Below are 139788 nucleotides of genomic sequence, written 5' to 3'. Positions count from 1 at the left end.
GACTTTTGAATTGACTTCCACAGCTGTGACACCTGTAGGGATCTTGAGGGCAGCCCGGGGGGCATGTGCTGCCTTGGGTAGATGTGGTCCCAGGTCAACCTGCTCTGAGAGTCACATTTTGTTTACTAAGACTTTCTATATTTAAGCACTTCAGACTCATTGGACTCAGATCTCCTCTTAACACCATCCAAAAAGCAGTGGCTTGGGTTTGGAGGGAGCGAGGAGGGTCATCTGCTTCCTCACGTCCTTCTGCTCTTGTGCTGCTGCTTCTTTTTTTTTTTTTTTTTTTCGGTATGCGGGCTTCTCACTGCTGTGGCCTCTCCCGTTGCGGAGCACAGGCTCCGGACGCGCGGGCTCAGCGGCCGTGGCTCACAGGCCCAGCTGCTCCGCGACATGTGGGATCCTCCCGGACCGGGGCACGAACCCGCGTCCCCTGCATCGGCAGGCGGACTCTCAACCACTGCGCCACCAGGGAAGCCCCTTCTTCTTTTTGTAATTGGAGTATAGTTGATTTACAATGTTGTGTTAGTTTCAGGTGTACAGCAAAGTGATTCAATTACACATCTGTACATATATCTATTCTTTTTCAGATTCTTTTCCATTATCGGTTATTACAAGATATAGAATACAGTTCCCTGTGCTCTACAGTAGGTTCTTGTTTCTTGTCCATTCTGTTGAGAATGGAACCAGGGAGAGGAAATTCAAACGTTTCTCTGACTACCCTTGGCAAGCCATCCTCTCTCTGTTTATTTGTAACAGACCCCATCCATTGTTGTGGCTGCTTTTCTGTCCAGCACTGGCCATTCCTTTTTTTTGAGTGTCAACAGCCCGGTGCTGCCTCTCCAGGGGAACTCGATTCTCTGTTCTTCAAAGGGCCCTAAGGGGCCTCCCTGCACAGCCCCCATGGGACCAGCTAAGGCCCAGCCTCTTCCCCCCAGGCCTCACCTAGCTGGGCTCAGCGCTTCTCAAAGCCTCTGGGCTGAAGGGTAGGGTTTGTTTTTCTTTTCTGCCAATGTGTCACGGATCAGTACTTCCATAAAATGCATTAAAAATTACTAGGGGGGTGCTTCCCTGGTGGCACAGTGGTTGAGAGTCCGCCTGCCGGTGCAGGGGACAGGGGTTCGAGCCCTGGTCTGGGAAGATCCCAAATGCTGCGAAGCAACTAAGCCCGTGTGCCACAACTACTGAGCCTGTGCTCTACAGCCCACCAGCCACAACTACTGAGCCCATGTGCCACAACTACTGAAGCCTGCGTGCCTAGAGCCCATGCTCCACGACAAGAGAAGCCACCACAATGAGAAACCCTCGCACCACAACGAAGAGTAGCCTCCGCTCACCACAACTAGAGAAAAGCCCACGTGCAGCAACGAAGACCCAACGCAGCCAAAAATAAACAAGTAAATAAATTTATTAAAAAAATAAAATAAAAATTACTAGGGAAACCACTATTTACAATAGCCAAGGTATGAAAGCAACCTAAGAGTCCATCGATAGATGAATGGATAAAGAAAATGTGGTACATATATATAATGGAATATTACTAAACCATAAAAAAGAATGAAATAATGCCATTTGCAACAACGTGGATGGACTTAGAGATTATCATACTAAGTGAAGTAAGTCAGACAGAGAAAGACAAATATATAATATTACTTCTATGTGGAATCTTAAAAATGATACAAATGAATTTATCTACAAAAGAGAAACAGACTCACAGACTTAGAAAACAAATTTATGGTTACCAAAGGGGAAAAGTGGGGGGGAGGGAGAAATTAGGAGGTTGGGATTAACATATGCACACTTCTATATATAAAATAGATAAGCAACAAGGATCTACTGTATATCACAGAAAACTCTACTCAATATTCTGTAATAACCTAAATGGGAAAAGAATCTGAAAAGAATATATATATATAATTGAATCACTTTGCTGTACACCTGAAACTAATACAACATTGTAAATCAACTATACTCCAATATAAAATAAAAATTTTAAAAAAATGACTAGGGAAGGGTGGCAGAATATGCCACCCCAAAGTATGCCACTTTGGCATAAGGATTAGTTTGAGCTAAATACATTTTTTGAAATAAATTTATTAATTTATTTATTTTTGGCTGCGTTGGGTCTTCCTTGTTGCCCACGGGCTTTCCCTGGTTGCGGCGAGCAGGGGCTACTCTTTGTTGGGGTGCACGGGATTCTCATTCCAGTGGCTTCTCTTGTTGTGGAACACGGGCTCTAGGCACACAGGCTTCAGTAGTTGTGGCTCGTGGGCTTTAGAATGCAGGCTCAGTAGTTGTGGCGCACGGGCTTTGTTGCTCCACGCATGTGGGATCTTCCTGGACCAGGGCTCGAACCCGTGTCCCCTGCATTGGCAGGCGGATTCTTAACCACTGCACCACCAGGAAAGTTCCTAAATGCATTTTAAAAACAGCAGGTGCAAGAAGGGTGCTCTGACTCTCCCCTTTTTCTCTCTAAAAGCAGGAGATAAAACCCCAGATGGAAGATGTCTTCCCTACCTGTGGAGGAAGGTAACATTCTTATCATCAAGACCAGGGAGTTGAACCCAAGAGAATTCTGTGCAAACAGACCTTGTTGAAATAATTCTCATCTTCCTTCAGCCTCTCTTATATTTTTGTTACTTTTCTACAATCACCTCTCTTTGTTCAACCTACTAGAAAAACATTTAAGGTTTGTCACTTTCTTTGGGTCTGCATTTCCTCCTGAGGGCTCTTGTGTCACAAAAAACTTGTATTAAATAAATGTGCATGCTTTTCTTCTGTTAATCTATCTTACGTAAATTTAATCCTCAGGCCCAGCCCAAAACCCTAAGGGGAAAGAGGTAAAAATTGCCTTCGCTACACTAAGAAAATGACATTTTGAAAATAAACTCCCAAAATACAAGTCCTGTTTTCATTATTAGACTCAACAGTCAGAAAATTATGCTGCCAAATCACTATGAAACTGTCTTAAAAATTTCTCTTTACTTCTGCACTTATTTCTTCTTGGACTGGCCACACAGTTCACGGATCAGTTCCTGTCCCTGGAACACAGTGTGTGTAGCCCTGGGCTAACCCATCTTGAAAGAATTTGCTGTGTTTTAAGAAAACGCATTCTTTACTCTACTGTCGTAAGTAATATCCTAACAGTTTATAATTTAAAAAACAGTATTTATTCTTCCCAGTTTTCTCTCCCTCTCCCCGCAGACCAGCTCCGCTTCCTATTTCTTCCTCTCCTCCCTCTATTCTTCTTTTTCTTTCTCCGGAATCCCAATAGCCAACTAGTTGGATGGGTTGACCTTTTCTTCTGAGTTAATTTATCTCTGTGTGTGGCAACTATTCTGGGGGAACAGGCAGTAATGGAGCCAGGAACTCACACTGAATAGAAGCAGTGACTTGGGCCATGGCTGGGGCAGAGGTGGTTGAAACAACCACCAATGCTGTAGGAGAGATAAGAGAAACTAATGCTCCCGGCTTCCATGTGAGGGAGGTTCCAGCCCTGGGCGCTTCCAGCTTTGCTCCCTATGGCTCAGCGTAGAGAGGCACTTCCTTAATCTTTCAAGGAGTCCACATAGCCCATGGGCTCCAGTTCTTGCTCAGCCACTTTACCAACCTGTCTTTCTCCCTGTGATGCAGGCTGCAGACTCATCCATGTGGCCCTCAGTGTCCTAACCACCCCAGTCAGGATTGCATCTGTCCTGCCAATGGTGGTTGACGGACACTGGATTCAGCTCCACACTCATTGCTTCCATGTCCACCGGACAGCCTGTGGCAGACAGAACGACAAAAATGAGTCTCGAAGTTAAGAGTCCTCTAAAGTTCAGCGAGGAAACAGATTTAGGGCTTATATCACATCTATCATTAACTCAGAGGAAGCGGAGCCGCAGATGTCTGGGGGAGGGCGGGGTAGGGGGCAGGGGGTGCTGGGGAAGAGTCACAGCGGGCAGGGCACGTGAACTGTGTTCCCTGGGTTAGAGGAGAGAGGATTGCAGAAATGGGGTATGGGATGTGCAGGAGGATGAGAGAGGGGTGGCTGGAGCTGCGGGTGGGAGGCAGATGCTGGAGAAGAACTTGCCTCAGGCAGCTAGGCTCCACCACCCACTACACTCTCACGAGACTCCTGCAGTCACGTCCCTACCTTCTGCTCCCCCTTCCTCTCTTGTCCCCTAAAAATCCATGCTCGGCAGCCAAAGAGATTCTTTTAAAAGTAGCTCAGACTTGTGACGGCCTTGCTTCACCCCATCCACTGGTTTTCTATTACTGGTCGAATAAAATCCAAACTCCCCACCTATCCTCAATGCCCAGTGTGACCCCCTGTTCTGGCCTGTCTGGCACCACCCTTCCTGGCACACTGTGATGGGCACCAGCTTGACAGCGGTGCAGCTCGACACCACCTGGACCAGAGGGGAAGAGGTTGGAGTGGCAGAGCCTTCCGGCCTCAGGGGACCACAGGAATGTCAATTTCTTTGTGCAGCAGGTGCTCATGGGCTGATTTGCTTGAGGAGATGGGATTTCCATTTTCCACATGCTGAATTTAAGCATTAAATTTAAGCATTAAAGCTGGGCATTATCTGGTGAGGCTAAAGATGTGCGAACCCTATGACCAGCCGTTACGCTCCTGCAGAAACGTTTATGCATGTGTACGGGGAGCTCAGAGGGCAGAGATCAAAGCCACAGCCCACGGCCCGATCCTGCCCCAAGTCTGGGTTCGTACAGCTCGTGAGCTCAGAACTGGTTTACATTTTTAGGATGACTTTTCCTCTTTTTTCCATATTTTAAAATTTATTTCAAAATAAAGAAGACTATGCAACAGAGACCACATGTGGCCACAAAACCTAAACTATTCCTTTACAGAAAAAATTCGCCAACCCCTGATTATAGGACTGCTCACACAGGATTGTTTGTAATAACAGAAAACCAGAATCATCTAAAGTATCCATCGGCAGTAGATCAATAGATTATAGTTTGTTCACGTAATGACTCTTACTCAGTGATGGAAATGAACAGACTGTAGCTCTATGTAACAATCTGGATGATTCTCACAACCACACTGAGCAAATAAAATAGGACACACAAAAAATACAGATGGATTCCATTCACATCAAGATCAAAAACAATCGAAAGCAAACTAATTTAGGAATGCACATATGCATGGTCAACGATGAAGAAAAGTAAGAATTATTTTTTTAAAGTCGAAACTGTGGTTACCTCTAGGGCTGAGGGAGGAGGTGGTGCTCAGGAAGGGCACATGCAGGTTTCTGGGGTGTTGAGTGGTATTTGATTTCCTTCCCTTGGTGGTGGTTTTGTGGGTTTTCCTTGCATAACTAATCTTAATTTGTGGGTCTATGTCTTATACCTCCATCTCTATGTAAGATTGTATTGGTTAGCTGTTGCTACAGTAATGGTGTGTAACAGACCACCCCAATATTCAGTGGCTGAAGACCACGATCCTTTAATCTCACAGCACTGGGGGTCAGCGGGGCCAGTGGCTGTGATGCATCTGCAGTCATGGGGCTGCTCTGCTTCTGGCGTTAGGTCAGCACTTCGGCTGGGGCAGCTTTGCTCCATGTGTGTTCGTTGCAGGCCCAGACTCAGGAGGCAGGGGAAGCTCCGTTCACCGCAACGCCCGAGACTCAGATAAGGCATATAGTGTCACTTCTACCCTGCTGGCCAAAGGAAGTCAAATGACCGAGCCCAAAATCAAGGGGCGGGGGTGAAGCCCACAGTGAAGCAGAGGGGTGAAGAACTGGAGCCAGGAACGCAAGTATATCTCTCCCAATAAAAGCATTAGTTAGGAGAGAAATCGAAGCTACTTTGGGGCAGCCAGTTAGGAGTCACAGATGCTGATCAGGAGCTCAGAAATCTCTCGAACGCAGACCAAGACTTGGCTCGTCCGCATTTAGGTAGCAACCAATGCCCCACAAGTGACTGAGTTGTCTGGGGACATTGTACTGGGTTGAAGCAAGAGCATCACTAATGTGAGTTGGGTTCAAGATAATCCAGTATAGTGGGTTTACACAGGCACCAGCGGAGCGGCAGGAAGAGGGGGATAAGAAGGGAGAGAGTTTGAAACTGAACAAGGCAAATGGCACTGATGGTGTCGAGTGTGGAACAATGTGCTGGGCTTTTGCTCTTGGGAGATCGCATTAGAGAAAGGAACTTGACAGCTCTGTGGGGACCAAATCCCATCTGCAATGGGTTGAGGCGATTGGAGAGGATACAGGGCTGTTCTTTCAAGCAGCGTGGCTACGGAGCAGAGGTTTTCAACCTTCTCCCCACTCTACCCCACACTAGACTAGTACTTCCCACTGTCATCAGTAGCAGCGCTCACCGCAGGGTGACTTTCAACGGTCCTCACCTTCCTCCAGCCCCGTTTTAAGAAACATTGTTATAAAAACAGGACAGAGAGGTGGTGACTAGGAAAGGATGCTGTACCCAGAGAGGATATCATATTACTGATAAATAGAAGAGCTTGGGTTTCTGCCCTGCCCAAAGGTGAATCCAAGGTCAGCATCCTTGCAGAACTTATTGTCTCTAGGGGAAGTGACCTGTGAACACCTTACAGGAGTTCAAGGCAGGGCAACAGGAGGGATGACTACACTCACCTGCTATCTGCAGTGCTGGCATTGAGGAAGGAGCAAGGAGGGGACAGGCTTACAAAGGAGGAAGCATTTAGGGAGTGGGCTGAGCTGGAAAACAGATGGGGAAGGGTGAGTGGGGGTGGGGAAGGGTGAATGGGGGTAGGGCAACACGTGGAGTGTTTAGGAGGGCAGGGTGTGGAAGGAGAAGTCTGCAGATGGGGCTGGAAACGAAGGTTGGGGCTCTGTATGGAGAACATCAAATGCCAGGGGTATTAGGGCTTACACTCTGCAGGCAATGGAGAGCCACCGTGTTTTTTGTTTTTAATATAAATTTATTTATTTATTTATGTATTTATTTATATTTATTTTTGGCTGCATTGGGTCTTCGTTGCTGCATGCGGGCTTCTCATTGCGGTGGCTTCTCTTGTCGCGGAGCACGGGCTCTAGAGCGCAGGCTCAGTAGTTGTGGCTCGCGGGCTCTAGAGCGCAGGCTCAGTAGTTGCGGCGCATGGGCTTAGTTGCTCCACGGCATGTGGGATCTTCCCGGACCAGGGCTAAAACCTGTGTCCCCTGCATTGGTAGGTGGATTCTTAACCACTGTGCCACCAGGGAAGTCCAAGTGAAGTGTTTAGAAGAGTGTGTGGCATACAGAGTGTGCTCAAAAGTATTAGCTATTATGTAGCCCAAAGGTGGAGGCAATCCGTGTGTCTACCATGGGTGAACCAATGAACAAAATGTGGTCTATACATACAGTGGAATATTATTCAGCCTTAAAAAGGATGGAGGGCTTCCCTGGTGGCGCAGTGGTTGAGAGTCCACCTGCCGATGCAGGGGACACGGACTCGTGCCCCAGTCTGGGAAGATCCCACATGCTGTGGAGTGGCTGGGCCCGTGAGCCATGGCCGCTGAGCCTGCGCGTCCGGAGCCTGTGCTCCGCAACGGGAGAGGCCGCAGCAGTGAGAGGCCCGCGTACCGCAAACAAAAAAAAGGATGGAAATTCTGACACATGCAGCAGTGTGGATGAACCTCCATGACATTATGCTAACTGAAACAAGCGGGTCACAAAAGGACAAATACTGTATGAGTCCACTTATGTACGGTACATAGAACAGTCAGATTCATAGAGACAGAAAGTAGAATGGTGGTTGTCAGGGGCTGTGGGGGAGGGGGTATGGGGACTTGTTTAATGGGGACAGAGTTTCAGTTTGGGAAGATGGAAAACCCTCTGAGATGGATGGTGGTGATGGTTTCACAACAATGTGAAGGTACTTAATGTCACGGAACGGTGTACTTAAAAATGGTAAAAATTATAAATTTTATGTTATGTGTATTTTACCACAACTTTTAAAAATATGTAAGAGCTATTGTTATCTCTAGTCTCAGAAACGGACGTGGCGATTCCTGTCTGCCCTGTAACTCTGGCAGACAGGGCTCAAATTTTGCTCCCCTCATATCTTCTCAGTTACAGTAAGTTACCTTTTCCCCTTTAAATCCAGCCCTACCTTTGTCGTAGGCCAAGAGAACTATGGAACAGACAGCCTAGATGGTGGAATCCAGGAAAGCCAGAGGAAAAAGAGTGAAAGCTCTAAGCAGAGGGGCCCCCAGGCTCTGCTGGAACTCTGGCCGCAGCTCCTGGCTGACACTATACTGACCCTGTTTGCTGCTGCACCAGAGAACAAAGTCTACCCAGAAGCCGGATGCCCGCTGGGGAGCTACGGAAGTGGTTTCTCGTGGCATCCCCTCCGACGAGCACCAAAAGAATGGCGGATCTGGGAGAAGCGAGGCTAAGGCTCAGGTGACTGTAAAGTTTGGAGGCTCTTGGGTCCCATTTGTACCCTCAGCAAAGCCGTTTTCCCCTGGGACCCCGGGAAGTGAGGGCCAGCGGGCCTGTGCCTTGGGCGGATGACTCTCGCTTACAACATGGCCCAGGACAAGGACTCTGTCACTGGTCTCCACAAAAGGAATCCTTTTTCATGCTTAATTTAATAAATCTTTTCTTAATATGTCCCGTAAGCAGGACTTAAAAGCAGCTGCACATTCTAAAAAAATACAACAAACTGTGGGGACTTCCCTGGAGGTCCAGTGGTTAAGATGCCATGCTCCCAGTGCAGGGGGCACGGGATTGATCCCTGGTCGGGGAATAAGATCCCACATGCCTCACGGCTCGGTGAGAAAACAAAACAAAACAAAAACCAACGAACTAGTGAATATAAAAAAAGAGAAGAAGTGTCGCAGATATAGAGAACAAACTAGTGGTTACCGGTGGGGGGGAGGTAGGGGAGTAAAAGGTACAAACTATTAGGTATAAAATAAGCTACAAGGATATATTTTACAACACAGGGAATATAGCCAATATTTTAGAATAACTATAAGTAGAGTATAACCTTTAAGAATTGTGAGTCACTGTGTTGTATACCAGTAACTCAGATAATATTGTACAGCAATTATGCTTAAAAAAAAGGAAAAAAAAGTGGGCTTCCCTGGTGGCACAGTGGTTGAGAGTCTGCCTGCCGATGCAGGGGACACGGGTTCGTGCCCCGGTCCGGGAAGATCCCACATGCCGTGGAGCGGCTGGGCCCGTGAGCCATGGCCGCTGAGCCTGCGCGTCCGGAGCCCGTGCTCCGCAACGGGGGAGGCCACAACAGTGAGAGGCCCGCGTACCAACAACAACAACAAAAAAAGCAGCTGCATGTTGGGACCAGTTTGGGGAGCTTAACCAATATGATGCCCACACCCAAACTCCAGAAGTTCTGGTTTAATTGGAGAGGTGCCACCCAGGCATAGGGATTTAAAAAGCTCTCCAGGTGATTATGAGGGGCAACCAAGGTTGAATACCACTGCTCTAAAGTTCAAACAGGAAGACTATGGCCTCAGTGAGTGAGGTAGGAGCTGCAGCAGATGGAGATTAAAAAGGTCCAGGGAAGCCCAGGTACCACTGAGTGATCGTTTCATGGGGAGGACCATGGACGGGCAGTATCCGCTATTTCTGATGAACAGGAGCCATTAATCTGAAGCTGGTTTGGTCTGTGCACACATAGTGATGTGAAGACCCTGCCTTCTGCATTGAAAATACAGCTTTGGACTTGCCTGGTGGTGCAGCAGTTAAGAATCCGCCTGCTAATGCAGGGGACACAGGTTCGAGCCCTGGTCCGGGAAGATCCCACGTGCCGCGGAGCAACTAAGCCCCTGCACCACAACTATTGAGCCTGCACTCTAGAGCCCGCGAGCCACAACTACTGAAGCCTGCACGCCTAGAGCCTGTGCTCCGCAACAAGAGAAGCCACTGCAATGAGAAGCCTGCGCACCACAATGGAGAATAGCCCCCGCTCTCCACAACTAGAGAAAGCCCGCGCACAGCAACAAAGACCCAACGCAGCCAAAAATAAATAAGTAAATAAATAAATAAATTTGTTAAAAAAACAAACAAACATAGCTTTGTGAAATATAAACTAGGTCCCCCAAATGGTCACTTTTCTGCCAGTCATGGTGTCCGGGCTTTTCCCTTTGGCTTGTACCGGAACTGCTGAGAATCGTAGTCAAAACACACCCTGTCACATCTGCGGGTGTCTGCTGACTGCTTACTTCAGCTTTCTTGATGTCATAACAAAGCTGTCGAATGTATTTCTTAATGGGGTGAAGTCTGCTGTCTCTTCTGTTTTGAAATCCATGAGTGGCAAGACTCTGACTCATTTCCCTTAGCCTGTGGAGTTCTACTGCTTCCTGGATCGCAAACCCTGCGGGCACCAGAATTCATAGCAGGGGTGAAAACTACCATTCCTCAAGGCCACGAGTTCAAATTCAGACTCTCCCACTGTTGGCGGGGGAGTTGCATGGACAACTAGCTGACATTTCTGGGCTTTGAGGGTTTGTAGAAAAGGAGATGTGTAAATACAAAACATGGTTAACCCTAATTCAGACTTTTGAGGAGAGGACCAGCAGATTTCTCTCAGTGTGTAAGAGACTTGATTGTTCTCCTGGGCGACCCTGACACCGACTAGCTTTTGTTCAAACATTCAAGACATACGCACTGCCCGAAACTGTTCTAGGCTCCTAGAAAACAGGCAGAGGCAAGTTGGACATTATGGACCCGGCCTCTTTAATTTTTTGGAAGACTTTATTTGTTTAGAACAAAAGGTTTACAACAAAATTGAGAGGAAGGTACAGAGATTTCCCATATATCCCGTTCCCTTCAACATGCATAGCTTCCCCTATGGTCAGCATTACTCACCAGAATAGTACATTTTATTTTTACCGAGGATGAACCTACACTGACACATCAGAATCACCCAAAGTCCACAGTTTACCTTAGGGTTCACTATTGGTGTTGTATATTCTATGGGTTTGGACAAATGTATAATGACATGTACTCACCACTACAGTATCATACAGAGTATTTTCACTGCCCTAAAATTCCTCTGTGCTCTGCCTGTTCATTCCCTCACTCACCCTCCCAACCCCTGGTCTTTTTATTATCTCCATAGTTTTGCCTTTTCCAGAATATCAAAAAGTTGGAACCATACAGCATGGAGGCTTTTCAAATTGGCTTCTTTCATTTAGTAACATGCATTTAAGATGCCTCCGTGTCTTATCACGGCTTGATAGCTCACTCTTTTTTAATCTGAATAATATTCCATTGTCTGGATGGACCACAGTTTATTCATTCACCTACTGAAGGATATCTTGGTTGCTTCCAAGTTCGGGCAATTATGAATAAAGCTGCTCTAAACGTCATGTGCCGGTTTTTATGTGAACATGTTTTCAACCCCTTGGATAAATACCAAGGAGCTCATTGCTGGCTCATAGGGTAAAAGTACGTTAATTTTGTAAGGAACTGGCCAACTATCTTCCAAAATGGCTGCACCGTTCTGCATTCCCATCCGCAACGAATGAGAGTTCCTGTTGCTCCGCATCCTCCCCAGCATTTGGTGTTGCCAGTGTGCGGGATTTTGGCCATTCTGATAGGTATGTAGTGGTATCTCCGTGTTGTTTTAATTTGCGCTTCCCTGATGACATATGATGTGGAGCTTTTTGTATGCTTCCTTGTCATCTGTATATCTTTGGTGAGGTATCTGTTAAGGTCTTTAGCCCATTTTTTTAAATCAGGTTTTTTGTTTTCTTATTGTTGAGTTTTAAGTGTTCTTTGTATATTTTGGATAATAGTCCCTTTATCAGATGTATCTTTTGCAAATATTTTCTCCCCATCTGTGGTTTGTCTTTTGATATTGTCTTTTGCAGAGCAGAAGTTTTCAATTTTATCTGGACTCTGCCTTTTCGTGAAGCTTACCAAGATGTGTGCTTGGGAAATAGCATTTACTGTCTTCAGACTATTTTTTTTCCAGTTTTATTGAGACATAATTAACATATGGCATTGTATAAGTTTAAAGTGTACAGCATAGTGATTTTTTTAAAACTTACCATTTTAATTATTTTACCATTTTTTGTGTGCACAGTTCAGCGCCATTAAGAACATTAACATTGGGGACTTCCCTGGTGGTCCAGTGGGTAAGACTCCGTGCTCCCAGTGCAGGGGGCCTGGGTTCGATCACTGGTCGAGGAACTAGATCGCGCATGCATGCCGCAACTAGGAGTCCACAGGCTGCAACGAAGAAAGACCCCGCATGCTGCGGCAAGGATCCCATGTGCTGCAGCTAAGACAGGGTGCAGCCTAAATAAATAAATTAATAATAAATATTTTTTTAAAAAGAACATTAACATTGTTGTGCAATCATCACCACCATCATCTCCAGAACTTTTTCATCTTCCTAAACTGATACTCTACCCATTAAACACTAACTCCCCATTCTCCACTGCCCCCAGCTCCTGGTAACCAGTATTCTACTTTCTGTCTCTATGAATTTGACTGCTAGAGACCTCACATAAGTAGAATCATACAGTATTTGTCCTTTGTGCCCGGCTTATTTCACTTAGCGTAATGTATTCAGAGTTCATCTGTGTTTTCGCATACAACATAGTGATTTGACTTACATGTAACCTTGAACCATTCTTTTTCACTTAATTAATAACAGCGAACGCTTAGGGAGTGCTTACCGCATGCCAGTTCCCGTGCTAAACCCTCGGTTTGCACTCCCTTTAAAAACAGCTATTTCCTTTTATCACAATTCTTACTCCCCTTTTCCTTTAAGCAACCATCCTAACATGTTTTGTGTATGTCCTTGTTTGTGGTTGTGGAATCTTCAGTTGTTGTTTCTATGCATGCATTTTAATTTATATTTGTCAGATATGCTTATGTAAATTAGGGTGGGTGCACTTTTTCTTCCAGCATATGTTAGTATGATCCATCTGTGTTGCTAGCTGTGCGTCTCCCCTCTTCTCATGGCTATAAATGACTCACAGAGTGCAGCCACTGTGTTTCACCTGTCCACCACCCCACGGAAGGGCTGCGAATTGCGCCCAGCGCCCTGCCCCTGCCAGCAACCCTCTGCTACAACGAGCATCCTCGTGTAGGTGTCCTTAGGCCCCTGTGTGAGACACTTCAGGATATATCTCTCTCTATATATATATTCCCAGGAGTGGATTATTGGTTATGTGGTATACATACGGGTGGTCAGGCTAAGGAAGGCGGATTGCCTGTAGAATGGCTACACCACCTACCTACTACCTGCAGTCACGTAGGGAGCTTATAGCCCCACATCCTAACCCACTTGACCTTACTAAGCTTTTTAATTTTTGCCGAATAGGTGGCAAGTAATATCTCGTTGGTCTAATTTGCATTTACCTTGTAACCAAAGAACATCTCTCCATATATGTGTTTAGTCCTTTTGGTTTCCTCTTCTCAAAATGACCTGTTCCTAGTCTTGGCCCATTTTTCCACTGGGTTCTTCTCTCTTTCTTGTTGATGTGCAGGACTTCCTGTCTATTCCAGATACGAGTCACTTTTGGGCTTGATATTGCAGTATCTTTGCCCAATCTGTTATCTGGTCATTATCTTTGACCGCTGTGCCCTTTGTTTTACAGAAATCCTGTATTTGGAGGGATCACATTTACCTCGAGTCCTATGATTGTGCTTTTCGACTTTTTTTAAAGAAGTCCTTCTTTGCCTCTAGTCCGTAAAGACACTATTTACGGTTCTTCTCTTACCAGCAGAGTTTGTATTTCACAGGTCGGGCTGCAGTTCATCTGCACAGTAGCTCTGTAAATGATGTTTATCAGGGATCCACTTGTGTTTGTTTCTGCTTACCCTACTCACTGGATCTTTATAACAGCTCTCTGAGGTAGAGGAATAAACTGAGGGCAAGGAAGGTTAAAATGCTAGCAAGTGGCAAAATCCAAACCTGATTTTGTTTCTTCAAATGTCAAGTAGCTGGACCGTGTTACAGAGTTCCAGGGCAGGGGAGCAATGAAGCCTGGGACCCAGAACACAATTCACCTAGAATAGGCATTATTCATTACTCGGTGGATGGATGAGGCCCTCAGTTTGGTCTCTTGGACTTAGTTCATTAAGAAATGCCAACAGGGCTTCCCTGGTGGCGCAGTGGTTGAGAGTCCGCCTGCCGATGCAGGGGACGCGGGTTCATGCCCCGGTCCAGGAAGATCCCACATGCCGTGGAGCGGCTGGGCCCGTGAGCCATGGCCGCTGAGCCTGCGCGTCCGGAGCCTGTGCTCCACAACGGGAGAGGCCACAACAGTGAGAGGCCCGCGGACCGCAAAAAAAAAAAAGAAAAGAAATGCCAACAAACCCCCAGGAAGGGGCACACTCAAACCCCCAGCTTCAGTAGGAAGCCCCTTCCCATCTCTCTGACCCCTTCACCACGTAGGCCACACACGCAGCCTACTCCAAAGTAGCTTCTCCTCCCTCAGCTTAGGATCTCCTTCTACTTCCTTTCCTCATATTTTGCGCTTCTGAACTCTAAGAAATCTAAGAAACTCTAAGATGCGGAGAGTATTTTCCAAGTGCCAGGCACTGTCCTATGCACTTAACGTGTAGACACTCATTTACTGTTCATAACAGCCCTATGAGGTGGGTATTATCATTGTACCCATTTTGCAGATCATAAAATCAAGGCCACAGTTCTCACTTTTAGTAAGTAGCAGAGCAGGGATATAAACCCAAGCCACTGAGCATGGAGCCTGCACTCCCAACCACTGCATCATACTGTCTCTTGTAGGGTACATTACCATCCTATCCAGATCAAGTACAACTTCAGAAACTATAAAATACAGGTACCTGAATAAGGCTGTGAGTTTTATTTCAAGCATCTTTGTAACAGACGCTGCCATTTGACATTCCAGCATCCAGAATCACCTGGATGAAGACTTGCAGTCATCGCGGTGGCCTGGTTACCTCACATCCCTGCTGGAGCCAAAGACCTCAAACATCTTGCTCTGCAAGAAAGCCCACCTGATTCATTAGGGCTTGCTGTGCAGCACAACTTTTTATTAAGTGAGCATCCCACTAACTGTAGAGTTGCAGTTCCCAGCCCAGCCACACAGCATGGCGCTTGTCACTGCTTTGGGCAGAATCTCTTAGTCCCCTTTGTGTAACGGAATCAGGGGGGCGGCAGTATGACCACTTCCCAGCCTGTGCTGGCTCTGTCCTGGGCTTTGTTCTCCTCTCCCATGACCCATTGTTCTCAGACCCTTTGCTTTCTGCATTATCATCTTGTTTTTAGCCCATCTTGGTTCTGTTCATCATCATCATGTTTTCTTCCATCCTTCACTCTTGCCTCCAGCTTTTCTCTCTTCTTTCTACCTCTTTCTGTCTCCTGTTCAAAAAGACATCTTATCTACCTGTCCTTTCTCTGCCCTTCTTTTTTCTCTAACCCTTTCATCCTAAACCCACCTTGGAGCTGGTTCTGTGCAGTCACTTCTTCTCTTTCCCTCCCTGCTGAGCCCCCCATCCTCCGGGCAAGCTCGGCCACTCCGAGGGCAGCCCCCCCCGACTGTGCGACAGTGGCTCTAAATCGTCCTTTGGTCAGATTTGAATGTAAGCAACGAGATAGATCTGGCTTCTCCTTGCTGTAGTTCTGATTTATTTCTCTCCTGCAGGGAAGGTGACTGGGCATGCCTCCTTGTTGGTATTGCTTTCATTTCCTGGGAACAGTCTCCTTTACTCAGCTTTTCCAGTTAACCCTGTCACTTCAGCCCCTCCTGTCTGACCTCTAATTCGTTCCCCACCGTCCCCGACTATGTCTTTGAGCACATTTAAGTGTAAGACTGTCCCACCTTATGAGACATGTCCTCCTCATCCTGTTTGTCCAGGGCACCTGCTCTGGCCAGGTGTCCTGGAACACCTGAGGTCCTGCATTGCCCCAACAGACGCACCCGTGAAGGTCCTTCAGGGGCACTGATATGCTATTAGAAGCACACGGGGGCTGCACATGGGCTTATTCTAATGTACACAGATTATCTCCCAACACAAAACCCGACCTCTGCCAACAGCTAACGCCAGCCAGTCCTGACCCCCTCACAAATGTGAACACCTTTGCTGTCAGCGCTTTCGTCCCTTTGCTCATTCTGTCCTTTTTCCCCTCAGCTCTCCCACTTCATCCCCATGGCTGAGACTGCCTCTAGGCCTTTCCCAGCACAAGTCCTGAGGGTCTTCCAGGACCCGACTTGAGTCCCACCTCCCCTGCAGAGCCCTCCCTGCTCTCTGTCGTCTGAGTCCCCATAGTTGTACCAGCAATGTAAGGGCACTCCCATCCGTACTGATACTACCTGGTATCGCTAGGACATTTTTTATTTGTCTCTCTAGTAAGATTCTTGGTGCCTTTGAGGCAAAGGATCACATTTTCGGTGTTTAGAGTCCAGATGGGCAGATGGGGAACGATTCTGGATCCTTAACAAGTATCTGAATGAACAGATGTGGAATCTCGGACCCCTCCCTCCTGCCATAGTCACAGGCCGCCTTGGTCTACGGCCGTCCAGTTATATGTTATAGTTTCCCCCACTAGACTGTAAGCTCCTAAGGTGATTGGAGCAGGGTGTCTCCAAAAGGACCTCATCCCATCCCCCCCAGAACTCAGCACCACTGCAGACTGAGCACCCACCGAAAGTTGTCAAATTGGCATGGAGGTCAGAAGACACAGTTCTCTGCCCATGACCTCTAGGGCTGCAGGAGAAAAAGGAAGTTAAGGGGACAGGGGAGGGATCAGAAGCACTTGGGTGTCCATCTGCTGGAAAATCAATCTTTTCATTTGCAAGACCCAGAAGAGAAGGCCTAGGCAGTTAAACCCCAGACCAGGAGTATATTGTACCTTGGCACCGGGAGCCCGGGAGGAATTGGGTACTTGAGGCCATGAGAGTGTTGATGTTGACCACTCAGGTCAGGGCTCTGGGTTCCATGAGCCTTTGGCCTCCTTGCTTTCCTGCCGAAGTGACATAGAGCTGACTGGACTCTAGGGGAAGCCCAGGACTGGGGATTCAGGACTCAGGAAGGCCAGCTGTGCCACCCTGGGTGGGAAGGGGGCCCTTCCTGGACTTCTTGTTCTTGCGTTGGGAAACCATATCACCACCAATTCACGTTATTGCTGACCAGGCCCACATTCATTTCCTTTTGCTGCTGCAACAAATTGCCACAAACTTCGTGGCTTCGAAGAACACAAGTTCATCACCTCACAGCCCTGGAGGTCAGAGGTCTCAAAGGAGTCTTACAGGGGCTAGAAACGATCCTCCTGGAGACTCTAGGGGAGAATCCGTTCCTTGGCTTTCCCAAGGCTGCCCATGTTCATCAGCTCGTCGTGACCACATCACTCCAACTTCTGCCTCCATTTTCATGTCTCCTCTGACTCTGAGGCTCCTGCCTCCCTCTCATAATGAATGACCTTGTGATGCCAGCAGGCCCACTCGGATATCCCTCCATCCCCAAATCTTTAACTCAATCATATCTGCAAGGCCCCTTTTGCCATGTAAGGTCACATAGTCACAGGTCGGATAAGGCCTGGAACATCTTTGGGGGAACATTATTCACCCCACCACAATGCCCCACAGAAGGACAGTTTTAATTATAAAATATTTCAAGCTTACAGGAAAGCACAGACCATGTTAAAGAGACCCATGTACCCACCACCCAGCTTTGTCCAATCTCGACATTGTATTGTATTTACTTCTTATGTTTTTAAGTAATAAAATGGTAAAACATTGCAGATTCAGTTGAAGCCCCTTGGGTGGCTCTCCCCGACATCTTCCTTGCTTCAAGAGATGACAGCCTGGGGGGATCACCCCCCACAGGGCCCTGTGTGCCCAGCTGCCTGGGTTTTACTCTCCAGGTAAGCCTGAAGTGGGGGTTAAGGTCAACAAGCCCGAGTGGGAATTGTGACCCTGTCGTTGCTTGGCTGGTGTGACCCCTTGGAGGTCACTCAGCCTCTTTGCTCCTGTTTCCTCATCTATAATACCAACAGAGCACTCCCTAGACTTGTTGAGAGAACTCAATGCGATAAGCTTTGGAAAGATTTCCTGGAACCCTAACAGCGTCCACTGAGCCACAATAATCCTCCTATCTGCTGTATCGTAATTGAAGGCATTCACCCAGGTGGGAGAGTCTCCCCGGGTGCGGGGAGGAGAGAGGATTTGCAGCTCCAGGGGCCCACGGGCAGATCCTTTCCTGGCTGACTCTACAGAAGGTTCCAGGAAAGCCGGGAAGCATGGTGGGTGGTCGGGAACTCCCCGGCAGCTCAGCCTCCCAGGGAGCCAGAGGGAAACCCTGAACCACCTCGCCTTTCCAGAGGCCAGGACTCCAGCTTTCCAGCTCACCATCGGCGTTCCCCGCGGTGTAGCCTGGCCCCCGCCGCCCCGGCCCAGCAGCGGGAAGCAAGCCGGAGAGAGCCGGCAGCGGATGAGGGAGCTTAGGAATGTGGATCCTTCCCTCACTCTGCGTGGCTCAAGGCAGGCTCTTCCTCTGATTCATCTTTGCCTCCTGCCCTGCCCCCTCCCCACACTGCACCTGGCTCTCAGGAAGCCACGTGGCTTTGAGCAGCTCTCAGTCCAACAGGGGCTCGGGTTTCCCTTCCCAAAGACCAGGGACCTGGGGACAGCCGGTTCCCTATGAACACAGTGTCCTATTCACGGATGAGGGCTCCGAGCACTCGCCCTCAGGGAGTTGGCTGAGATACAGGGACACAAAGGCAGTCAGTGGCAGAGCTGGGACCAGAGCCCCATCTCGAGGGCTAGGGAAGGCCATTAAGCTCTGCAGTGGGGAGAGCACACATCAGCCGTACCCCAAGTCTTCAGCTCCGGGAGACAAAAAACTCAACATCGGGGACTCCAAAGGGAGAGCCCCTTTATAGGGAAAAATGAGATCTTTTGATCTCTAAAGTGGACATGACTGATGTCACAGTTAGGAATGCATTCAGCTGCAGAAAAATAAAAAACCTGACCAACAATGTTTTAAAGAAAGAGTTGTTTATTTTTCTCATAAAGAAGATGACAGGGCTCTGGGTTCTTAGCTTTCCCCTCATGGTTTCAAGATGTTTGCAGGAGCCCCACACATCACATCACATCCTCACACCATGTTCAGAAGCAGGAAGCAGGTGGTGATATCAGGCAGCTTCTTCCCCCAGCTTCCCCCTTATCAGCAAGCAAAGACTGTTTTCAAGGACCCAACAGCTGACCTCACGTTATTGGCCAAAGAGGGGTTATAAAGTGCTCCCCAGAAAACCCAGACTGTGTATCTGGCTGTCCCAGGCTTTACAGTGAGAGGAGGACAGGAAGAAAGTTTTGGGCGATGACTCTGGGTTAGGCAGCAAAAAGTACCTGCCACAGCTGACTAGCTCGAGGACTCCTGGTTTTGAGTAACTAGACTTAGGTGAAAAATTCTTACGGTTTTCTGGTGGGAGGACCAGAGATTGACCTGCAAAGCTAAGGAAAAATCTTCCAGTTTGGACTAGAGAAGAGAGAATTTAAACCCTGTCCCTGAGTGAGACAGAAAACTTCCTGATGAGACATCACTTTCAGGTGGTGTTTCAGTTGCCAATTTCTGTGTAACAAACCACCCCAAAATTTAGAGGTTTAAAAGGATAACTTTTTATTATCTCTCATGATCTGGGAGTTGACTGGGCTCAGCAGGGCAGTTCTTACTCAGGGTCTCTTGACATCACAGAGTGGGCTGGAGCCATCCGAAGTTGTCTTTACTTAAATGTCTGATTCCTGGGCTGGGATAGCTAAAAGAGCTAGAAGAATCATCTATATCCACAATAAGTAGTTAAGGGATACACAAAACAAAAAGGTGTAAAATATGACATCAAAAACATTAGGGACTTCACTGGTGGCGCAGTGGTTAAGAATCCGCCTGCCAATGCAGGGGACATGGGTTCGATCCCTGGTCCAGGAAGATCCCACACGCTGCGGAGCAACGAAGCCCGTGCGCCACAACTACTGAGCCTGTGCTCTAGAGCCCGTGAGCCACAGCTACTGACCCTGCGTGCCACAAGTACTGAAGCCCACGTGCCTAGAGCCCATGCTCCGCAACAAGAGAAGCCACCACAGTGAGAAGGCTGCTCACCGCAATGAGTAGCCCCCACTCACTGCTGCTAAAGAAAGCCCGCATGCAGCAACAAAGACCCAATGCAGCCAAATATAAATACATTAGTTAATTAATTAATTTAAAAACAACAATAACAACCAAAAAAACCCATTAAGGGGTTTTAATGGGTTTAATGGGAGGTAGTGATAATGCAGGGTTGTTACAACGTGTTCAAACTTAAGAAACTATCAACTTAAAATAATCATGTACATATAGGTTGTTACATATAAACCTCATGGTAACCACAAACCAAAAAAAATCTATAATTATAATAGATATACAAAAAAGAGAAAGGAATCCAAACATAACACTAAAGATAGTTATCAAATCACAAGGGAAGAGAGCAAAAGAAGAAGGGAACAAAAAAGAACTTCAAAAACAACCAGAAGACAATTACCAAATGGCCATAAGGACACACCAATCAATAATTACTGAAAGTGTAAATGGACTAAATCCTCCAATCAGAAGACACAGAGTGGCTGAAGCAACTGAAGTGCCCATCAATAGATGAATGGATAAAGAAGGTATACAATGGAATATTACTCATCCATAAAAATTAATGAAATCTTGGGGGAATTCCCTGGCGGTCCAGTGGTTAGGACTCTGTGCTCTCACTGCTAAGGGCCCAGGTTCCATCCCTGGTTGGGGAACTAAGATCCCACAAGCAGCGTGGCGCGGTGGGAAAAAAAAACAAAACAATGAAATCTTGCCATTCGTGACAACATGGATGGACCTAGAGGGTGTTATGCTAAGTGAAATAAGTCAGACAGAGAAAAATAAAATACCATATGATTTCACTTATGTGTGGAATCCAAAAAAAAAACAAATGAACAAACATAACAAAACAGAAAGAGTCATAGATACAGAGGACAAACAGGTGGTTGCCAGAAGGGAGGGAGGCGAGGAAAGGTAAGAAATAGGTGAGGGAGAAGAGAGCTGTAAACTTCCAGGTGCAAAATAAATGAGTCACAGGTATGAAATGTACGGTGTGGGGAATAAAGTCAATAATTATGTAATATCTTTGTATGGTGACAGATGGTAACTAGACTTATCGTGGTGATCATTTTGAAATGTATAGAAATAGCAAATCACTGTGTTGTGCTCCTGGAACTAACATAGTGTTGTAGGTCAATTATACTTCAGTTAAAAAAAAAAAAAAAAACTAACTAAAAACACTACATTAAAAAAGATTTGCAGCAACATGGGTGGACCTAGAGATTGTCATACTGAGTGAAGTAAGTTAGAGAAAGAAAAATGTCATATGATATCGCTTATATGTGGAATCTAAAAAAAAAGGCTACAAATGAACTTATCTACAAAACAGAAATAGAGTTACAGATGTAGACAATAAACTTATGGTTACCAAGGGGTAAGGAGGGGAGGGATAAATTGAGAGACTGAGATTGACATATACACACTACTTTATATAAAATAGGTAACCAATAAGGACCTACTGTATAGCACAGGGAACTCTACTCAATACTCTGTAATGGCCTACATGGGAAAAGAATCTAAAAAAGAGTGGATACATGTCTATGTATAACAGATTCACTTTGCTGTACACCTGAAAGTAACACAACATTTTAAATCAACTATACTCTAATAAAAATTTTTTAAAAATAAAAAAGCTAATACATCAGTATTTTTAAAATGTTGTTTCCACAAATACTATGAGTTATGTATGATTACCAAGGGGAAAAAACAATAGCAACTACCTGGTAATCATTTGTGCTTTTATGAAGTTAAATACCATCTGTGCACATTCTTAATATTTTCTCCTCAAACACCTTAATAAGCTGTACCATTGGCATACCATATGCCTCTCCTAGATGGTAATAACCGGATGAAAAGGAAAAACCCAAACGGAGCTGACACGTATGCTAACAAGGCGTACTGAAATTGCATTTGTGCCGCTGCGTGGACGATTCACCTTGACTTGGCAGCATTCCAGTTTGTTACGTTAAAACTCCATTGTAACCCAGTTTCTTACAAGATGGGTTTAAGTATGACATTTATCACAACATGTGTGCCAAAACCTAACCACCAGAGACATTGTGAAGTTGAATACATGGTTATAGTATTAAAATTATATTGATTTTGTCCCCTAACACACATTTCATGAATTTCGGGGGTATTTTTATATTAAAAAAGTGATCTATTTTGGAGAAATAAATAAGACAGCTGGAGGATGTCGAGCGTCTCTCTTTCCATGTGTTCTCTCTGCTTGACTAGCTTGGGCTTCCTCACAGCATGGTGGTCCTGGGATTGTCGAGCTTCTTTCAAGGCAGCTGGCCCCACTCTAAACAAGTGTCCAAAGACAGGTTTCGGGACTTCCCTGGTGGTCCAGCGGGTAAGACTCCACAGTCCCAATGCAGGGGGCCCGGGTTCAATACCTGGTCGAGGAACTAGATCCTGCACGCATGCCGCAACTAAGAGTCCGCATGTCACAATGAAGATCCCGCGAGCCGCAACTAAGACCCGGCGCAGCCAAAAAGAAAAAAAAAAGAGAAAATAGGTTCTGTCAGAACCTGCATGGCTTCTTGCAGCCTTGCCCTAGAAGACCTAGAACACCCCTTCCACCTCAGATGGAAGAGCCACTCACACCCAAGGTGGAAGAGGGGTCATTGAACTCCGTCTCCTGACATGAGGCAGGGAAGGCTTGATGGCAGCCCTCGGAGATCGGGGGTCATAAGGTGATCTCAATGTGGCTGCTCTTCAGTGGGGAAGGAGGGACAGTGAGGCCTTAGGCCAAGGCACGGAGACGCCCTGCAGGGAAGGAGTGACATCAGAAGAGGAACTTGTGGGGTCCAGAGGGAGATGTTGGTGCTGAAATGCTGACCCAGCCCAAAGGGCTATCCCAAGGGTATGTCCCTGAACAATGGGTTCTGAGAGTCTCTGACGCTGTGAAAGTATCAGCAAAGCAGGTGTGGCCAAATCCCCCCCCTGGAATCATGGGGGATAAGGAATTATGCTGTGGGAGGAGCCTAAAAACAGAGGCGGTGAAGGGCCATTCGTGCCTGGGAAGGGAATGATTATTTGTGCTCAGAAGCTAAGTGCTTAGAGAACTAACTTATGGTTACAGGGGGAAGGGTGGGGGAGGGCACAGACTGGGAGTTTGGAATTGACACGTACACAGTGCTATATTTAAAATAGAAAACCAACAAGGACGTGCTCTACAGCACAGGGAACTCTGCTCAGTAGTCTGTAATAACCTAAATGGGAAAAGAACTTGAAAAAAAACAGATACATGTATATGTATAACTGTATCACTTTGCTGTACACCTGAAACTAACACAACATTGTTAATCAACTATACTCCAACGTAAAATAGAAATTAAAAAGAAAAAGAATAAGTTGAGCACCAAGGAACCCCTTGGGACATCACAGGCTCCTATCTCTCTTGGGAATCTGCTCTTCTCTCCTACAGCCTGTGCACCAAATCCAGCCCTGGGCCTCTTTTTATACAACCCAGAACTGAGAATGATTTTAAAGGATTGCAAGAAAAGAGGAAGGAGGGGGTGAGGAGTATGCCACAGGGATGCAAGTGGCCCTCAGAGTCGAAAATATTTCCTCTCTGGTCATTTACAGAAAAAGTTTGAGGACCCCTGCTTTAAACAAAGGGCGTGGCTCCCACTGGTGCCAAGTGCACTGACTGTAGGGGAGATCTGAGCTGATTGTAGGTGTCTGCAAGCACGTCATTCCCTTTTCAGCTCTCTCCCAATCCTGATTCCTTCCAGGGGCAAGTCTCAGTTGTGTGTGTGGGTATGTCTTGCAAGCACGACTAACATTTGAGAATCTCCTTTTCAAACAGAGAAAGGAGGCCATGGTATCCAGCTGGAATTGTTCGAAGTCCTCTGGTCAGCCCAGGAGTCCCGCATGGCCCAGCACCCCACCTCCACCCCCGGCTTGGCTTCCATGCTCAGCCTGATGCTCGGCTCTCCTGAAATAGACGGAACTCTTCAGTTTGCTACATGCATGCTGTTCCACTTCAACCTTGGACCTCTGCATCTGTGTCTCCTCTTAGAATACTTCATACCTGGCCTGCGCTGAGTAACTCCCACTCACCCTACAGGGCTCTATAGTACCATTGATTCCCATAGAACAATTTCAGTAATTTACAGACAGCCTATCTATCCACTGTCCCGCACCCACCTGTGTGGTTCAACAAATGAAACATTCTTTAACAAAATAGGAAAAGAAGTCATTTTAGGGAACATATAAATACAAAGAAAACAAAAAATAACGCTCATCTCCCAATCGCTGCTTCTCCATCCCTGGCCCTGGGCAGAGGGCTTTAACCAGTCCAATCTCATTTTTCCTTCACAGTGGGTGTGGCTTCCAGTGGACAATGGTTCCATTCAGCTTCCCAGCCCCTGACCCTGGGGGAGAACCAGAGAAATGGGGTTGGGTCTGGAAGAGCCATCTGAAGCAGATGGATGTAAATTCAACCCTGTGGCCCCGTCTATAACCAGGGCTAACCCTCCCCACCCCCCAACAGTTTCCCTCCCTTAGAAGAGAACCTGGGACTTCCCTGGTGGTCCAGTGGGTAAGACTCTGCCCTCCCTATGCAGGGGGCCTCGGTTCTATCCCTGGCTCGGGAACTAGATCCCGCATGCACGCCACATCTAAGAAGTCCACATGCCGCAACTAAGACCCAGCGCAGCCAAAAAAACAACGATAAAAAATAAGAGAACCTGATTCTTGCTGGTGTTCTCTCCAGACCGGGGTCTCAGACACTGTGTGATCGTTTCCCACTCTTACCCCCCAAAAGAGGCACCACCACACGGTGGTTGGATCACGGGCTCTTGAGTCAGACAAACGTGCGTTCAAGTTTCCACTTACTACAAGACCTTGAGCAAGTTGCATAACCTGATGCCAAATGGGTTTATTGAGAAGAAAAACATGAGACAATGTACATACTGCACTTAGCACAGAATCAGGCACATGGGAAGCAAATGTCAGCCACTATCATCATTAACTTTTTAAGTTTTTATTTTAAAAAGTATCACTACAGTAAAATTGACTTATTTTGGTGTACGATTCTTTGAATTTTTGCACCTGTATAGACTCACATAACCGTCACCATAGTCAGATACACAACAGTTCCATTATCCAACCCTCCCGAAAACAACCAAACCACTCTCCTGCTACCCAGTACCCTGCCCCACTCATAACCCCCCGACAACCACTGACCTGTCCTCCCTCCCTGTAGTTCTATCCTCAACAATGTCCTATAAATGGAATCTCACAGTATATAAACATCTGAGACTGGCTTCTCTCGCTTGGCATAAACACCATTGCGACTCATCCAAGTTATGTGTATCAGTGGTGTCTTCCTTTTTATTGCCCAGGAGTGTACACTTGCTGAAAATGGCTTTCTCTTTTTTCATCCCAACGAACTGTCCAAGTCAGATAAACACAAATACTCTATAGGTCTTGATCTAGGAGTCACTTTCCCTGGGGAAGCTGGTAACCCCATATTTTGTCAGGTCCTCTTCCTATCAACCTCCCATAAGCCCTCCTGAAAGAAAGGCCCTGAGTTTACATTTATGGCTTGAGGGAAAGAAAAATCTTTGGTGCCCTGGATGGTAGCAAATGGAAGACCCCAAAGGGTCTGGGGAATAGCACTCTGAGCCTGGAGTCCCTTGTGCTCTGTGACCTACAATTTGCAGCCAACTGGCCAGACACAGTCAGGCGGCCAGTTATCCTATTCCCCTCATACACAATTGCAGGGCAGAAAGGCTGGTGCCTGAGGGTGGGAAGAAGAATTCCAGAGACCAACGGGGAGACCGAGCAGAAGAGGCCGTTTGTGACTCTGAATACCATCCTTCTTTGCACTATTTTGTTTCTCCAGATTGGCTTAGAGGGACACCCCAACTGCTGCCTTCTCTGCTGTTCAACATTATTATTGAGGGACTTCCCTGGTGGTCCAGTGGTTAAGAATCAGCCTTCCAATACAGGGGACACAGGTTCCATCCCGGGTCGGGGAACTAATATCCCACATGCTGTGGGCAACTAAGTCCGTGTGCCTCAACTACTGAGCCCACGCACTCTAGACCCCACGCACCACAACTAGACAGAAGCCTGCGCGCCGCAATGAAAGATCCCACATGCCGCAATGAAGCTAATGTGTGCCCCAACTAAGACCCGACGCTGCCAAATAATAAATATTCTTAAAAATTATTATTAAAGGGGGCTTCCCTGGTGGCGCAGTGGTTGAGAGCCCGCCTGCCGATGCAGGGGACACGGGTTCGTGCCCCGGTCCGGGAAGATCCCACATACCGTGGAGCGGCTGGGCCCGTGAGCCATGGCCGCTGAGCCTGCACGTCCGGAGCCTGTGCTCCGCAACGGGAGAGGCCACAACAGTGAGAGGCCCGCGTACCGCAAACAAACAAACAAACAAACAAACAAAATTATTATTAAAGGGCACATCCTTTCTTAGAACCATTAGGGAACAGATACAACACTGGCCTCTGAGTTGTCCTAGGAATGTCTTTTTTGTCTTTTGTCTATCCTTCTTTCCATTCCTGGGTGGCCTAGGGCAGGGTCCTAGGGCAACTGCTCATTAGAGGAGGGGGTGAGAGAGAGAGAGTCTTTGATTTCAAAGTGCAAAGTCCATGGCCAGAGCCTTTCCAGCCTCCCAGATCCTTAGGGGACACACCGTGGCAGTGCCACTGACAAGTGACCCAGTTCCGCCATCTTCGGGAGGCTCGTGAGCTTTGGCTCAGGGAAAATGAGCTTGTTCTGGGTTCCAGGGCAAGAAGTTAGCTTTGGGGTTGGGCTGTGGCCAGCTGGTCTGCATGTCCCAACTGGTGCTGGAGGCCGGCTTTCACTTCCTTTGGAAATCCCACGCACTTGGCCTCTGAGGTTTCGCAATATGCATAGACCCTAAATTCCCCTGGGAGTTTTGGTTGACGGGTTTTCTGAGCAATGGATCAACTTCAGTAAGATGACACACAACGTTAGAGCTTTCTGACCCAGGAGAGCAAAGGTTACAATCCCGAGAAGCCTAGCACCGAGAAACACAGAACACTGAGAACAGGTGTGTGAGTTAGAAACTATGTCCTCTCACCTGGACTTGGCATCAGAGGAGATTCGGGTGGTGTCAGAGGCTCGAATCCCAGCTCTGCAGACAGCCCGGAGACCTTGGACAGACCCTGGACTGCGGCCTCTTGAGCTTAGGGTCCTCTGAGTCCTGTTGTCCATTCTGAGTCACTTCATAGATGCCCAGGTCTGTGTGAGGCCCCGTTAGAGACACGGGAAGATGGGGGTGGTCCTTGCTTCCAAGGGCATGTGGAGATGTGGCCCACACACCAGATAAGACGGGAGCGTAGGAGGAGATGAGGATGTGATTCAGGTCAATAAGCGCTGGAAGAATCAAAGGGTGTGATGTTGGTGCTTGACGAGGACTTTCAGAGGAGCAGGAAGGGGATGTCGGAGGCGGGGGAGGTGGCAGAGGCCAAGGCACCTGGGGGGAGGGATGTGGCTCATCCAGGGCAGTAGGAGGCACGGTTGGAGGCCGTAGGAGACGCTACAGATGCCGCACCCAGATCCCCATCACCCACTCCCCTGAGCTGTGACTGTCCGGCTGCTGCAGCCCCATAGCTACACCCTTCCCCAGACCAGGAGCCACCTGGTCATTACACCCCCAAGGGGTGGCCGGCAGCCAATGCCGGGACAGTTACGAAGGCCCGCCCCCTTGCATCCGGGTGGAACGGCTCTGTGGGGCCATTCACACTCCAGAGCCCCCAGGGGGTCAGGCTGAAGTCAGACTTGAGCCACAAACAACTCTGCTTGGCTTCTTCACCCGCCCTATCCTGCTTCCCCCACTCCCTCACCGGTTTCCATCCTCTGGGTTCTCCCACAACACATCATCTGCACAAAAGCCCCAACCTCAGATGCTGCCTCTAAGGAACCCGCCAACTAGGATCAGCACAGGCAGGGCTAAGGGGTCCTCGGATGCTGGAAGGTCTGGTATGTGGGCAGAGACCAAATAGAAGGAGACCTGGCTCCTTCAAGCTGTTCGCACCTGTGCCACTTACTTTTCTTTCTTTTTTTTTTTTTTTTTTTTTTTTTTGCGGTACGCGGGCCTCTCACTGTTGCAGCCTCTTCCGTTGCAGAGCACAGGCTCCGGACGCGCAGGCTCAGCGGCCATGGCTCACGGGCCCAGCCGCTCCGCGGCATGTGGGATCCTCCCGGACCAGGGCACAAACCCGTGTCCCCTGCATCGGCAGGCGGACCGCCAGGGAAGCCCGCCGCTTACTTTGAAAGTTCAGCACGTCAAAGTGGCCCACCCCACTTTATCCTGGGTGCCCGCCCCACACAGAGAAGAATTTCTAATGGATTTGCTAATGGTACTGGAAGTTCTTCGGTTTAGCTAAAGAACAGGGGCAGGTGTCATTCTGCTGCCCCGGAAACACCTCTGTGGGGGGTGGTCCATCTGCGGACCCCAGCGCAAGGGGGAGTGTCAGCCTCCTTGTCGGTGAAGGCGCTTAAAGGGAGAGACTGGTGAGGTGTTTCTTTCTTCACATGATCCGCCCCTCAGGAGGCATATGAAGAAGAAAGGCAATAGAAAGGAAAGGCCATCTCCCCCCGACATGCCCCCTTCTGTCTCCAAGCCACCTCCTTCCTTTCCCCCTCTATTCCAAGTACCACCCACCAATTCAACTAAACATCCACCAGGTGCCGGGCACAGTTCTCGGCACTGGGATACGGCAGTGATCGCCACAGTGAGGGCCTGCTCTCGGAGACTTCACATTCTAGTCAGTGGAGGCTGGAAAGGGGAAGTATATTAAACAGAAATAGTGTTCACGACCATCAAGAATATACAGTAATGGCTTAGAGAGAGGCTGGCTCCTAGGGGGATGGGCCACCTTGGGTAGGGGTCAGGGAGGGCCTCTAGGAGCTAAGCCATCAGTGCTGAGAAGGTGTTGGTCCAGCAAAGATCTGGGGGAAGAGCATCCAGGCAGGGGGAACAGCAAATAAGGAAGTCCTGGTGTGCATTGAATACGACGAACCTGGGAGATCCAGGGGGATCTCTGCGGAATCTCAGGTTGTTCTCCCTTTCGTCTGGTCCTTGCAAGGATGCTCGTGGAGGGAGGAAATCGAATGTGTCTTCCTGAAGTTTCTACAGCTTTACGCTGATGGCATTCTGACCAAGCAGAGCTCTCTGCTGGGGTATCTTCTCCTCTTCCAGACAGTGAGCTGGGTTTTCAATAGTAACCCAAGGCTTTCAGGTTGGAGCCCAGCCTTGCGTTCTCTTTTTAGTGCCTCGTGGCTTCGGACATCCTGGTCACTCCCTGTACTGGACCGCTGACTCGCACGTGCCAGGGATGATGAAACTTCCTGTCTGGATGCAAAGGCTTCAATTTCCTTCTCTTCGGACACACAAACACATTGCAAACTTACAGACCGAAACTGTCCTATCGGCAAGGTAGGTCCAAAACACCTCTTAGAGCCGAGGGAACAGGGGCCTCCACCTCTTCTCCCAGGAGATGTGGAGCCAGACAACGTACTGATTAACCTTCCACCAGACTCCGGCCAAGTCTTCCCCCCAAGGCATGCTTCCCTAATGAGTCAGCTGGGCCCCAAAGCTGGCTTCCTTCCTCCACTGGCCTCTGGGCTGCCTGGACACTGGCTTGGCTCATGACAATTTATTTTATTATATGGTCAGGAAGATGCTCAGGGGTCTCAGCAGGTCAGATGATGGGCTTAGGAACTTCGAGACACTTAGGAACTTCCCCAGACCCCACGTCAGGGAGACACCTGTCCCTCTGTTCTCTGCACCTGGCACCCCTCTGGCAGGCAGGGGAGAGGGTTGGTGAGGGGCCAGGACACAGAGGAGGCTGGAAAGCGTGGCATGTGGGACACAGAGAGCAGTGTTTAGGGGAAGGAGATGGAGAGAGTGGGAGTGGCCGGGTGTCAGAGCGGGGCACTCAGATGACGTGGGCACAACTTCCCGGGGCTCAAGGAGTGGGCAGAAGTCACTTTATTGTAATAAGGAACAGCCTGATTCTGCTGCAGCCCAGCAGAGGAAGGGGCTACCCCAGGTGGCCAGCCCCGCCCCTCAACCACGCTGAGCCTCAGGTTCTCAGGCCCGACGGGGCCAACCAGGAGAGCCGGTGGTCCTGGATCTGGACGAGGCCCATACTCGGGGCAGCCTGGGCTAGAACCACACACACATCTGAGGGCGGGACATGCTTCCGTAGCATCCCCCGCTTCCCATGAACGTAAATCTCAACAACAGCTGTGGGGCCGGCAAACAGGGCCACAGCCGCCATTGTTCTTTACTAAACCAAAGTGCTACCAACACTGAGAATCACTGCATACCAGGATTTCTAGGGTCACTTTAACTCTTAAACAATGTCTGATTCTATGAACCTGGGACTTCAAGGTCAACTTGGAGGGCTAAGGGAAGCACAGGAGTCAGAGCTACTAAGCCAGGAATGGCTGTCTGATGGTGGGGAGAGAGGTCGCAAAATCTAGGGCATATGAACAATAATAATATTGTGGGGCACTTGCCTGTAAGTCACTTTATACGGTGTCAACACACACATCAACCCTCCCAGAGACCCTGTGCAGTGAGTGGAGCAGGTATGACGTCATGCAGGTGTCCGGGTGTGGGAGGAAGCGTACCATGGCTCCCACTTCCTGTGGCCCTACCCTGTGCTCTAGAGCCCGCGAGCCACAACTACTGAGCCCACGTGCCGCAACTGCTGAAGCCCACGCGCCTAGAGCCCGTGCTCTGCAACAAGAGAAGCCACCGCAATGAGAAGACCGCGCACCGCAACGAAGAGTAGCCCCTGCTCGCCGCAACTAGAGAAAGCCCAGGCGCAGCAACAAAGACCCAACGCAGCCAAAATAAATAAATAACAAATAATTTTTTTTAAAAAAAGGTGAGAGCTTAACTTATCATTAAAGGCTTGTCCCCTGGTCCTCTCCTCCTCCTAGAACTTGTATTTCTGGCCAGCAGAGTTTTGACAACAGACACTGATTTACTGAAGCAGATGTGTTGACCACTGCTCAGAAAACAAGACCCACTCTTCTTTTCGTGATGTTTTTAGCTCTCAGAACATCTGTTCTTATCTCCCCAAAGAAACAAGAACAGTGTATTGATTCTCTTCCCCCCCAGCACAGAGCATGGTATTTGCTACAAAGTAGAAGTTAAGTAAATATTGATAAGATGAGTGGGTGGATAGGTGATAAATGGTCTCTCTGTCTTTTGTTTAAAGAAATGATCCTTTAAGGGCCACCATTAGCCAAGAACTAGATTCTCTCCGGGGCCCCAGCTCTGTAGTAAGGATAGAATATTTGGTCCCACCCATACCTTCCCCAGGGGCAGAATAGGGACCACCTACTTCCAGAGAGCTCTCCTCTCTGAAGGTCATTCTCCAGAAACAGCTCTTTATCTGCAGAGTCTGGGTTAGTGTGAATTTGGCCCCCATAGACTCCCTCTCAGAGCATTTGCCTCCAAAGCTTGACCTCTGAGCCTGGAGGAAAGGGCTTTGTTGTCAGGTGGGAGCCTTCCCCAAGGATGATCTTGGCAAGGAGGGTCCTAAGCAGTGGTGAATGAGATAAAGTGATTCCCCTTGACAACAAAGTCCAAAATCCAGAAACAGCCCCCGTTGCCTATGGAAAGCTTGTATATGATAAAGGCAGCATCACAAATTGTGGGGAAAGCATGGGTGACTTAACAGTTAGTGTTAGGAGGGACTTCCCTGGGGGTCCAGTGGTTAAGACTCCACGCTCCCAATGCAGGGGGCATGGGTTCCATCCCTGGTCAGGGAACTAAGATCCCGTATTCTGCACTGCGCAGCCTAAAAAACAAACACACACACACACACACACACACACACAAACAGTTAGTGTTAGGATAACTGGAGAGCCTTGTGGAATCAGAAACAGTTGGTGGCATTCCTCTTGTATTACCAGGACACATTCCAAAAAAACTGGAGAGTTCAGTATAAAAGTGAAACCATCCAAGCACTAAAGGGAAACATGGGTAAATCCTTCTGTAATTTGGGACCAGAGAAATCTTTCCTGATTCTGACTCAACATCCAGAAGCAATAGGGGGAAGATTAGTAAGTTTCATGGAATTGACGTTTTTCTATGCGGCCAAAAAAAATTTTTTTAATTTAAATAAATAAGTAAATAAAAATTTAAAAGACAAATGACAGACTGGTAAAAAAAAAAAGATTCACAACTACAACACAAAAGAGTTAACATTCTTAGAATAAATATAAAGTGTTTCTAATACAAATTAAAAGGCCAACTATCTGTGAGAAAGATGCACTAGAAATATAAACAGTTTACAGAAAAAGAAAAGCAAATAAATATTTCAAAACTATACGAAAAGATGTTCAACCACACTTGTAGTTAAAGAAATGCAAAGTGCTCCAAGGAACTATTTCTTGCTGGTCAGATTGGCAAAAATCCAAAAGTTTAACAAATACTCTCTTCTCTAGGCTGTGAGAAAACAGACATTCTCACACTTTGCTGGTGGGAATGTAACCGTCCTGATGGAAGGGGCTTTGGCAATACCTACATGTGTATTTGCCCTTTGATCCTGCAATCCCACTTCTAGGAATCTGTCTTAAAGATTCACTGCAAACAGTACAAAAAGACACAGGGACAAGGTTATTTATTGCAGCTCTATTTGTAACAGCTTAAGCCTGGAAAAAAAGCCAAATGCCCATCAATAAGTCCCAGCAGAATAAACAATAGTATATCCACACAATGGAATACTTTGGAGCCATAAAACGAATGAGGAGTGTTCCTCAAAAAATTAAAAATAGAATGACCATATGACCCAGCAATTTCACTTCCGGGTATATACTAAAAAGAATTGAAAGCAGGGTCTCGAAGGGACCCTGTGTTCACAGCAGCATTATTCACAATAGCTAAAACACGGAAGCAACCCAAGTGTCCACTGATGGATGAAGGGATAAGCAAAATGTGGTCTATACATACAGTGGAATATTATTCAACCTTAAAAGCAAAGGAAAATCTGCTACATGGATGAACCTTGAGGACATTATGCTACATGAAATACAGGATCTCAAAGAGATATCTGCGGGATTTCCCTGGTAGTCCAGTGGTTAAGACTCCACGCTCCCAATGCAGGGGGCCCGGGTTCAATCCCTGGTCGAGGAACTAAGATCCCACCGCAACTAAGCCCACGCACCGTAACTAGAGAAGTCCACATGCCACAACGAAGACCCGGCTCAGTCTAAATACAATTAAGAATATTAAAAAAAAAAAAGAGAGATCTGCACTCCCATGTTCAGTGCAGCATTATTCACAATAGCCCTGAAATAGAAGCACCCTAAATGCCTATGAATAGATGAATGGATAAAGAAAATGTGGCATAGACACACAACAGGATATTATTCAGCCTTAAAAGAAGCAGAAAACTCTCTCATCTGCACAATGCGGATGAACCTGGAGGAAGCTGTACTAAGTGAAATAAGCCGGTCACAAAAAGACAGTTTCTGCATGTTTCCACTTATGTGGGGCACCTAGAGTCATCAAACTCATAGAAACAGGAAGTAGAACGGTGGGTGCCAGGGTCTGGGGGGAAGGGGAAGCAGGGAGCTCTTCAATGTGTGTAAAGTTTCAGTCGTTTAAGATGAAAAGCTCATGAGATCTGTTATACAACCATGTGCATTTTGGTAACAGTATTTTCACGTATACTTTAAACAACGATAAATTCATGTCATGTTTTTTTTTAATTTTTTAATTTTTTATTTTATTTTATTTTTTTTTGCGGTACGCGGGCCTCTCACTGTTGTGGCCTCTCCCGTTGCGGAGCACAGGCTCCGGACGCGCAGGCTCAGCAGCCATGGCTCACGGGCCCAGCCGCTCCGCGGCATGTGGGATCTTCCCGGACCGGGGCACGAACCCGTGTCCCCTGCATCGGCAGGCAGACTCTCAACCACTGCGCCACCAGGGAAGTCCTAATTTTTTTATTTTAATAGATCTTTATTGGAGTATAATTGCTTCACAATAACATGTTAGTTTCTGTTGCACAACAAAGCGCGCCAGCCATATGCGTACACATGTTCCCATGTCCCCTCCCTCTTGAGCCTCCCTCCCACCCTCCCTATCCCACCCCTCTAGGTCATCACAAAGCACCAAGCCCATCTCCCTGTGCTATGCGGCTGCTTCCCAGCACCCAACTATTTTACATTTGGTCGTGTAGGTATGTTGATGCTACTCTCACTTCGCCCCAGCTTTCCCCTCCCACCCCAGGTCCTCAAGTCCATTCTCTATGTCTACCTCTTTATTCCTGCCCTGCAACTAGGTTCATCAGAACCAATTTTTTTTTTTTAGATTCCATATATATGTGTTAACATATGGTATTTGTTTTTCTTTTTCTGAATTACCTCACTCTGTATGACAGACTCTAGGTCCATCCACCTCAGTACAAATAATTCAATCACGTTTATTTTTATGGCTGAGTAATATTCTGTTGTATATAGGTGCCACATCTTCTTTATCCATTCATCTGTCGATGGACACTTAGGTTGCTTCCATGTCCTGGCTATTGTAAATAGTGCTGCAATGAACATTGTGGTACATGTCTCTTTTTGAATTATGGTTTTCTCAGGGTATATGCCCAGTAGTGGGATTGCTGGGTCATATGGTAGTGCTATTTTTAGTTTTTTAAGGAACCTCCATACTGTTTTCCACAGAGATTGTATCAATTTACATTCCCACCAACAATGCAGGAGGGTTCCCTTTTCACCACACCTTTTCCAGCATTTACTGTTTCTAGATTTTTTGATAATGGCCATTCTAACCAGTGTGAGGTGATACCTCACTGTAGTTTGTTGTTGTTGTTGTTGTTGTAGTTTGCGGTACGCGGGCCTCTCACTGCTGTGGCCTCTCCCGTTGCGGAGCACAGGCTCCGGACGCGCAGGCCCAGCGGCCATGGCTCACGGGCCCAGCCGCTCCGCGGCATGTGGGATCCTCCCGGACCGGGGCACGAACCCGTGTCCCCTGCATCGGCAGGCGGACTCTCAATCACTGCACCACCAGAGAAGCCTGGATTGTTTGTTTTTTTGATATTGAGCTACATGAGCTGTTTGTATATTTTGGAGATTAATCCTTTGTTGCATTTGCAAATATTTTCTCCCATTCTGAGGGTTGTCTTTTTGTCTTGTTTATGGTTTCCTTTGCTATGCAAAAGCTTTAAAGTTGAATTAAGTCCCATTTATTTATTTTTGTTTTTCACCATTGAGTATCATGCTTGCTGTGGGTTTGCCATACATGGCCTTTATTATGTTGAGGTAGGTTCCCTCTATACCTATTTTCTGGAGAGTTTTTGTCATTAATCAGTGTTGAATTTTGTCAAAATCTTTTACCGCATCTACTGAGATGATCACATGGTTTTTATTCCTTAATTTGTTAATGTGGTGTGTTACATTGATTGATTTGCATGTATTGAAGAATCCTTGCATCCCTGGGATAAATCCCACATGATCACGGTGTTTGATCCTTTTAATGTGCTGCTGGATTCTGTTTGCTAGTATTTTGTTCAGGATTTTTGCATCTACATTCATCAGTGATACTGGTCTATAATTTTCTTTTTTTGTGATATCTTTTTCTGGCTTGGGTATCAGGGTGATGGTGGCTTTGTAGAATGAATTCGGGAGTGTTTCTCCCTCTGCAATTTTTTGGAAGAATTTGAGAAGGATTGGTGTTAGCTCTTCTCTAAATGTTTGATAGGGCTTCCCTGGTGGTGCAGTGGTTGAGAGTCCACCTGCCGATGCAGAGGACACAGGTTCGTGCCCTGGTCTGGGAAGATCCCACATGCCGTGGAGCGGCTGGGCCCGTGAGCCATGGCTGCTAAGCCTGTGCATCTGGAGCCCATGCTCTGCAACGGGAGAGGCCACAACAGAGGCCCACGTACCGCAAAAAAAAAAAAAAAAGTTTGATAGAATTCGTCTGTGAAGCCATCTGGTCCTGGGCTTTTGTTTGTTGGAAGAGGTTTAATTCCAGTTTCAATTTCATTACTTGTGATAGGTTTGTTTATATTTTCTAATTCTTCCTAGTTCAGTCTTGGAAAATTGTACCTTTCCAAGAATCTTTTCATCTCTTTGCGGTTGTTCATTTTATTGGCATATAGTTGTTTGTAGTAGTCTCGTATAATCCTTTGTATTTCTGCAGTGTCGGTTGTGATTTCTCCTTTTTCATTTCTCATTTTATTGATTTGCGTCCTCTCCCTTCTTAGCCAGATGAGTCTGGCTAAGGGTTTATCAATTTTGTTTATCTGCTCAAAGAACCAGCCTTTAGTTTTACTGATCTTTGCTATTGTTTTCTTCATTTCTATTTCATTTATTTCTGCTTTGATCTTTATGATTTCTTTCCTTCTACTGACTTTGGGTTTTCTTTGTTCTTCTCTCTCTAGTTGTTTTACGTGTAGGGTTAGATTGTTTATTTGAGATTTTTCTTTTTCTTGAGGTGAGGTTGAATTGCTATAAACTTCCCTCTTAGAACTGCTTTTGCTGTGACCCATAGGTTTTGGGTCGTCGTGTTTATGTTGTCATTTGTTTCCATGTATTTTTTAATTTCTTCTTTGATTTCTTCAGTGATCTCTTGGTTATTAGTAGCACACTGTTTAGCCTCCATGTATTTGTACTTTTCACAGTTTTTTTCCTGTAATTGATTTCCAATCTCATAGCGTTGTGGTCAGAAAAGATGCTTGATATGACTTCAATTTTCTTAAATTTTCTGAGGCTTGATTTGTGACCAAGATGTGATCTATAGAATGTTCTGTGTGCACTTGAGAGGAAAGTGTATTCTGCCACTTTTGGGTGGAATGTTCTATAAATATCAATTAAATCAATCTGGTCTATTGTGTCATTTAAAGCTTGTGTTTCCTTGTTTATTTTCTGTTTGGATGATCTGTCCATGGGTGTAAGTGGGGTGTTAAAGTCCCCTACTATTGTTGTGTTAGTCGATTTCCCCTTTCATGGCTGTTAGCATTTGCCTTATGTATTGAGGTGCTCCTATGTTGGGTGCATAAACATTTATAATTGTTATATCTTCTTGGATTGATTCTTTGATCATTATGTACTGTCCCTCCTTATCTCTCGTAACAGTCTTTATTTTAAAGTCCATTTTATCTGATATGAGTATTGCTACTCCAGCTTTCTTTTGATTTCCATTTGCATGGAATATCTTTTTCCCACTTCAGACCCAGGGACGCATACAGACTGAAAGTGAAGGGATGGAAAAAGATATTCTATGTCATGTGTTTTTTACCACAATTTTTTTTTAAGTGATTCCTATGGTGAAGAGGCTGACCCTTAGCCTTGGTTAACCCAACCTTCCCCACACCTGAACTCCGGAGGGGCTCCCACCCTGTTCTGCCCCAGGCTACGTATGGTACCCTTGGCAGGGTGCACGGTGAAAGCAGCCAGGGACAAATCCAAGAAAAAAGGGAGTGACTGCCCTGGGGTTAAGATGCTGGTGCAGCCCTGCCCTTTCACCTCTGCAGCCCCAGGCCTTCCCCAGTCACTGCAGAATTAAGTCGGTGTGTATCTAGTACCTTCCTCCACAAGCAAAGGGCACTTCCATTCTTGGGCTCTTACGTGGCTCTCAGGCTCTCAGCCCGCTCTCCTGAATCCCACCATCCTCTTACTTCATGTCCCTGCTGATGCCAAGTCATGTGCCCGGACCACCGTGAACGCAGCGGTGCTGCTCAGCGAGCTCACCCCTTCAGAACCTGTTGGGAGCTTGGCTTAGAGAGCGCAGTGAACTTGTGTCTGTTAATCGGATCCCAAAGGAACTGGGTTTACATGGCTCTAAAGTAACTCTCAGTTCATCCCCTCTGCTCTTGCAGCTGGAAGGAATGCTCCCCCAGGAAGCACACAGTGAAGAAATGCAAGCATCCTTATCTCCAATGGACAATTGACCACACAGAGGCCCAGAGAGCTTGGCAACTTGCCCAAGGTCACGTAGCTAGTTAGCCGCAGAGCTGGGACCAGCTTCAGCAGGTCTGGCTCCAGGCCTGGTGTCCTTTCCGGCGCAGGCACGCAAGTCACCATCACTAGACTCCACCCAGCTTGTTCTCCGTAATAAGCACCACAGGCCCTGGGCCTCGTGCTCCTGAGCTTTGCAAAGGCCCAAGACCATGTGTTGGTTCCTAAATTCAAAAAGAAAATAGCAAAATCAGTAAAAGCAAATGTTGGAAATCCCCTGGTGGTCCAGTGGTTAGGACTCCGTGCTTTCACTGCCGAGGGCCCAGGTTCAATCCCTAGTGGGGGAACGAAGATCCCGCAAGCCACATGGCACGGCCAAAAAACTAACAAATAAATAAATAAAAGTAAACGTTTACAAACTGTGACACGGTCACCTATTCAACTGCAACTGAGCTCAGCTATTTTTTAAGTTACTTTTCCATTAAGTTGAATGAGGCATGTAGGTACGTTTTAATGTATTTGCTGTGGTATGCAGTGGAGCTTCCAAAATCAGAGTGCTGGGCCCCTCATAGGTCTTCAAACAGACACATGGTGGTAGAACTCTGTAGGGCACAGGCCTGGGTGCGCCAGCTCCAATGTCCTGCCTCTAAGATAACTGTTTTATTTGGTAAAATGACACCAGCAAGCCAGACAAGAGAGCGCTTGGCAGAAACTCCTCCTGTCTCCAGTGAGCCCTGGGGCCAAAATCCCACTTAGAAACACTCATCAACTCCATCTTCTAGGTTGACCTAAGCAGCTATTTAGAATCAGACACTCCAACTGACTCAGGTGAGACCCTATCAGACAATGCTCGTGAAATGGAAGGGCTGGGGGAGTGGGGGCAGTGTGTGTGTGGCATGTCTAACATTACCTCTGGAAGAAGAAGATCTGCAACACTGGATGCTATCGGAAGATAGCCTGAGGATGAAGCTCCACAGATGGGAGCAGATCCCAGAGAGGATCACAGAGAAATAGGGGCAGAGGCCTGATGGAACCGTGCCTGAAACCCATCTTCTCTTGATCTCTCAGCTACAAGAGCCAACAAATCCCTTTTGTTGCTAAGCTAGTGTGGCTTGGATTTTATTGCCTGAAATCAAAATCATCCTGACTGATATAGACCTCCCAGCTTTTTCATCCATCTGATCTTGGAGAGACAGCAGTGAGCAGTCCGGAAGAGAGATCTCAATTCGCTGCCCAGGAATTGAACCTGGCTAGCCTGGATGAAAACCAGGACTCCCAGCCACTAGACCACCAGGGGCTAGAGGCTAGAAGCAAAGTAGCTCTGGCTCTTTCCTTGGTCTGAAAGAATGTTGCAAGGAGGCAAAAAAATGTAAAAATACAGGTACAGAGTTTGTTAGTAGACACAGCACAACGTACGGGAGCGCACACAGAGAAGCAGTTTATTTATTTAAGTCAGAAGCTAGGCAGAAATACATACCCAGAGAGGAGTGCAGGAGTCCTGAATGAGGAGGGCAGCGAAGGGGTGATTTATATCACTTGTATAGGACACTCCTCCTGGTGTCTGTTTACCTTTGGCCAATTATCTTGTTTCTTTTTTCACACCTGACCTGTCCTAGGAGTCTCCCCAACATGCATGTGCAACTTTTCGCTAAGATGGATCCCACAGCAGAGGCCTATGGGTGCATGTCCACACTTACTATGGGGTGGTGCCCCACCCCTTTTTGGCCCCCAAGGAGCCTTCCTGTGCATGCGCAGACAGGGAAGTTTTCCTTGACCTCAAGAGTGGCCACTGTATCTCTTTATTCCAGCACAGCTCAGCTTCTGCCACTAGCTTTGTCCTTAGAGTGTCTGGGTGAGAACAAACTTAAGTTTTGCTGCACTTGACAAACACCAGCTGTCCAGCCCGGGGACCCGTCTATCTCCTACCTCACGTATAACCTCAGAAGCCTCCAGAGTGTTTTCCCCTGGAGTACTTTCACAGGGGCTGGCCAAGAGGCAACTGTACTCAAGCCCTCTGATCTTACACTAACAGTGACGAGAGCCTATCTGAAATCTGGGAATTTTTCAGAAACATCCCTTTCCCTAGATGTGGCAGAGAGTATCAGGGTGTCCAGGAGGCTGGGCTTGGGGTGGGAGTGTCGTGCTGCTGGACCCAACATTTTTGTTCTTCCCTCTCATGCCCTCCATACCCTCCTAGGGATAACCTGGATAAGCAGACAGAATTCCCAAACTCCATTCACCTCTTCCATAAGCACTTACTAAACCCCCAGGTGAGACACCCCGTGATGGACCCTGGACATGCAGAGTGGAGTGACGAGCAGAGAACGAGTTGGAGCAGAGGGATGAGTGATCTGGGCAGTGGAAGGGGGATGAAGAGCAGTTAGGAGTGTGGGCTCTGGGAGTTCCCTGGCGGTCCCGTGGTTAAGACTCGGTGCTTTCACTGCTGGGGCCTGAGTTCAATCCCTGGTTGGGGTACTAAGATCCTGCAAGTTGTGTGGCCAAAAAAAGTTTTTAAAAAGAGTGTGGGCTCTGGATCCGAACTGCAGGTGTCCTTGGGCAAGTTACTATGTAGTTCGGTGTCTCAGTTTTCTCATCTGGCAAATGGCATGCCTGGAATATCTAGTAAGGGCTCAAAAGTATTAGCTTTTATTATTATTTGTTTTTATTATTGAGCATTATTTATTATTATTATTGGATTCATTTTAAGAAACGGAATTGACTATAACCCACATGGCTGGGTGGAGCTTGGGCCTGAGGACCCCTTACCTTGGAACACAGGAGTTTTCAGCTAAAGAGCTTCAGAAAGGGACGTCCCTGGTGGTCCAGTGGTTAGGACTCTGCACTTACACTGCAGGGGGCACGGGTTTGATCCCTGGGGAACTAAGATCTTGCATGCCTCTCGGAGCAGCCAAAATAAAAAGAGGGAGGGTGGGTTCAGGCAAATTCCAGAGACCAATTCCAGTTCCAGCTCTGAGGTTCCCATTGTGGGCTCCTAAGGAGAAAATGCAGGAGGGGCCCTCCCTAACCCTTAGTTAAGAACCATGTCTGAGGGAATGAAGGATGCTCCTGGGGCAAGGATTCCTCCTTTTCACAACGGTTCAACTACATCCAACCAGAGCTTGCACTGAGCACCTGCAGTGTGCCAGAGCACGGGCCAGCGTACCAGGAGCACAGAAGAAACAAAGTTCCTGTGTCCACTGAGCCCTCGGTCTCCCAGTGGCCATGGAGGGATGGTGATGCAATGGCACAAGTGCCTACTGTCACTCAGTAAAAGTTGAAGGGACCAATGTCAGAGGAAGAAAGAGATTAGCTCCGAATCCTGGAAGACTCCTCGGCAGAAGCAGGGTTTGGACCGGTGTTTGGAGGAAGGGTAGGTCTTTCATAACTCGAAGGGCACAGCTTTGGGAGGAAAGACGTAAGCAAAGGGACAGAGGTGGGGCCCATACAGGACCTGTGGGGCACTGCAGGGACGGGGGTGGATGAGGCAGAGAGCTGATGGGACCAGCAGGAGGGACGCCAGCAGGGACTGAGACCTCTCACAGCCTCAGCCTGCTCTGCCACCTGTCAGGCAACTGTGTCTGGCACGCAGGGCAGCTGCTGGTAGCAAATGCTATGAAAGGTTAGTAAAGCTCAGAAAGACAAGAGTGAGGGACTTCCCTGGCAGTCCAGTGGTTAAGACTCTACGCTTCCCCTGCAGGGGACACTGGTTCCATCCCTGGTCAGGGAACTAGGATCCCGCATGCCACAAGGCGCGGCCAAAAAAAAAAAAAGAAGAAACACAAAGGTGAACCAGATTGGGGGGTCGGGGGCAAGGATCCTTGACGGCCCCTCCACAGGTGCCTAATTGGTTTGACAACAGCTCCCCTTTCCCTCTGACTCCTGGATAGAAACACAGGGCATCTGGAATCTGCTCTGATCAGTTCTGGGCAATGTTTCCACAGGCCCCATTCCACAGCTGCTAATTGCTGCTTGCTTGCCCCGGGGCCCCACAGGGAGGTGACATCTGGGCTCAGTGCAGCCCTTGCAGCCAGCAGGTATGGCAGGCAAGGTGGTCATCACAGACATTCACAGGGAACGTTGTCAGACACGGCTGGAGCTCCTGAGGGCAGACACGGAGTCCCACTTGTCACTGTATGGCCACGGCTCAGCCCAGCACTGAAAGCATAAGTGAATTGTTCAGTTGTTTCCTTTAGCCATTCTCTACCAGGCAAGCGGTGTGTGTGTGTGTATGTGATTTTCGTGTGTGTGTGTAATTTTCATGTACATATGTGTGCTGAATTTTTCATAGACGTAGTTTTGATCACGGACAGCTCTTTATTTTCTCCTTCCTCCTTCTTCTCTGTCCCTTTCTCTGCAGTCTTTACCACCTCTGCTTTGCCCAGAAAGCAGTGACCACTGCTTAGCATAGAGTCCTCCATCTTTTTCACACTCACGTATCCATGTGCAAACACCGCCACTGGGATTTAATCTTGGGAAGCCGAGGAGCATAATTAGAGAATGCTGGCTTGGGGGTCAGAAGGCCTAGGTTCTGGTCCTTGACTCAGCCGCAAACTTTCTGTGAAACCCTGAGTCAGGCCCCTCCTCCCTCGAGGACTCAGTCTCCTCATCTAGGGCCTGGCCCAAAGCCGGCATTTTAAAATGTTGCTTGAGTGGCTGAATGAAAGTATTCGATAGTCTCAAAATCAACTTCCTGGCTTGAAAATTCTGTGATCCATGAAGGAATTAGTTGCCCTTTAGGTGATTTAAAAGGTAAATTGACTGGAAAATGTGTTGCAAGTGACAGAATATGTATCTTCCTCTGAATGTGGGGGGCAGAGGCCATTCTAACCATAGTACAGGGCAGGGGCTGGAGGGGAGGAGATGTCTCCCCAGAGGAAAATCGGGGTGGGGGTTGGGGGGGAGTGGATGTGAGGAAGTAGGTGTGACTCTTCGAGAAATCACCCATTCCAGAAAAGGTAACATTTCTGGATTCCTGTCACTACCACCACATACACACCCACAGTACTGAAAGGACAGCTGGACAGATGAGCAAGTTGGAAAAAAATTAGAGCTGCTGAACTCCAGCTAGTGATTCCAAAGTATTACAAAAGGCGGGGATGTTTGAAAGGGGGACACCTCATTGTGGTTTTGATTTGCATTTCTCTGATGATTAGTGATGTTGAGCATCCTTTCATGTGTCTGTTGGAAATCTGTATATCTTCTTTGGAGAAATGTCTATTTAGGTCTTCTGTCCATTTTTGGATTGAGTTGTTTGTTTTTTTGATATTGAGCTGCATGAGCTGCTTGTATATTTTGGAGATTAATCCTTTGTCAGTTGCTTCATTTGCAAATATTTTCTCCCATTTTGAGGGTTGTCTTTGCATCCTGTTTATGGTTTCCTTTGCTGTGCAAAAGCTTTTAAGTTTCATTAGGTCCCATTTGTTTATTTTTGTTTTTATTTCCATTTCTCTAGGAGGTAGGTCAGAAAGGATCTTGCTGTGATTTATGTCACAGAGTGTTCTGCCTATGTTTTCCTCTAAGAGTTTTATAGTGTCTGGCCTTACATTTAGGTCTTTGATCCATTTTGAGTTTATTTTTGTGTATGGTGTTAGGAAGTGTTCTAGTTTCATCCTTTTATTTATTTATTTATTTATTATAAATTTATTTTATTTGTCTATTTTTGTCTGCATTGGGCCTTTGTTGCTGTGTGCGGGCTTTCTCTAGTTGTGGCGAGCAAGGGCTACTCTTCGTTGCGATGCATAGGCTTCTCGTTGCAGTGGCTTCTCTTGTTGCAGAGCATGGGCTCTAGGTGTGCAGGCTTCAGTAGTTGTGGCACACAGGCTTAGTAGTTGTGGCTCACAGGCTTAGTTGCTCCGCGGCATGCGGAATCTTCCTGGAGCAGGGCTCGAACCTGTGTCCCCTGCATTGGCAGGCGGATTCTTAACCACTGTGCCACCAGGGAAGCCCCTAATTTCATCCTTTTACATGTAGCTGTCCAGTTTTCCCAGCACCACTTATTGAAGAGGCTGTCTTTTCTCCATTGTATACTCTTGCCTCCTTTATCAAAGATAAGGTAACCATATGTGCGTGGGTTTATCCCTGGGCTTTCTATCCTGTTCCACTGATCTATGTTTCTGTTTTTGTGCCAGTACCATACTGTCTTGATTACTGTAGCTTTGTAGTATAGTCTGAAGCCCAGGAACCTGATTCCTCCAGCTCCGTTTTCCTTTCTCAAGATTGCTTTGGCTTTTCCGGGTCTTCCATACAAAATTGCGTGGCACAGTTTTTAGTAGAGAGAATCCATCCTTCTACTCTTCCTCCCTGGCCCCTTGTGACCTCCCACAAGTTCCTCCAGTCAAGGAAACTCTCTGTGGCCACCGACACAGGCAAAAGGAACCGGTCAGCAGAGCAGGGAGCCTGTGACCATGGCGTCACTATTTCCATGGCCCAGCTGGTCACAGACCGCTCTGCCTTTTAGTGTTCTCAGACCCCAGAGAAGCTCAAGTATTCTCTGTGTCTTCCTTGTGGGGAGTAGGAAGAGCTAGTCTTACCTAAGTAAAGATGGAAAAAGCAAACCTATGAGGCAAGGGGTGGGGAGGCCTACCCATCAGTAACAGGAAAGGTGAGTAAGAGTTGGGCTCTTAAATTAATCCAACACACAGTTCTCGGTAGTCTGGGAGCCTGGCGCTTTGTGGGTACCGAGGTGGGGAAGGGGAGGCACTGCCAAGGTGAATAGGGCAGGAGCTCCCCTTCCGGTGTGGGAGGTGGGTACAAAACAAGTCACTGCAGTACTTGTGGCCACAGAGAAATGTTCAGAGCACTGGAGGGCACAAAGAATGGAAATTCTCACCTCTGCAGGGGGAGGTGAGGGAAGCCTCACAGAGGATATGTGAGCTGGGTGTCGAAGGCTGGGTTGTTTTCAGGCAGAAAAGTCAGGGCAGGGCAGTCCGTGCAGAGGGACCAGATATACCAAGTCCAAGGGGACCGCCACTGGGCTGAGGGGAATAACTGAAGAGGAGGCCCAGGAGGAGAGTGGCTGGCGGATGAGCAGGGCCTCTCACTGGACTTTTATCCCAAGGGCAGAGGAGAGCCTGGGAGGAGTTTTAAGCAGAGGAGTGAAGCGCTTACCTTTGCATTTCATAAAGCTGGGACAGGCAGAAAAGAGACTACAATCTTCCCTCCATATCTGTGGGTTCCATGTCCACAGATTCAACCAACTGGATTGAAAATACTAAAAAAAAAAAAAAAAAAAAATCTAGAAAGTTCTGAAAAGCAAAATGAATTTGTCGTGTGCCCGGCATGTTTACATAGCATTTACATTGTATTAGGTATTATAAGTAAGCTAGAGACAATTGAAAGAATACAGGAGGATGTGCATGGGTTATATGCAAATACTACACTGTTTTATACAAGGGACTGGAGCATCCTCGGATTTTGGTACCACAGGGGTCCTGGAACGATGGTAGTTAGAGAAGGGCCAGGCTGCAACTGGTAGTGCAGGCAGGAAATACAGGGCCAGGGACACTGGTAACAGCCAAAGGCTGACTAGGGCCTCTTCCACGATAACGGTGAGGTCTTTTGGGTCCTGACCCTCTCCTGGAACACTCAGGACTCCCCTCTGCTGGCCACTGGGCCCCATCTGCTTGCTTAGCCAGAAACACTAGCTTGCCCGGAGCACACGCACCTACGGACCTTCCTGGGAAAGTCAGAGAGTCACTCACTCCCGCTACATTCTACTGCCTCCCAGCTTGGTTAGCCCCCAGCTGCCCTTCACTTCGGCCTCCCCTCTGCCCCGGGCCGCTGGCCTCTCAGATTCCTAACAAGCTTCTGTGCCCTGCGCCCCACCCCCACCCCCGGCTCAGGGCAGCCTGAAGCTCAGGGCTCTGCCTCCATCCTCAACTTCTCCCAGCAGACGTGGGACTGTGCTCGTGCAGCCTCCCCTGGGTGTGGATGAAATGCGCAGCCACGGGGCGAGAGCAGAGGCAGGCGTCAGTCTCTGCTTCCTGGCTGCCCACCTCGGCCAAAGCGAGCACGCCACTCTACTCATTCCCTTCTCCGAGGCTGCCCTTTGCTGAGCCAGGCCTCTCCTGATCTGGCCACGGTGGGCGTGGCCGAGCCTGGACTGGGTGACGTGGGCATGCCATGCGGCTGGGTACCAGCTCATGGGGTGAAACATGAATCGTGGTGACAAGGGCACCCAAAGTGTGTGTTGGGGGGGGGACACCCAGGGTAGCACGGGGGAGGACTAGCTCCAGAGACCGTAAATAAATATAAGAATCAAAGTTTGGAAAGGCCAGGTGACCTCATTGAAGCTTCCAGAATGTGGGCACATACCCAGGGGCTCCTTCGGAAGGATATAGCAAGAGACCATCAAAGGCCAGATGCTTACTTCCAGAGGCCTACAGTCTGAAGGCAGAGACTAGGTATTATTCCACTGGGCCCGATGATTCCAGAGGAGGGCCCTAGGGCTGCAAACTGCTAGAACCGGAAGGGCCCCCGATTGTGCTAGGGTCTGGTGACACAGGTTAAAATGGAGCTCAAAGTCCAGTGGGAAGGCAGACAAGCAAACAACAGCCAGGGTCCATGGGATAAAGTCTCTGGCAGAGGTGAGGTGTGCTGGGCTCTCCCAGAGGGAGCTCCCATGGATGTGGTAAGGCCTGAGTTGCCTTAAAAAGTGGGCCTTCCGGGCTTCCCTGGTGGCACGGTGGTCAGGAGTCCGCCTGCCAGTGCAGGGGACACGGGTTCAAGCCCTGGTCCGGGAAGATCCCACATACCACGGAGCAACTAAGCCCGTGCGCCACAACTACTGAGCCTGCGTGCCACAACTACTGAAGCCTGTGTGCCTAGAGCCCATGCTCCGCAACAAGAGAAGCCACCGCAATGAGAAGCCCGTGTGCTGCAACGAAGAGTAGCCCCTGCTCACCGCAACTAGAGAAAGCCTGAGCGCAGCAACGAAGACCCAATGCAGCCAAAAGATAAATAAATAAATAAATAAATAAATTTAAAAAGTGGGCGTTCCTTTCTCACTTATCCCCAAACATCCCAGGTCATGGCTCTTGACCTTAACCTCCTGGAAAAGGGGAAACCTGAGTACCTAGACTGCTGGGTTTTCAAGAAATGCCTTAAGGACAAGCTCTCTGAATCACGGCTGCATCGTCCAGAAACGCACCCAAATCTGATTCAGTATTATTTTTTCCTATTTCTGAACTCTGATTTCCTGCACACGTCACTTTACTTAACTTCAGGGAAAATCCCAGACACTGAAAACACCAGCTCTTCAGTGAAAACATCACTGAACCCGTTCTCTCCCAGTCCTCCTCTGTGCTTCCAGCCTGGGGATTCTTCACTGTCATCAGCTGTGAAGGAACTATTCTGGGCTCTGCTTTTTCATATAACATCATTTCATATACACTTTCCAGCAACAAATGTATCCATTTTAACAACCCCACACCGTATGCCCTCATGCGTCTTGTCCTTCATTTTCAGCTTGTGTTTCTGCCAGTGATGATGGCCTTAGGCAAGCCCTGGCCTTCTATGGGCCTCTTACCTCTGTATCTGTAAAATACAGTGATTTGGAAACTCTAAAGTTCTTTCTGAGCCTTAACATTCCAAGGCCTATGATTTTCCAGCTGTGGAATCATAACCCCATAGCAACAATCCCTAGAAAGGAAAAAGAGACCCAGCATCTGTTGAGAACTCACTGTGAGGCAGGAAAGCACTGAGGAAGAAGCAGGCACAGATAAAAAGAAAAGAGAATTCCCTGGTGGTCCAGTGGTTAGCACCCTGCGCTTTCACTGCCGACGGCATGGGTTCAGTCCCTGGGCGGGCAACTAAGATCCTGCAAGCCGAGCAGCGAGGCCAAGAAAAGAAAAGAAAAGAAAAAAAATATTAAAAAAAAGAAAAACAAATAAACAAAAAAGAAATGGGTGTGAAAAGTGACACCTTCCCTTTCCTGCAAAAACACTATCTGAGGCCTGGGTGGGTGAACTAGATCCCTTTGTTCCAGGTCCAGCCTGGACACCCGGACACACTACCAAATGTGGCTTACCCTATAGTAAAGCCCTCCAACGTTCCCCTCCCCCGGATGACAGAGCACTTTTGGAGCCCAAGCCCCACCCCTCCATCCCAGCAGAGTGCTGAGTCACGGTGGGGCAGCAGTTCTCCATCCCATCCCCCACCTCTTCCCCCTCCCGGGTGAGCTGGAGTCCTCCAGAAACCACAGGCCTGGCTCTTCCCTAGCCTGAGGCTCCTCCCGCAGAGGCCCCAGGGAGGCCAGCCAAACTCCCCACCTTCTCAGAGGAGCCGGGGCTGGAGGGGAGGGAGGCAGAATCCTGGTCAACAAAGGTCCAAAGACCAGGCCAGGGCTTCGAAAGGATCTAGAGGCTTGGAGATGGCAGTTCGGACACCCCAGGGTTCCCAGAAGGTGCGGAACAGGCCCAAGCAAACACCCCCCACCCCCAGCACAAGACTGCCCTTTCATTTTTCCCAGCCGGCCTCCCCCAGTGACCTTCTACATCCCAAGCTGACCCTCAGTTTTGCTGTGATGGTCACTGCAGCTGCATGTGTTTTAACCAAGCACGGAGCCAAGAAACCTCCTTTCTGCACCAGAACAACTTCCTTCCGGTGGATCCAACTTCATGTTGGCTCTGTCCACCTGGATGTCCTGGAGGCCCTGAAACTCAGCAAATCCTGTGCAAAACCAAGCTGGCCTCCTTCAACAACCCTCCCCCCAAACTGCATTTCCTTCTGTGTCCCCATCCTCAGTGAACGGCAGCAGCAACTCAGCTGCCCAGGCCAGACAGCTGGGGGCTCTCTTGCCCACCGGCCCCCCCTTACCACCCCCCTCCACAGCTATCCAATCAGCTACCTCATCCTGTCTGTTCTGTCTTCTCCATATGTCTCAAATCTGCTTTCTGTCTCTTCTACTCACTGAGAACTACAGCTGTTACCTCCCAACAGGTACCCAGCCCTCTTGTCTGACTTTAAACTATCCTCCACATTCAATCATGCATACATCCGTTCATTCAACAAATACTGAGGACCAAGTTACAAGCATCTTGCAAAATGCTTGAAATGCAGGATGGAGAAGACAGAACTAATGCCTGCCCACCAGGAGCTTACAGTATACAGCAGCAGGGAAGACGATCCAAAAGTGATCTATATGTCTACAATATACGGTTATACATACGAATATATATTGTATAGTATGGTTATGAATCTTCACTACTTAGCAAGCTACAAACACTAACTTAATTGTCATTTGTATTTTAACTTTGTTTACGGCATCTTTTGTCTTACAGCTTTTCATTTTTGTTGTATGATTCCATCCATATGAAATTCTAGAACATGCCAAGTTACTTAATATCAGAAGAGAGCTCTTCTTGAGGGGTATGGGGGAAATCTGGAAAGGGGTACAGAGAAACTTTCTGGGATAATGGAAATGTTCTGCATCTTGTTTCAGCTGTATTCAAGTGTCAAAACACATTTAATAAAACACCTAAGATTCTGCATTTTATTTAGTTAATTATAGCTTTATTTCAAAAACTTAAATCACTCATCTTTGCAAAGAAAGGAACAATTTTGTTGGCTTTTTACCTACTTGATACCAGTTAGCTTCATATTCCAATAACTATTCACAGTATGTTTCTAGATATGCCTCTCAAAGACTTAACTCCATGTATTTTGAATTCATCAAGATTTGGTGGGACCACACCCTTTGCTCTCCCCGCGGGCCCCCCCCCCCGGGCCCCCCAGGCGCTTGGTCCAACGGAAAGGACTTCCTAGAAACTACCTTAATCCATTCAGAAATTTTAACAAACTGTGTGACGGCCATGCTCTTGATTTGGTCATTACCCTGAGGATTCATCTTAATCAGCCTGTCTTACTCAAAGTATTTCTTGGTTTTATTTTTTACTGGTTGAAAAAGACAAAGAGTTCTAACTTCAATACTACACGTCCCAGAAATTCTGGATTCATTTTCCTCTTCCCTCCCACTGCCAAAGGGGCCAGTTCTGTTCTAAATTTATCTCTTTCCTGTAATCAAATGCACCTGATAACCAAGGCACTCTAGTAACATTCTGTTTTGCAATCTTGCTTCATTTTGGAGCTCTTTCAGGAATTGTAGTGTCATCGATTTTCTCTGCTTTGGCATATTCTTTGTTTTCTGAAGACTTGGACTTTACTTTTTCTTTGGTGTAGTTCAATAGTTGGTCCTTCTTGCTCTGCCATCGTCCAGATTTTCAAGTAGTCATATCTGCCAACTGGCTTCTTTTTTTAAGGCAGCCTCAGAAGAACACTCCCTACCCCCTAATTCTAAAAGATAATTTTCTATACATTCTTCTAATGACTTCATAGGTTGTTGTTGTTTTTTTAAGGCAGCCGCAGAAGAACACTCCCTACCCCCAAATTCTAAAAGATAATTTTCTATATATTCTTCTAATGACTTTATAGGGGTTTTTTTGTTTTGTTTTTTGTTTTTTAAGGCTTGGATCTTTAATCCATCTGGAACGCATTTTTGAAATGCTGAGTCATTTTTCACCACATGACTATCTATTGTTTCAACATCATTTGTTGAACCCACTCTCTCTCTCTCCTAATTGAAATGCCACTTAGCATGTACCAAGTTCCCGTTCATATGGGGGTAGGACTGTTTAGTTGCACTGATCTACTCACCTTTTCCTGCGCCAGTACCAACTGCTTTATAATATTATATTTATACTACTGTTTTTTTTTATGTCGGGGAGGACAAATCTAACCTCATAACATTTTTCCCCCCAAATGCTTATCAGCTTTTCTACACACTCTTCCAAATGAACTTTAGAAGCATTTTGTCAAGGTTCCAAAAGACCACTGAGTTTTACAGAAATTGCACTGAATTTATAAGTTAATTTGGGGAGAATTGACATCTTTGCCAAACTGAGGTTGGCTATGTAGAAACATGGTGTCTCTTCATTTATGCAAGTTTTCTTTTCTGTCCAGCAGTAAACATTCATAGTTTTCTTCACACATTTGGTAACTTTATTCCTAGGTACTTTAAGCTTTTGTTGCCATTGTAAATGAAGAAAATTTTTCTCTCATTTCATTGTCTAACTGGTTACTGACACATAGGAAAACTTTGCATCTGGTAACTTTGTCATACTCTTACCCTAATAGTTTTTCTGTTGATTCGGTGTAAGATTTCTAGAAACAAAACTAACGTGGTTATTTCTCTGGCTAGAAATCCTTTAGGGTCTCCATGTCCTCCAGGATAAGATTTAACCCCTTTTTACGACACACAACCCTTCCTGACCTTGCCCCTATACTACCCTCCCAGGCTTCACCAACATGGACTCTACTTTCAGGCCAACACATTTTCTTAAGGTGCCTTGGATAGGCCATGCATTTCCACACCTTATACCTTTACATGTGCTGCTCTCTCTGCTTGGAATTCCCTCCTCATCTCCCTCCTCCCTTTCACCTTTCTTTTACTTTTCCTTCTTTTACTTTTCCTTGAACTAAGTGACACTTAGTTCAAGTGTCACTTTCTTTTCTTTTTCAACATTTATTTATTTTCCTTTTTTGTGTGTGTGGCTGCATCGTGTCTTAGTTGCGGCACACGGGATCTTTGTTGAGGCATACGGAAGCTTTTCATTATGGCCCTCAGTCTGCTCGGGTTTCTCTCTAGTTGCGGCTGTCGGGCTTCTCTCTAGTTTTGGCAAGCGGGTTTTCTCTTCTCTAGTTGTGCTGTGCGGGCTCCAAAGAGAGTGTGCTCTGTAGTTTGTGCCATGCGAGCTCAACAGTTGTGGCACGTGGGCTTAGTTGCCCTGCAGCATGTGGGATCTTAGTTCCCTGAACAGGGACGGAACCTACATCCCCCGCATTGGAAGGTGGATTCCTTAACACTGGACCACCAGGGAAGTCCCCCTCAAGTGTCACTTTGTTAGGGAAGCTTTCCCTGACCTCCTATCCCAGACTGGGTAAGGCACTCCTTGTCTGTATTCTCCCACCACCCTTCTGCTTATTTTATCGTATGTAGCTCTAGCCCCACTAAAAATTTTTTTCCTTAAACGAACACATGTTCGTTTTGAAATGAATAACAGATGCAAGAGAGCAAGTGCCATAATTCCATCAGCAACTTAATATTTTAGTAAAGTTCCTTCTTTAAAGTTTTTAAAATTGAAATATAGTTGATTTACAATGTTGTGTTAATTTCTGCTGTACAGCAAAGTGATTCAGTTATAGAGACACACATTCCTTTTTTTCCATTCTTTCTTTTTTTAATTGAAATTTTTAAAAAAATGTTTTTTAAAGGTTTGGAAGTCCAGCTTCCAGTTGCATGTTTGTGAACATCCTGAAAAGGTTCTTGGGTAGGTCTCCCACCCATGCGTTGAAGAACCCGGCTAAGAATAGTGACCCTGAGGAGAGCAGACTGGGGCGCAGGCGCTCGGCCTAGCTCCGTCCAGTTCTGCCATCCATGAATTCACACCCATTCAGTGCTGGGGACACTGCTGCAAGCCACACGCAGTGCCCCTGTGTTCCCCCCCCCCCCCAGGGTCCCTGGCATCTGTCGCGCACATTCGTTCAGTGCCATTAGCTTCTCTCCAAGGACAACCTGGGGGTGGCTCCCTGTAGCGCCTGCTCAGCCCGAGGCTCCTGGGACTGGGGCCAATAAAAGAGGCCTTTTCAAAATGGCCTCGCAGCATCCTTTCCAGACCCAAGCGGCTTCTTCTCTATTTTCTAATCCCTGGTCTCTGAGCTTTAAGCTACCGGCGATTTCCTCAGAATTCAATGGCTCATCCCCACGTTTCCCTCGGGAAGGCGATCACCGCAGTCTCTCGGGAAACACGACCCGCCCAGCCTTTGTTGTATCAAATGCTGCACGAGGAGCCATATTTGCTTTCAGCAAACGGCGGACCAGGTCGCCGGAGCCGGAAGAGGGGCCGACCCGCGACGGGCCGTGGGCCCCACCCGGCCTGCATTCGGTCTCTTTCTAAGCTTTGAGGAAGAGAAATTGAGCCCTTTCCCAGCCCGACCTCTGACTCACTCGGCCTCCTCGGGCCCACGTTCACCCTCCAGGTTCCCTATTTGCATCACGAAGTAATCACCTCGGGGTGTGGCAACTGCGGCTCTACCGCTCTGATTTTTAACATGCCCTTAGCCAAGAGTCTCAGGGTGCCTTCTGGGACCTCGCAATCGCCCTGACGCCCCCGGCGCCAGGGGCAGTTTCCTGTCGGTTTCAAGACCTAGGACGCCACCGGGGTCAGGGCTCCGAACTGAGCTTCCTGCCCCCGCTCAGGTTTTCTCTCCAACCCCACGAAACAAGCCCCACGTTCCACGGAACAAGCTGCACCCTCCAGGCCACCCAGACCCCGCACCGCCACCCCCACCCCTCCTTCCCCACCCACCCCCAGCGGGGCGGAGCCGCGCGTCCACAGGAAGGGGCGGGGCTCAGCTAGGCGGGCGGGCGGCGTGATTGGCCGCGGCGGGCCTGACGCCCATTCCCGCTATAAGAGCCGGGCAAGAGTCACCTGCGCCACAGTCCTCGCGGAGAGTCGCCGCGGTTTCTTGCTTCAACAGTGCTTGGACGGAACCCGGCGCTCGTCCCCCGCTCCGGCCGGCCGCTCAGAGCCAGCCCTCGCCACCACCTCACGGCGCCCTCTGATCGCCCCAAGGTCCCCGCCGCCGTTACAGCGCCGCGCAGCCACCGCCACCGTTTCACCTCAGCCGCCCGCCATGACGACCGCGTCCCCCTCGCAGGTGCGCCAGAACTACCACCAGGACTCGGAGGCCGCCATCAACCGCCAGATCAACCTGGAGCTCTACGCCTCCTACGTCTACCTGTCCATGGTGAGCGCGGGCGGGCCCACGGGGCACGGGCGCGGCCTCCCTGGCTGCAGGGCGGGGGTGTGGCTACCGGGAGGGCCCTCCCGCCTCCCGCCTCCCGCCTCCCGCCTCCCGCCTCCCGCCTCCCGCCTCCGTGCGCCCTTCTGCAAAATGAAGGGTGCTCGGGGTCCTCTAGGACTCCTGCGCAGAAATTCTGAGCAGTTGTCCCCTGGGAGTGTTGCCTCGCGGGCCAGGGCCGCCTCTGCGCACCCCAGTTTATTTAAAGAGAGCTGAGTTTCCTCCCGGGGTTGCCACACTTGCCACCAGTACGACCCTGCAGTTAGGAAGGTGGATTTTCGCATTTCCATCCCTTCTGCTTTCGATCACGTGATGGGGGCGGTGCTGAGGAGGTCCGGCTCCCATCCCCCTGAGTCAGGCGGAGCCTGCTGGGTAATGGTGTCCAACTGTGGGGGCTGGTGCGAAGTGGTTTATTTCTCGTGGGCCGAACAGCCGCCTCCACCTCTCCGCTCTGTTTATCTCGAAGTCCCGCTTGAATTGAAGCATATCTCTAGAAATCTCCCTTTCAGTCTCACCGAGTTGTCTGCCACCCGTATTCTTTATCTTTTTTGTGTCTGAGGGTTGTGGCGTAATTAAATCTTTAGTTCTTGGATATAGTCCACCAACAGTTACGGGGCCTGAAAATTTTCCATGCAGTAATCGGTGGAATCAGTTTTCCAAAATCCTGGTTTTAATCGGTGTGGTAGGAGTTTTAGTTATAATTGTCTTATTACGTTTTGCAAATCATCCAAGAATAAACGTGTTCCGGATGGGTTTGGAATACGCCTGGATTTCTATGACTGTCACTCCATTTCAGGAACAACTGAATACAGCAGGGGTGTAAAAGGGACTAAAATTTTTGCTTTCTACTGATAACATGTTTACATGGTAAACAAGGTAACAACTGTTACCTTGCCTAGTGGGTTAATTTTACACATCCATCAGCCTGCTGCAAGCTGGCAGCTCATGTTTTTTGTTTTTGTTTTGCTTTTTTTGCGGTAAGCGGGCCTCACTGTTGTGGCCTCTCCCGTTGCGGAGCACAGGCTCCGGACGCGCAGGCTCAGCGGCCATGGCTCACGGGCCCAGCCGCTCCGCGGCATGTGGGATCTTCCCGGACCGGAGCACGAACCCGTGTCCCCTGCATCGGCAGGCGGACTCTCAACCACTGCGCCACCAGGGAAGCCCGCAGCTCATGTTTTAACGTGGATTACCCAGGGAGGAGGGGGAGAAGGCACTACTAACAGTGCAGGGTAAATACTCCAACATCTCTTCAACCAGATTTCACAGGGGCTGTAAGAACTTTACTGTGCACTTAAACAGATGCTTAAGATGTTCCATGGTGGAGGCAATTCCCATGATATTCTAACGGTTTCTTGTAGCAAACTTTCAGTTTCAAGGACCAAGTTTCATTTTTGTGTTTCAGAGTAAAAACTAATTACTGTCGTGTTCAATCCGGGAACACACCTTGCTCTAGTCTTCTGTGCTCAGACCCTTTCTTGCTGGGCTTTGAGAAGGAAGCCTAGACTAGCCGACTGCCTTTCTTTGGGAATCCCTAACGTGTTCATGTACTGTTTTCAGTCGTACTATTTTGACCGCGATGATGTGGCTTTGAAGAACTTTGCCAAATATTTTCTTCACCAATCTTCTGAGGAGAGGGAACATGCTGAGAAACTGATGAAGCTGCAGAACCAACGGGGTGGCCGAATCTTCCTTCAGGATATCAAGGTGAACTGAAGATCCTAGGGTCGGCATGCCTCATCTGTCTAGCAGTCCTCTGACGTCAGAAATCACTGAGCTCAGCAGTTGCCCTTATCAGATGAGGATACTTTGGGTTTTTGTCTTTTGCGCTTTTTCGGGCCTACCGTCTAAGCTAAAGTTGGCAGACGGTAATGGGCAAGGATATTAAATGGGAAGCGGTTGTCAGGGGGAACTTGGCTGTTCCTTTTGCCAAGCGCGGTTGTTACACATTAGATGCTTGCTGATTTGTGGTTTAAGTGGTAGAGGTTGCAGATGCACTGACTTAACCTCCTCTCATTCAGAAACCAGACCGTGATGACTGGGAGAATGGGCTGAATGCAATGGAATGTGCGCTACACTTGGAAAAAAGTGTGAATCAGTCACTACTGGAACTGCACAAACTGGCCACTGAGAAAAATGACCCCCATGTGAGTATTGGCAACCTGGGAGTAAATGGAGGAAATCATTTGTCTTAGGGGCTGGGGAAGCTTCCCAATAACTTTTTTCCTTGTTCTCTTTTCTAGTTGTGTGACTTCCTTGAGACGCATTATCTGAATGAGCAGGTGAAATCCATCAAAGAATTGGGTGACCACGTGACCAACTTGCGCACGATGGGGGCCCCTGAATCTGGCATGGCACAGTATCTCTTTGACAAGCACACCCTGGGAAACAGTGATAATGAGAGCTAAGCCTTAGGCTGGCTTCCCGTAGCCACAGGGGTGACCTCCCTGGTCACCAAGGCAGTGCATGCATGTTTGGGTTACCTTACCTTTTCTGTAAGTTGTACCAAAATATCTACAAGTCCTTTCCTTAGTACTATTCCTTCAAATAAAGTAATTTGGTACCCAGCTGTTGTCTTTGAATTCTCGGGGTGGGCTAGGAGTGTATCCAGGCCATCTTTATTAAACTTGTAAGTGCCACCATGGCTCAGTCACACTCACCAAAGTGAACCGCTTAGGAGGATCTGTATTTACGTACGAAATTCCTTAGTTTGCGAAAGATACCAAGGCTTGGGTGTTTTGAATTCAGACAGGACTTAAGGATTCCTGATTCTGAATTAGGTGTTTTATACGTTTCCAGCAGTTCTGGCTTTCACAATTTATATGTATGGAAAGCATTTTGAGGCTTAAAGTAGACTTGAAGCTACTGATTCTTGTTCTTCATTAAGGTAACCATTTAATTCAGGCTGTCGTAGGGACATGTTCTTCAGTGTGGACAGCTATATGGCTATGACTGGATCAGTGTCCTGCTGGTGTACACGCAGGTAGGACCAGGCCGGTGAAGCATCCCCCTTGGGAAGCAGGCTAGGAACGTGCTTCATCCCTAGTGAGAATTTGAGGAAAGTTTACATGAGTATGGAAAGACCTTCATTTCAATAGGAAAATAGCTGCAGTAGGAGGGAAGAGGTTGAGACATCTTGAATATTAACCAGTGAGTAGTGTTAGAAGACTGGGGAGCCGTCTGGGTCCTTGCTAACCAACTACATTAACATTGTTTCCTAAACCAGCCACAGTGATTTGTAAGTTTCCAGCTAGCCCTGAGAAGTATGACAGGTGGTAGGCCTTTTCAGCCTTTTCAGTTTTCAATACAAAGCTAGGTATTCTGACCTCAGAATAACTGCTTGAGAATAATAAGAAATGAGAAGTTACACTTCCCTTTCACATCGTGATGGGGGGCTGGGGTGGGGGGCTGGGTCTAATTGGGTGAGTGAACATCTGGGGAATCTGGAATAAAGGCAAACATCTGGTGGTACCGTGACAACTTTAGGTTGACCTCAAAAATGCATGAAGAGCTCATTTAAGTTCAGAAGTCTTGGTGAGGTCCCCAAAGCAGTAAGATGCCCCAAGGGACCTGGATTGTCCCCCACCTCATCTGCCAGTTCCCAGGAGTGTGGCACCCTTCCCAGGAGGGCTTCAGAGCCACCACTGGTTATGGAGGAGGGCTCATGCGACCTCCCAGCTAAGCCTGGCCAGTAAGTCGAGTTCTTGGGCTACAGTCTAGAGCCCCGAGTTCTGCCTGTGTTTCTGTGTCTGCCACCCCTGCTTAAGGTGAGCTGGGCCCACTGGTATCGTCAGCCCATGTAAGCCTGGCCTAGTGGCCCTTTGGCGTTACTCTTGTCGGTGCAAACCTCGTCTTCCTATCCCTGGGCCCCAGAGAAGTCTTGGTGAGTCAGGCTCTCGGGTGAAATTAGCAAAAGTCGCCAACACTTCCCTAGAGCCCCTGCTGTGGCGGCCAGGTGTGTGCCCAAGCCAGTGCTGGGCATGGCCTGGCAGCCACAGAGCCATAGGAAAACTGGGAGTAGGGTGGGCTTCAGAGCAGCGGAAGCTGGTGGGGACCACCCCTGGTGGGCTGGGGGGTTCAGTGACCCTGGTGTGGGTAGAGGACAGACCTGTTGTTTTCCAAGGCCCAGTAGGGATCGCCACGATCTTTGAGTATAGTGTGTATGTTGCTTGTCGACTGTCCCAAATGCGGTTCTCTGAGATGTTCAGGGGCCTCTGACATGTCTGTTAGGTTAAACTCAACAGTTTTCCTCCTCATGTGACTCACTTCCGGGTGCTCCGTTGAGGCCCCAGCACTCTCTGGGAGCAATTCAAAGCTCTTCTTGGACCTGGGAGTTGGAGGCTGAAGGCTTTGGTCTTTGACGGTGTCATCCATGCCTGAGACTTTGCGAAGACTTGAGGGTGCTGACTGTCCAGGTGGGAAGACCATAGGGGTGTGGCTGAGGGGTGTCTGGGGGGCACTGTGGTAGCCTGACCTCCCGTATAGCACGGCGGACTTGAAGGCATCCTCCCCTTTCCAGGCCTTGACGTCTTCCTGATCACTGGTGTCCTGGCCGTCTCTCCCGAGGTTCTTGGGCTGGCCCTCGTGGGAGAGGACTTCTGTCTTCGGCCACAGTAGTTTGGTCTTTGAGTTTGTCCTGGGGGGCTGGCGGTCGTGGGATTGCAGCCCTCGGAAGCGGCCAGCGATGCCAGTGTGAGCACTTTCCTCCTCCTCCGGATCTGGCTGGAACTCCAAATCCTCCTTATCCAGACTGGAAAGAAACAGGAGACTCGGGGGTCAGTGGGCAGACAACGGCCTGAAGCCTGACTTGACTTCTCCCTTACCCTCTCTTCTCCCTCTGGCCCAAGGCCCAGGACACAGTCTTCCTTACCTCAGCTTTGACTCGCCTCTCTGCTGATCCATCTTGTACCTCTCAATGAATCCCTCCTGGCCGAGCTCGCCTCACTGTTCTGTGGTTCCTCCCTCTTGCCCATGTTAACATCCAAACTCCCTAGCCTGGTATTTCAGGGCTTCCTCTTCAGCACCCACATTTTCCCTTTGAAACCCCTCACTCCAGGCTGTCTGAACGGCTCTTCCCCAGGTATGGAGGGTCACGTGAGGCCCAGGAGTGACTGAGTGAGCCAGGGGTTTGTGGTTCCCGCTGGGGAGCAGTATCCCCCCAGAGAGAAGTCTGGCTTCCTGGGAGCCTAAAGCCTTTACTCTGCAAGAGAAAGCCTACCCACCCGTGAATGTGGCCACCTTTGCCCATGTCCAAATTCTCCCCATGCTTCAAGGCCCAGCTCCAGGTCCAGCTGGAGACCAGCTCTCAGGCAGCCAAAGGTGATCTCTGTTCTATACTCTGTCCCTTGCCCAGGCATCCAGTACTTTGTACCTTGTATCCAGAGTCTGGGCCCTGGGTTTGAACTCCCTCACTAAATCGTGTGTTTCTTGGAGGCAAGGTCTATGTGTTATTATTCTCTGTTATCCTCCTTCCCCAGCAGCTGGGCTACCAACCATGGAAAACTCAGAGGCGACCTCCAGCAATGTTTCTGACCTAAGCAAGCCTCCATCCTTGATCATTTGATCTCTTATCCAAACCTTCCTCACACCAACTAGAGACTCTAGCTAATTCTAATTACAGCTGAATAGGATATTCGGTTCTTAAAAAGAGAACAGCGCTTTTAATACTGTGGAAGAACACCTTGATGGGATAGACCCCGAGATGCAGCAAACACTCTCCGAAGTCCTCTCCACTCTGTCATCCTAGGGAGAGAGAGCTGTCTGGGGCGCCTCTTCAGCCGGCCATGGCCCAGCTACAGCTCAAAAGGGATTCTAACCAAATCAGGGAAAGAGGACCCATGTGGGGGAAAATGTGGCTGCTGTGGGCTGACCTGAGGCCCGTACTCTGTAGCAAGAAGTCTGCTCCGAAGGTCCCTGTGATGACCCAGCCTCTTGCTCGCTCCCTTGCCCAGGGAGCCCCACTCCCACTCCCCATGCCAACACCCTGGCTTATCAGGAAACATAGCTCTGAACCAGAGTCAGGAACCAGGCCCTGACATCCCAGATGCATCACTAATCACTGACTGCCCTTGAGTAAGTCCCTTCTCTCTCTAAGCCTCAGTTTTCAACTCTGGATAAGGGGTGGGGCTTAGATTGGAGACTACCTAAGAGCCCTTATAGCTTTAAGAGTCCTTACACAGCACAAGGTAAGGGTTAAGGGTGTGGAGTTGGACCCAGACATACCTGGCCCACCTGTGCTGCTTGCTAGCTATGTGACCTTGGGTTGGGCAACTGACTTAACCTCTCTGAACCTGGTCTTAATCATCTGAAAACTGGAGAAAACAAACCAAGTTTATTGGGGGGGGGGAATAGCTAATATATGTAAAGAGCTTAGTACAACGCCCAGCACTCAATAGGAACCCAATATGCATTAACTAATATATTCTAAGCTCTCAGGCCCTCGCACTTGGGGTTTTCTACCCACCGAAGTGGTTCCCTGGCACTTCCCACCTGATGTTGAAGGTGGAGCCGAAAAAGGAGGGCCGACGAGACTGGGCAGAAGCGGCTGTGTAGGGGGGATGTGGTTCTGGCTCATTCCAGTACATATCTCGCTCCATCGGTGGCAGGTCCTGGTGCATCTCATCTACAGCCAACAGGGACACCTGGTCATCGGGGACAGAAGGAGAAGTCCAACAGGTCAGCCCAAGCAGGACCATGAATTTGCCAGGTGACTTGGAGAGGTCACTGCTCTCTCTCTGGGCCTCAAGTTTCCCTTCCTGTGAAATGGAGAGACTGATGCAGCCTGTAGCCTCAATAGTTAGGCTGAGAATCCTGTGAGTAAATGGTTGGGCCATTCACTGTGAGGCCTCCCTACAGAACTGTGGGCCCCCCCCCCGGGTCCAGTTTGGGGAGGGACTATGGGGCAGGCTCTCTTCCTCCCGTCATACCTGCAAACTCCTGTCGACAATCCAGTTGGTCTCAAAGTCATCATCATCCTCTCCGAACGGGTTGATGAGCTGCTCCGCCACCTTGAGGGTAGGTGAGGCTCTGGAAGTCCTCAGGTGGAACCCCTTGCAGCCTTGCTCCCACCCTTAGACCTTGGCTCCTGCCATGTCCACCTCTCCACCCCCCTCAGCGATGCCCTTCTCGCCTGACCACTGTCTCCAAAGCCACTATGTAGGGCCCCTCCTCTCCTAACTGGCCATGACTCCCTGGGCCACAGCTGGCCTTGTCCCGGGGAGGCTTACCTTCAGCCAGCCAGCATAGAAGAAGAACTGCAGGAATGTGAAGAGGGGCACAACGAGGTCCATCTCGTGGCCGGGGTAGGCCTTGGCTGGGTTCAGAAACTGCCGTCCCACCAGGCAAGCCAGGAAGAAGCTGTACACCGCCACGGTCACCACCTGGGAGGCAGAGGCGGCGTCGGCAGAGATGGGCTGCGTGGGGACCGCGCGATCAGGAAGCTCCCCAGGCTCTGTGGTCTCCCCTTTAGAATGGGGATGATCACACTGCCTCCACCACCTGGACCAGGCAGGGACCTGGACCCTTTGAACTTGGCACTAGAGACAACCTGCAAAGTCCAGACCTGACTCCCCAGGGTGAGCCTCTTCTTCAGCCTCTGAGTGAGCCCTTCCCATCATAGGCTGCTTCCCGGGTCCTCCTCAGTTTCCCAAAGGGGCAGCTTCACCAGCCTAGTCCTCACCTGAGTGTACACCAGTGGGATACTGATCCAGTCGTAGGCATACAGCTGTCCACACTGAGTACGCAAGGTGTTCATTTCCTAGGGGGGCAGGAGGGAAGGTTGGGCCTTTGACCATCACCTGCTCTCCCAGGCTCACCCCCCAGCTCTTCCGCAGATACCAGGGTCTCGTGCTCATGGTCCAGCCCTGGCTGTGTGGTCATGGACAGCTCACTTAACCTCTCTGTGCCTCAGCCTCCTCAATATCAAAAAGGAACCAGGATCTCAGAGGTTCACTTTAGAGAGGGGAGGGGAGGGGAAATTGGAAAGGGGCCACCTTGGGCCACGGAATCCTGTTGGAAAAGATCCTACAGTCCCAAGGTAGGCTCTGGGAAGACCCTCAGAGGCTCAAAGTTCCTCTTTGCAGAAAACCTGTTCCACGTGGGGCGTGACCCTCCCCGCGCTGCAGCAGCCCCATGTGTGTAGCGGGCTCACGTTGAGCAGACTCTGGAGCAGGACAGGGTCCCGGATTCGACCTCCAATCCAGGCCTTCGTTGACAGGTTGGCAAACCACACCCAGGGCATCCAGAATGAGTTGTGTGGCAAGCTCAGTTTTTGTAAGTGCTTGTGTTCCGAGGGGGTCATAAAGCCTGCGGGGTAGAGTGGAGAAGACAGTGGGTAGGGGAACCTGCAGAAGGGGTGGCTGGCCAGGCCCTGCTGGGTGGGACCCAGAGTTCAAACCAAGTCCCTGCTGAGCCCATAGGGACCTCAGAGCTCCTTTGCGATCCTCTTTCTTTCAACAAATTATCACTGCGTCGTATCTACTATGTGCTGCTCTGGGCTGAGTACGTGAGAGGGATCTGTCTTATTAACCAGGATCAGGTCAGGCAAGGCCAGAGAGTGAGACTGCTGACGTACAGACTGGAAACCGGAAAACAGGAAGGGGAAGGGCAGTTCCCAGTTCCCAAAGCCCCACTCTGGCCCTCAACCCTCACTCTTCCCTCATCCCTCAAGAGGCCTTAGCCCTATCTCAAAGCCCTATCCTCCTAGAGTCGGTTCCTGGCCTCTCCCCACCTTTAGACCCCTGACTTCGCCCCGCCCAATTCAGGTCCCCGCCCCCCACCCCCACCCCGCCATCCCAGGTCTCGACCCCACTCCGCTCCTGGTCCCACCCAATCCTCAGCCCTGGGGCCTCTGACTCCACCCATCTGCAGCTCCGGCCCCGCCCTTGTCAGCCTCTGGCTCCGCCCACTGCTTCTCCAGGCCCCGCCCACCTGCTTTCACCAGGTGTTGGGGACTGGGAAAGCGTTTGTAGACCGCAGCACTGACGCTACGCAGGATGAGCACGTTGCCCAGGTTGGCGTAGCGCATGAGCGTGCGCCGCAGCAGCCGGCCCTGCTCGTCCTTGCCCTCGACGAAGCACGACACCAGGTTCATGAGGCGGTCGGGCCATGGCAGGTTCTCGTATTGGTTCCACCAGCGGGTCACGACCAGTGTCACGTAGAAGCCTGGGCGGGAGGGGGGCGGGGGCGCGAGGGGCGAAGGCCCACGCTGCGGCTAGAGCCCAGCGAGGGCGACGCCTCGGTTTCTCCATCTTTCTAATGGGGCTGGGCCCAGCACCAACCCTCCTGGAGGGCGCTCGGGAAGGGGAGACCATCAGAGCTTCGCGTGAAGGCACGAGAGACTTGAGTTCTCTCTCTGGCCCCGCTTGCTTTCCCAGAAATCCGCCAGATACCTCCCCTCCTGCGCAAGGCTCCAGAGACTACTGTAATGTCGGCGCTGCCCTCAGAAAGTGGGGTCTTAGCAGAAACTAACACAGCAATGTAAAGCAGTTATACTTCAATAAAGATGTTTAAAATAATAATAAAATTTAAAAAAAGAAAGTGGGGTCTTGAGTGCTAACAGCAGGACAGCCTTCCTAATGTCTAACTTCAGTCCCTCTGGCTGCAGGCTCCCCGTTGCCCTGAACCACCGAGAGGCGCTGACATGCCACTGGCCTTCCCCAGCTAGCTCTTCATGATCTGCCTGTCTGGAGCCTGGAGCAGCCACTGGGACCCCAACACGCGGAAGGGGGAGCTCACCCAGCACGAAGGAAATGGGGATGAGCTGGATGTAGCTGTCGCAATATAGAGTCAGCTTCTCAAAAATCACCTGCTGATCGTCCGTGAGGGCCATCCTGGGGGAGGCGGGGGGTGGGGGGAAAGATGTGTAGATACTGGAAGGGGATGGCTGAGACCGGTCCCAGGTCCAGCCAGGCCCGGGGTAGGAGGGTGGCAGCCTCACCTCCCTATCCCTTTCACTGGCCTGCCTGGGGCCCCTCCTCTGGCCTGAGCCAGGTCCCCCTCTTTCTCCCGCCGCCCTGAAACCCCAATGGGCCCTCTGCTCCATGCCTGGAGGAGAAACCCTCAGGAGGTTTTCTATAAGGTGGAGGAAGGAAGGTCCTGCTGAAGGGGTCAGCTTTAGGCACCACTGACCTTTTTAAAGGATCCAAAAGACAGTTGTTTGAAAGCAGGTTGAAATGAGTGTTTGGTCTTTAAAAAAAATATCTGGTAGGGAGGGATGAATCGGCAGAGCACAGAGCAATGGAATTGTTCTGTACGACACTGTAACGGTGGATACAAGTCATTATGCATTTGTCCAACCACATAGAATGTACAACACCAAGGGTGAACCCTAAGGTGAACTATGGACTTCGGGTGACAATGATGTGTCCGTGTGTGTGGGTTCATCTGTCATCACAAATGTCCCACACTGGGGTGGGATGGTGATAATGGGGGAGGGCTGAGTGGGTGGGGCAGGAGGGGTGGGGTATATGGGAACTCGCTGTACCTTCTGCCCAGTTAAGCTACGAACCTAAAACTGCTCTAAAAAATAAAGTCTTAATTTTCTTTAAGTATATTGACACCCTAGTAACAACCAAAGGAAATGAACATGCTTTGTTATTAGGATTATCATTATGAACTCAAGAGGTTTATGTGTTTGATATTTGTCAATGCATTGCCATCATTAATGCTTTTTCCATTAAAAATGCTATCATATATTCTGTGGTTTTAGCTGTCTTTTATTGTTTAAATACACATTTTTACTGGGAAAAAAAAAGTATGATATGGGCCTGTGAGACTATGTGGGATTCAGGGAAACAGGCTGACTGAGTGGGACTAGGTAAGGCCTGGGTTCCAATGCCCCTCCCTCGATTTGAGGAAAGCGTGTTTGAGATGCTCCGACCTACACTGAGCTGTCCCCCAAGGCTGCCTCCTTTTCTCTCCTCCCCAGCCCCCAGGCCTCAGGCCCCACGGTTTGACCACAAGCCCAGCTCAGCCTTATCTGTCTCGTGCATTGGCCGCCTAGATGGCTGGGAGGCACCCAGGAGCTCCAAGCCCTGGCTTGTCCCCCGTACCTGTAAATGAAGCGGATGATGTAGTAGCAGATGAGGAAAATGAGGAACTCGCCGTAGAGCAGCTTATAGATGCTGCCTCGCCAGCACAGAAGCAGGCGGGAGAAGGAACCTAGACGGGCATTAGCCACTTGGCTCGAGTAGGTGACGGTCATGGCCAGGCACTGAGCTGCAGCAGGTGGGCTTGGGTGCTGGTGAACAGACAGAGAGGGATACTGATGGGGGGGCCAGGAAGGAGTAGGGACCTCTTCAGAATCTGTCCAGGACACATGAGTGACCTTATCCAGGACCCTTCCCTTCTCTGGGCCTCAGCTCTCCCATCTGGACACTGGGAGGGGGGCGGTGAGGTGACCTCCAAGAATCCAGGAAAGTGAGCTCAGGGACCGTCCATAGCCTTGGCACAGAAGACACAGAGAGGTCTGTGCCCTTAAATTGTACCACAAAGGCAACAACAGAAATGTCCACATGCTGGGCTCCTTCCTGAGTTATGAGCCCATCATGTTCAGTAGCTCCCCCAGCTCCATCACCCTGGAGTGAGAACTGGTAAGGGGCGTGGTCAGCCTTGGCCACCACCCTGTTCCCCGTGCCCAGAACAGAGCCTGGCTGGTGGAGATGTTTACTGAATGGTGGCCCCAGGGCCTTTTCACATGCTGATCCTCCTTCCTGGGGGATGCTCGTCCTAATCTAACTGTATGGCTCACTCCCACTTCAGATCACCTCCTCAGAAAGGATACCCCCAGCCACCCTACCTGGAAATAACATCCTAGTACCGCTGGCCCTCTCTTCCCCTCGCCTTGCTCCATTTTTCTACACAGCACTTATCATGTTATAACTGCCATTATATTTTGCATGCTACCTGCGTGTTTACTGCCTATTCCCTCCTGGGAATGGAGCTCCTATTGTGTACTCATAGGTGGTGCTCAATAAAAATTTACTGAAGCGATGTTTGGCACCCCATCCTCCCCCTACCTGCTCTGATGCAGCCGCACTGGCTGTCTCTGTGCCTGGTGTTCCCTAAGTTCATTTCTACCTCAGGGCCTTTGCACAGACACACAGGTGCCCGCACACCTGCACGTGTGCTGCCTGTGTGTATCCATCATGTGCACATGTACAGGTTATCTACCCCAAAGGCTCTCAATGTCCCAGCCCAGCCTTCTGGGGTAACCCTTACTCACAGTTGGGGCTCCAGGCTGGTCAGGCGATCCCACAAAAGGTCTGGCCACAGGACTGGTGGGACTCTCTGGGGTCCTCTGGCCAGTGCCCCTGCCCACTTAGGGGTTGGCACTGCCCACGTGTGTGCTAAGTGGTCACTTGACTCCCTAAGCCAGGGCCTCCACAAAGGAACCCTTGTCTTGGCCCCCTTCTCGTAATCTGCCCATTAAGCAGCAGGCAGCACAGTCTGGCCTCTAATTCCTTCCGGGGGTGAGGGGCATTGAGCTGAGACCAGGGCTGAGATGGGGGGCAACCCCCCTCCACCGTGGGCCCCGACTACCCTGCCATTTCCTCTGGGCCCTAGACTCCGGAGACTGAGGGATCTGTTTCTGACCCCTGAGGGCTTGCAGGGAGAGCTGTGGGGAGGAGGGGCCAGGGCCTTGGACCTCACCTCCTGTGCCAGGAGCCATCCAGAGAGGGGAGCCTCCGCCCAGGCCCTGTGGGCTTTGGCAGCACTCTGGGCACCCAAAAGAACATTGGACCACAGGCAGAAGTCCTGGCTTCTAGTCCTGGCTCTGCCACCTGGTGAAGTGACCCTGCGTGGGCCTCTTCTCCTCTCTGTGCCTCAGTGTCCCTCTGTGAAAAGCATGGCGTTGCTTTAGAATTCCATCACCTCATTAAGATGACAGAATTCAGCATATACTCGTGAGGAGCTCTGATTGGCTGCTGGTGACATCATAGGTTATTCGGGCTGTGATTGGCTGGCAGGATCCAGTGAGGTTGGTTTATAGTTATGGAAGGAGAAGGGGGGCAAGGGGGCTGCTGCGTGGGGGCCGGGCCTGGTGTGGGATGACACAGCAGTGTTTCTGCATTTCCCAACTAGCCTGTGCAATAGGGAAGTATGTGCCCAGGTCCCCAAGGACAGCTGGTTGATATCTCAACAGTGGGTTTCATACATTTTAATACATCAGTCCATATGTGAGAACCCTCCCCTAAGTCGCTAGAAGTGATGGGGGTCTAGGATGTATTTCCTCTTGTATTAAGTGAAAGCTTGAAGCAGCAGTGGCTCTTGGTCTTCAGTGGCTGTAAGAAGAGCCTGGAATATTTGTTAAACATGCAGCTTCTCAGGATCTTTCTCCAGAGTCTGATTCTGAGACCTGAGGGATGCTGCATTTCTCACAAGCACTGTGGAGATTATAATGCCAGTGGTCTCTGAGCCACACTTCCGCAGCCCTGATTTACAATGTGACCTTGAGCCTTACCATAAATCCGCTCCTTCCCTCCTCCCTCCCTCTCTCCTTCCCTCTCCCCTTTCCTACCTGTCCCCACACCCCCCACCCCATACTCCTCATGGTTAACAGTGCTGAGATTGCAGGCGATTTTTGTGCACAGTATTTTGCCTTTATAATTCTCTGTCTGGAAAAAAAATTATTTGACAACAACCTTGGGTACTTTTCTTATCACAGCAAACAATCACACCATTATTGTTATAAGGGAGTCTCTTCAGAGATCAGGGACCATCTTTTAGGAGTATTTGCTGCATCCCTGCTGCCTGTGCTGTGGGAGACATAGTCCCCACAACTGTCCTTAACTGAACTGGGGAAAGGGGCAGGTTCACTTGAGCCTCAGTCTCCTAATCTGTGAAATGGGAGAATAACACCTACCTCAGCAGCTGGGTGAGAATGACGGACGGGAAACGTTTTAGTCAACTCTCCAAACCAGAGAGTTCTCGTGCCTGTTCACTCTTCCTGGGGAACATCTACAAACCCCTGGTGCCTCTGCCCCACCCTCCAGAGTCAATTGGTCTGGGTGGGGCCCAGTGGTTGGTGTTTTTTCAAGTTCCCCAGGTGAGTCTAGTTGACGGTGTAGGTTGAGGATCGCTGCTGTGAGGGAATTTCTCCCTTCCTTGTATTCCCTCTTCCCCCACCCCACCCCAGCGCATATCAACGCTCAAGAGAGAGCTTTCCATTTACCAGATGATTAATAAGTATATTTTATTTTATTGTATTTTTTTAAAATTTATTTTATTTATTTTTACTTTTTTGGTTGCACTGGGTCTTCGTTGCAGCGCACGGGCTTTCTCTGGTTGCAGCAAGCGGGGTCTACTCTTTGTTGCGGTGCGCAGGTTTCTCATTGCGGTGGCTTCTCCTGTTGCGGAGCACGGGCTCTAGGCGTGCGGGCTCAGTAGTTGTGGCGCACGGGCTTAATTGCTCTGCGGCATGTGGGATCTTCCCAGACCAGGGCTCGAACCCGTGTCCCCTGCATTGGCAGGCGGATTCTTAACCACTGCGCCACCAGGGAAGCCCAATAAGTATACTTTAAAATTAAAATTGAAACATGTGCCCAGCACCAAACCCGGCATGAAGATGTTCAATTAGGTGGAATAAATGAACCACCTGCCTTTGTGGAGTCAGGTTCCTGCCTCCCCTGTGGTGGCCACTGGAGGGCGCCCTTGGCCAGCGGGCTTTGTCCTGGAAAGCCTGGTCCACTGGTCAGGGCCTGGGTGGACGGTGGAACTGGCACTGGATGGCACCTTCATCTCCTTGAGCCTGACAAGCAGCTATAGAGAGGGAGTTGGGAGACACTGGAGTCCTCCCTCCCTTTTCCTGAACCACAGGTTCCTTGGCAATTCCCCCAAATCCCAGCAGGACCAGCTGACTGTGCTACCCCAGCCCCCTTCCCTCCCAGATGCCCCAGGATATCCCCAGAGACACCCCATGAGCAGCTGCTCCTGGCCACACCCCACTGCTAAGACAGGCACACCCCAGGCATGCCACTGTCTTTCCCACTGGGTCTTGGCCGTGAAAATGTCCCCAGCCAGTCAGGCCTGGCTCAGGCACACAGAAAGGCCACAGCAAGCACTGATTGACTCAAGCCATCTCGGACAAAGGCCCTAGGATTGACCCCTGCAAGGATGGGGCCCAACCCCATCAGTGTCGGTCTCTTCTGCTTTCCATTCCGCAAAGTAGTCAGTCAACAAACTATTTCCAGCAACAGAACTGAGCCTAATCTGATTCCTGCCTCCAAGAATTCACGCTTAATGAAGCAAGTCAGACAGAGAAAGACAAATACCATATGATATCACTTATATGTGGAGTCTAAAAAAAAAGGCTACAAAGAACTTATGTACAAAACAGAAATAGTGACAGGTGTACAGAACAAACTTATGGCTACCAAGGGGGAAAGGGTGGGGAGGGATAAACTGGGAGATTAGGATTGACATATATATATAACTAGATATAAAATAGATCACTAATAAGAACCTACTGTATAGCACAGGGAACTCTACTCAGTACTCTGTAATGACCTATATGGGAAAAGAATCTAAAAAAGAGTGGATATATGTATATATATATAACTGATTCACTTTGCTGTACAGCAGAAACTAACACAACATTGTAAATCAACTATACTCCAACAAAAATTAATTAAAAATTAAAAAATAGGGCTTCCCTGGTGGCGCAGTGGTTGGGAGTCCGCCTGCCAATGCAGGGGACGCGGGTTCTTGCCCGGTCTGGGAAGATCCCACATGCCGCGGAGCGGCTGGGCCCGTGAGCCATGGCCGCTGAGCCTGCGCGTCCGGAGCCTGTGCTCTGCAACGGGAGAGGCTGCAACAGTGAGAGGCCCGTGTACCGCAAAAAAAAAAAAAAAAAAAAAAATTAAAAAATAAAAGAACTCATGGTTAAGTAAAAACCAGGAAAACACTTAAATAACTAACACAGAGAGGCAAGGCCTAATATCTGTGCCAAGTACACAGAGGTCAGGGAAAGTTTTTCAGAGATGGGAGCATTTAAGTTGGGTCATGAAGCATGAGTAGGAGTTTGAGTTGAGAAGGATGGAAGAGCACTATATATCAGGAGTACAGCCCATGAAAAGTCACAGAGGCATTACTGAGGGACAGTTAAGTATGGCGTTATTATCCACATTTTATAGAGGAGGACACTGAAGTTCAAAGCCCACATTTTTTTTTTTTTTTTTTTTTGACCTTGGCCGTACGGCTTGTGGGATCTTAGTTCCCGGACAAGGGATCGAACCCCAGGCTTTTGGCAGTAAAAGTGCAGAGTCCCAGCCACTGGACCGCCAGGGAATTCCCAAAGCCCGCCTTGTCCAAGGTAACGCGGTTATAAAGGGCCAGGTTGGAATTGGAATCTGTGTCTTCTGATTTTGAATCTGTGCCTTTTCCACCACCCATCATCGCCTCTCCAGTGGAGGTCAGTTTCTGAGGGGGAGAGTCTTACCAGTTAGGGTAGTGGTCTCTGTTGGGGTTGAAGGGAGGTCCAAGGGATGGGGGATGCCTGGAAGAGACTTTGACTGCAGTAGAGCCCGTGCTCTCAAGCCCCCCAACAGAGAGCCATCTCCGGCGGCAGGCAGAGCAGAGCTGGTCAGATGGGTGGAGGTTCCAGAGGCAGAATGTTATGGCCTTCTTATCTAGGATAACCATGGCAACAGGAGCATCACAGACGGCCTGCCACTGTGCCCTTCCAGGCCCTGTCTCAGCCGGGCAGGAAGGAGGGGACCCAGCTTGGCTGGGGGCAGTGACAGGGGGCCCTGGGGTGGGCCAGCCAGGCCTGGATGCTGCCCAGGCTCTGTGTAGGGCACCTGCCAGCCCACAACCCTCTCTTGGGCCAATCACAGTACAAACAGGACAGAAGCCGAGAAAGAAAAGAAGAGGTCTTGGCACAGTTGGACAGGGGTGGTGAGGGAAACTGCCAGCCTGGGGCCTGGAATCAAGACAGACAACACCTCTACCCTGGGGCCAGGCAGCCCTGATCCCTGAAGGGCCACATAGACTCAACATACAAAGATATGAACACGTGAGCTCTGATTCCTGCAGGAAGACGACAGAGACCAGGAGAGGCAGAGAGAGGCTGGGACACGCCCAGGTCCAGCTCCACCAAGCCCAGTCCTGCCAAAGACAACAGAATAGCCCGAATAGGAATTCTGGGATAGGCCAGAGCTGGCCCAGCTACAGACACAAGGCGAGAGCATTCACCACAGCCTTCGGGAGAACACTGGGATCTCCAAGCTACCCCGTCCCCATGGACTCTACCCCCCTGAGGCCAGCCAGGTGAGGCACAGACGCCAACCACACCCCCAGCCCACCAGCTCAGGACCGGGGCTAATGGGCAGGGGAGGAAGAAGAGGAGCGTCCCAGGGCAGGGCTCCCCGAGGGTACTGCACTGGGTGCGAGAGCACAGGATGCTGTCATGCATTCACCACAAGTCAGGAGCCTCAGCTTTCCTCATCTGTCCAATGGGCATGTTAGCAGTTTCACATGCTGTAGACAAAGAAAGCAAGGCGTAGAGGCAGAAGTCGACTTGCCTCGAGTCACAGAAATTAGAGTTGGAGCTGGGAGGTATAACACATCATGGTCTAGGTCAGAGCAGTGTGTCTTTTCACTGTTCCAGCAGGTTCCTGAGTTTCAGTTCCACAAGCAAGCACTAAATACCAGCTGAGCTGAGTGCTGTGCTGGGTATCGTGGGAGGAAAAGGGAACAAGAAACAATGGCTTCTCCGGTGACTCAGGCACTTACTGGGTGCCAGGCAGTGCACTAGTGCTTTTTAGAAATGATCTCAGCTCGGGACTTCCCTGGTGGTCCAGTGGCTAAGGCTCCCAATGCAGGGGGCCTGGGTTTGATCACTGGTCAGAGAACTAGATTCCCCAGTGCCACAACTAAGAGTTCACATGTCCCAGCACCCTCAGCTAGGACCCAGTGCAGCCAAATAAATAAATATTTAAAAAGAAAAGAAAAAAAAAAAAGAAATGATATCGGCTCATCATCAGAACTGGGGAATAGGAAGTGTTATCTACCTGTGACAGGTGGTTGTCGAGCCCAGAAAGAAAGTAAGTAACGTGCCTAAGTCCCCACTCAAACCCAAGTCTGTGTGGTCCCCAGCCCTAGAGGTAATGACTGTGAAAGCTGTCTCCTGGCCCGAGGTTGCTGACCACCGGGCCGCCTGGGGTAAGGCCGCCTGTCAGGGTTGCCCTGGAGGGGGATTCCTGTACCAGGTGGGCGACTGGACCAGGCAGCCTGCTCTGCGTCTGCGTCTTCCAGGGGAGCCTTCCTCAGGAGACGGCCAGACCCAAGGGCAGCGGGGGAGGACAGCACAAGGGCAAGCCGTCGAGGAGTGAACCACGGGGGTGACTGTCTGCTGGGCCAACAGGACGGCCAAGCAAGCGGCCTTGAGTTGTCTTGATGGGCCTCAGACACAGGTTGCCTGGCGTCCGCAGCTCCAACCTCTCTCTACCCCAGGCCAGGGCTCCAGAGTTAGCAAGTAAAACTACAGGACAGTCAGTGACATATGAATTCCAGATAAATAATGAATAACTTTTTAGTGTAAATATGTCCTGCACGACATAAGCTCCCTGGGGAGGCGTCCAGAAGCAATGGTCCTTTCTGTGCTAGCCCTCCTGCAGCTGACTTCTAGAGCCTGGCTGCCTGGGGCGTGGGAGCGGAGGGTTGGGAGGTGTCTGTGGCCCAGTTGCAAAAACATCATTTGGAAGCTTTTTTATTTTTAAACAAACTTGATTATTTTTGGTTGCGTTGGGTCTTCGTTGCTGCATGAGGGCTTTCTCTAGTTGAGGCGAGCAGGGGCTGCTCTTCGTTGCAGTGCGCGGGCTTCCCACTGCAGTGGCTTCTCTTGTTGCGGAGCATGGGCTCTAGGCGTGCGGGCTTCAGTAGTTGTGGCTTGCAGGCTCTAGAGCGCAGGCTCAGTAACTGTGGTGCACGGGCTTAGCTGTTCCGCGGCATGTGGGATCTTCCCAGACCGGGGCTCGAACCTGTGTCCCCTGCATTGGCAGGTGGATTCTTAACCACCGCGCCACCAGGGAAGCCCAGAAGCATTTTTAGAAATTAAATAAACTAGACTCCCAGAATCCCAGGCCCCACCCTGGACCTACTCAATTAGAATCTGTATTTTTTTTTTTTTTTTTTTTGCGTTACGCGGGCCTCTCACTGCTGTGGCCTCTCCCGTTGCGGAGCACAGGCTCCGGACGCGCAGGCTCAGCGGCCATGGCTCACAGGCCTAGCCGCTCCGCGGCATGTGGGATCTTCCCAGACCGGGACACGAACCCGCGTCCCCTGCATCGGCAGGCGGACTCTCAACCACTGTGCCCTAGAATCTGTATTTTAACAAGGTCCCCAGGAGATTTGTGTGGACATGAGAGTTTGAGAGGCTAGCTTCAGACGATGACAACAGAGATAAGGGAGATTTATTATTGTACTAAGTGTTTATTGTAAACACTTAGGAAAATATAGAGCAGCAAAAAAACCCCGCAAATCACCAAAGGTATCCTTTTGATGTATTTCGTTCCAGTCGTTTTTTTTAATATTGAGGTAAAATTCACATCCTATAAAATTCACTATTTTAATCATTTTAAGTGAACAATTCAGCGGCTTTTAGTTTATTCAACCATCACCACTATCTAATTCCAGGACATTTCTGTCATCCTGAATGGAAATTCAGTACCCATTACTCAGTCACTTATTCATCCTTCTCTCCAATCCCTAGCAACCATTAATCTGCTTTCTATCTCTATAGATTTGCCTATTCTTGACCTTTTATATAAATGGAATCACACATATTTGCCCTTTTGTGTCCGGTTTCTTTCACTTAGAGTAATGTTTTCAAGATTCATTCATTTCCTAGCATGGATCAGTGCTTCATTCCTTTTTGGGTTGAATAACATTCAGTTTTATGCATGTATCATAATGTATTTATTCATAAGTTGCTGGACATTTGGATTCTTTTCATTCTTTGTCTATTATGTATATTCATGTACAAGTTTTTGTTTTTAAACTTCCGTCTTCAATTCTTTTGGGTATGTACCTAGGAGTGGAATTGTTGGGTCATATGGTAATTCCATGGTTAACTTTTCAAGGAACTACCAAACTGTTTTCCACAGTGACTGTATCAGTTTACACTCCTACCAGCACTCTATGAGGGTTCCAATTTCTCCACATCCTCTCCAACACTTGTTATTTCCCCTTTTTTTAAAAAAAAATAAAGCCATCCTAGTGGGTGTGCAGTGGTATCTCATTGTGGTTTTGATTTGCCCTTCCTTAATGACAAATGATGTTGAGCATCTCATGTGCCTGTCATTTGTATATTTTCATTGGAGAAATGTCTATCCAAGTCCTTTGCCCATTTTTCAATTGGATGATGTTCTCATTGTTGAGCTGTAAGAGTTCTTTGTATATTCTGATTACTAAACCCTTATAGGATGTATATGTATCTCATAAGATTTACAAACATTTTCTCTCATTCCGGGTTGTCTTTTCGTCTTCTTGAGAATGTCCTTTGATGCACAAAGATTTTAACATTTTGATGAAGTCTAGTTTATTTTTTCTTTTGTTGCTTGTGCTTTTGGTGTTGTATCTAAGAAACCATTGCCAAATCCACGGTTCTAAAACTTTACCTATAATAAGTACAAAATATTTATTTAAAAAAACAACAAAATTATCCTTAAGTTTTTTTTGAAGAGTTTCAAAGCATTAGTGCTTACATTTAGGTCTTTGACCTATTTTGAGTTAATTTTTGTATATGGTGTGAGGTAAAGGTCCAACTTCACTCTTTTTTTTTTTTTTTTTTTTTTTTTTTTGCTGTGTTGGGTCTTCGTTTCTGTGCGTGGGCTCTCTCTAGCTGTGGCAAGCGGGGGCCACTCTTCATCGCGGTGCACGGGCCTCTCACCGTTGCGGCCTCTCCTGCTGCGTAGCACAGGCTCCAGACGCACGAGCTCAGCAGTTGTGGCTCACGGGCCCAGCCGCTCCACGGCATGTGGGATCCTCCCAGACCAGGGCTCGAACCCGTGTCCCCTGCATTAGCAGGCAGATTCTCAACCACTGCGCCACCAGGGAAGCCCCCAACTTCACTCTTTTGCATGCAGATATCCAGTTATTCAAGCACCATTATTTGAAAAGATTATTCTTGCCCCATTGAATGGTCTTGAAACTCTTGTTGAAAATCAATTGACAGTAGTTGTATAGGCTTATTTCTGGACTCTCAATTCTATTCCTTTAATCTAAAAATCTATCCTTATGTCAGTACCACACTGTTTTTATTGTGTAGTTTTTTAGAAGTTTTAAAATCAGAAAGCGTGAGTCTCCAACTTTGTTTTACCTTTTCAAGAATGTTTTGACTATTCAGGGTCCCTTGAAATTCCGTATAAATTTTCAGACCAACTTGCCTATTTTTGTAAAAAAGGCAGTTGGCATTTTGATAGAGATTGCATTGAATCTGTAGATCACACTGCCTTCTTTTCAATATTGTCTTCCACTCCATGAGCATGGGATGTCTGTTATTAAGATCTTCTTTAATTTCTTTCAACACTGTTTTCAGTGTATTTGTTAAATTTATTTGTAAGTATTGTATTATTTTGATACTATTTAAAACGGAATTGTCAATTTTAAATGGGATTATTGTCTTAATTTTAAGATTGTTCATTGCTAGTATAGAAATATAACTGATTTTTGTATGTTGATCTTATATTGTACAACTTTGCTGAATTCACTTACTAGGTGTAATAGTTTCTGCGTTAGGATTTTTTAAAATAAATTTATTTATTTAATTTATTTACTTTTGGCTGCGTTGGGTCTTGTTGCTGTGCACTGACTCTCTCTAGTTGTGGCGAGTGGGGGCTACCCTTTGTTGCAGTGCCCAGGCTTCTCATTGCAGTGTCTTCTCTTGTTGCGGAGCACAGGCTGTAGGCACACGGGCTTCAGTAGTTGTGGCACGTGGGCTCAGTAGTTGTGGCTCACGGGCTCTAGAGCACAGGCTCTGTAGTTGTGGTGCATGGACTTAGTTACTCCACAGCACTTGGGATCTTCCCAGACTAGGGCTCGAACCTGTGTCCCCTGCATTGGCAGGTGGATTCTTAACCACTGTGCCACCAGGGAAGCCCTGAGTTAGGATTTTTTTTTTAATATTTACTTATTTATTTTGGTTGCTTTGGGTCTTAGCTGCGACAGGAGGGCTCCTTAGTTGTGGCATGTGAACTCTTAGTTCTGGCATGCATGTGGGATCTAGTTTCCCGACCAGGGATCGAACCTGGGCCCCCTGCATTGGAGTCTTAATCACTGTGCCAACAGGGAAGTCCCAAGGATTTTTTATCTATAAGATCATGCCATCTGTGAATAGAGATAGTTTTACTACTTCCTTTCCAATCTGGATGTCTTTTAATTCTTTTTCTTGCCCTAGTTAAAACTTCCAGTAAAATGTTGACTAGAAGTGGCAAAACCAGACATCCTTATATTGTTTCTGATCTTAGGAGGAAAGCTCTCAGTCTTTCACCATTAAGTATGATATTAACTGTGGGTTTTCAAAGATGTCCTTTATCAAGCTGAGGAAGTTCCCTTCTAGTCCTAGTTTTATGAGTGTTTCTATCATGAAAGTGTGTTAGGTGTTTTTTTCCCCACCTTTTTTTATTGTGGTAAAATATCTTTAACATAAAATATACCATCTTAACCATTTCTAAGTGTACAGTTCGGTGGTGTTAAATATATTTATAACGTACAACCATCATCACTCTCTATCTCTGAAACACTTTTCTTCTTGTGAAATGGAAACTCTAAACCCATTAAACAATAACTCCCCACTCCCCCAGTCACTGGCAAACACCATTCTACTTTGTCTCTATGATTTTGGCTACACTGAGTATTTCATATAAGTGGAATCATACAGTGTTAGTCTTTTTGTCACTGGCTTATTTCACTCAGCATAATATCCTCCAGGTTCATTCATAAGGGTGTTGGGTTTTATCAAATTATTTTTCTGTATCCGTTGAGATGATCATGTGGTTGTTTTTCTTCATTCCGTTAACACAGTACATTACATTGATTAATTTTTATATGTTGATCCATTCTTGTAATTCCTGGGATAAATCTCACTTGGCCGTGAAGTATGATTCTTTTAATATGTTGCTGGATTCAATTTTCTAGTATGTTGGGGCATTATAGTGGTGGTGGGGGGGGAAAGCGTTATTATGGGATTATATGAAACCATATGTGTGAAACTTTTGAAAATTGTAAAGCACTATAGAATTTAAAGAATCTTTTATTCAATTAAAAGAAGAGGGGCATCCCTGGTGGCGCAGTGGTTGAGAGTACGCCTGCCGATGCAGGGGACGCGGGTTCGTGCCCTGGTCCGGGAGGATCCCACATGCCGCGGAGCGGCTGGGCCCGTGAGCCATGGCCGCTGAGCCTGCGCGTCTGGAGCCTGTGCTCCGCAACGGGAGAGGCCACAACAGTGAGAGGCCCGCGTACCGCAAAAAAAAAAAAAAAAAAAATTTAGAAGTTTTCAGCTATTATTTCTTCAAATATTCTTTCCCCTCATTTCTCTTCCTCCTCTCTTTCTGAGACTTCCATTATGCATATGTTAATAACATATGCTTGGTGGTGTCTCACAGATTAGGCTCTATTCATTTTTTTCACATTCTTCTTTTTCTTTTTTCTGCTTCTCAGACTGGGTAATCTCAATTGACTTATCTTCAAGTATGCTGACTCTTTCTCCTACCTGCTCAAATCTGCTGTTGAACTTCACTAGTGAATCATTTCAATTAGAATTCTTCAACCCTAGAACTTCTATTTGTTTCCTTTTTATAACTTCCGTCTCTTTACTGATATTCTCTATTTAGTGTTATGTTCTCATGGTTTCCTTTAGTTCTTTGTACATGGTTTCCTTTAGGTCTTTGAAAATATTTTAAATAGTTGATTTAAAGTCTTTGTTTACTAAATCCAATATCTGTGTTTCCTCAAGGACAGTTTTTTTTTCCCCATGTATAGGTCATGCTTTCTTATTTCTTTGCATGCATCATAACTTTGGTTCTAAACTGGACATTTTTAGTATTATAATGTAGCAACTCTGGAAATCAGATTCTTTACCATGCGAGGCCTTGTTCTTGCTGCTTGTAGTAGAAATTGTTTGTTAGTTGATTAACTTTTCTGAACTAATTTTGTAAAGTTTATTTTTTGTTGTCTGTGGCCACCGAAGTCTTTTCCATTAGCTAGTGGTCAGCTAGTGATCTGACAGAGATTTCCTTAAATGCCTGAAACAACAGCCATGAAAGTCTTTGCAGATGAGCCTGTATGTATGTTGGGACGTACCTTTAAATACTCAGCCAGGCAGTTTACAACTGCTTCAGCCTTCATTTCCTGCTTGCTCAGAGCCTGAAGATCAGCTAGACATGAGATCTTAGAGCCTTCTCGTGTCTTTTCTGAGCATGCTTCCAGCCCTGGGCAGGCATGTGGACTTCTAGTCCCATGAATAGGTAGGTGCTTTTCAAAGCCCTTATCCCTAGAGCATCTCATTCTCCAGCCTTTCTTCCTAAGCTTTTTGGTTTGTTTGTTGTTTTCTCCAAATGTTACCCAGATGACAGCATCTAATACAATAGACTTTGTATACGTTCAATAAATGCTCCCAAGGTAACAGAGAGTTCTGAATTGGGAAAAATAAGGTTAGTCCTTTGAGCCAGACGTCCAGGGAACCACCAGAGAGGTCAAAACAAACAACCACAGTTCTTTCAGTAGAAGGTCCATTCCACTCCCTCTAATGCTAAGAACAGGAACGCAGGCTGTTGTCTTCAAGGCTACCACAAAGCTGGGGAGTGGGGGATGGGCCAGGGTAAGTTAAAATATCATAAAGTTCTCTTACTGAAATTCAGCTACTTATTTCTTGATTAAGTGTTCACCTGGTTGCTGTAAACTTTATTTTGTTTCCAGAGTTCTGATAAAGTTGATTCTGACAGTTTTGCAGTTTATTAGCTGCTTTTGTGAAGAGACGAACTCTTGGAGTTCCCTACTCCATTTTCACTGACCTCCTCAGTCTTTTTTTTTAAACACAGAATATTTTTACATAAAAATAATTATTTCGTATTTCAATTTTTTGCATCTTTTTCACTTAATGTTATACCATAAATATTTCTGTTTACCTGTATTATTCTTCATTATTATCCATTTTAGTAGATCATTTAGCAAATAGTTCTTGGGTACCACTTACCTGGTGGTCACTCTATGGAGACTGAGTATACAAAAATGAGTAAAACAAGGCCCTGCTCATATGGAGCTTATATTCTAGAAGGGAGAGAAATAAGAGTCATATAAATATTCATTCTTTTGAATGCTGTATAATATTCCACCATAAGAATATAACTCTGATAGGATGAAAAATGTCCCCCACCCCCATAATATCAGGTCCTAATCCCAGAAACTTGTAAATGTTACCTTATATGGAAATGGGGTATTTGCAGATATGATTAAGTTCAGGGTCTTGGGATGTGGAGATGGTCAGGATTATCGGAGTGGGCCCTAAATGCAACCACATGTGTCCTTTTAAGAGGGAAGAAGAGGGAAATTTGGCACTTACAGAAGGGGAAAAGGCAATGTGATAATAGAGGCAGAGACTGGAGCGAAGCCAACAGATGTATGCAGCCACCAAAAGTTGGAAGGAGCACGGAACGTATTCTCCCCTAGACCCTCCAGAGGAACACAGACCTAGCAACATCTTGATTTTGGCCTACTCACACTAATTTTGGCCTCCAAAATGGTGAAAAATCAATTTCTGTTGCTTGAAGCCACCTAGTTTGTTACAGTTACCATAGAAACTAATACAGAGGTTTGGAACTGAGAGTGGGCTGCTGCTGTAACAGATAGCTAAAACCTGGAGATGGCTTCGCAATTGGGTAATGGGTAGAGGCTGGAAGAATTTTGAGAAGCATGATAGAAAAAGCCTAGATTGCCTCGAACAAACTATTGGTAGAGATATGGATGTTTAAGGCTCTGCCAGTGAGGGCTCAGACCAGAATGAGGAAAATGCTACTGGAAACCGAAGGAGAGGTGATCTCTGTTATACAGTAGAAAAAGTCTAGCTGAATTGTGTCCTACAGTGGTGAAGAGCAGCATTTTAAGTGATGAACTTGGATTTTAGCTGAGGCAATTTTGAAGAAAAATTTTAAAGATGTGACCTGGTTTCTTTTTGCTGATTATACTAACCTGTAGAAAAAAATATATTGAGAAAAGAACTGTTATGCAAAAAGGAACCAGTACTTGATTTTGGAAATTTGCAGCCTATCCAAGTTGCAAAAGATGTTAAATTAGGTGATTTACTGTTAGAAAACTGTGCTCTAGAGAGAAGGCCATGGGTGTGGTTGGACAGCCTTCTGCCAGTGCTGAGGATATTAGGTGTATGACCCGTGGAGCCACTCAACCATCTCAGCAGAAGCCAGGGATAAAAGATGATACTTTCCAGGAAAGATCTGTGGGAGACTCTAATGATGTGAGTCTCTGTGACATACAAAGGAGACCCATAAGGCCTTGGAGAATGTTATACCGGCAGAAATGCTGCCAGCTTGAACTGAAAAGAACAGAGGCAATGAAATGAGGGAAGGCTGTTGGACTCCCAAAATTCTACAGGCAGGAGATGGGTTTATAAAACTACTCAGCTTCAACCATTTGCTTGCCTTTAAGAAAAAGGAAAAATGACTCAAAGGGAAGAGCCTCAGGCCCAGAGGGCAGAGCCTCAGGCCTAGAAATCAGAGTCAAGGATGCAGAGGCTGGAACTGTGAATGACAGATTCACCTAGGCCTTGAAAATACTAATGAAATTTGCCCTTTATCTCTTCCATTTTCTTTCTTTTGGAATAGGAATGTCTATAACTGTTATACTGTGCCTGTCCCACCATTGTATTTTGGGAACAGACAACTTGTTTCTAGTGTCACGGTTCCAGAGATGGAGAGGAATTTTTTCCCCAGAATAACTCATACCCAGAGTCTCACTTATACTCGGTTTAGATAATGAGATTAGGGATTCTGAGCTGATTATAGTTAGATGAGATTTTGGATTTGAGTTGATATTTTGATGGATTAAGACTTTCGAAGATGTTGGGATGGGTTAAATGTATTTTGATTGTGTAAAGGGAGAACGTTTTGGGGTTGGGAGCAGGCTCTAAATGCAATCATGTGTGTAATAAGAGGGAGGCAGAAGACAGACAAAAGAGAAGGCAATGTGAAGATGATGGAGAAATTGTGAGGCTGTGAGACAAGGAATGCCAGCCACCACCATAAGCCAGAAGAAACAAAGAACAGGTTCTCCCCTACAGCCTCCAGAGGAAGCATGGACCTACTGACATCTTGATTTTCGTCCAGTGATACTAATTTTGGACTTCTTGCATCCAGCATGGTGGAGGACGAAATTTCTGTTTTAAGCCTCTGTAACTTTTTAGAGTTGCTATAGGAAGCTAATATGATACCACAATGCATTTATCCAGTCTCTGTTCATTGGACATTTGGATTGCTATTATGAATAGCCTTGTACATGTCTCCTGGTGCAAATGTGCTTGAGTTTTACCAGTTTACACTCCTACCAACGCTATAGTTCCTGTTGATCCACATTTTGTGTATCATTTGATATAATCAGATTTCTTAATTGTTGCCAATCCTAGTGAGTATGAGATAGTGTCTCACTGTGGTTTTATTTGAATTTCCCTGATTACCAGGCTTGAGTATCTCTTCAAATCCTTATTGGCCATTTGTAATGACTCTTCTATGAAATGCATGTTCATGTCTTTGCCTATTTTTCTAATGAATTATTTTATGTATTTTTATTGACTTATAGGAGTTCCTTTTATAGTCTAGATACTAAAATTTTGTTGGTTATGGCTTGTCTTTTTACTAGCTGTTCCTTCTGGGCTTTACACATTTTTATATTGCTAAATAACATGTGTATACTGACAACTTTTTAAAAAATTTATTTATTTTATTTATTTATTATTTTTGGCTGCATTGGGTCTTCATTGCTGCACGCGGGCTTTCTCTAGTTGCGGCGAGCAGGGCTACTGTTCGTTGCAGTGCGCGGGCTTCTCATTGCGGTGGCTTCTCTTGTTGCAGAGCACGGGCTCTAGGCACGCGGGCTTCAGTAGTTGTGGCTGGCGGGCTCTAGAGCGCAGGCTCAGTAGTTGTGGCGCACAGGCTTATTTGCTCCGCGGCTTGCGGGATCTTCCCAGACCAGGGCTTGAACCCGTGTCCCCTGCATGGGCAGGTGGATTATTAACAACTGCGCCACCAGGGAAGCCTGACAACTTGTTATTAATTGTTTAACCTATTGACTTATTTAGTAGATGAGGATTTAATTATCTGATACCACTGCGGGTTAAAAATTAGTGTTTAAGTGAACGTTTGGCGTTTACATATTTATGCCTACTCAAATATTATTCATAGCTGAGCACTAATATGACTATATTTTGTACTTTTAGTTTTCTCTAAAGTTAGTAACTGTCATTTTTTTTAATTGTTCAGGTTTCTTTGTACCTAGTGCTCATTCTTCCCACACCTTCCAGTATTTTCAATCACTTCAGTTAATCTATCCATTCCAATGATTTTTCCTTGGAGACATTATTCCTAGTGACCATGGTTCTCCTCTGTCTAGGCGGGTTACTCTCCATACTGCTACACAGCCATTGTCCTGGGGCTTTGCCGTCGTCCTTGGAATAATCTTCCCCATTCACCTGGGTTGGAGTCCTTGTTTCCCTGTATCCTCTTTCTTTCTTATGGTTTTACTCTTCTGTTTTGGTGGAACACACCCTGTAAGAGTTCATGAGTTCAAAATAGTGGTACAGTGGCAGAAGGCATGGTGATGATTGCTCTTAACATACCGACTTCTTGATCTTCTCTCTTCCAGTTTGGTCTGATTGCCGTCGTTGCCTACACAGAATCCCAGCATCTGCTCTCACAATCATCCTGAAGATTCCCTTCCCTTTAGTCCTTTGTTGGCTTTCCAGTCTCTTGACCTATAGGGTTTCTTCCTTGGTTCCCCCCTCATTTTGCTGAAGTGCATCTTTCAGTGGTTCTTGAGAAAGAGTACGTGAAAGTTAAAATTTTCAAGACCTTGCACGTGAACTTGAATGATAGTTTAGTTGGCATAGAGTTCCAGGTTGGAAATAGTTTTCCTTCAGACTCTTGAAGGCATTTTTCTCCATTGTTTTCTTGCTTCTGGTGTTGCTATTGAGAAGCCAAAATCCATTCTGATTCTAGGTCCTTTGTTGTGGTTATTATTGTGTTTCTGGAAGCTTGTAAAATCTTCTTTTTGCCCCCAGTTTCCTGAAAATGTACAATGATGTATCTTAGTGTTTTCATTGACTCTACTAGGCACAGTGTGGGCCTTTTCAGTTTGAAAAATCCTATCCTTCAGTTTGGGGAAGTGATCTCAAATTATTTACTTGATGTTTTTCTCTCCATTTTCTTCTGTTCTCTCTTTCTGTAATCCTTGTAATGCAGATAGTGAGTTTCCTAAATTTCGCCTTGAATTTTCTAATCCTTTTTCTATATCTTTATTTTTATTTTATTTCTTTATTTTGGGGGGATATTCCCTTAGCCCCTCTTCAGAGCTTTTCTTTTCAGCTGTCATATTTTTTTTAAAAAGGTTAATTTTTTTTTTTTTTTTTTTTTTTTTTGCAGTACACGGGTCTCTCACTGTTGTGGCCTCTCCCGTTGCGGAGCACAGGCTCCGGACGCGCAGGCTCAGCGGCCATGGCTCCACGGCACAGGGGATCTTCCCGGCCCGGGGCACGAACCCACGTCCCCTGCATCGGCAGGCGGACTCTCAACCACTGCACCACCAGGGAAGCCCACCAAGAGTTCTTTTTGTTCTCTCAACTTTCATTGTATAAAATCATGTTCTTATTTCATGAATGCAATACCTCCTTTTGCTCTCTCTGAGGGATATTAATGATAGGGGGGATTTTTTGTTTGTTTTTTGAGGGTTTTTTTCCTTCTCAGAGTCTCTGTTTCCTGCAAGTTGCTTTTTTTCTGCTTACTAGGTTTGACTTCCTTCATGTTAGAGGTTCTCCTTCGTTGTCTTATAGTCTTTGGTTGTCTGCTCATTATTATTATTTTTTAATACTTTCTTTCTTTCTTTCTTTCTTTAGGGCTGCGTCAGGTCTTACTTAGTTGCAGCAAGTGGGCTTCTCTCCAGTTGTGGCGTGCGGGGTTTTCTCTTCTCCAGCTGTGGTGCGCAAGCTCCAGAGTGCACGGGCTCTGTAGTTTGCAGCACGTGGGCTCTCTAGTTGAGGCGTGTGAGCTCAGTAGTTGTGGCGCACTGGCTTAGCTGCCCCGCAGCATGTGGGATCTTATTTCCCCGACCAGGGATCGAACCCATGTCCCCTGCATTGGAAGGCAGATTCTTTACCACTGGACCACCAGGGAAGTCCCTGTCCGTTCATTATTAAGAATGGGAGCTTAAAAATTGATGGGAAGCTCTAAGCATGTTGACTTTGACCTTCACAGTATGGTGTTCCGATGGGGCATTTCATGGGTAACACTAATCTTAGGGTCTTTAGTCCTCTCTTCTTGGGCTGGCCTGAGTCCCCAGGGAAGGTTCATCCAACCTGCTGCCTGGAGGGTAAAAATCTGGCTGCCAGTATTCTGACTGCTTGGTAAGGGAAGAGGGTTTAGGGCCAGGGAAGGGGGTGGTGTCTCAGTTTTCAACTGGTATGCAATCACTTAATCCCCTTAGTCAGCTATTGTCCCAAAGACTGTTTTACCGTCTCCAGAGAACAAATTTCCAGTCTTCTGTTAGACTCAGAAAGGGGAAGTTGCTTAGTGGCATGAAGTAGGGGAGAGGATACAGGGATCTAATTTCTTCTCAATCAGCTTTGATCGAGAGCTTCACGTTTTAGCCTTTACTACCAATGCTAGAGGTCTCTGTTGCTGCCAGTTTCTGATACTTTGCTTCCTTAAATCTACTCATAATTGAGAGAGATTTGTTGATACCTCACACTGTCATGACAGATTTGTCTAATTTGCCCCTGTAGCTTTAAGGATTTTTGCTTTAAATATTTTTAGACTTTTTTATTAGGTGTATACTAATATAGAATTGTTATATCTTTCCGGGTGAATTTAACTTTTATTTTACTTAACATTGTCATCACTTCATCATTACTGCATAGTGACTACCTTTAATAATACTTTTTGTCTTAAAGTTCAGTTATTAATATAGATATACCACCTTTCTTTTGCTCTGTATTTTCTTCATATAACTTTTTTCTTTTTGATAATATGTTTTATTAAAGTATAGTTGATTTACAATGTTGTGTTAATTTCTACTGTACAGAAAAGTGATTCAGTTATACATATGTATACATATGTACATATATACATATATATACATTCTTTTTCATATTCTTTTCAAGTATTGTTTATCACAGGCTATTGCATATAGTTCCTTGTGCTATACAGTAGAACCTTGTTGTTTATTCATATAACTTTTTTCAGTCTCAACCTTTTCATGTTCTTATGCTTAGGTGGGTCAGGTGTGTGGGTTTTTAAAACTGCTTTAAGCATTTAAGTGTACAGTTTAGTGACAATAAGTACATTCATATTGTTGTGCAACCATCACCCAACTCCAGAATATTTTCCTCTTCCCAAACGGAAACTCTGAATCCATTAAACAAATGTTGATGTCTATCTGCGCTTTACTTTCTTTTTTTTTTTTTTTAAAGAATCAATTTCATTTATTTTTGGTTGTGTTGGGTCTTCATTGCTGTGCTTGGTCTTTCTCTAGTTGCGGCGAGCAGGGGCTACTCTTCATTGTGGTGCGTAGGCTTCTCATGCGGTGGCTTCTCTTGTTGTGGAGCACGGGCTCTAGGCACGCGGGCTTGAGTAGTTGTGGCACACGGGCTTAGTTGCTCTGCAGCATGTGGGATCTTCCTGGACCAGGGCTCGAACCTGTGTTCCCTGCATTGGCAGGCAGATTCTTAACCACTGCACCACCAGGAAAGTCCCTGTGCTTTACTTTCTATTCTTGGATTTTATAGACCTCATAAGTCTATGCTCTATATCTCTTTTCAACTTCTTTTTCAAATTTTCCATATCTGTGTGTACTTTTCTGTTACTTTTTGATTATTTATATATATTTTCCAGGACTCTAATTCTCTCTTTGGCTCTGTCTAATCTATTTAACCCATTCTTTTGGAGATATACATCTATATGTATACTTCATTTGGTCATTCAAAAATCTGTTTGGTTCTCTTTAATAATCACTTGTTTATTTATCTTAAGTTCATACATAACCTTTCTATATTGTATATAGGACCTGAGTATCCGGGGTTCCATAGCATCTAAATCTGTTCTATGTTGTTTCTTCTGATTCTCACTCATAGTGGCTAGCCTCCTTCTGTGCTGGCGATCTCTGATTGGGAGCTCATTACTTGGTATTAACCAATGGGAATCTTCTTACCTGTATTTGGACACTTCCCTCCAAAGGGGATTTGCCTCTGCTTCTGCCAGGAGCCAGAGGGTGCCACCAGCATGGGACACTTCAGTCCTCCTTGAGGGCCCTGGCTTCGTATAGTTGCCCAAGATCCAGCTCCCCCACCCTCTCCTGGCCAAGCTCCCAGCTTCATTCTAACTTTTCTTTTGGAGGCAGGAAGTGGGTTTTGGAGATCTTGGAAGACAACAGGGCCTCAAGGAATCATGGCCTCTCTTTGCAGGATATTCTTTTTCTGTAGCAAGAAGGTTCCTCACTGCTCTAAGTCCACCAAATGAGAAGAAGCAGAAATTTTCCAATCCAGGGACTTCCCTGGCAGTACAGTGGTTAAGGCTTCGTGCTTCCACTGCAAGGACGCAGGTTCGATCCCTGGTTGAGGAGATAAGATCCTGTGTGCCGCAAGGCCAAAAAAAAAAAAAAATTCTCCAATCCATTCCACACACGTCTATAGTAGCCACCTTTTGGACATGCAAATCTGATCACATCACACCCCTGCTTAAACCCTTCAATGACTCCCTTTTGTCCTTAAGTATAAAGTTTGAACTCCTTGGGAATTCCCTGGCGGTCCAGTGCTTAGGACTCGGTGCTTTCATTGCCGGGGCCGGGTTCAATCCTTGGTCGGGGAATTAAGATCCCACGAGCAAAAAAGACAAAGTTTGGGGCTTCCCTGGTGGCACAGTTGTTAAGAATCTGCCTGTCAATGCAAGGGACACAGGTTCGAGCCCTGGTTCGGGAAGATCCCACATGCCACGGAGCAGCTAAGCCCATGAGCCACAACTACTGAGTCTGCACTCTAGAGCCCGCGAGCCACAACTACTGAGCCCACGTGCCACAACTACTGAAGCCCGCGCGCCTAGAGCCCATGCTCGGCAACAAGAGAAGCCATGACAATGAGAAGCCCGCGCACCACAATGAAGAGTAGCCCCCGCTCACTGCAACTAGAGGAAGCCCGCGCACAGCAACGAAGATCCAACACAGCCAAAAAATAAATAAATAAGTTTATTTAAAAAAAAAAAAAAAGATAAAGTTTGAACTCCTTGCCCAGCTTACAAGGCCCCACCTGATCTGGCCTAGTTGCTCAATGTACTTCCCATCCTTGTACCTGTCACATTGTTACAATTAGATGTCTGAATCCCCCAACACGCTCCTTCCCTGAACTGTATACTTCATGAGTATAGAAACTTTGTCTTGTCCACTAATATCTCCTTGGCACCTGGCACAGGTGCTTATTAAATATTTGTCGAATGAATGAATGAATGAACACATTTACTGGGTGCCCAGTGTTTTTCTTACTGGTTTCTGTGAATTCTTTATCTTAAAGATGTTAAGATTTTGCCCTTCGTTGGGAATATTTTCCCCAGGCTATCTGCCTTTTAATTTTGGTGACTTTTTGGTGGAGGGAGGAACATAGAACATAGATAAGTTTTACATTGTCATGTAAACAGATCTTCTTCTTTTGAGGGTTCTTCAAACGCTTCTAAGTTCAGAAAGTCTTGCCCTCCCTGGATGTTTGATGTGTCCCTTCTATTTTCTATGCACGCTGCTGTCGATTTCTTCTTCCCAAAGCAGGGCTCCAATCGTGCCACTCTCCTGCTTAAAAATGTTTAACTGTCTCCTTGGAGCCTTTAGTATAAACTTCAAACTCTTTAACTTGGCCTCCAAGGCTTTTCATGATTCATCCCGAGGCGGTCCAACTGATCTTTTGTTTACTGTCCCCCAACTTAGCCTGAGCAGAATGAAGGGATCCCTCCCTCTGTACCCTGCTCTCTACCACCTCCCAGCCTTCGTTCCTGATGCTTCCTCTGCTAGAATCCCCGTCTATCTATTTAATAATTATTTATTCTATATATTCATAATTATTACATATTAAACTCCTGCTTATTCTTCAAGCCCTATTTTCTCTAAAAAGCCTCCCCTTACCCCTCCTCCTGAGAGGATGAATGATGGAGGGATAAGAACATGAGCTTCTGGAATCAGATAAATCTGGATGAAAATCCTAGCTCCTTCCCTTGTTCACTGCGACCAAACCCTTTAAACTTTCCACATCTCAGTTCCTTCATCTTCGTTTTGTTTGTTTTCTCGTTTTTGGCTGTGCTGCATGGCTTGCAGGATCTTAGTTCCCTGACCAGGGATTGAACCCTGGCTCCCTGCAGCAGAAGCATGGAGCCATAACCACTGGACCACCAGGGCATGCCCCCCTCCTTCATCTTTAAAATGGGAACAGAAAGCAATGAGAGGACCGATGGGTGATTGCCAGGGTGAACGAAGTCTGATATCATGAATGCAAAGATCCTAGCATGGTCCCTATCCCACATTTTGGAAGGGAGTCACCTGCTGCCCTAGGGTCATACTCTCCCCCTCTAATTGTATTTGTCCCTCAAGGTTCGGCTGGTTCTAATTCCATTAGGTGGCTGAGTTTTCCTGCTCTGGACCAGGGAGTGGGCAAACAGGTTCCACCTCAAAGAATCCAGCCCAGGCCCCCAGGCACCTTTGTGGGACACCCACACCCCTCTGGCGCAAAAGGAATCCCCTCCTTCCTTTCTTGTGAGCTCCAGTGGTTTTGTCCCTGGGAGATAATTTAAGTCTCCAAAGAGGCCCACCAGCCAGCGCTCTCTGCCCCTTGCCATCAGCACCCAAGATGATGATGAGTCAAGAAGAGCAAGAGTAATCCTCCCAGTTTAAAGGTGGGTAAACTGAGGCTCAGGCTATCTTCCAAATAGCTGGGTCTAGAACTTGTGTGGCTTCTCAAGGGGCTCTGGGAGGCCTGGACGGCTGTGGTGGGGAACCTGGAGAGAGCTCTGACCCCAGAGTAGGAGATGGTACAGGAACCCTGGCTCTCATGGCCTCCACCCCTTGTGCTCGATGGGTTGGTGCCACTCTCGGAGGCTGGTGGGGAGCTCAGTGTCTGTGTAAGCTTCGTGAACCTAGAGTACTATGCTGGAGTAGGTTGTTTTGTCTGTGTTGTCTGGGGAGAGTAAGGATGACAGTTCGTTGGCTGGAGCGTGTGTGTGTCTTGGGGGCTGGGGGTGAGGGTGGGGACAACCTGGACAGAGAGAGGAGTGAGCTTAGGGTCAGGAGCCCTGGGCTGCAGCTCTACACCCAGCATGCTGTCACCTGGGATGAGCGCCTGCCCCCTCTGGACACCAACTGCCTTATCTGTAAAATGGGGGTGGTGGTAGATGGGCCGATCGCTGCCAGGGGATCAGACGGCTGCCCTGGGCCCGGCTCCCCCCTGAGCCCAGACCGTCTTCTGGGCCTGACTTCACCCGATTGGCCCCCACAAATCTCTGACACCATTCTGCTGCCTCTTCCCTCTGTCCTGTCCTTCCCCCAGTGGCCTGGGCCGGACTCTGGCTCCCCACCATGGCGGGGGCGGGGGGAGCTGGGCAGGCAGTGGTGCTGGTCAGGCCTGGGCGGGGGGCCTCCAAGCCCACAGCTGGCCTCTCGAGCCTCTTCCTGGAGCCAGCATCCTCTCCTCCCTCCCTCTTGAAATCTGAGCCCGGGGATCCAGGGAGCTCTCGCCCTGCAAAACATTCCATCCAGTTGTCCAAACACTCTGCACAGCTGGCGGAGGGAGGGGCCCGAGCCTGGCTTTCAGGGAAGCCTTGGGCTGTTGTTTTCATGGAAATGGCTGAGTCCTTACTCAGAGGGCCAGTCTGGGATGCTGGAAGTGGGTTCGCAGGGCTGAGAGGATAAAGAGCCCCCAACACGCCCTCCTGGGCTTGCCCAAGACCTCCCTCACCAGGGCCCGGCCGCTGGTGGGAAGGATCCAGGCTGCCTCATGCCGATGCGAGGTGGCAGCCGGGCGCTGGCGGCCTTGTGACCGTCCCCTCGGAACTGGGCTTGGTGCGGTGGCGGGGGAAGGGCAGGCAGGAATGGCTGAGAGAGCAGCCTGAGAGGTGACTTAGGGCAGCAGCTTTTCCGGGCAAGCAGTCCCAGACCTGGCTGCCTCTTGGTTCTGACCCACCAGTGACCCGGGATGAGTCCGCAAGCCTCAGTTTCCTCACCTGCAACAGGAAGGGGTTGGGCTCCTTCTGCCTCTGATTTTCCTAAGTCACAGCGAAGGACAAGGTCCTCAGAGCTTCCCGTGCGGTCCCAGCTGTACCTAAATGTCCAGAAAGTAGCCAGATTTTCTAGACAATCCCCAGAACAACTCTGACTCAGTTTCCCCTCTGAGAGGACAGCTGGGGCTTGGCAGGGAGGAACCATAGCCTGTACACTTTGTCACCAGCCAGGCTCAGCCCCTTCACCTCCCGCCACGTCAGGGTGATGGGGAGACCCCCCCCCCCCCGCCCATTCACACATCCTGTTTTTCATTCATTGTTTCCAGGTGGGCCCAGAGGAAGGTGGAGGCACGGGAGAATCTAGCAGGAGGATCAGTGAGGAGCAAAAACAGGAAGGGGTTGGGAGCAGGCCATGGAAAATTCACTGCCAGGAAACAGAGGCCAGCATCTGGTTTGCATTAGGCTGAGAGAGCTTCGAAGCCCAAAGCTTGAGTGAGAGATATTGTTATCCATGCGCAGGGCAGGCGGGGTGTGACTACCCGTCAGGAACTGGCAGCTTCTCCCAGCGGGAACTCAGAGGCTGACAGGAAAAAAGAGGGAAGGCGAGGGAGAAGGGGACAGGAAACTCAGTGTCCACTGTGGCTGCCACCTCATGAATGTTATCTTCTTTGATATTCACAACTTCACAGGGGAGAATTGTTCCCATTTTTATAGTTGTGGGGATTGAGTCCCAGAGAGGTTAAGTGACTTGCCCAAGGTCACACAGCCAAGGGAACGGCAGAACTCCCGATTAGAATGCAGGCCAAATGAGATAGGGTGGAACACTCAAACCATCCCACGGGTGGATTGAGGCTGACTGTGTGCCAGGCAAGGGGCCACTGAGGATTTGGTGATGAGCGCGGGCCAGCCTCTGCCCATGGGGTCACTCAGTTCTTGTGGGGGGTGTCTGACAGTGCCATGGGGCACTGTTCATGACACAAGGTGGACCACGTGTCTGAGGGCTCCAGCCCAACGCCTGCAGAGGAGAAAGCAATCCAGAGGGGAAGGCTTCCTGGAGGAGGGGGTATGAGCAAAAGAGAATTTTATCAGAGGGGGTGGGTTGGAGTGGAGGATGCAGAGAGGGGGTAGTGTGAGGAATGTGGGAAGAGGGGGGTGTAGGGCATGTCTGGGCAATAGCAGCTGGCCTGATGTGCCTCAGAGGGAGAGATTCCATTTTATAGTTGGGGAAACTGCAGCATAGAGCCTAATGTGCGCAAGGGTCCACAGTCTGGGAGTGGGGTTGAATCCAACCTCTCTGACTCCATCCAGGTCTGCGTTCCTAACTGCTACACCATCTGGTCCCTTTTTGCTGGTGGTTAATAGTTTTAAGGGGATATTGAGGCCAGGGACCACAGGGCAGCGGGGGCCTTGCCCAAGGCCACACAGCCAACTAGTGACAGGGTCAAAGCTGGACAGGCTCTTTTCAACTTGCCAACCTGAGTGGGAAGAGGACAGGCAGCCCCATCCATGGGCCCGGTAAAAACCTGGGGCCTTAGGTATGTAGAGGGAGGCTCTCACTTCCCTTCAAGGTATCTCACCTTCCTTAGGAGGGGGGCCCAGCCTCATACGCTGTCTGCTGAGCCACGGGAGTTAATAATTACTGGGTTTAAGGAGATAGAGGCCTGTCTGGGAGGCGCCTCCCTCACTGGCCACTGCTCCTCAGAGATAGCAAAGGTTAGTGTGAGTCTCAGCCTGGGAGTGGGGAGAAGGCTCCTGCCACCTCCCCGCTTGGCAGTCTCCAGAGACACTCTCGGTCTGGCCCTCCAGCCATGGACCCCGCTAAGGAACGCACTGAGTGCCCTGCCCGAGAAAAATGCCCTGTGTTCCTGGCAATGAGCTCAGGGACCGTCCGCTACGCCCCATCAGGTTTGGGCCTTGCACTCAAGGGCAACTTGGGAGAGCAGCCCTGGGACACAGACAGGTGAGCGGAGGGGATGGTGGAATCTTGCCACTCAGCAGGGGCATTGGGGGAGGGGTGAGAGGCGGGGCTCCAGACAGGGGACTGGCATAGAACTATGAGGAATTTCATGAGCATTCTACAAGGTCAGCACCAGGGGTGGCCCTGATTGTCTTGTCCAACTTGGTGGTTGTACAGATGTAGAATCTGAGGCTCAGAGAGGGCAAGACACTCATTCTTGGTCACACAGTGAACTGAAGTCCAGAATCAGGGCCTGGGTCATCTAGGCTGGCAGTCTTCTGGATGGGTCTGTGGCCAAGGCTGCCAGGCTGGGGATAAGGATGGCAGGGGTGAGGGGGAAGTTTGGGAAGGGCAGTGGCTTGGGGGCAGAGGACACACCTTTTATATTTTCTTCCCCACCTGCCGGTCAGGCACCTAGTAGGCTCCTCTTGTTGCCCGACAGCATGTAGCTGGGGCTGCCAGAGAGCCCCTCTGGTTTCTGGGCTGTCTTTTCAGAAAACCGGTATAAGGGGTCACAGCCCCTCCATCCCTGGCTGTGTGACATTGGGCAGGTTCCTTAACTTCTCTGAGCCCATCTTTTTCAACTGAAGAGTTGTGGGAGGAGCTAGTGAGGCCTTGGGAGTCCTAAGCAGCTGCATAGATCATGGGATATTTTTGGCTAGTAATTGGGGTGGTGACAGTGACCCCACACTTGTCCTTCAAAGCCTCCCTCAAGAGTCTCCCCAGCCCACCGGTCCTCCCGGGCTGAGGACCCTTCCTCTGGGGCCATAGCCCTGGACTGACACCCCCTCCACCCCTTATCTCCCACCAGTCCGGGTTACCACGACTTGGACCAGGTCTTATCTCCTGCCTGGGCTTGTGACGACTTGGAGGGTAAGCGCCCTGTTCTGAGCTCCTTTTGTGTCATCCCCTCCCCATTCCCCTAAAGAGTGAACAGAGCAAGGTCCAGGAAGACAGCAGTTGCTCAAGACTATTTGGAGAAGGATTCGTCAACAAACATAATGACATCTGCTTTGGGCCAGACCCTGGGCTGGGCTGCGGTGGGTGGAGAAACACAGCCCCAAGGAGGACCTGGTCCCTGCCCTTGGGAAACCACAGCTGTGGAAACAATTGCCCTGCAGAGTGAAGGAGGTCTGGGCAGAATGAAAAGGACGTCACAGAGGGCTGCCCAGGTTGTTCACTGCACAAGGTACCAGCCAAGGGGGCATGAGAGCCAGACATCAAGTCTGGCTTGCCCTCCACTCACCAAGTCCTGTACCTTGGCATGGACCATGCCCACCTAGGAAAGGAGTACCGTTCTCTAATTTGAACTAAGACACCATTCACTTGGCAAGGTGTGCCCTGGGCAGGCAGTGGCCCTGGAAGTGGAGGTCCCCACCCCACATCTCTCCACTGTACTGGAGCCCCAGGAGGACAGAGCCTGTGTCTATGCAGTTTCCTTTTGGGTCCCCAGCCCTTGTATGGCCCACAGTTTGTGCCCAGAAGGGGTGGTTGGATGCATGCATTCAAAATACGTGCCCCAGATGAAGACCTGATAAAACTCAAGCCTGGGGCCCCAGCTCGAGGTCTGAGGGTAGTGCCCCAAGTTCTAGCAATATCTGGAAGGGAAGTACTTCCTCCCATCCTCCCAGGCCTCCTCTAGACACGGAGGCTGGGAGCCATGGTCCCTGGCAGGAGGGAAGCGGGGTTATGCTCTCACTGGATCAGCCCCAGGCTGAAGTTGAGGCTGATGGTCAGGGCTCAGGAAAGGTGACAGAGGGACAGAGGGGTGGAGGGACAGGCTAGACCAGCGTTCAGGGAATCTGCAGAGGATGTGGGACCTGACAGGTGTGTGTGTGTGTGTGCACACGCGTGCGTAATTCTCCCAGAGAGTAGATGGTGGGCAAAGGTAAGGATGGGCAGTATCTGTTCAGAGCAGGAAGGGAGGCCCCTGGTTGGGGGGGGGGAGGGGCGGGGTTGGGGTTGAAGACTTGGGCCAAAGGTGGGGCCTCCCTCAGAAAATGCACTCAGTAGGAGTGAGAAAACTAGTTTTGGGGTCAGCCCCACTTCTCACCAGGAGGGAAGTTGCCCAGAGACAGGCGCAGAGCAGGGAGGCCAGGGAAGGAGTGATGGCCGGAGGGCCGCGTGAGGGGGTGGGAGGGTGTCTGCCGGCCTTGAGTGACAGTCCGCTAAGAATCTGGGAGCTGAAAGCCCGGAGCCATGGTAGGCTCTTGAGCAGGGGTGGTCCTGGGAGGGTGCTGCGCTGGGCCGCGCTAGGCGCCGGATGTCTGGAGCAGAGTAAGCTGGGAGCGTCAGAGAGCAGTGCTGGCCGCAGGATGATGGGGACCCGCTCCTCCCCCACTCGGGCCGTCGCACTGTCCGGGGAGGGCGGCCGGAGCGGGGCTGGGCCGGGAGCGCGCGCGAGCTCTCAGCGTCGGCCGCCGGAGGGGCGGGGCAGGGCACGTGTCCTTGGGCCACCCCTCGGCCACGTGACCCGCCGAGGGCAGGGTCGCAGAGGGACTGGGGGCCGGGGCGCGAGCCCGGGCCGCACAGACCCACAGGCAGCGGGCAAGACTGACAGGCGGCGGGGCAGCCTGGCTGGCCCGGGGCGGAGTCGGCTGCGGGCGGGGACGCGGCGGGGGCGGCGCGGGGAGATCTCTGGGCGATCGCGGCGGCGGCGCGGGGAACCGACGCCCGGGCGCCCCGAGTCGCCAGTATGTGGAGCGGGTAGGTCCGCGCGGGGTCGGGCCGCGGCTGCCTCTGGGGGTGGGACGGTGCGGGGGGGGTTCCCTGCAGTGTGTGCACCCCTACCGGGAGGTGCTCTACGCCCCCATCCCTGCCCGTGCTGTAGCACGAGGACTGGCGAGCCGGTTTGGGGTGGAAGGACATTCGGCATGGAGGGTTCAGGGGGTCTCTCTGGGGGCAGGAATTGTGAAGGGTGGGCTGCTGACCGTCCCGGAGTGACAGCGCCAACTCCTAGCTTGTCCGGAGCGCAAGTGAGATGGGGGCAAGGGGGTGTGCGGCGGAGTGCAAGCCAGAATAAGCCTGGGATAAGCACCTAGAGGAGGGACCCCCAGGCTGAGTGAACCCTTGAAAAGCAGTGCATTTGCGAAAGGGGGGACTGGGTCTCTGCCACATTCGCTTGCAAGTTGGTGAACTTCCATCTGGGGCTCCTGGAACCTGCTGAGCTCAAAGGTGGGTGGGACCTCCCTGCAGCCTGGAGGGGTGCAGCGCAGACTCTGGGCCCTGGACTAGTGGCTCCACTACCCATATCTGTTCCTTGATTCTTAGGGGTGGTCCCAGTCCCTGGGCAACCAGGTGTGGGACCCTTTCCCTGTATGTGCAGAAAAGCTGTGGCCTTCTCATGGAGTTGGGTAAACACTTCTTCCTCCCCATAGCCTGGAAAGACCAGGTCCTGGCGGAGATGTGGCCAGAGTGGGGGTGGGTTGTACTCCTGGAAAGAACGGGGCCAGATGGGTGGTCCCAGGACAGGGCTCCTCCCAGCCACAGCCGGGGAGTGAGGGAAGCCCCACTGGAGAGGCTGGCGGGCTGGAGAGTTCTGATGCAGGCTAGATCCACTTTACTCCATGGCACCTAGCGAAGTTCGGAGTTCGAGCTGAGATGCTAGGGGAGGGCTGGGGAGTCATCCCCAGCAGGGGCTCCTGAGAGAATGGGCTCCTGGTAGGGGTGAGGTGTGGAGACACGTGAGACTCTTAAAGGGAGAGAGTTAAGCAGAGCCTGGATTCTTGTGGAATTGCGCCCTGGGGGAAGGAGACTGAGCTTACGGAGAAGGTGGTTGAGGTGGGTTGGTGACAGCTGGAGAGGTCAGGGCGATCCCACCTGGGGTAAACCGTGCTTGAGGAGCTTCTGGAGGAAGCTCGTGACCCCTTGTGTTGGGTGCGCCCAGGCAAAACACAGCCACCGAGTTGCTGTGTGATCTTGAGAGTATGGCCTCACTGCCCTGAGCCTCAAGGTGAAATGTGTGGGTTGTGTGGTGGAGGTAATCCAGGCCCAGAGAGTGTCCTTTCCTGGAGGCGTCCAGGCTGGAGCCAGACAGACAAGTCTGGGAGGTGCCAGTAGACGGATGCTCACTTTAAAGACTGGATCCAAGAGTCCCGGGACCGTTCTGGATGGACCAGGCTGCCAAGCTGACGCCCGCTTGATCCTAAGTGTGGCTTACTTGGATCCCCCAGGGTGTAGCTGGGTGCAGAGCACATAGTAGGTGCTTCATAAATGCAGATGGAAAGCATGAGGGGCAGAATGAGGAGCTGGGCATCTGGGGAGTGAGAGGCAGAGTTTTGGGGTTACCTTGAGCTCTGCCTTTTCATGGCCCCCTTACTTGGATGTTGGAGGCAGGGGCCAAGCTGCCAGCACCCGCTGGGGTCCTGGGGTCCTACGAGCTCACGCAGACCCCAGCAGCAGCTGGGAGGCACGCTGCTCAGGTCACACTTGCCCGGGTAACTGACTGAGCTGCTGTGACACCTCTGGGCAAGTGCATACTTGGGACCCTTCCTTCTAGACTAGGAGGGGTGAGGAGTTGGTGACTCTGGCTAAGCCATTGATGTCTCTGGGGCTTGGTTTCCTTACCTGGAAGACAACAGAGATACGTCTCTTGGGTGACTGCTCTGTTAATGGCCAGGTCGTAGTGCCAGTTCACCTTCTTGGCCCTGGACTCAGGGCTGCTCCCCTGGGGTGGGTGGAAGTGGCAGGACTCTACAGGAGCTCAGGTGGACCCTCTTCCTTGGGACTCCTTGAGTGTGGGCCCTGAACTCAGAACCCAGAGGTGGCTCCCCCAAAACAGGACTGCTCCCCTCCCCCTCCCCCACAGTGTCCCCTGTCCATAGTCTTGGGTGCCAAGCCGGCTTCCTGGTGATGGGGTGAGGATGGTGACTGGGGTACTTCCGTTGCTAACACAGTGCTGGGCACTTGAGACTTGGTCATCAGAGCCGAGAGTTTGGGTTCTGGGCTCGTTTTCTGCCACTAAGTGGCCACATGACATTGGTGTAGCCCCTCAGTCTCAGTTTCCCCATCTGACAGATGGGGCTAATCATACCTCCCTAGAAAGGGAGGGGCAGGCTCTGATAGACGCCCAGGAATGAGAAAGACCACCCCAACCTCCCAGGGATGGGAGACTGTGTCTTTGCTGCAGGCAGGATGCTGGGGAGCTGCAGGGCTACAGATGGGCTGTGAGATCTTGAGAAAGTCACCTAACTGTTCTGGGCCTTGGCTATCGTAAGGAGCTTGGATCTGTGAGGTCCTGCCTTTAAGGAGTAAGTCACAGGGAACTCCAGGCTCTGAAATGGCATCTGAAGTATGGCCTAGGGGCTCCAGGGTCAAGAGCAGGAGAAAGGGGTTTTGCGACCTTCACTGTCACCTCCTCCTGGAAGCCCTCCATGATTTAACTACCTCCCACCTCCCCCTCAACAGATGGAAATGTCTTTCCTGCTGTCCCTTAATCAGCACACCTGTCTGTGGCACTCAGTAGAGTCCTGCTTGTCCTAGACTCTCCCCACCCGGGATTTGTGCTCAACAGGGTGGGGGAAGGGAAGCAAAATGAATTCCAGTGTGATGAGAAGGGGGCTTGGTGATGTGGCTGCCAGAACCTGTGCACACTGGGTGGGTCTGGGCCGGTGGAGTGCCTGGCACACGATAGGTGCTCGCTGCATACGTGTTGGATGTTTGAGGGCTTGGGGTGTCAGATTCTTCTAGGACCAAACAGGCAGATGTGAGGCGTGTGCCCTGTGCCCTGCTCTACCTCAGTGGAGGAGGGAGCCCTCCACCCTTTCAGGCCTTGTGCCACCTCCGGTGGAGACACAGGGCTGGATTCCCTCCGTCATCAGGGCTGGGCTGCGCTGGGCTGGGCTGGCAGGCCTGGGGCTATGGCAGGGAGAGGCTTGGCCTGGGCCCCCTGCCTCAGGTGTTCTGACCTCCCTGCTTACCACCCTGAAGCTGTTCCTCACCTCCTCCTCCCTCCTGCTGCCTGTCCTACCAGGCACACACCTGCTTCCCCCTTCCTGGAGCGGTCCAGGCCCACCCTCTCCTACACTGGGGGTCCCGCTTGGCTCACTTCCCGGCATTCTTCTGGTGCCTCGTATGACCCTGTTCTCCCATTCTTCTGGGACCCTCCCCTCCAGCGCCTGTGATGGCTCGTGTTCAGGTCTCCAGGCGGGCTCTCTGGCCCTCAGCTCCTCTCTCACCCATCCCTCATCCAGGCTCAGGGCTGCAGCTGCTCCCTCTGGGCTGGTGCCTCCCCTCAGCCACCACTTCCCCAATGCCTCAGCCACGCCCCTTACCTTCCCTGAAAGACCCCCTCCCAGTTCCTCAGTCGTGTCGTGGGCACTGCTGTTCTCATTCACCTTGGCCTCCGTTTTTCATTAGATTAATTACTGCAACTTTTGTTCTGTTCCCCTCTCCAGCCCCTGGTCCTCCCCTGATTTCCTCCCCACCCCCGCCCAAGTCTTTTGTCTCTGTGTGTCCCCTCTGTGTGTCCCCTCCCAGCCCAGAGCCTGCCTGGCTAGAACAGCAGCCTTGGGCGGAACCGTACCACCACCACTCAAGCACTATCTCCAACTTCCTCAAACCCCCGTCTGCATCCTGCCTCACTTCTCTGAAACCACCATTCATCCCCTTTCCGCCAGTCCTGACTTTTTTGGGTGACAGTTCACATGATGCACTAGTGCCTGGACTCTGGGTTCAGTTTCCCCACTGCCACTTCCTTGCTGTGTGTTACAGCCAGGTCGCCATCCCTCTCTGAACCTCGGGTGCCTCGTCGTTCAAACTGGGCTGGCGAGAGCATCTCCCTGTGGCAGCATCGCAAGTTGACACACGATGACGTCTGTGGGGATGTGGAGTGGTGGGCTGGCGTGGACGTGAACAGGAGCTTGAGAATCGGATCTGTTTGTGGGTCTGGAGCTGAAGACTTGGCCACTCTGTAGGCTGAGCCTGGCCGGGCTTGCTGGTTGGTTGGGGACCCAACACACGAAACCTTTCCTGGGACCCCCTTGGCCTCGTTACGAGAGTCACTTGCCTGTCAGCCTCAGTGTCCTCAGGGCTTACTGGACCGCCCATAAGTGTATGAGCGTGATTCTGAACTGGGCCCCTGTGCCATGGCTGTTCCTGAGCTGTGCCCTGGGTCAGAATTCCTGCAGACCAGACCAGCTGTAGTCGCCCTGGAACCCGGGCTTGGTGGCCCCAGGCAGAGGGTGAGGGTCGCAGTCTGCCCTCCCAGCCCTCTCCTTCCCCGGGTTTTCAGTGCTTTCTTCACTGGCTTCCCCGCTGCTTGCTTAATGAACCCACTGTGCCTGTTAGCACAGGGGAGGGGTCTTTAACTCAAAGAGGTGACCTGGGCACTGGGGGGCAGAGAAGGGGAGGTTAGGGCAGAAGGACCCCATGGCTGGCTGGTTGGGCTGGGGCTGGGAAACGGTATCCAGGACGCTACCTGGGTCCGTCTGGCCCCAGGAGTGGGCTCCGTTCAGGCCCTCCTGGCCCAGTGGGGTTGCTGGGTGACTGGGGACCGTAGAATCCAGGGTGGGCCTCATTTCGCCATTTTTTCTGCTTGGGGACAAAAGCCCTGCTGGCCCTCCTAGGGGTGGCCTGGGGGGGTGAGGATTGAGGTTACTGCTTTCCCCTGCCTTGTGTGTTTCCTGGGGAAGTCACCCAGTGGGGCCTTTCCTGTATGAGTTGCCCTGGGCTCTAGGCCGCAGAGCTGGCTTCGGGATGGGGGATGTTGGCTGCCCCCACCTACCTCTGACCTTGACTCTTAGTATCTCCCACCCCCCTACCCGAGCAGACCCCTTCCTAGCCGGCCCTGCTGTGTGTCCTGGACACTGAACTCTGTGTCTGCAGGGAATGGGGTCCGAGAAGGTTTGTGCACAGGGCCGTGGACCTGAACTGGAAGGGGAGGTGCACGGCAGGAGGACTCCAGTGGTAACCCGTGCTCACCCAAGGAGTGAGCTCCCCAGCCCCCAGGCACTCACCCCCGGATTTTCGGGCCTCTGGTCTAGGAGACTGAAGTGTGTGGGAGATAGCAGATGCTGGCTCGGGTGGACCCGAGGGGCCTGGGCTCCCTCCTTCATCTGAACTTTGAGTCTCGGGAGCTGGCCTCATAGCCCAGAAGTGTGAGGGGCAGGGTCTGCAGACTTCAGTACAGGGTGGACCCTCCTTCCCTCCAGCTTCTGCACCCCTGGCCCAGGCATTGGGCATTTGGTGACCACAGGGTGGTCCTGCTGTTCCCACGCCTTCTGCCATGAGGATTTGCTCGTGGGCTTTTCCACCAGGGAGAGGGGGAGGGTATCGCACTCTGTCTCAGGCCTCCCTGGACCACTGTTTCCTCTGGCTGCAAAATAGGGCGCCATCCCCCCAGAAGTAGACCAAAGTGAGCCTGTTAGGAAAATGATGGGGGCCGCCTGGACGCACCCCCAGCCCGTGCCCTTGGGACCCGCTGGAGAGCCCTTCACTGTGGCCAGAGGCCCAGACCACAATGATGGACGAAGCTCAGGCCTCGTGGGAGGGGCTGGCGGCCTTGTTCCCCTAGGCGGGCGGTGTTGGCAATGTCAGGGTGGTCCTTGTGGTGGGGCTAGGTGTCTGAGACCTGGGATCCTGCCCTGTGCCCTGTGCTGTCCCTGAGTCAACCCCTGCCCTTGGCCTGTAGTTCCTGCTCATTCTATTGTAGTGGGCAGTCCCGAGATGGGGTCCCCACCAAGCCTGAGTGACTGTGGCCATTCTCTCAACTGAGGAAGTGGGGCTGGGGCCCAGGCCTCCAGGTTCCCACAGTGGGTACATCCCCAGGGCCTGGGGTTTCAGGTGCAGGACACAAGAGCCTGGGCAGGGATGGTGGAGATGGTGGAGGTGGTGGAGGCACCTGGCAGATAGCCCACTATTTACCTGGCGCTGTAGCCAGTGACTTCCTCATTGGATTCTCAGTGTGTCCCTGCAGGTTTTAACCGCCATCCCACAGGCGGGGAAGCAGGTTGAAAGAATTTCAGCAACTTTCCCAGGGGCTCGCGTGGACCCCAGGTCAGAGGCTGGCATGGACCCGGCCGTGCCCGACTGGCCTGTGCTCTCAGCCACAGCTCCCCCAGTCCTGGCCTCCCTCCTGGGAGGCTGTTTCTCTGCCTGAGCAGAGGCTGAGAAGCCAGTTTGGGCTGGAATTGGGTCAGATTTTCCTGTCACAGCCAGGGAGGAGCCTCCTGGATGCCCCTGGGCTCAGCGGCCCTTGATCCCAAGGCAGATGCAAAATTATGTAGCCCACACCCCACCTGCCTGTCCGCTGTGGCTGGAGAGCTTTGGGCCTGGACTGAAGACCTGGCCGCCTGTCCCACCAGTGCCACCGACTAGCTGTGTGGCCCTGGGCAAGTCCCATTACCTCTCTGAGCATCCGTCCCTCAACTGTAGAATGGGAACAATACCATGAATGCTGCTGAGAATTTTAAATGAGATAACACGGGCAGAGCACCCTCATGAGTCCCCTGGGTGCAGACCCCAGCCTGGGGCTGCCACAGTACTGCCAGAGACCCTTAAGCTTCAGGGACCGCCCCCCTTCCCGACTAGACCCCCCCCCCCCCCAAGCAAAGTATTAGGAAAGATCCCTGTCCGGCATAAACACTGTTGACGGAGTGGTGGGTGTGTGTTCCCACTTTATTCATCAAAGCCCCACGTCCTAGCAAGGCAGGACCCAGCCCCAGGAACCTTGAGGCCACACTCGGGGCCAGTCCCAGCAGACGGCAGGCTGGGCTGGGCAGCTGGACAGGGCCATGCGGAGGGTCGGGAAATGGGCTCATTGCTGGGGTCCCTGGGTGCCCTCTGTGTTACCTAAGGGCAAACTGAGGCTCCGGGGCCGCTTAGTGACTGTCCCAGGGCCCAGAAGACAGGGAGGTGGGACCGGAGAGACCCTGGCCTTGTGTTACTTCCCCTCCGCGATCCTGAATTTCATGACCCCTTGGCCCTGTCTTTCCTCCCTCCCGTGTGGGCCCCTCTTGGCCCCCTCCCCTCCACTTCCCCACTGCTATCAGCAGCCCAGCCCCCAGCCTCGGCCCAGCCGCTGCAGCTCAGAAGCTGCTGGCTCAGGAGCCGCCAGCTTTTGCTGAGTGAGCGAGTCCAGGGTGCTGTCTTGGCACAAACCGCCACGGCCCAGCCCGCTCCTCCCCTCCCTCCTCAGGGTCTGCTGCGAAGGGGGGCGCGTGGATGGGAGGTGGGCAGCGGCTGGCGGCCCCCACCCCGCACCGCCTCTAGGGTCTTCAGCTTCAGAGGGAGGAGGGTCCTGAGGCCCAGAGAGAGGGGGTGTTTGCCTGAGGTCACAAGGCAGACCAAGCAGAGAGCTGGGACTGCCCCCCTGCATGGTCCAGAGAGCAGGAAGTGGGGCTGCCTTGCCTAGGCTGTTTGCAGAACCTTCCTGCCTCAGCCGGCCCTGCCTGCCCTGGCTAGGCCCTTCCTCTCTGGTCCACCCTAAATGGCGTCGAATTTGCATAAACTATGCATGAACCATAGCAATGAAGGCAGTTCCCACTTAATCACCTCGTGTGCCAAGGTTTTCTGCACATCGCTGATCCACTCAGTGACCCTTGAGGTAGGGCCATTGGGATTGTCCCCATTTTATACAGGGGGAAACTCGGGCTCTCGACAGGCATGCATTTACAACATCTGCTGGGCAAACGAGCACCTGCTGTGTGCTCAGCACCTACGGTGGTCCTGGGCTGGAGGGGATGGTTGACAAAGATGAATGAGGCCTGTCCTTGCCCCCAGGAGACCCTGTGCTTGGTCATTCTGCCCTTGTGACGACCCCCGTGACGGCCTATTTTACAGATGGGGAGACTGAGGCCCAGAGTGGCAGGTGCATTGCCCAAGGCTGGTCCCTGGCCTCAGCTCTCTAGCTCTCCAGGCCTCGGGACACCACCCTGTATCTGCTCTTTGCCTCACAGCCAGCCCCACCCGGACGAGGGCCACCCACCGCCCCCTGAAGCTGTCCCAGTCCCCTGGAAGAGTGCGGGCCCCTGCAAAAGCCACAGGGATTCAGGCCTGGTGGAGACCCCTGCTGGGAAGGAAGCCCAAGGCGAGGAGGACCCTGCGGCCACCCGGCTGGACGTGTTGCGTCTGCGCAGCTCTTCCATGGAGATCCGAGAGAAGGGCTCAGAGTTCCTGAAGGAGGAGCTGCACAAAGCCCAGAAGGTGGGCTCTGAGGGCGGGGGCGGAGTGGGGGGGGGTGAGCGGCCGGCCTGAGGGGCCGTGGGCTCTCACCCAACGGCCAGAGACGTCACGTTCCTGTCAAGGCCGCCTACATGCCAGGCCTGTGCTGGGCAGGAGGGCAGCCCAAACGAAGGAGAAACAGTTTTGCTTGTGACTTTTAAACGACTTTTAGAAGTCATGACATCTCTGAAAACCGTTCCCAGGCTCTAACAAACTGACAGTTGGGGTCCAACTTCACGCTCTGAGCTAAATGGAAGCACAGAGGAGGCAAGCTCGGGGCCCTGAGGCGCACGTAAGGCGGCCCCGGGAGTGGCGCCAGGCCCGGGGCCGCTGGGGGGCTCACAGCGCCCTCCCTCGTGCCCACGCCCGCCCCGCAGGAGCTGAAGCTGAAGGATGCGGAGTGTGAGCGGCTGTGCAGGGTTCGCGGGCAGCTGGAACGGGAGCTGGAGGAGCTGACGGCCAGCCTGTTCGAGGTGCGGGGCGGGGCGGCGGGCAGGGGGCGGGGCAGCTGGGCGTCCGTCCGCGCCTGCCGCTCACGTGGAGCCCGCCGTCTTCCCAGGAAGCCCACAAGATGGTCCGAGAAGCCAACATGAAGCAGGCGGCGTCAGAAAAGCAGCTGAAGGAGACGCGGGGCAAGGTGAGGCACGCGCCGGCCCAGACCTCCTGCCCACCTCTGAACCCTGCGAGCGCCGGCCTCCGCCACCCGATTGGACCCTCGCATGGACTGGGGGGCCAGCAGGGAGGGGCAGAGGCATCCGAGATGGCCCCACTGAAACGTTCCCGCTGGAGTGGGAGCCCAGCTCCCTGGGACTCGAGCTGTGTTTCTGCTGTACCCCGGAGACCCTTCTGGGGGCCTTTTCGGGGGCTGGAAGGATCCTGTGGCCATTGTAATTTCTTTTCCTCCGTCCCATACCGCCTTTACTAAGCAGAAACCTCAGGCTGGCTGTGTGAGCCTGGGCAAGCAGCTTTATCCCTTGGAGCCCGTGTACCCATCTGTAAAATGGGAGGGCTGGGCTGTTCCTGGCTCCTGGGGGCCCCTCAGTGGGAGACCCAGCCAGCTCCCAGATACGTGCACCTAACAGAGTCCTGGCTCCCAGTATGACCTCAGCCAGGCTGTGTCTCCTCTGAGCCTCAGTTTCCCTATCTATGGAAAGGGTATCTCAGCCCCCAACCCAGAGGCTGTTCCGAAGATAACGGGTGGAGTTAGGTGCTCAGGGTGGTCTTTCCTGAGCTGGGGTGGCAGTCAGTGGCAGCCGGGGCAGCCTCAGCCCTGGGTTAATATTGACAGCCGTCTCTCCCGGCCAGATCGACATGCTGCAAGCAGAGGTGACAGCCTTGAAGACACTGGTCATCACGTCCACACCAGCCTCTCCTAACCGCGAGCTCCACCCACAGCTGCTCAGCCCCACCAAGGCCGGACCCCGCAAGGGCCACTTGCGTCATAATAGCACCAGCAGCGCCCTCTGCCCCGCCGTGTGCACCGCGGTAGGACACGCCCCCAGCCTGGACAAGGAGGGCAAAGAGGTGAGGGGCAGCGGGCAGGCAGTGGTCACAGGAAAGGGAGGCAGTGCCCCCTGTCAGCCAGGCAGCGGTGCCCAGTGGGGACCCGCCTGGACCCTGCTGTGTGACGGGGAGCGTGTCCTACCCTCTCTGGGCCTCTGTGTCCTCTGGCTGTGAGGGCTGCCTGAATTCCCTGTGATAGGAGGTGTTGGGCCCTCAGTAGGGTACGTGGGGCACCTGGTCCAGGCGGGACAGTGGCTGTGATGCCCTTGGCCACGGGTCTTTGGGCAAGTGAAGCCGCCTGTCAGCACCTCAGTCTCCTCGCGTAAATGGGGTTTCCTGGGGCCACAGGACGTGGGCGTCAGGAGCTCAGCTCAGGGCTGCACCCAGCGGACGCCCCTGAAGGCTGTAGTGGGATTCAGCTTCCTGGAGTCTCTGATGCCAAGGTGGCCCCAGCTCTGCCCTGCCCCAGGCCTCCCGAGCGTCCAGGGAGGAGGTGCGGGCCAGGCCTCTCCATCCCCTCCTGAGCTCTAAGCTTCCGGCTGGACTCTAATAATCTCCTTCCTCTGTCTGTCTCTGTGCACCTGTCTGTCTGTCTGTCCTGCCGGCCCAGCCCGGGCTGCCCCCTCTCCTCTCCCTGCTCCTCTGCGTGGTCCCCAGCAAGGCGGTTCACCTCACCTACGAGCCGGCCTGGCAGCTCCCACCTGGGGAGTTGCCCGTGGGCCCCACCTCTGCTACCTCTCTCTCCTTTTCCCGACAGGTAAAGGCTCCGGAGAGGGGCCGCTCCCTCTGCCCCCTCCCAGCCTCTCCCTCTGCATGTGCCCCAGGGCAGCCAGTGAGCTGTGTGTGTTCCTTTCCATGTGCGCATGCCTGCGTGTGCCGTGCGTCCCGTCAGGTCCCTGTGTGTACCTGCGGGTACCTGCAGCGTCACTCTTCAACTTACCCTCCTCAAGGAGGCAGCGAGGGTCTTCAGAATGAGACCCTGGACCCACGTCTAATTCTGTAGGCCAAGAAACTGGCAACACACCTCCAACACGCTTAGAAGTGAAACTTTTGAGTTCCGAATCCAAATTCTTCTGTGCAAGGGGAAGAGAAGAGTTCTTCTTTGGGACTCGGGTCCCCTGCATGGCTACAGGGGACAGGCCCGCTGGGGCCTGCACTGCATCCTCCCTGGCTCCCCACCTCCTGGGGCTCTGCCTGTCTCTGCCATGCTGGCCCCCCCAGTGCCCTGCCCCCCACCACCGGCTCACCTTCCCCCACAGGTGGACACGACCCTGTTTGCAGAGTTCCAAGCCTGGAGGGAATCGCCCACCCTGGACAAGACCTCCCCCTTCCTGGAAAGGGTGTACCGGGAGGACGTGGGCCCCTGCCTGGACTTCACCATGCAGGAGGTGAGGCAGACAGAGGGTGGCCCGCCGGGGGGCCCAGCCCCGCAGCCGGCGGCCAGCCCCTCACCACCTCCCACTCCTCCCTGCTCTACCGCAGCTCTCAGCCCTGGTACGGGCCGCCGTGGAGGACAACACGCTCACCATCGAGCCGGTGGCTTCGCAAACACTGCCCGCGGTGAAAGTGGCCGCTGTCGAGTGTGGCCGTACCAAGTAAGCTTAGCACCCTGCCCCCGGGAAAGGCCCGCGTAGCCTTGGGCTGCACCAAGGGGGTGGCCAGGGAGGACTGAGCCTCAGGCCTGCCTGCTGGGTCCTGCAGTGGGACCTGGGGGTGGGCAGGGGCACCTGACCAGAGAGGGACAGTGGCTGCCTCCGCGCAAGGCAAGGAGGCATCTTTGGCAGACATGCTGCCTCTAGTCATGGAGCCGGGGTCTCCTCCTTCCTGGCTGGCCTGACGTGCATCTCTCTCCTACCCCCTCTCTCCCACAGTGGGTTCCGGGCCCCGATTGACACGTAAGTGACGTCATTTTTCACTCCACCTCCTGACAATGACCCGATGGCCCTGGCATCTTGTCCTCCCTGCTTCTCAGCTGGCATTGGGCAGGGCCAGCAGCAGAGCAAAGCTGCCAGCATGGAGCAAGGGCAGGGACTGGAGCCTGCGAGGGAGGCCCCTGGGTGGGAGCCTTGTCACAGAGGGGAACATTTGAGCCGGGTTTTGAAAGATGAATAGCAGTTTGCTGAGCAGGGAAGGACCTTTCAGGCAGAGGCAACAGCATGAGTGGAGGTATGAGAAGCTGGAATATTAATGGAAACACCACTGGATCGGTGGGCGGAGCAGTGGGGTGGGTGGGCATGGGGTTGGGGCTGAGGCCACAGAGGGTGTTTGGGGCCAGAGTGTGAAGGCCTCAAATGAGGTTTGGGCTTTAACCCACTGAGGCCAGCATTTCACAAATCATCGATTAACGTTCCCTGAAAAGAGGGTTCCCTGGTCCAATCAGAGTCACAGTGAACCTGGAGGCAGCAAAGGCTCTGATAAGTCCTGCAACCAAGGAGCCTATTTAACCTTCCTTTACTCGGGATTCTCCGTAACTATTTCCTGGGCAGTAGGGAAGCAGCAGGGAAAGATAATGGGCTAGATGTGGGTTTTTGGAGTAGCCCCTGGCTGTAACATGGAGAAGAAAAGCAGAGATGAGGCAGAAGTCTGGTTGGAAGGAACTGAGGGCATCCGGGCAAAAGGTCCTATTGGCAGAACCTAGCCTGGGGACTTCGTGACCTAAGTGGAGGAGAGAGAAGACTCCTGCTTAGGAGGAAGGGATGACTGGGTCTGAGGGCCCTAGTAAAGTAGGGGGCAGCATTTTTAGGGGCGGCAGAGGGTGGAGCTTTTGTACACCTGGCCTGAGGTTGACCAAGCTCTCCTGCCCAGCAGGGGTGAGGTGAGGGGTTGAGGGATGGGGTCCAGCTTGGTTTAAAGGTCTCCCCCAGGGACTTCTGAGACTGCCCTCCTCCTTGGCCTGCCTCCAGGCTCCTTGGGAAGCTGGGACCAGGGGAAAGGATGCCAGGCCCCACCCTGATGTGTGTTTGCCTCCCCCTCCCTCTGTGCCTTCTCTGGCTGCTGCGTCCTCCCTGGACGAGCTGGGTGGGCAAGCCCCAGCCGTCCCCATGGTCCTGAGGTCTGCTTTTCTCTAGTACATGTGCCCTGAGTGGCCTGGCCTGCGCCTGTCGTCACCGAATCCGGCTTGGGGACTCCGAGAGCCACTACTACATCTCACCGTCCTCCCGGGCCAGAGTGAGTCATCCAATGGGAGTGTTACCTGGCTCCTTAGAGGCTCCCTGGGCTGGGACTCTGAGCCCCAGGCTGCACAACCTACAATCTACAGAGCAGGGCACAGGCTCAGAGAGGTACGAGAATGACTTGGGCCACACAGCCAAGCCGGTGTATTTGTTTGCTGTTGCTGTGTGACAAGTTACCATAAACTTAGTGGTAAACTTCGATTTAGTATCTCACAGACTCCCTGGGTAGGAGTCTGGGCACAGCTTAGCTGGGTCCTCTGCTCAGGGCCTCAGGGACTGCAGTCACAGTATCAGCAGCTGCATCCTTTCTGGAGCTCAGGGTCCTCTTCTGAGCTCACATGTTGTTGGCAGAAGTCAGTTCCTTGTGGTTGAAGGACTGAGGTGGCCATTTTCTTGCTTGCCGAAAAGTACTCATGGGAGTGACACCCATCAGCTCTGTCGTTTAATATAACCTAATCAAGGGAGTGACACTAGAGTTCCAGGCTCCTGACTCCTGGCTCCGGCCCCAGGCTTTGGAGAAGGTTCTGAGGCTTGTCTGTCACACAAGGCTGACAGTCAGCTGTGGGCTCTGAGGGGCCTCCAGGGATCCCAGCTTCTGCCCTCACCTGCCGAGTGACCCAGGTGAGGGTCAGTGGATCAAGGGGCCTCACTGGGCTGGGATGAGGGTGGGGTGGACCCCTTTCCTCTGTCCCTTCAAAGACAGTGAAGAAGATTGGAAAGAACAAAAGTTTGGAAAACTCAAGCTTGGTGCAAAGGTGACGTGGTGTGGAAGGTCCTCTTAGAGGAACCATCTCCTCCCCTTGACCTACTAGAGGTGCCTGATTGGACTAAAGTGGGCAAATGGCCTCATCATCAGGCAGTAGATTGACCAGCACAGTCAGCTTGTCTGGTCCTGACAGCCTCTGCAGGGCAGCCCAGCATGTTGTTCTGGCAAATCCCCCAGCAGCGAGCTGAGCTCCCATTAGAGAGGGAGTCTGAGCCTTAGAAAGGAAAGGGGTGCACCCCAGGCCACTCAGCCTAGACCGGAGGTCTCCCCATCCTGGATCCAGTATCTTACTTCTGCAGTCTCCACCTCCTGCATCTGTGCCCAGAGCCTTGTTCGGTGGCCATGGGTCACCTCTGTTTCTTTCTGATCCCAATGAGGGGATCTGTGCCAGACGCTCCCATGCCTAGAAAATTACATCTAGAACGTTGTTCTGCCAGGCCTATGTGTCTGCTGTCCTGGGCAGAGCTGGGAAGGCAGAGGGGAAGGGTGTGAAGTTCTCGGATGTGGTCCCCACCCTGATGAGACCAAGGAGTGTGGAATCCATAGGGAGAAGAAAGTTCTGTCCCCAAAGCGCAGCCCTGGGGAGAGAGCCCCACTGCTCCCCACCATTCCCTAGTCACGGACCTCTGGTAGGGCCTACTGGCCACTGAGCAATGCCAGGGCCTGGGACCCAAGCTTCTCCTGCCCATCCCATCCGGCCCTAAGCAGCCCCTCCTCAGCCCTCCCAGGCGGCACCTTTGCCACACTGGGTTAGTCCCCTCACCTGGCCTCTCTCACACCTCCCTGCCTTTGCCAGGGCCACCAACCCCCTGCACCCAATTTTGTCCTCCTGGCAAGGGCTCCTGTGTGTTTGAGGGCCCAGCAGGAGCATCGCCCCTCCCTCAGCTTTCTCCACTCCCCAGCCTGTGGCCCCCACACACTTGATGTCCCTCCCCCAAAGTGCTGGGTATTCAGCATGGGCAGTTGTGGGCGCAGCTGCCAGCTGCCTTCCACCCTGCTTTAGGTTGGGTACCCTAGAAGCAGAGCCTAAGATGGAGATGGTGTGCAATTCTCAGGAGGCAGAATGGGGCTGGGGGGAAGGACAGGCAAAGGTGAGGCTTCAGCTGGAGTCTGGCTTCAGCCTGATCCACAGGGGCCCTGGAGCCCAGAGTGGATTCCACCCTGAGGCACGGGCGTGGCCTTTTATACCCAAGATGCCTGTCAGTCATTGGCTGAAGTCTGTGAGGGTATGGGGTGCAGAGGGGCACCAGCAGCCAACATTCTCAGCAGTGGGGAGATGGGGCCCCAGCCTGGGGAAGGGGCCTGGGAAGGGCACTAACAGCGCCCTCTCAAAGGTGTGAGAGTCTTCGTGACAGAGCTCAGGTCTGAGCCAGCTCGGGGTCCCCAGTGCCTGGCGCAGGGCCTGGCTGGGAGCAGGCCTCAGGTCAGACTAGGGGCTTCAGGTGGGGATCCAGGGCAGCCAGGTGAGCAGCTTCTGATCCCCTCACCTTTCCTGGCATTACGAATAGCACCTGGTAAGGCCTGGCTGGCCGGGGCCTCCAGTAGCCAGAGCGAGCAGGCCCCTCCGGGGAGCGTGGGTTCTAGGCAGCCTGCCCGGTTTCATCTTTGCAGCTCAGCCACTTAATAAGTGGAGGCTCTGTGGCCTCCGCAGTCGTTGTGGGGTCGTTCCTGGAGCCTCAGCGCTCCCCACGTGTAGACTGGGAATGATAGGCACGTCCGGCGCACCGGGTACGCGTACTTGATTACGCTTAGTGGTCGCTATCGTTTTTATTAGGAGTACTAGTGCTGCTGTTGACTGTAACGTTAGAGCCCAGAATTATCTGAGTCTCACAGGACGTGGGTCTTCCCGCTCTGGTCTGCGATCTACCCTGGCTTTTTTTGGGGGGGGAGGGGGCAAGTGTGAGGGCCGGGGGGGGTCACACCCTGCCCCCTCTGCCCACAGATCACGGCCGTGTGCAACTTCTTCACCTACATCCGCTACATCCAGCAAGGCCTGGTGCGGCAGGACGGTGAGCGCCCCCTCGTGGCCGCTGGGGGTGGCGCCCGGGAGGGGAAGGGCGGGGCGGGGCGGGGCGGGGCGGCCGGCCGGGCCAACCCCAGGGCTTTGCTGCACCCCGTCGGAGGAGGACTCTGCGAGAGAGAAGGTCGTAGATTAGCAAAGCGATCCGGAAGCTCCTGTTGCTGAGCCCTGTGGAGAGAGGAAGAGCGGAAGGAGCCTCCTGGGCTCTGCCTTACCGGGAAAACCAGCCTGGTGCCCCCACATACCTGGATCCAGCTGCTTTTTCCCGTTCAGAAACCTCTCCAGCCCCCCGGGCCTGTAGTGACGGCATTCTTGTTACTGGCCTGGCCTACACGATGGGGCCTCCCCTGTGAATCTCCTCCCCTGTCCCGCCGCGTGGACCTCCAAGTGGTGGCTGGACACGGCTCGCCCACCTCCCCCTGTAGACACTCCCCGCCCTTGCCCATCAGGTCCTCTGTCCATCCGTTGTCCCCCTGCCCCCATTCTGCCAGGCCAGGGACGGGCCCTGTGCAGGGTCGCTGGAGAGCCCCGGGAGCAGGGGTTGGAGAGCATTTGCAGTCTGTCCAAGTGTGTGGCAGTGTGTACGTGCGTGTGCGTGTCAGGCTGTGGAGGTGACCGTCACCTCCATGCCTCCCGGGCTGCAAGCCCCCAGAGTGGAACCTCAAAGAGGTCCGGCTACTCACTGAGATCTGTCCTCAGGGACTGGGGAGTCCTAGGGTGCCCACCAGCTGCCCTGCCCAAAGCCGGGGGAGAGGCCAGGCCATCTGCCTGAGGCGACCCTGAGTGGGCACTGAGCTGTCCACCCTCTGTCTGCCTGCAGCGGAGCCCATGTTCTGGGAGATCACAAGGCTGAGGAAGGAGATGTCGCTGGCCAAGCTTGGCTTCTTCCCCCAGGAGGCCTAGGTCATGGCCCAGGCCTGGAGGGGGTCTCTGAGCTGGAGCCAACACCTGCCCCAGGAGAGACAGACAGACAGACGGGGTCCTAGAGCCAGCCCTGAGCCAGAAGCTGACCAGAGGGACGAATGGCCAGGCCGTGGAGGCAGCACTGAGCCGGCAGCAAAAGTCCATCCCAGGACAGGCCTCAGGAGGTGACCTCTCCCCCCTCATAGTACTACAGCCACCAGGAGACTTTCAAGAAAGCACCAAAGACCAAGGAGCTGGGAGCCGTACAAAGGGGCTCAGCCCTTGGGAGGGCACCCCTGGGACAGCCAGCACCCACTCCCCAGTCCCAGGAGCTGCTGCCTGCAGGTGCCTCACTGGCGAGATCTCCAGGGTATCTCCGCAACCCCCCTTTCCTAAGCCCTGGGCACCAGCACCCCCTTGTGGCCATCCCTCACCTCGTTCCCAGGTGGGCCTGCTGTGCCCAAGGGCCCGAGAGCTAGGAGGAGCGGACGGGGCGGACGGGGGCCTCGCTGGCTGTCTTCCACTCCATCCTGTATCTGCCTGACAATGACCCCAAAACATCCTTAAGATGTATCAGGGGCCCTCCTCCCGCCCGCCCGCTCGACCTTCCTCCTTCCCGCCAGCTGAGCCCAATGCTGCAAGGAGCCTTCGCCCCCACCACTGCTGGGAGGATTGGGGCACTTTCCTCCCAAAGTAAAACACAGACAGGCCTCAGGATGCCCGGGCCTGTTTTCAGCTGTGGATGGCCGTTCCGACGACGGAGGCTGAGATCGCCCAGCCCGGCACACAGGGCTGGCGTGGGGCAGGCAGGCCCCGGGCCCCTCCTCCCCCCTCGCAGGCTACTCAGTACCGGGGTCCAACCTGGACACATCCCTCACCACGTCCGATTTCCTCCTCTGAATGGAATGTAACGCGATCTCTATTTAATAAAGGACGGCTTTGTTGGTAGAGGCCAGGCAGCCACGCGCCTTCACTCCTGCGCCCTGGGGCTTGGGCCAAGGCTTGGGCATCTGAAGGAATGAAACAAAATCCTTTCCTTGCCCGCCCTCGTGCTTGGGATTAAACCCAAATCCTGAAGGGATTGCTGGAGGGAGCACCAACCGAGTCCTCCCCAGTGTTCCTGGGGCAGTAGGTTTTTGGGGGATGAGCCCAGCTCCCTCTCCCGAGAAGTGGTTTGCTGTCAGGAGAACGGGGGCTCTGTCGCTGCCTCACAGGGGATCTTGGGCAGATCCCCTTGCCATCTCCCTGCCAAGTGTCACGGAAGCCTGGAGCTCAGAGTCAGAGCATCAAGGCTGCCTGGTGCCTGCAGGGCAAGGCAGGATTGATTGGTGATGTCTGCCAACAGCACAGCAAGGCCTGTGGTAGCTGTGGTTTTCCCCGCCCTGGTCAAGGGACAGTAGTCAGAGGTGGAAGAAGGTGGAGTCGCCCGGTCCTCTGAGAACCCAGGATAGGCCTTGGGAGGTGCCTTGTGGGGCCTGATCCCCTCCCCACAAGTAGGGATGTGGGCCCAGGCCAGTTGGTGTCCTTCCTTGTGGGGTGGGGCGTAGCAGCTTCTGGGTCAGTATTTACTGGGGCTGGTGATCCCTCGAGGGGACTTCTCTGTTGGCCTGAGACCTTGGGGTCACTCAGCTGGTAGGTCGAGGCCCCCCCACCCTATCACTCTCTCCAGCCAGTAGCCTTTTCCCTCTCGCTCTCCCGCCTCCAAGACTCTCCCTCTCTTCCCAGCCCTCCCCACTACTCCACTAGTGATTTGAATCCCTTCTGTCTCCCCAGCCCCCTCGGATGTTCACCGGTTAGGCCTCCTGTCACAGATGTTCATTCATTCACTCAACAAACGCTGGGCAACTCATATGCCAGACACTTTTCCTGGTGCAGGGGGTACCTCGCTTGAGCTGAGACGCTCACGGGGAGACTGGCAATAAAAACAATGCACGGGTGACATCCACGGTGTCAGATGGAGGAAGGAAAACAAGGAAGGCGATGGAGGATGTCAGGGAAGGGTGTACCCTGCCGCATTATATGGGGTCACCTATGTCCTCTCCTGCATACCAGTCTCTTTCTGTCCTGGGTCAATCCTGGGTCAGCCAGGGGACAAGGGAGGATGAAGGTCTGGGCCCTGGAGCTGCCCGTTCCTGCCCTGAGCTTCTGTGCTCCCGGTCCAGCCACACCCAGCGCCAAGGAGACACCAGGCAACAGTTCAGGCAACCTGGCAGAGAATCCCCACGGCCAGATGTGCTCAGCCTGACCCTGCCAGGTGAGCAAACAGTAGCTGAGATGCCTGGGGGGGTGCCTGTGACCCTTACACTCTGGCATCAGTACATAATAGCTGAGCACTTACTGTGTCCCGGGGCTCGTTCCACACCCTTTACGTGAACGCATTCATTTAATCCTCAGGACAACCCTAGGAGGTCCTGTTTTCCTCATTTTGCAGATGAATCGACCTAGGCACCACGAGGTCATACAGGAAATGGTGGCCCCAGAATAGGAATAGATGAGCCCAGCTCCAGAGCCCACGGTGTGAGCCAGCTTCCTAGATGCTTTATACTCACCACCTGCCACGTCCCGGAGGCTGCGTTAGGTCCTTCCCTGTTTTTCAGGGATGTAGAAACAGGCTCAGGCAGTGACGGAGCAGAATTTGAATCTAGGTTTGTTTCTCACCTTTACCCCGTGAGGGGTGCCCTCGCCCCTGCTCTGCAGGCTTCTGGGGGTGGGTATGGGGGGAGCTCAGGGCTTTGGCTTTTGGAGTTGGGGGGCGGGGAAGGTTAGCTCACATCAGCCACACAGGAGTTGTTCCTCTTAAGTGAATTTTCTAGATAACCCACTCAGGTCTCTCTAAGTAGTGCCGCACAGGTGGCCACCTCTTACAAACCAGCACCAACCACAGTCTCCGAGCCTGAGCCCAGCCCCACCCTGGCCTCACACGTTGCGCTGCTGTGTCACATTTTGCCATCTGCCAAGCCTGTACCGATTGGGTCCTGCCAGGGTTGTGTACCTGGGCAAGTCACTCCTCTCTGGGCTTCAGTTTTCTCATCTTTGACTTGGGAATATCAGACTAAATGACCTTTGCAGCCCCACTCTTTCCCTTTTTTTTTTTCCATTTATTTTATTGTGGTGAAGACCCACACAGTTGACCATCTTAGCAATTTTTCATCGTATAGTTCAGTAATGTTAAGTATATTTGCATTGTTGTGAAACAGCTCTCCAGCACTATTTTTATTTTATTTTATTTTTTTTTTAGCGGTACGCGGGCCTCTCACTGTTGTGGCCTCTCCCGTTGTGGAGCACAGGCTCCTGACGCGCAGGCTCGGTGGCCACGGCTCACGGGCCCAGCCACTCCGTGGCATGTGGGATCTTCCCAGACCGGGCACGAACCCACGTCCCCTGCATCGGCAGGCGGACTCTCAACCACTGCGCCACCAGCACTATTTTATCTTGCAAATCTTAAACTGTGTTCCCATTAAACAAATCCCCTCCCCCATCCCTGGCCACCACCATTCTATAACTACTTTAGAGATTTTATGTAAGTGAAGTCATGCAGTATTTGTCTTTTTATGACTGGCTTCTTTTATTTAGCATAATGTCCTCAAGGTTCATCTGTTTTGTAGCCTGAGACAGGATTTCCTTCCTTTTTAACGCTGAATAATATTCCATTGTATTCATAGACCACGTTTTGTTTATCCACCCTCTGTTGATGGACATTTGGGTTGCTTCTACCTCTTGGCTATTGTGAATAATGCTGCTCTGAACATGGAAGTACAGATATCTGTTTGAGACACTGCCTTCACTTCTTTTGGATATTTAGAGGTGGGATTCCTGGATGATATAGTAGCTCTTTTTAAAAAAAAAATTTATTTATTTATTTGTGGCTGCATTGGGTCTTGCTCTACGCGGGCTTTTCTCTAGTTGCGGTGAGCGGCGGCTACTCTTCGTTGCGGTGCGCGGGCTTCTCATTGCGGTGGCTTCTCTTGTTGTGGAGCACAGGCTCTAGGCGCGCGGGCTTCAGTAGTTGTGGCATGTGGCCTTGGTAGTTGTGGCTCGCGGGCTCTAGAGCGCAGGCTTAGTAGTTGTGGCATGTGGCCTCGGTAGTTGTGGCTCGCGGGCTCTAGAGCGCAGGCTTAGTAGTTGTGGCACACAGGCTTAGTTGCTCCGTGGCATGTGGGATCTTCCCTGACCAGGGCTCGAACCTGTGTCCCCTGCATTGGCAGGCGGATTCTTAACCACTGCACCAGCAGGGAAGCCCCCATATAGTAGTTCTACTTTTAATTTTCTGAGGAAACTTCATACTGTCTTCCGTAGCAGATGCACCATTTTACAATGCCACCAATAGTGTACAAGGGTTCCAATATCCTTGCTAACACTTGTTTCACTGGTGTTTTTTGATAATAGCCATCCTAATGGCTGTGTGATATCTTATTGGTTTTTTTTAATTGACGTATAGTTGAATTCCAATGTTGTGTTAATTACTGCTGTACAGCAAAGTGACTCATTTATACATATATACACATTCTTGTTCATATTCTTTTCCATTATGGTTTATCACAGGATATGGAATATATTCAATAGTTCTCTGTGCTATACAGTAGGACCTTATCCTACTGTTGTTTATGCGTTCTATATATACCAGTTTGCATCTACTAATCCCATACTTTTCCACTCCTACCCTCTCCCACCCCTCGGCAACCACCAATCTATTCTCTATGTCCCTGACTTTGTTTCTGTTTTGTAGGTAGGTTCATTTGTGTCATATTTTAGATTCCGCATATAAGTGATATCATATGGTATTTGTCTTTCTTACTTCATTTAGCATGATAATTGCAAGTTGAATCCATGTTGCTGCAAATGGCAGTATTTCATTCTTTTTTATGGCTGAGTAGTATTCCATTGTATATATGTACCACATCTTCTTTATCCATTCATCTGCCAGTGGACATTTAGGTTGTTTCCATGTCTTAGCTATTGTGAATAGTGCTGCTATGAACATAGGGGTGCATGTATCTTTTTTTTTTCTTTTGTATAAAACACAGTCCCTACCATTTATTTATTTATTTTTATAAATTTACTTATTTTATTTATTTTTGGCTGCTTTGGGTCTTTGTTGCTGCGTGCGGGCTTTCTCTAGTTGCAGTGAGAGGGGGCTACTCTTCATTGTGGTACACGGGCTTCTTATTGCAGTGGCTTCCCTTGTTGCAGGGCACAGGCTCTAGGCACGTGGGCTTCAGCAGTTGTGGCTCGTGGGCTCTAGAGCACAGTGTTAGTAGTTGTGGCGCACAGGCTTCGTTGATCCACTGCATGTGGGATCTTCCCGGGCCAGGGATCAAACCCGTGTCCCCTGCATTGGCAGGCGGATTCTTAACCACTGCACCACCAAGGAAGTCCCACATGTATCTATTTAAATTATAGTTTTGTCTGGATATATGCCCAGGAGTGGGATTGCTGGATCATATGGTAATTCTATTTTTAGTTTTCTGAGGAATCTCCATACTGTTTTCCACAGTGGCTGCACCAACTTAAATTCCCACCAACAGTGTAGGGGTGTTCCCTTTTCTCCACACCCTCTCCAGCGTTTGTTATTTGTAGACTTTTTTTTTTTGTAGACTTTTTAATGATGGCCATTCTGACTGGTGTGAGGTGGTACCTCATTGTAGTTTTTTGTTTTGTTTTGTTTTTTAAATTAATTAATTTATTTTTGGCTGTGTTGGGTCTTTGTTGCTGCGTGCGGGCTTTCTCTAGTTGCGGCAAGTGGGGGGCTACTCTTCTTGCGGTGCACAGACTTCTCATTGCGGTGGCTTCTCTTGTTGTGCAGCACGGGCTGTAGGCACATGGGCCTCAGTAGTTGCGGCATGTGGGCTCAGTAGTTGTGGCTGGGGGGCTCTAGAGCACAGGCTCAGTAGTTGTGACGCACAGGCTTAGTTGCTCCATGGCATGTGAGACCAGGGCTCGAACCCGTGTCCCCTGCATTGACAGGCGGATTCTTAACCACTGCGCCACCGGGGAAGCCCCCTTCATTGTAGTTTTGATTTGCATTTCTCTGAGATTAGTGATGTTGAGCATCTTTTCATATGCCAATTGGCCATTTGTACACAGCCTCTTTTTTTTTTACTACGGGGTATTCTAAGGAGCTCTACTGTTCCATCATAGTGATGACTCCAGGGAGAGTCTTTCATGGCTGCTAGGGCTCTTGAATAATGAATAATAACTCTTCACTGAGTAGTTGTGTCTAGGGCCTAATAACCAAGCTCGAAAAGTGGTGAGCTTTAACTCAAAGCCAAATCGCAAAGCTCTGACTTGGGTCCCCTTTGCGCGTCTGCTGGAGAGCAAACGCCTGGGCTTTGTGACTGCTCTTTTTGGTAGGCGCAGAGTTTTTCGGAAATTTGCCCGACTGGGCCACTGTCGCCCCTACGCGGCCTACACAAACATCATTTGACCCCAGGACAGTGGCTGGTGGCACCGTACGGGTGTGGAGAGTTCAGTGTGTCCAAGAGGCTGTGTAGCAGCTCGTGGAGAAGCCCAGCAGGGGCTGGGACAGGGGCTCTCTTCAAACCTCATGTGCCCCCCCAAAAAATTGCTCCAGCTGGCCAGACCCTCCCTTGCCTTTTGTATACTTCCCCCTCCCCCTGCCTAAACCATGACAGTGGCCCCTTGGCAGCTCAGGAATGTCAAGTAGTCCCTCTCTCTTTCCAAGTAGCCTGAGGGGCCTCGCTGCCCTGATGGGGGTTTGGAGACGATGGAATCCCTAGTTTCCCCAGGGCCCCTGACTCCAGGAAAGTTGCCAGCTCCACTGGTTTGAAGCCCAGAGAGGCTATGGAAGTCCCTAAGGCCTGCAGAGAAATGTGGGAAGCTGCTGGTTGGGCTCTGGGGAGGAGACATAGTTCCGGCTTTTAGCCACTCAACTCCAGGTGGCAGGAGGGTTCAGCCATCTCTCTCCCCCTGTTGGGATGAAGTAGCTGGAGGCAATGGCCTGGCCCTGAGCCCTGTCCTTGCTTTACCTCCAAAGGGATCCTATGAGGGCCTTCATCTGCCTCGTCTCTCTGGGGGCAGCTGGGGCAAGTGAAGGTTCTAACCCACTTAATTCCCCGCTACCTCACATGAGCTGACACCAGGCTCGGGCCCAGGGAACGGGTCAGGTGTCAGCAACTGACCACTGATGGCTGCTGAAGACAGGGTGAGGGCCACGCCTCCTCCATCCTTGTGCCCATGTGTGAACGTGGTGGGGGCAGGGGCATCTGCCGTCACCTCCAGCCTTAGCTGCCAACCACATTCCTCTATCCCCGCACATGCTCAGGGAGGGGGCTCGAGGATGCCTGAGTGGAGAGGGCTCAGGCCGCCTATGGCTGTGCTGGCGACAAGGCCTTACTGGTTGTCCTGGCAACCGAATGCAGGTGCTCCTGGTACCAAGGAGAACCCACACGACCCCTCAAGCCCTTCTTTGGATCCTGCCCAACCTGTCCCACAAACGTTAGTGACAATGATTTCCTACAAAGTGTGAAACGAAAATAAAATTTTAGCACATCAGAGAACTGTACTTAGGGTTCTCAAAGTGTGTTCCCCAAACCAGGACATCCGCATCACCACATCAGCATCACCTGGGAACTTGTTAGAGCACGATTCTCTGCCCCCAAAGCAGACCTGCTGAGTCCCACTCCGGGGATGAGCCCAGCAGTCAGTGTCTTGACAGGCCCTCTGATGATTCTGACATGCACTCAAGTTTGACACTTCCTGCCCTGTAGCATAACCTTAGCCTGATTTCATTCGGTGTTAGGTGTGAATTCTTAACTTTTAGGAACACGTACCTTTGTCTCAAAAAAAACTACAGACCGTAGGGGAGCAACCTACACTCTCAGAAGGAATTTAAGTAAAAAGTAGGCAAGGGTACCGTACCGAGCAAGCCAGCCAGTAGAGCAACCACATCCGGTGAATGACAGCACCCCACTCCCCACTCTGACGCCCCTGCTCCCCTTCTGCCCCAATGGCCATCCCAAGGCATCACCGACCCTGCAGCTCCAAAGGCAGGAAGCCCACCGACTTCCATAGATGGGCGGGGCGGGGGGAGGGCGGTCAGGCCAGTAACCTCAGCCCCGATAGAGGGGCCTCGCTGAGCCGATTCTGGGGACCCATGGTTTGAGAGCTGTTTATGGTCACCCCTAGGTAGTGTCCCCACCTCTGAGCGCTCAGGGTTTAACGTTCTAGGAGGCGCGGCGGGAAGCCCATTCTTCGCAGACTCTTGTTCTGGGCCCCACTGGGCGCGGACCGGACCCCCGAGGGCGCGGCGGACGCCGGCTGTGGGCTTTCCGTCCCTCCGGTCCCGCCCCGCCCCCGCACTGCCGAGCGCAAAGCCCGGCTGCGGACGGTGCCCCCCGCAGGCCAGGGTGTTGTGGCCGCGGAGCCTCGCGGGCGGGGCGCGCCAGCCTCGACACGGCCCTCCCCGCCAGCCCCGCCAGAGCGCGGCGCAGCCAATGGGGGCCAAGGCGCTGCGCCGGGATTGGGGCGGGTGCGGGGCGGCGGCAGGGGCCGGGGTGCGGGGAGGGCGAGGCGAGCGCTGTCAGCGCGATTATAAGGGAGTGAAAAGTTGCCGGCAGACAGCCCGGCGCACGCTCGTACGGCGGCCGCAGCGGCAGGGCGGGGCCGCGGAGCAGCGGGTGGCGGCGGAGGAGGTCTTTGAACGCGGCCTCGCTCCTCAAGAGGTCTCGTTCGGCGAGGTCCCGGCTTCGCGAGGACTTTTGCACGCAGCCATGGGCGGCGTCGGGGAGCCCGGAGGGGGACCTGCGCAGCTGGGGGCGACGCTGCCCACCTTCCGCTGGGAGCAGATCCGCCCGCACAACCTGCCAGGCGACAAGTGGCTGGTCATCGAGCGTCGCGTCTACGACATCAGCCGCTGGGCACAGCGGCACCCGGGGGGCAGCCGCCTCATCGGCCACCACGGCGCCGAGGACGCCACGGTAAGGCCACCCACCGCTGGCGGGGTAGAGCCCAGCGCTCGCTGGGGCCTGCTCGTGGGCACCGTGCCCTGCTCCACCGGCGGGGCCTTAGCATCCTTCTTACTCTCGCTGACCTTTGACCTCCCGGCCGGGGACCCAGAGTTGGGATCTACTAGCCGGGGCCTGATGTGGAGTAGGGAGACCACATCAGCATGGAGGACCCATACCCCCGGCAGTGGACCAGGGCTGGTCTGGAGCAGATCTGTGCGGGGAGGAAGGGGCTCTCAGAGGTGGGTGTGTCATGGCAGAAAGCACTGGCCCTTGGTGAGGGGGCTCCCTGATGCTCTGAGGTTCCTCCTCTCAGTGCTGGCTCTCCCAGACCAGGCTCTTCAGGCCGAGCGCTTGCTGGATGCCAGAGGTAGGGCGGGTTCCCCAGGGGCTGGCAAGGATGTGCCTGCCATCAGAGGCTGGAGGCTGGGCAGCAAAGCTTGAGTGAGGCCTAGAGGTCTGTGGCTCCCCAGAGCTGCTGTAAATGGCTCTGAGGAGCCGTGACTCACCTCTCGTGGGCTAACAGCTGCATGGGGGAGAATTTCGCTAGTCAGGCTGGGTGGGCCTCTTTGGGAAGCACATTCACCCCAGGAACAGGCTGGCCCCTGTGGACCCCAGCTTCCCCTTTGCAGCCATGTTCAGACATGTTCTGGTCAAGGAGGAATGTGGCCTGTCCAGTGGGACCATCTGGCAGAGCAGCATCAGGATGAGAGTCCTCACCAGCCCCTTTTCCCACAGTCCCCCAGCTGGACAATAGGACCTGGGGCCGTGACGCTCTGTCCTTGACCATCCAGAATTCTAGGCTGGTCCCACTGGGTACCAGGAAGGTCTTCAAGATTCCAGGGGATGAATCCCTGACTGGCGGAACTTCAGATAACAAAAGCGATTGTGTCCCGTCGCAGGAGGGTCAGTGCCCCTGTTGCCAGAAACATCTGCTCTCTGCCCACTGCCTTCTCCCGTGGCTTGCGCAACCTTCCTGGGACTCTTTTAGGGGGAAACGTGTCTCTTCCTCACTTCCCCAGGAAGCTGAGAGGTTAGGGTCAGAAACCTCCTGAAACCCTAGAAGCTGACCGGGAAAGCCTTGTGGGTAGTGCCGGGCGGCCCGGCGGTGGCCACGGCGTTGGAGCTGACTGTGGGCCAGGGAGTGCGTGACCGTGTTAGGCCTGTCCACGTGCGAACGAGGCGTGTGTTTGTGTGCGTGGTTATACATGTGTGTGTCGCTGCCAGGGCGTGGGGGGCGTGAGGTGCCACAGCCCCTCCCCCCTCAGCCTGGCTGAGCCCTGGCCACCCCTCCGGGATGCTGGGGGCAGCTACTCTGGCCTTTTTTCAACCTCTAACCTGTCGGACGGGATGGAGGCTGGCAAGAGGAAGACGATGGAGAATATTTACGAATCGTTTTTTCCCGCTTGGTGCCCAGGTCTGTGCTGGGGGCCCTCCCGTGTGGGAACCCCATTTAGCTCTAGACGCTGAGACACCCCCCCCCCCCCGTGACAGGTTTCTCACTGATTCATCACCAGTAAGGTCTGTTTTCCCATTTCCATTAAAACACTCTGTCCGTTCCCTGGGGCCAGGTCCCGGCTCTGCCGTTGGAGGCTCTGAGGGACCTGGAGCCAGGCATATCACTCCTCTGAACCTCAGTTTCCTCATCTGTAAAGTGGGGACAGCTGGGCCAGACAGTGAGCCGGCGGAGGGCGGGACTGTGCCTTCTCAGCTCCGTGGCCCCAGAGCTGCTATATAGTTGTTCCTGGTCAGTTTGTGTTGCCAGCGGAGAAGTGGGAGTGTGCCCTGCAGACTGTAGGGTGCAGTGGACAGCCACGGCATAACCACGTCTTTGCTGGGTGACCTTGTCTGGTTCGTTCATGGCTGTAACAGGACATGATGTTAGGCCATCTCTTAGCTTCCCCGAGGCCCCAAACCCTGGGCTGGAGTTGCCAGAAATACCTGGTCTGTTCAGGCCAAAGGGGTTGTGAGGAGGCTGGGGTTGGGGGACCCCAGTCTTTGTCTGTGGTGGGCCCACAGGGCAGAGCAGGGATCAGATCACCCCAGTGCCCTGTGTGGTCCAGCCCAGACCCCAGGCACGCCATCCCCGGCCCTGGAACACAGGTGGGGGTGGGGCAGCCATCTTGCCGGGCTCTGTTCCCGCAGCCACCTTTTAGCAGCCCCTGCTGCCCATCAGCTGTTTTCCTGTTCACGCCACAAAAGCCTTCCTGCCAGGAAATGCCCAGAGTTCCTGCGCCGTGAAGTCAGTCTGTGGCCATCCTGGGATACAAAGCCGGGTACCCTGGGGAGAGCGCTCTGGGCCTTGGGCCAGGTTTGTCTAAGAGTCACAGGCGGCCTGAGACTAGTGGAGCCAGCCATGGAGGGGTGAGGCCCAGCCGCTGCTGATCGTGAGTTTACCAGGCCTGGGTGCCGAGCACCTACTGTGTGCCGGGCTCTGAATTCAGTGCTTGATTTATAGATACTCCCTCTCTGAATCCTCATGATACCTCTATGGGACAGGTACTGTTACTGCTATTTCCATTTTAAAGATGAGAAAACAGACTCAGAGAGGCAAAGTGACTTGAAATTAAATGATGGGTCTGGGATTTGAATCCACAGCCCATGCTCTTAACCACCCGCTTCACTGCCACTTAGCTGTTTATTTCATTCATTCATTCATTCTTCAATTATCAAATCATTAAATCCAACAGCAGATATGCAACGAGCATATCCTACGTGCCAAACCCTGTTCTAACCTCTGAAGATACAGCTGTGAACAAAAAAATGTGCTAGGAGGGACTTCCCTGGGAGTCCAGTGGTTAGGACTCCGCTTTTCCGCTGCAGGGGTCACGGGTTTGATCCCTGGTCGGGGAACTAAGAACCCACGTGCTGCGCAAAAAAAAAAAAAAAAAAATCTGCTAGGAGGATGTTCCTTGGCAGAGGGACCAGCTAGGGCAAAGGCTCGGAGGTGGGACTCCGTGCATTTAAGGAACAGCAAGGCTATCCGCTCTCAGCGTGGCTGGAGCACAGCAGTGAGGAGAAGGGCAGGCAGTGTGGTCCAGAGGTAGCAGGGGAAGCAGGACTTTTGTTTTATTCTAAGGGGAGCTTGAAGGGCAGAGCAGGGAAGCCAGGGGAATCTGATATACATTTAAACAGATCCCTAATGAGGAGGGGGAAGGCAGAGCCTCCTAGGAGAAGGGGGAGGCATTAAGAGAAGAGATGGTGGGGACCTGCCCTCCCCAGGGGAGGCCGCTTGGAAGAGGTGGCCATTCACCTGGGCCCTGGCGTGCAGGTACGTCCAGGGCAGGGGGCAGGTGATGCTGTGGGCTCAGGCACACCAACAGGAACCATTAGGATTTAGCTCAGTGTGGTCTCGAGAAAACAAGCTTCAGAGGTGGTCCTAGCGTTAGGCCACTTTGCAGATGAGGAGACTGAGGTTGAATACGGGTGATTTGAAGGGACCTTCTTGGAACCCTCAAAGGGCAGGGCCTTTGTCCTTGGGCTTGGAGGGTGGGGTTTGTATCTGGGAGATCTGGGCAGATCTGAGGCTGTGGAGCGAGGGTGGGGCCGGAGACAGGGGCTGGCCAGGAGCTCAGACAACCTGGCTCCAGAGCTGAGGAAGCCGTGCTCTGCTTCCTCTTACCACGCCAGCTGCCTCGAGAGCTGCCTAAGGGCCACTCCCCGTGAAGTGTGACCTCTCTGGGCTCTGTGGGTGTTTTCTGCAATGTCCCCACCCACCCAGGCCCCTGGTGGGGCAAGAGGGGGCTGGCAGTGCCCTGGGGGAGGCGTCGGATCATATGGTGCTGGGCAGGAACTTGGGGAGCAGGGGTGGGGATGCTAGTACCCTAAGCATGCGGCAGTCCCTCTGCATTTCCTCCCAAGGATGCCCAAGTGGCAGCCATGGGTTTCTCGGGAAACAGCAGCGGGAAAGAGCCAGAGCTCAGTGGTGGAGAGAGGACCCGGGGCCAGAGGGCCTGGCCACTTCAGGCCACCGCGGGGTCAGTGACACCTGTGAGGCCAAGGGTGCTGGATGGAGGAACCCCACCACCACCACCACACCTGTCACCAGGGACCAGGGGTGCTGGGGGGACAGGGGCAACTTCCTGAGGACATCCGTCCTTGAGCTGGGCTCTGCTGCTCCAGCGGGAGTTGATGCTCGTGTTCAGGGCTGTGTGCCCTTTGGCCTCAGTTTCCTCATCTATAAAATGGGGATACTGATAGTGCCTCCCCATTGGCCTCCTGTGAGGAGACCCAGGGAGAGGATGGGAGGGAGCATCTGACCTGGGCGTGAGATCCTGCTTTATCTTCCCACCCAGGAGAGGGAGGGAGGAAGAAATTCCTGGGTGTGTCCACTCTCCCATCCTCACAACCCCCTGCTGCCTCCTGAGCTGAGGTTAAGAGGAGCAGACCCAGACCACCTGAGCCCCCAGCAGCCCTGCTTCCTTCCCTGCTCTACCCCCTTCCTGATCTGGAACATTCCAGATTCTTTGGAGAAGTGACCAGAAATGCTCCCCGCCCCTACCTTATCTCTGGGGTGGAAGGAGGCTGCCAGCCCCTCCTGTTTCCTAGCCTCAGGCTGGCCAGGACAGTGACCAGCAGGGCGCACCTCCACTCTCCTGCCTCAGGCCTGCGGGCCTGAATCTCACGGGACACCAGGCCCCTTCTAAGTGCTCTGCCTGCACTGACTCAGTCCTCCCAGCAGCTCCACAAGATGGGTATTTGTGGTTCCTGATTTACTGAAAAAATATAGGATGGAGAGGGGGTGCGACCTTGTCTGTGGCTCCAGGGCTCAGCTCCTAAGTGGCGGCTCAGATTCCATCCCCTGCAGGCTGGCTCCTGAGTCTCCCCACTCCCACCCTTACCCAGCTGCTACCTGGAGTTCAAAGCGGGGCTGGGGGCAGGGCAGGAGCCACTCTGAGGCTTCCAGGGACTGAAGCAAGGCTGGGTGGGAGCTCTGTCCTGGGAGAGCAGGGACGTCACAGAAGATAGACCTGGATTCGAATCCCAGCTCTGCCACTACAAACTCTGACCTGGGCAGGCCAGAGCCTCTGTTCCCTCACGGGCAGAATGGTTCAGACGCCTGGGTTGTGAGCTCCTTGCCCACTTACGCACACCTGCCATCCTGCCCCAGCTCCGTGCAGGGCTCTGAGGCCACCCCTGTGAACAAGGGCCTGTCCCTGTCAACCGCAGCTTATGTTTAGAGACATCGTTTGAATTCTAAAAGTTTCACCCAACTCTGTTCCAAGAACTCGTGAGAGGCCTCAGTTGCCATCCCCGTGGGGGAGGGTCACAAAGTTTGCACCTATGGCCCTGGGAGGACGTTTCCAGGCGCATCAGGGGTGGGGCCTCCTGCAGTACACTGAAACTTGGTCAGGGCAGCCCCAGAAGCACCAGGACCACCGTCCCGACCCCCACAGCCCGGTCTCCGAGCAGCCAGATCCTTGGCTCCCCGGGATGGTGACCAGCCTCGTGACGAGGGCCCCTTCCCTCCACCTAGGAGACCCACTGCCTCCCCTCTGACCAGGAGTGGCCACCCTGGGGCTACTGCCGAGTGGCCACAAGCACAGTTTTACGGTCAGACCAAGTTCTGGTCCAACCTCCATCAAATGGAGCTGTGTGACCTTGGGTAAGTGGCTCAACCTCTCTGAGTCTTCTGCCCAGCTCCTGAATCCTTAAACAGAGGCCAAAGAGGACTGAGTCACATGGCCCCAGCCAATGTTCCAGGAAAAGCTGTTTGCTGAGGTTTTGGTCTGCGGCCAGGGACCCACCTTGTTGGTACTCAGACTGCAAGAAGCGTAGGCTCAGCAGTGCCCACCCAGCCCCAGGAGCCCGAGCTGCTATCCGAGGACCTGGCACAGCTCCGCGCTTTCCCACCCACCAGCGGAAGGCTTGTCCACCAGCTCTGGGATGTCCCTGCCCGGACCTGAGGGGGCGCACAACTTCCCTCCTCAGTGCAAAGGACATGCCTGGCTGGGGGTCCCTCGGGCAAGCCTGGCTCTGTCCTCCTTCAGGGCATTTCCAGGCCTGGCTTGGGTGAATCAGGACCAAGGGAAAGGAGTTGGGGAGGGAGAGCTGCTCCCGCAGCTCCTCAGCATGGCCCTGGAGCATCTGAGGTCGACCGGGCGCTGGGGCGGCCCCAGAACAGACACAGAGGTCGTGAGAGCGCGGGGCTGGGAGAGAGGGAAGCCTGGGGCCGGAGCCACCGCACACACATCTGCTCTGTGAGTCTGTGTGCGTGCCAGGCCGTGTCTGTCTGGGTGTTCTTGTGGCCTTGCCTGTGCGCGTATTCCCAAGCGTGTCTGGGAGCCTTAGCGGGTCGGTGGTGGTGTCTGCACGCGTGGAGGCGCACCCTTAAGGCACTGCACTTCCGTGACACGTGTGCACCTCTGGTGTCACGCTCTTTGTAGCATGCCGTGTGCCTCTGTGTGCCACCAGGGCGGTTTCAAAGAAAACGAGAGGTAATCAGAGTCAACGCTCGCTCAGCCTTAAAAAGGAAGGAAATTCTGACATGCCACACGTGGATGAACCTTGAAGACACGATGCTAAGTGACGAGTCCGTCACAAAAGGACAAATACTGTATGATTCCTCTTCTACGAGTCAATTCTTCTTTTTTCGGCCGCACCTCGAAGCAGGTGGGATCTTAGTTCCCTGACCAGGGGTGGAACCCGTGCCCGCTGCAGTGGAAGCGCGGAGTCTTAACCACTGGACCACCAGGGAAGTTTCTGTGAGTCAATTCGTAGAGACAGAAAGCAGCACGGTGGTTTCCAGAGGCTGGGGGGAGGTGGAAATGGTGAGCTAGGGTCTCATGGGGACAGAGTTTCAACTGGGGAAGATGAAAAAGGTTTGGAGATGCGTGGCGGCGATGGTTGCCCAAGTGTGAGTACACTTAATGCCACTGAACTGTGCGCTTCAAAATGGTGACGATGGTCAATTTTATGTGTGTTTGACTATAAAGAAAAAGAAAAAAACCTTAGTGCTCTATAGTCCAGAGCCCGAAAGGCCCTGGGGGCGCGCCCTTTTGATGTTCCCCCTGGATTTGCCTAGTTCCAGGCAGGAGAACAGACTCGCTCAAGGTCACAGTAAGCGGGGTCAACCAACCACAAGAGCAATCTTCCTCTTAGTTCCCCAGCCAGTGCCGCTCCCGCGGCTCCCCAGTAGGCCAGCGCCCGGGCAGCTTCCTGTGGGGCCAGCCTCCCCTCCCCCCCCCAGGGGTGCTCCCCCTCCATCAAGGCTCTTCCGTCGTGAGGGTGAGGTCTGTACCTATACAACCCCTTCCCCTATTATGAGCTCCGCGGAGGGGCCCCAAGTCAGCCTTCCCAAGGGCCTAGGTTATCCCAGAAGCTACATCCTCTGAGCCCCCAGGTCCTCAGACTGCCCTGCGCCAGTAAGAGAGCAGGCAGCAAGAAAGGGGACCCCTCGGGTGAATCCTGCAGGGGTGGCCTTCAGGTGGGAGCTGGAGGGGCCTGAGGTGCTTCTGTCCCCGGGGATGGGACGGTGTGGGATGTCCTGAAGTGAGGACAGGGGCCCTGCTGTTTTAACACCCACCAGGCACTGCTAGGCTCACTAGCAGCCAGCAGTCACCTTCCCCGGCCCAAGGGGACCCGCCACTACTCCAGGTGCTGCTCCCACAGTTCAGGCTGCTGGCCGGCTGGGGGTTGGCACTCAGAGCCTCCGAAAGTGCGAAGATAAAAATGGGTTGAAGAGCTGTGAACAGCAATGAGCCAGTGACACCAGGGCTAGATCAGGAAGACTGAGTGAGTCCCAAGCGTGAAGTTCAAGTTCACTCACACTTCAGAACTGCCCGGTGCTAGAGGTCGGGGTCACTTCCTGACCGGTCCCTTTCCACAGCCCTTTATCTTTCCTGGGGTCGCTCTCTTCCTCCAACCCCTTCTCCCGCTCTGCACCCTGCCCCCATGACAGAGAATCACAGGAATGTTAGATTGTTTATTTAACTTACTGTTTAAAAAACTTATATTTTCCACTCCTGCTTTTAAAATCAAGCGAGTTTAACTGTTTGAGCATCTTCGGGCTGTGTGGTCCTCGACTGATTTTTTTTTCTCCCGGTGGCCCAGTGGTCGTCAATTGCAAGTTCCCTCACCCACGTTTTACCCACTGCTTGTGTGTGTGAAAGGTGATTAATCTGATGTTTGTGACCCAGTAGAAAAGCATATGATTTCAAGAAAGCTTTCCAGTGATCTTTTTGGAAAAGTCAAACCCTTTCAGGAAAGGAATCAGAGTCTTCCAGGGAGAACTTTCTGTAAATCCTGATTTATTTTTTTAAATTAATTAATTAATTTATTTATTTTTGGCTGCATTGGGTCTTCATTGCTGCGCCTGGGCTTTCTCTAGTCGCGGCGAGCGGGGGCTACTCTTCGTTGCGGTGCGCGGGCTTCTCATCGCCGTGGCTCCTCTTGTGGCGGAGCACAGGCTCTAGGCATGCGGGCTTCAGTAGTTGTGGCGCACGGGCTTAGTTGCTCCGTGGCACGTGGGGTCTTCCCGGACAAGGGCTCGAACCTGTGTCCCCTGCATTGGCAGGCGGATTCTTAACCACTGCGCCACCAGGGAAGTCCCAATCCAGACTTTTAAAAAATACATTTATTTATTTATTTATTATTGTGACCGCGCCGAGTCTTAGTTGCAGCACGCGGGGTCTTAGTTGCGCCGTGCATGTGGGATATAGTTCCTCCAACCAGGGATCGATCCCGGGCCCCCTGCATTGGGAGCACAGAGTCTTACCCACTGGACCACCAGGGAAGTCCCCTGTTAGTCCAGATTTTAAAATACCCGACCAAATTTGGGGAAGGGCCCCATGGTGGCGTGAAACAGCTGGATCCTGGCAGGCGAGGGGTGTCTGTTGGGGCACCCAAGGTCTGGGGAGGACCAGGGAGGGCTCACAGGCAAGGCTGACCCGTGTGGTCCTATTTCTGTGACGGCTGAAACACCAGGGGACTGCCTGCCTGCCTGCCTGTCCGTCTGTCTGCTCTGCCCTTGCATCAACAGCCCTTCCACTTTGTCTCTGCCTGCTGCCTCTGGGTGCTACTCCAGCCGTCTGTCTGTCCACCTGACTGTCTGCTCTCCTTCAGGATGCCTTCCACGCCTTCCACCAGGACCTCAATTTTGTGCGCAAGTTCCTGCAGCCCCTGCTGATTGGAGAGCTGGCCCCGGAGGAGCCCAGCCAGGATGGACCCCAGAATGTGAGAAGGGCCCCGGTGGAGGCTAAGCCCCCAGTGGGGGGGCTGGAGGGGATGGAAGGCGTTGCCAGTGGCAGCTTCATTTGAATTATCCCAAGGGGCCCTGGGGCCAAGGCTGGGTCTGCCGTCCCTTCCTGGGCAGACAGCTGTAGGCAGAGCCGTAGGGACACCCGCACCGGCGTTTGCCGGGCGACCCCAGGCAAGCCCCTTCCCTGCTCTGGGCTCTGCAGCCCCATCTATGATGAGGATTTTGATGAGCTGCACTCTCGGGGTTTTCCCTGCTTCTCAGGTACCCCACACCTTTTGTGGGTGGCGGAGGAGCCTTTGCCGCCAGCCAGCAACCCAGCTCACACCCCAGGCTGGGCACTCTGGTCCCTCCGTCCCCTTCGGCCACAGACCCACTGGGCCTGACGCTGGGAGGAGTGGCTGCTGGGGGGGTTCCGGGGACGCCTGGGGCCTCGCTCGCTTCCTCGGCTGACCGGCCGTGCCGCCGTGGCAGGCCCAGCTGATCGAGGATTTCCGAGCCCTGCGCCAGGCGGTCGAGGACATGAAGCTGTTTGAGGCCAAGCCCACGTTCTTCGCTTTCCTGCTGGGCCACATCCTGGCCATGGAGATGCTCGCCTGGCTCGTCATCTACCTCCTTGGCCCCGGCTGGGTGCCCAGCACCCTGGCCGCCCTCATCCTGGCCGTCTCCCAGGTGACCCCAGCACTGTCTTGCAGACACCTGAACTGACCAACAGACACAGGGCCTGGCACACACGGACACTCGGGACATACTTGCTGAATGAATGAATGAATGAATGCCCAGTCCCATAAGTGTGTATCTGTGGGTCAAGCTATAGTTTCAATATGTGAAGGAAGCTCTTTACTTAATAAGCCCAGAGGGAGCCCACGGCTGGGAGCTGGACGGCTGCCGCCCACAGCTCCATGACAGACCCGCAGCCCCTGGACCTCCCGAGGAAACTGGCCTACTAGGCTCTAGAGTGGAGTGCCAGCTTTGGGGGTGCCCTGCGAGCTGGGAGGGCTGGCCGGGGCCCAGGCGGCTCCCTGCCTCGGCTCCTGACCCTGCGTCTCCCCAGGCCCAGAGCTGGTGTCTGCAGCACGATCTGGGCCACACCTCCATCTTCAGGAAGTCCCGGTGGAACCACGTGGCCCAGCAGTTTGTGATGGGGCAGCTGAAGGTGAGGCTGGGGGCAGGTGGTGGGCAGCCAGGGGCTTAGTGGGGGGGCCACACTGGGTCTGCGCAAGTGTGTGGTTGCCATGGAGAGGGGGGCGCGGCCTGGCCCCACTCCTGAGAGCCCCCTCCCCTGCAGGGCTTCTCTGCCCACTGGTGGAACTTCCGCCACTTCCAGCACCACGCCAAGCCCAACATCTTCCACAAGGACCCGGATGTGACCGTGGCGCCCGTCTTCCTTCTGGGGGAGTCGTCTGTCGAGGTGCATGGGGGACACGCTCGGGCTGGGCCTCCAGCAGAGGGGAACTGGTAGTCCCTGAACCCCCTGCTGTGGCCCAGCCCCTGACCCAGCCCCCGACTGTAGCTCCAGGCTGAGCCCCTGCTCTGGTGGTACCCCTTCCCCCTTTCCCAGTTGGCTAGAATCCAAAGTTGCCTTGGCCCCTGGGCCCCAGCCGGCCCCCTGACCCTGCCTGGGACAAGGAGGGCCTGGAGAGCCACCCTCCCCAACGGCTGCCTGTCCCCACAGTACGGCAAGAAGAAGCGCAGATACTTACCCTACAACCACCAGCACCTGTACTTCTTCCTGAGTGAGTGTCCGCTTGTCCCCCTGGGGGTGGGAGCCATGCCGGGGCCTGCACGGTCCACCTGACGCTTCCAGCCCCCTCAGCACGGCACCTCCAGGTCTCTCCCGGCCTCTCTCTGGTCGCCCTAGCCTGCAGCCCATGCCGACTTCCATCGCCAGGCCTTCGCCCCACCCCTTCCCTCTGCCCGGGGTACCTTCCGGCAGAAGGGAGCAACCACAGTCTTGCCTGGAGCTTTCAGAGTTCTTTCCTACCCTCACCGCAGGGCGAGCCAGAGCTCTAGGGCAATCGTTGGGGCAACAAGGTGAGGCTTAAAGGGCGCGGATGTATAAGGCTGGGGCCGACCTGCTGAAGAGGCACAGGAGGTGGCGGGGCGAGGACCAGCCTGGAGAGGCTCAGACACGGAGGGAATGAGTGAGGACCGGGCCTTGTGGGTGACGCGGGCTCGTCCCAGCAGGATGGGACCAGCGCCAAGTGCCGCTGGCCTTCCTGGGGGAGCAGAGCCCCGCCCCCAGCCCTGTGCCCCGCCCCACCCCTGAGCCCTCTCACGCCCCTCCTTGCAGTCGGCCCGCCGCTGCTCACCCTGGTGAACTTCGAGGTGGAAAACCTGGCGTACATGCTGGTGTGCATGCAGTGGATGGTGAGTGGGGGCCCCGCTCGGGTCCCCTGGGCGTACAGCTGTGGTGGCAGGAGGTGGGGCGTCAGGGGGCAGCCCCTCTCAACCAGCGCAAACAGGTGTGCCTGTGATGGTGCGGTAGGCGTGTGCACCCGCGCAGGGGGCGTGAGTGTGTGCCTGTGTGTGGTTGCAGGGGGAGAGGGGTGTGTGCACAGGGCGTGCTGTGGGTCTCTCACGGTGGGGTGTCCTCCCTGGGGCTAGGGATCCACTGGGCCCCTTCTGCCAGGCATTTGTCTTCCCGGGCAAGGCTTCCCTCAGCCCGCACCCCTGCACAGCACCTTCACCTCCGTGGTCAGCCCCCTGAGGCTGGCAGGGCAGGGATCCTACCCACTTACCTGGCTGAGACACCCAGGCCCAGAGAGGGGCGGTGACGTGCCGTCCAGGGTGACCCAGCTCCCCTTCCCGGCTGCCTCGAGGCCTCTGCCCTCCTCCTCCCTCCTCTACAGGACTTGCTCTGGGCCGCCAGCTTCTACGCCCGCTTCCTCTTTTCCTACATTCCCTTCTACGGTGTTCCTGGGGCGCTGTTCCTCTTTGTGGCTGTCAGGTATGGCCAGGTTTGGCATGGCGGGGTGTGGGGAGCTCACACACGGGCGGCAGGGGCCCCTGACCTCAGCCCTCCACGTCCCCATCTGCAGAACGGGGACAGTACTGTCTCCCTGGGCTGTCGAGTGGCAAGATCCTGGGGGTGGCAGGCCTCAGGGAAGCGGCCCCGGGGGTGTCCCCCGTCTTGAGTAGGGCAACTCTGGCAGCCTGGCAATGGCCCCTGCACCACTCAGCTGCTTTAAACACTAGCGGGGAGGGCTTGCCGCAATCCCGTAGCACAGATGGGGAAGCCGAGGCCCAGGTCTGCGTGGTCAGCTGGACGCGGGGTAGCGCCTGGGCCTCCCCTCACAGGGTCCTGGAGAGCCACTGGTTCGTGTGGATCACCCAGATGAACCATATCCCCAAGGAGATCGGCCACGAGAAGCACCGGGACTGGGCCAGCTCTCAGGTGGGCAGCAGAGGCGGGGTCCCAGCGGAGAGGCAGGGGGGCGCTGACGGGGCTGCCACGGGGTCGGGCTCCGTGCCAGCCCCCTCACGTGTGCCCCGCCCGCTCCTGGCAGCTGGCAGCCACCTGCAACGTGGAGCCCTCTGTCTTCCTTGACTGGTTCAGCGGACACCTCAACTTCCAGATTGAGCACCAGTGAGCGCGGGCCCCGGGGGCCCACGGGGGTGGGAGTGAGGCCTGAGCCTCTCTGTCCAGTCTTCCCCCAGGGAGGCCGAGACGTGAGCCCTGGATTTCCTGGAGGGCCCGGGAGAGGTGGTGAGCGGGGCCCGGGGGGCGATGGGTGGGTGGGGGTGCCAGCACACGCTCTCCCCGCCCCCAGCCTCTTCCCCACGATGCCGAGGCACAACTACCGCAGGGTGGCCCCGCTGGTCAAGGCCCTGTGCGCCAAGCACGGCCTCAGCTACGAGGTGAAGCCCTTCCTCACCGCCCTGGTGGACATCATCGGGTAAGGGTTCTTTGCTCACGGTGGCTCCCTGGGGGCCCCTGCCCACCCTGGGCCTGGTCAGCCCCGTCCTGAGCACCCACCTGGCTCTCTGAGCTCACGTGGGCTCCTTTGTAGAAGCTGGCATCCAAGGCCTTTCCGATCAGCCTTTCTGCCCTCAGCCCGTGACCTCCCTTCCCAGTGTCCGCCCACGTAGCCAGGGTTTAGGGAGCACCTACCATAGGCCCAGGCCCTGTCCTTGGTGCTACAGACACATCAGTGAGCAAAACAGGCTGACATCCCTGCCTTCCTGGAGCTGACATCTGAGCGGGGGAAACAGAAAAAAGGCAGTTAAAATAAGTAAATTACAGAAAATGTGAGAAGGGGAGAAGTGCTTCGGCAAAAAACAAAACAAAACCACAAAACCTGAGGGTGGGGGCAGGAGAGGGACTGGGTGGTGCAGGCAGGGTTGCAATTTTTAGTGGGGTGGCACGGTGGGTGGTATTAAGAAGGCAATGTGTGAGCAAGACAGGGAGGAGGGGAGAGGGCTGGCCATGGAGAAATCTAGGGGAAGCAGATTTGGGGCAAAGGAATAGCCGTGCAAAGGCCCTGAGGCAGGAGTGTGCTAGGTGAGTGGGAGAGTCGCTGAGTGGAGGAGGGGCACGATTTTGGAAAGATGCTCTGGCTGTGGGAAGGTACTGATGGGGCAGAAAGAACAGAGTGGGGGTTCCTGCAGCTGTCCAGGGATGACATGGCTTGGCCCTGATGGTAGCCTTGGCCGTGGGGAACAGAGGCCGGATTCTCAGCCAGAGCTCTTCCACCTCTGTGCCTTAGCACATGCTGTTCCCTTTACTTGGATGCCCTTCCTTCTATACTGGTGTTGGAACACCTACTTCTCCTTTTTTTCTTTTTTTTAATTAATTAATTAATTTTTGGCTGTGTTGGGTCTTCGTTGCTGCGTGTGGGCTTCCTGTAGTTGCGGCGAGCGGGGGCTACTCTTCGTTGCAGTGCGCGGGCTTCTCACTGTGGTGGCTTCTGTTGTTGCGATCACGGGCTCTAGGTGCGCGGTCTTTAGTAGTCATGGCTTGCGGGCTCTAGAGTGCCGGCTCAGTAGCTATGGCGCGCTGGCTTAGTTGCTCGTGGCACGTGGGATCTTCCTGGACCAGGGCTCAAACGCGTGTCCCCTGCACTGGCAGGTGGATTCTTAACCGCTGCGCCACCAGACCCGCCTACTTCTTCATGGCCCTTCCCAGCCCAATCCTTGGGGCCACTGCCACTTGGCATGGCCCCTTTAGGACACCTGGCATAGGGTTTCCTAGCAAGTTCTTGATGTTTCTGGTTCCTCTGCCTGATGTCAGGCTCCTGGTGGGCAGATCCCAAGCCTTAGCGGGGCTCAGCAGGAGGAAGCAACAGAGAGAGCTGGGTGAAGGAGAGACAGGCCCACCCTGGTTCCTGCCTGGACTTGGCCTTGGCTGCCCCCCTCCCGACTCAAGGTCTAGTTCCCGCTCCAGTTAATGAGCATGTAGCCTCCTCTCCCAATCCTCCCCTCCAGCCCCACCCAGCTGCCTGCCCCAGGGGACAGGGACTCACCGGGGAAAGGGGAACGGGGACATCTCTACTCACACTCCTCATCGTGGGGGGAAGGGGTTAATATTTGCACTTGAGTCCCTTACCTCTTCCTGCCCCCCGCCTCCCAGGTCCCTGAAGAAGTCTGGCAATATGTGGCTGGAAGCCTACCTCCACCAGTGAAGGCAGCGGCACCCAGGGCCCCAGCGCCACCCAGCCACCCAGCCGGGCTCCCCCACCTGCCCCCACCTTGCCCTGCCTCAGCCTGAGGACCCTGCCCGCCGTCCTGGGCCCCCTCCCCGCCTGCTCCACGCCCCTCAGGCCATGGCTCTAGACCCCACGGGACCAGGGCTGGGGGCACGGTATATAAAACCACACGGTGAGCATGGCATGTTTTCCTAGCGCAAAAATTTAGGGAAAAAGGTTATTTTTATATAAAAACAAACCCAGATATATTACGGAGTAGAGTATTGAATTCGCATGAATTTTGGAGCTGGAGTTCAGATCCTTCAGCCATCAGGGTCTTGGTGGGGCGAGGGGGTAGTGGTGGGTGGTGGCTTTCCGAGTTGTGCTCCGCTCTGGGTCAGGGAGCTGGCATCTGCCTTGGGCTCAGGTCACCTGAGGGCCTGGTTCCTTCCTGTTCTTCACCCACTCACCAGCAACCTTGGCAGATCACGCTGGGCTCCCCTCACTTTACTCCTTTGCACAGTGGGACAGGGGCTGGCAGCAGATGGGGCCTCAGGGCTGAGCGCCATGTCTGCAGGCGCCCCCGGGGGGCGCAAGAGGCACCCCTGTCCTGGATCTGCACTGGTTTCTTGCAGCCTCAGCCTCAGCGCTGAGGGGCCTCAGAGGACCACGGGCAGTGGGTCCCCTGCTGATCTCCAACCCACACTTGGCATCACACCTGTGGAGGTGCAGCTGACCATGCTCAGTGACCTCAGGAGGTGATCCCGGATCCCCCCAGTGCCTGCCTGGGGCCAGGTGCTTGCCTGCAGTGAACCATTCAGGCGGGACCCCTGGGAAGGGGCTGTTTCCGTCCCTAGAGTCTGAGAGCACAGCGCTGTCCTTCACTAATAAGCCTTGGGCTCCTCATCTGGAAGATGGGTGTGGTTGGCCTGGGCCTGTGGTGTTTGGACACTTCTGGGGAGGGATTTGAGTTGCCTCTTGGGGCTTCCTGAAGGTGGGAAGAAGGGCTTCCTCCGCTCCCAGTACACACACACTTTGGCAGCTCCAAGCTGAGCAGAAGGTTTCATTTGAAGAAATGTCAGCAGCTTAAAAAACAAAAAAATTGAAATGCTGAGCTAGAATTTCTCTGAGGGACTTTCTGGAGTGGGAGCCGCCATCTCCCCACCAGCTGCAGGATTGCTCCCCACTCTGTCTGGGCTCCCATGGCCCCAGACTGGGTTCCCTACAGGAGGTGGAAGAGGTGCAGGTACCGCAATTCTTGTCCAGTCTTTCCAGGGACCACCCAGCCCCACCCTGACCCCCTCCACGCAGCTTCCACCCCCTCTTCTCTGGAATCAGGCAGCCAAGGGAAAGACCTGCCTCTGCCTGGACTCTGGGCTGTGACCTTGGGGAAGTTATGCAATCTCTTTGAGTAATAGCATGACCTCCTAGGGTGATGGAAGATCAAAGGGATGCTTTGAAAAAAAAAAAAAGGATGCTATGTAGGGCTCTTTGCTTAGGGGCTCCAGCAATAGGGCTTAGACTTTATTTTTAAAATGTTCTGCACAGAGTCCATGGCCCTGGGGCCATCACCTGCTCTCACCTGAGAAAAGCACTTGGCTGCCTCCAAGCCTGTTTTGTCCTTGAAAGGTACTTCCTGCCCTGAGAGCAAATCCTTGTGTGTAGGGCAAGTCCCACTTCCAGGGCCCCTGCACAGGCTGTTCTCTTTGTGGGAGTCCCTCTTCCTGTGGTCACCCGCTGACTTGGTGACCTGTGGGCCCTGGGATGGCAATCCCCCTGGGCAGATGGTCAGTGCCTTTCCTGCAGTGACTCTGATGCCCTTATCAGGGAAATGCTAACACACTAGACTCAGGGACAGCGGGTGCCCACCCAGCGGGAACGCTGAGCCTGCAACGCCCCCCAGAGGTACCTGGAGTATCTGCACCAATGTGGGGCAGGCCGAGCTCCGTGCTGCCCCTGGTGGTGGCTGAGGGCAGTGGGCCCTCACAACTGCAAATGGGTAGTTGCCTAGTAACTTGCTGAAAAGACCATTGGGAAGGCCCTCTGGCCTCAGTTAGCCACCCCACTCCCTATTGCCTGAAATCCTTCACTGGGGGGTCATCTTTGCCCTTGTCCCTCTCTGTCCCCCATGCTGGAACCCCTGAGGACAAGTCAACCACCCCTCTCCCTAGTTGAGTTCCCCCTTCTATGTCTATAGGTTTCTTATGCAGTCACGGGGCCTGGGCTGGGTCTGTACAAGGAGGGAGGGAAGGGCCTTGGCGGAAACTCTAAGAAAGGCCGTGGCCCTGCTTTACAGTCTGCAGTCTTGGGCCCAGAGGAGAAGCAAAACTCCTTAGGGAAGCCATGCCTTTTGCCCCCTTCAATCAACCAGCATTTAATCAGAGTCTTCTGTGAGTTGGCCTGGGCAGATGGGGGAAAAGGAGATTCACAAGACCCAGCCCCTGCCTGTAACGTTGGGAGCAGCTGGTAGGTTATGTGACTGGACAGGTGGTGGGTCTTTCCCGCCCCACCCCTCCCCCACACACGTCCCGGAGCACCTGGCTGCCTCCATCTCCTTGGCCCTTTCCAAGCCCCTGGTACCTGTCACTAGTCCTCCTGGATACTTGCTCTTAAACCAGATAATTTGGAAGAAAGACCCAAATGCCTTCAAAACTCAAAGAAATGTATTTATAATAGCAGAGGACAGTAGAGACATGATCTTTAAGTCCTAGCCTGCTAGGTGTTCTCTTGTTCTGTTTATGCACGGGCTAGTAGTTCCAGACCTGCCTGGGCCCTGCCTTCCCCCTCCAGGCCTCGGTTTCTTCATAGATGGTGTAGGTACCCTACTGGATCCACAGCTAATCATTTCCATCTCAGACTCAGACCAGGGGTGAGCAGCTGCGTTCTATCCAGAGGGGCACACCTCTCCAGGGACGGCGTGGCTGGGACAGCTGAGGAGTCCCCGAGGCACTGTGTCACACAAGCAGTAGCCTGTCACTCCTGAGGGCCGTCTGTGCCCAGTCTAGGTGGCTGCCACCTCCGCCCTGCCCCTCCCACCAAAGGCCTCCTCTCTCCTCCCAGTGGGCCAAGAGGGTCTGAGTGTCCCACTGGACGCCTGAGGAACTTGTCAAGCCAGTGACCACCTCTGGGGCTCCAGGTCCACAGGCTGCTCTGCCAGCCCCTCCTCTGGGCCCGGTGCCCAGCACATGTCCCCGCCACCCACAAAGCTGATAGCCTTATCAGGGTAGCCACCTGCCATGGGTGAGCTCTTATCCCCTCCACAGGGACTAACTCCCTGCGTGTCTCCACCCCGTCCACCCAGCCGCTGGGCCTCTCAGGAGCAGTCTGACGTTTGGCCTGATGGGATGGGAAGAGCCCATGGTCTGGGAAACGGCCCTTCCCTGGCGGCGGTGAAGGACACGCCAGGCGGAGTGCAGGGTGAAGAGCCGGGCTTCAGCTGCTGCGCCGAGTGCCCTCAAGCCAGTCCTTTCCCTCTGGCCTCAGCCTCACCTGTGAACGGAGGTTTGGTCCTGTGACCACTCAGGGCCCTGCACGTTAGGGTGTCATGACTTTGGCAAGGGGTGGGGATCAGAAACCCACGATTCTGGGCTGGGCAAGAGCCTCAGCAGGGTCTGGGGACAGGAGGGGCGCTTGGACAGAGAGCAGGTATGGGTGTCCCCAGCTTCTTGCCCCAAAGGTAATACATCAGGGCAAGGTGGGGAGTTGGAGGGGGGGAGAAGTCACAGAAGATCCAGGTGCCCATCAACCTGGGCCAAGTGCCCATCGACCTGGTGCCCATCGACCTGATGCCCTCAGAGCCACCACTCTCCTCCCCCTCCTGGGATCCTGGTTGTCACTGGTGAGGGATGCTGGACTCACAGCTGGCAGGGGTACAGAGGTGTGTGTGTACTCTACCATCCTGCGAGCCAGGGTGCGAGGCCCAGCCCAGGTAGGAGGCAGAACACAGGCACAGGTAAGAAGGATGAAAGGTCTGTTCCCCAGTGTCTCCCAGATTTGAAGGCTTCTAGTGGGTGTCCAGGCAGGGCGAGGCCAAGGGCTCAGTGTTGGGAGATGACAGCATCCTTGGAGCTCTGTAGCCCACTGCCTTCTCTGTACAAATGGGGAGACTTCAGCCTTGAAGGCTGGGGCGGGCAAAGGACTCACCCAAGGCCACTCAGTGAGCCAGGGCTGGGTCTTTGCCTCTTGGCTCGAGGCTTCTGGAATCCTAGGTCCTACTCCACAGTCTGT

The 139788-nt window shown here is 51.8% G+C and overlaps 4 protein-coding genes across 14 annotated transcripts; 3 read left to right on the top strand and 1 right to left on the bottom strand.

The window, feature by feature from the left end:
- Window positions 1-53472: 53472 nt before the first annotated feature.
- Window positions 53473-56405, top strand: FTH1 (ferritin heavy chain 1). The gene is made up of 4 exons (XM_019932558.3): window positions 53473-53787; window positions 55399-55545; window positions 55860-55985; window positions 56082-56405. The coding sequence occupies exons 1-4, from the start codon at window positions 53674-53676 to the stop codon at window positions 56244-56246; spliced, it is 552 nt and encodes a 183-aa protein (XP_019788117.1). The 5' UTR covers window positions 53473-53673; the 3' UTR covers window positions 56247-56405.
- A 761-nt stretch (window positions 56406-57166) lies between these two features.
- On the bottom strand, window positions 57167-66647 carry BEST1 (bestrophin 1). The gene is made up of 10 exons (XM_033860811.2): window positions 66490-66647; window positions 64890-65077; window positions 63574-63668; window positions 62767-63000; window positions 61988-62142; window positions 61517-61594; window positions 61065-61217; window positions 60765-60845; window positions 60328-60479; window positions 57167-58588 (listed from the first exon to the last, which is right to left on the bottom strand). The coding sequence occupies exons 2-10, from the start codon at window positions 65039-65041 to the stop codon at window positions 57916-57918; spliced, it is 1773 nt and encodes a 590-aa protein (XP_033716702.1). The 5' UTR covers window positions 65042-65077; window positions 66490-66647; the 3' UTR covers window positions 57167-57915.
- Window positions 66648-70547: 3900 nt separating this feature from the next.
- Window positions 70548-112723, top strand: RAB3IL1 (RAB3A interacting protein like 1). Of its 7 annotated transcripts, none has more exons than XM_073809061.1 (11): window positions 70548-71106; window positions 103146-103392; window positions 103788-103883; window positions 103970-104047; window positions 104716-104934; window positions 106173-106301; window positions 106396-106508; window positions 106785-106808; window positions 107982-108194; window positions 110795-110861; window positions 111693-112723. In XM_073809061.1, exons 1-11 carry the CDS (start codon window positions 71078-71080, stop codon window positions 111723-111725), a joined length of 1248 nt encoding a protein of 415 aa, XP_073665162.1. In that variant the 5' UTR covers window positions 70548-71077; the 3' UTR covers window positions 111726-112723. The 7 variants fall into 7 exon arrangements, with proteins under 7 accessions (XP_073665162.1, XP_073665164.1, XP_073665166.1 ...); XM_073809063.1 differs by having other exon boundaries at window positions 70553-71106; window positions 107982-108081; XM_073809065.1 differs by lacking the exon at window positions 70548-71106 and adding an exon at window positions 88957-88973.
- A 7514-nt stretch (window positions 112724-120237) lies between these two features.
- Window positions 120238-135837, top strand: FADS3 (fatty acid desaturase 3). Of its 5 annotated transcripts, none has more exons than XM_073809056.1 (13): window positions 120238-120711; window positions 129802-129912; window positions 130409-130606; window positions 130989-131090; window positions 131223-131345; window positions 131610-131670; window positions 131930-131968; window positions 132228-132304; window positions 132787-132884; window positions 133235-133331; window positions 133444-133523; window positions 133708-133833; window positions 135168-135430. In XM_073809056.1, exons 1-13 carry the CDS (start codon window positions 120505-120507, stop codon window positions 135322-135324), a joined length of 1476 nt encoding a protein of 491 aa, XP_073665157.1. In that variant the 5' UTR covers window positions 120238-120504; the 3' UTR covers window positions 135325-135430. The 5 variants fall into 5 exon arrangements, with proteins under 5 accessions (XP_073665157.1, XP_073665159.1, XP_033716695.1 ...); XM_073809057.1 differs by lacking the exon at window positions 135168-135430 and adding an exon at window positions 135507-135837 and having other exon boundaries at window positions 120269-120711; XM_073809058.1 differs by lacking the exons at window positions 133708-133833; window positions 135168-135430 and adding an exon at window positions 133584-133662 and having other exon boundaries at window positions 120246-120711.
- The last annotated feature ends 3951 nt before the right edge of the window (window positions 135838-139788 follow it).

The sequence above is a fragment of the Tursiops truncatus genome, chromosome 8 (assembly GCF_011762595.2).
Source record: "Tursiops truncatus isolate mTurTru1 chromosome 8, mTurTru1.mat.Y, whole genome shotgun sequence".
Lineage (NCBI taxonomy): Eukaryota > Metazoa > Chordata > Mammalia > Artiodactyla > Delphinidae > Tursiops > Tursiops truncatus.
Note: the sequence above shows the minus strand (reverse complement) of the source record. Positions and strands in the feature narration are given on the sequence as shown.

Coding starts and splice junctions, on each gene's coding strand:
- RAB3IL1 (XM_073809061.1), top strand. CDS start 71,078: ATGGACTCTACCCCCCTGAGGCCAGCCAG. Junction 103,884..103,969: donor TGACGGCCAGCCTGTTCGAG/GTGCGGGGCGGG, acceptor CCGTCTTCCCAG/GAAGCCCACAAGATGGTCCG. Junction 110,862..111,692: donor AGGCCTGGTGCGGCAGGACG/GTGAGCGCCCCC, acceptor GTCTGCCTGCAG/CGGAGCCCATGTTCTGGGAG.
- FTH1 (XM_019932558.3), top strand. CDS start 53,674: ATGACGACCGCGTCCCCCTCGCAGGTGCGCCAGAACTACCACCAGGAC. Junction 53,788..55,398: donor CCTACGTCTACCTGTCCATG/GTGAGCGCGGGC, acceptor TACTGTTTTCAG/TCGTACTATTTTGACCGCGA. Junction 55,546..55,859: donor TCTTCCTTCAGGATATCAAG/GTGAACTGAAGA, acceptor CCTCTCATTCAG/AAACCAGACCGTGATGACTG.
- BEST1 (XM_033860811.2), bottom strand. CDS start 65,041: ATGACCGTCACCTACTCGAGCCAAGTGGCTAATGCCCGTCTAGGTTCC. Junction 61,218..61,516: donor TCCCACTGGTGTACACTCAG/GTGAGGACTAGG, acceptor TCTGCCTCCCAG/GTGGTGACCGTGGCGGTGTA. Junction 60,480..60,764: donor TTGTCGACAGGAGTTTGCAG/GTATGACGGGAG, acceptor CCCGATGACCAG/GTGTCCCTGTTGGCTGTAGA.
- FADS3 (XM_073809056.1), top strand. CDS start 120,505: ATGGGCGGCGTCGGGGAGCCCGGAGGGGGACCTGCGCAGCTGGGGGCG. Junction 120,712..129,801: donor ACGGCGCCGAGGACGCCACG/GTAAGGCCACCC, acceptor GCTCTCCTTCAG/GATGCCTTCCACGCCTTCCA. Junction 131,346..131,609: donor TGGGGGAGTCGTCTGTCGAG/GTGCATGGGGGA, acceptor CTGTCCCCACAG/TACGGCAAGAAGAAGCGCAG.